Source organism: Chanodichthys erythropterus, chromosome 21, assembly GCF_024489055.1.
Source record: "Chanodichthys erythropterus isolate Z2021 chromosome 21, ASM2448905v1, whole genome shotgun sequence".
NCBI classification, from domain to species: Eukaryota; Metazoa; Chordata; class Actinopteri; order Cypriniformes; family Xenocyprididae; genus Chanodichthys; species Chanodichthys erythropterus.
Genome location: NC_090241.1, coordinates 38,358,238 through 38,502,416, shown reverse-complemented (window position 1 = coordinate 38,502,416; position 144,179 = coordinate 38,358,238). Strand labels below are relative to the sequence as shown.

Sequence of the window (144,179 nt, the reverse complement as noted above, 5' to 3'; positions counted from 1 at the left end):
CTATGACCTGGAAAACAATCCAGCTCAGCCATCTTGAAGGACATCTCAATTTTCTAATTGCACCGTGAGGAGGCGAGGAACGAGGAGTGAGGAGGCTTCCTGAGGAGTCATGAGTGAGGATACATAGGTGTATCCTTTGCTGAAGTCTTTCTCGTCGAGAAACCTGACGCATGTATACATTTCTCCTCCCCCTTCATATTTGTCACAATAATTTAAATGTATTCTTTACTTTTGCAGTTTAAATAAACTTTATATCTCATATATTTCAACGGGGCATCTTGCTTTATTAATATTTATTATTTTTTTTAAATAACCAAACTTTAACAACATGTGGGTAGATCCCTCGAGCGCAGCTGATGTGACGCTAAAGGGAGCGAGGATATCATTTCACTTGATTCAATTCCTCCGTCCTCACGTCTTTTCCTTGCGTCCTTCCCTCACATCCTGAAGGGGTGGATCTAAGACACGAGGAAAGGAAATGAGGATGCACAAACAAGAATTGAGAAGCACCCTCTGAGCTATATGCAGAGGACTTTACCCAGCAGTCAAAGCGGCATTACGTCGTGAAAGTGCGGACTCGGAGGAAGACCATGAGGTTTTAGGGTGCCATTTGATCACAGGAATAATGCTGCATTCACGCCACCTCATATTTACCGGAATCTTGAGAACATGTGACATTGTATTCGGAGCTGTTCACGTCCTTTGACTGGGAATTATGCATTTCTATGGTACCACTATCAACGCCTAAATGATTCTACTGCGGTCAGGTGGTATAGCAGCCACGTGGTACATCTGGGAGCTTTCAGAAAACTCCCAGCTTACAAGCTGTAATTACGAGCTCTACGAGGACGTGAACGCTTTTTACAAGCAGGAATCTCGTAACTACAGGAATTACGAGGCCGCGTGAATGCACCTTCTATTTCAGTTTACTATATATTCACATAGAAAACAGATATTTTAAATTGTAATATAATTTCACTGTTCTCAGAGCAAGGTGTAACTCTATTCTCGCTGCAGGTTCAGAATTAACACGCTGCCTATGGTCAGCGGTTTTTACTTTGCTTGGCAGTGGCATCTGGTAAAATAGATTGAAATAGTTATGAATAAATGACACACTGTAAATGCATAATTATCAAACTGAAAATACATGCTCTAAACATTTTTTTTTCTCATATTGTACAATACAAAAACTGTCTGAAATATTTTTATAAAATATTTCAATAATAAATGCAATATTTTTATAAAATGATTTTTATAAAATCTATTCCTTAATGATACTAAAATAAAGTACTTTTATGTATATAAATCATCAATTGAATATAGAAGCACAAAAACTGCCAATCTAGGACCTATATCTATCATGGAAAGCATTCTGCAGTGGTCACACCACATGATATTTTCAAATTCAGTCAAAATTTACAGGCAGAGAGTTGATTACCTAAACAAAACAAGCTAGCGTCCCACAAAAGGTCACTATGAAATTTGTAATAAAAGTATATATTCACAGAAATAACTCAATATTCATTGTTTTTTGAGGTCATACTACATGATTTCCAAATGTGGCAACTACATATCAGCCATTTAAAAAAGTTATATTTTTTCCAAATTTAAGACAGTTATAAACCTGATTGCTGCTTCCATGGGTCCTTCGCAATTTGGTATATGATGCAACTTCCTGTCGTTGAATGGATTTCAACATTAAAGTACCAAAGTGGTAGTTTTTTTGATGGTCGCACCACAAAGTTTGTTTGTATATTATGATGGAAATATATTTCCATCATAATGCTTTGCAATTTTGTACAGGCTCACAAAACACGTTGGAAATCATGCCAAATAATGCAGAAAATTAATTCGAATAAATTTAGAGCAATTTCAAAGACATTTCCAAAAAAAGAAGTTATGGACGGATGGTCGCACCACATGATATTTTGACACTTTAAATAACAGAAAATTACAAACAACTAATGTTTTTTGAAAAGTTAAACTGAGTACATGCATGGGAGAGGTACTACATTTATATGGTATTTTTAAGCATTTAAACCAAATTTTAACTGAAAAAAAATGCATTCGGGCAGAAAATTTAGGCATCATGTCATTGACCCGTATATGGCGCAAGATTCCTGTTTCCCTTGTTATTTCTGATATTTATCTCGTTACCCATTTAACCCTTTTGTTTCCACTGTTCGGTGTCAAGCCTTATCTGTTTGTTTGTAATGTGAGCTTAGTTGTTTCTTGGTTTCTTGTACTTTTGATATTAAGGCTATATTAAAGTACTGTGTTTGGATCCAGCTCTTCCTTGTTTCTTACCTCTTTCTTGTTGGAATTTACTAGTAAATATTGATCACTTTCAATTGTTTTGACTTTTTAATCATCATTTATAGAAAAATATCTAAAAATAAAATTTAGCTTTTGTCCATCTTTCCATCTAGACTTATAAGTTACGTGCCAGAAGACTCCAAAGCTGTTCTAAGTGGTCAGCAGTCTTCTACACAGTGCCGCTTGTCTGTACAAACAACACTTGTTGAACCTTTCCAGCCCATACTTGGAGCTCAGTATTTTGTTCTTGGCGAAATTGAAAAGACTGATGGTGAGTTTGAGTAAGACATATGATTTAAACCAAGTTGCTGCCTACTCATAGTCTAAATCTAGATGCAGTATTGTTGTTTATATTCAGATTGTGTTTTTCCAGGCTGTTTAACCAGTATTTTCTGTTGCTTCTGCTTCCAGGATTAAGTGGAGTTATGCTGCGTGCCCGTGCTTTGACTTGTGTTGATGGAGTAGACCTTACTCTAATGCAACAGGCCATTGTGGAACAGAGACGCTTCTTTAAGGAGAGAGAAACTAAAGATGAATATGCAAGCTCACTGCTGTGAGAGCCCTCATACGTAATTCTGATCAATTCAGAACTATTTATTGTGTTTTTGTACAATTTGAGAATCTGTGACTTTGTGTCAACTTCTCAATAGCATAGGATTGTGAGTTGGATTATTACATAAAGTGGATGTAAATTGATTACCTAACTGTAAAAATATATACTTTTAAATTTTAAAAATAAGCAAGTAAGAGGTAAATGGCTCTCAATCTATGTATTGTATTGCTATATAATATATGGTATTTGTTTTGTCACACCCTATGTATATTGGATGTCTAGTGCAGGATGTAGGTCAAACCCTATACCCCTATATATTTAGAAAGAAAACTCTTTTAAAATGTATTTTAAAGGGGGCGCTAGCGAGCAGGCGATGGAATAGAACGTGTTTAGCTGAGCTCCTGCCTAATTTTTATCTAAGTTTGCATTTAAAACAACATATCTTCTTCAATTATCCCCAGCGCGATTTATAGTATATTTCTGAACACGCAGTGGGCAATGATCGAACCTCGTAAAGAGTGATGGCCTCTAAGCTCCGGAAATGTGATGGCCCTGTCCCAAATGGCGCACTTCATGTGGACTTTTGGTCTCGTGGACTTAAATTGCGCGTGCTCGCCGAGTCTACGAGTCCGTAGGCTGTCCCATTCAGCATTTTAACGCTCTGAAGTGTGCTCAGCAGCGCCCTCTTTGTACCCTTGAAGCAGTCTTCCGCGAAGCCCGCATAGATGCAGGCTCTGCACACTTTAACTACCCAGAAATCCTTGAGAAATGCCAATCAGACAACGGATGGGAGGAGATTTCGCTCAAGAGCAATTGATGACATTGCTGAGAAGAAAATATTTAAGTAAAGGGGGCGCTAGCTAGCAGGCGATGGAATAGAACGTGTTTAGCTGAGCTCCTGCCTAATTTTTATCTAAGTTTGCATTTAAAACAACATATCTTCTTCAATTATCCCCAGCGCGATTTATAGTATATTTCTGAACACGCAGTGGGCAATGATCGAACCTCGTAAAGAGTGATGGCCTCTAAGCTCCGGAAATATAAATACAAAGGATCCTGCGATTCTAGGCCCGACACTCCCCCGACGCAGAGTTCAGCTTCTGACCGTGACCACACACCGAATCCACAAGACATGACCGATATGGAAGAATTGAAGCTACAGATCCTGACATCTTTGAAAGCAGACATTTCCGTAGTGATAAGAACTGAACTTAAGAACTCCCTCGCTGACGATTTCAACTTTCTAAAGAGCGAGCTGCAAGCTGTCAGAACGGAAATTGCAAACAATGCGACGCTAGCGCACTGACATTGAACAAATGAAAACTACCATTAAAGATATGGAAGGCAGGATGTCAACTTGGACGGATGAAGTGAACGAATTACAAGCCGTGGTAGGTACTTTAAAATCGGAATTGAAAGAGCTGCGAGACAAATCGGAAGACATGGAGGGGAGGATGCAGAGGTGCAATATTCGAATCGTGGGGGTCGCTGAGGGACCGGAATCGGCTTCCACGCAGTCGGTCTCTAAATTACTATCTGAGGTGCTGAAACTGGATAAAGAAGTTCTGGTGGACCGGTCGCATCGCGGCCTGAGACCGTTGATCCCCGGAGGGAAACCACGGGTGATAGTAGCAAAGTTACATTACTATCAGGATTGCGTCGAGGTCCTGTGTTGAGCACGCAATCAGGCTCCGCTCCAGTTGAACGGAAATTCCATCTCAATATTCCCAGATTACACTGCTAGTGTCGCCAAAGCACGGGCCGCATTCACGGACGTCAGAAATCTATTACGAGAGCAACGAGGTGTTCGATATGGCCTGCTGTTTCCTGCTTGGTTACGGATCACTCACAACGGCGCGGATAGAGAATTCCTGGATCCGGATAAAGCCATGGCCCACGTCAAGAAGTATATCGTCGCTGGGGATGACACCGGAATATAACAGAGATTTTTTTTTTTATTTTCTCTATTTTTGTTTTTCTCCCTCTGCTATATAAAACTGGTGGGAAGTTTATGATTTACCTGTTGTGATGCAGTTAAATTCGTGATTTTGTTTTGCGATGACTGTTGTCATTATTGTTGTTGTCTCGGTTAGGACAATTTGGGTAGGAGCTCTAGCTCTGCTTAGCTTAGTTTGCTTTAAGAGCTAACGTTACCCAGACAAGCACATAATGTGTAGACTCAGTTTTGGGGGGTCCCTGGTTCATCATGTTCATGTTGATGACAAAGGTAGGGGTAATGTCAGACCATTTTCTTTTTTTTTTATATTTCTTAAAAGTATACGGTCCAATATTGAAGTCAATGTACATCAGGAAATATTATTGTAACATTTTGTTCTTAGCTCCATATGACCAATATTAATATTTCTTCTCAAGTAAATGGTTGTTCAGTTAAACTGGTGAGCTGGAATGTTAAATCTCTTAACCACCCTGTAAAACGTAAAAAAGTGTATGCTCATTTAAAAGATCTTAAGACTGATATCGCATTTCTTCAAGAGATGCATTTACGCGTCTCTGATCATTGCCGGCTTAGAAATAAGTGGGTGGGTCAGACATTTCACTCCAGCTTTAAATCTAAGGCTAGAGGTGTGGCGATAGTTCTCAGGAAAAATATACACTTTGTAGCGTCAAGTGTTGAATCTGATCCGGATGGGCGCTTTCTAATCGTGGTGGGACATTTGTACGGGCTCCCTGTTATTTTAGCCAACATTTACGCCCCGAATTGGGATGATCACCTTTTTTTTAGTAATTTTTTCTCAAAGTTGCCAAATATGGTAACGCATCATCTTATCCTCGGTGGCGACTTTAACTGCGTCCTTTCCTCCACTCTGGATCGTAGTGCATCCAGAACGATTTCAATAACTAAATCAGCACATACGATACAGAATTTTCTTAAAACATATGGAATGGCTGATGTCTGGAGATTTCGTAACCCTATCACCCGGGCATATTCCTTTTTCTCTCCAGTACACAACTCCTATTCACGTATAGATTATTTTATCATAGACACTAACCTTGTATCGTCAGTTATAAAATGTGATTACGAAGCCATAATTATTTCAGACCACGGTCCATTGACTATGACGGTGCGTATTGACACCAAAGAACCAAATTACCGTCCCTGGAGATTCAATTCCACTCTCCTCTCAGATGAGACGTTTGTGAGTTATATTTCCTCTGAAATAGACTTCTTTCTTAGTGTAAATATGACTCCAGGAATGGCTGTGTCAACTATATGGGAAGCGTTGAAGGCATATTTGAGAGGCCAAATTATCTCGTATTGTGCAGGTCAGAGCAAAACCAGAAAGGACCAGTTAAAGAAATTGACTGATCAGATCTTAGAACTCGACTCTTTGAATAGCTTTTCACCATCCCCAGCGAGGCTAAAACAAAGAATGTTATTACAAACTGAATTCAATTTGCTGGCAACTAAACAGGCAGAATACCTTCTCTCTAAATTGAGGTGTATTTTTATGAGTACAGGGAAAAGACTGGGAATCTTCTGGCTCACCAGTTGCGACAGCAATCAGCTCATCATATTATTTCGGAGATATGTGATGATCAAGGCCTGAAGCACAGGGATAGTACCGAGGTTAATTCTTGTTTTTATCAATTTTATCAGTCGTTGTATACCTCAGACCCACCCTCTGACCTGTTGACTTTAGAAGACTTTTTTAGGAAACTTGACACACCATTGATAGACCCGGAAAAAGCTGCGCATCTTGATTCACCAATTACAATCTCGGAAATAGAAGCAGCAATCCGAAGTATGCAGACCGGCAAAACCCCAGGTCCCGACTGAATTCCTAAAAAAAATCTCTACTCAACTTTCCCCATTATTGCTATCTGTCTTTGAAGACTCCTTGTTATCTCACTCTTTACCATGTACTATGCGTCAAGCAGTTATTTCTCTGATTCTTAAAAAGGAGAAAGATCCCTAAGAATGTGGCTCTTACCGCCCGATTTCGCTTTTGAACGCTGATACTAAGATCTTTGCCAAGGTCCTAGCCCGACGACTGGAGGATGCTCTTCCAGCTATCATTTCACCTGACCAAACGGGCTTTATTAAAAGTCGACACTCCTTCTTTAATACCAGACGTCTTGCTAATATAATTTATGGCCCCTCTCCGACTAATACTTCAGAAGTTATTCTGTCGCTTGATGCTGAAAAGGCGTTTGACCGTGTGAAATGGGATTTTCTCTTCTTTACTCCTAAAAAGTTTGGTTTCGGATCTAGCTTTATATCTTGGATTAAACTTTTATATTCAGCCCCATTGGCTGCGGTACGTACTAATAATAACATATCACCTTTTTTTGAGCTAAAACGCGGTACAAGGCAGGGCTGTCCTCTATCGCCACTCCTCTTTGCAATTGCAATTGAACCCCTAGCCATAGCCTTGAGGATTTCTACTAATGTCAAGGGGATGTGGAGGGGGGATTCTGAACACAAAGTATCTCTATATGCGGACGATATGTTGTTGTACATTTCTGACCCATCATCAAGTCTTCCGAATTTGTTAAATTTACTTAATGAATTTGGTCAGCTGTCTGGCTATAAAGTCAATTATCAAAAGAGTGAACTTATGCCAATCGGCCCCATGACTCCAGACGTGTTCTCCTTTTCAATACCTTTTTAAAATCACTACAACAAAATTTAAATATTTGGGGATCTGGTTTACGAAAAACTTCAAAGAACTTTATAAAGCCAATTATCAACCTCTTTTAGCTAGTATGAAGCAGGATTTTGATAGGTGGGACTCTTTGCACCTTTCCCTAGGTGGAAGGATTAACATAATTAAGATGACTGTTTTGCCCAAGTTCTTATACATTTTCCAATATTTACCAATTTTTCTCACAAAATCTTTTTTTTGGGGAATTTAAATACCCAAATTACAAGTTTTATTTGGAATAAAAAACGCCCTAGGACAATAGATAAAGTATTACAAAGGCCCCGCAGTTTAGGTGGTCTTGCCCTTCCGAACTTTTTATATTATTACTGGTCTGTAAATATCAGAGCAATTCTATACTTACTGGGGGAAGATGAGAAAGCCAGCTGGGCACAGATGGAGAAATCATCCATCCGATACAACCCTCTATCAGTATTGTGCTCTAGGCTGCCACTGGCACATTCAGTATCTAACCTTGCACTCTCCCCAGTTGTACTACAAGCTATAAAAATTTGGTTTCAGTTTAGACGTCACTTTGCACTTAACAACCTTCCGCTTGCCTCACCTGTTGTACAGAACCACATATTTACTCCTTCTATGACAGATGCAGCGTTTGATATATGGTCAAAAAATGGCATTAGGTCATTACATGATTTGTATTTCAATGACACATTTGCCTCTTTTGAACAGTTAGTCCAAAAATTTACTATTCCTCATACACACTTCTTTAGGTATCTACAACTTAGAAGCTTTGTGTCATCAAATTCAAACTGTTTCCCTCATTGTCCCGCTCCATCTATCATTGATTCTATTCTCGAATACAGGTGTGTAGAAAAACAGTCCATAAGTAAAGCGTATGGACTACTTAATCTACACAATCTGACTGCCTTAGAATCAAACAAAAATGGGAAAAAGAAATTGAGGATCAGCTACCAGACGATGTGTGGCAGGAAGCAATCCGGAGAATACACTCATCCTCTATAAGCCTCAGGCACACGATTGTCCAGTTTAAAATTGTACATCGTCTCCATTGGTCCAAGGACAGATTGGCTAAATTTAAAAGCGATGTAGACCCTAACTGACCGATGTAAACAAGCTCCTGCTACTTTATTTCATATGTTCTGGTCATGTCCGAAATTGCTAGAATACTGGGGCCAAATTTGAGACCTTTTCTAAAATGTTTGGTAAATTTATTGCTCCAGACATATCGACAGCAATATTTGGAGTTGCTAGTCTAGATAATAATCTAAGTAGATCCCAGTCTGATGTTATTGCTTTTTGTACACTTCTTGCTAGAAGGCTAATTTTGTACAAATAGAAAGACTCTTCACCTCCAACATATGGACATTGGATTAAAGATGTGATTGTATAACATACAATTGGAAAAGCTGCGATGTTCTATGAATGGGTCAAATAAGAGATTTCTAACCACCTGGCAACCTTTGCTGACCTTTGTGGAGAACACTTCTGCTAAAAAAATAAACCTGTTCTGTATAATGTATTTGTTTTTTCAGTATCATTTGTAAAAATAAAAATAAACATTGAGGGGAAAAAAAGAAAAAAAAAGTATTTTAAAAATAAATAAATTGTACATGTTGACATCATTTAATAGAAACAAATTAGATGTAACAAAAAAGACAAGTCATTCATTGCATTTTTAATTCTCAATTATTCTCATCAGCAGTATTAGAAAGGACAGAGAATGGTAAAGACATAAATAATTAAAAGTAGAATGATTTTAAATCAGAAATTGCACTTCTGCCCCATCATACCATGCAAATAAAACATGCATAACATTTTTGTTTTTTTTTGATAAATATTTCTTATTTTCTGTGTTACAATAGTCTGTCCCATTACATAGTGTAAAAATTAAGTAAACATAAGCATCTCATCAGTTGAGATTTTTAAATGATTCTTAGTGAAAAGTAACTAATGTAATGTGGTCAAATTGACAGATTTTATAGCACCTGAGATTTACAATAAGTTGTATTACAAGAACAGTATTGATCAGATTAAGCATAACTTTCAAACTTCAAGTTCAATTTTTTTTGTGAATCTCTAACCACATTTATTATTACACATTATCTTAAAATCAGTAACATGTTTTTCTTTTTTCTGGTGTGCAGATTCCTTTTGTTTTGTTTTTTTTAACTTAAGAACACATTGAATCAATGCACCCACTAAACACTTGAATTTATAAAGTGGTTTAGGACCTGACTGTTTTATTTTTCTATAAAAGATCAAATTTTCATCTTAACTAAGGAGAAATGGTCAACAGTGCAGAAACTTGAATGCATGATCAATTTTGTAAACTGATGTAGACTATTGAGTGTCTATGTATTATAGGAAGTATAGGCAGAATCTTTGGAGGAAGCAGGAAGCATTGGAAGACCTGAGAGTGGGTCTGTCTTACAACGAGCCAAAGCCTGCTTGTAGTTGATCTTCTCCTTTGTGATGGGATCAATGAGCTCTTTTGCATAGTTGATCTCTTCCTGAAGCTCTCTCATCATTGTACTGTCAATCATCTTAGAGCTGACAGCATCAACAATGTTAACTCTTCCTGCTTTGTTGGGGTTGACCAACCCACCTGTCAGAAATTGTGCCTCCATGTATCTCATGGCATTCTCTTTGGGCATCCACCCTTTCTGTACAGCTTCTCCGACTGACAGACGTTCTTTGGTCATAGGGTCTTCTACTCCAGTAAAGGCCTTTTGAGCATTCAGTAACCGCTGTAGTTGACTAGGCTCAATCAGACCTCGATCAGCTGCTTTGTGGACAGAATATTTTATGCTGTTGCTGATTTCCACAATGCCGCCAGTAGCTGCCTGTGCTTCAAGCAGCTTTTGGGCAGTGTTGGTGTCAATCATCTTTCGACTCATGGCACTGCGTACATTTAGACATGAATCAGTGTGTACATCATACACACCGCAGATGGGGAACTCTTCATTGAGCTGAGTTGGTTGGCTGGTAACTGGGGTGTATGACCGAGGTTTTGTTTCACCAGCCACAAGAAGAGCAAACTCTGAGATAGGCATTTTGCCATCCTTGTACTGTTGTAGTTGGTATTTAGTCACCCTGCCTTCTGTTAGTGCATTTTTGATTGAGTACTGATTGCCACTCTTGCGATCTTGCAAAAGAGAAATTTCACCATCAGGTCCCATTGTGGTGGTTTCCTCCCAGTCGCACTCCAGTTCCTGTAATTGCAAGTACTGGCTGCGATCGAGGAAGCCTTGCATGTAGGCATCGTATGGTGACATGTCTTTACCAGTGTTAGGGTCCAAGATGCTAATCTTTGTGGAGACATTGACTTCCTTAGTACAAGTTTCTGAGGAATCCTCTTTCCTCAAACTGTTCTTGAGCTCCCTGATTATGTTATCTCGCTTGTGAATTTTGTCCTTCTCATCCAGGATCTCTCTTTCCAGCCTTTGAACATCTGATTCCATTTTAATGCTTCTTTGCCTATTCATTTGATTTCTTTCACTCATCAGCCTAGACTGCTGGTGGAATGAGATGCTGATATTTTGTCTTTCAGATTCTAATGTTCTTAGCTCTCTCTGGAGGTTTTCTTTTTCTCGTTGCAGCTTGTCCCGATCATGAATCAGGTTGGTCTCCTCCAGGGATGTGGTAGTTCTTTTGCTTGCTTGTCGCTGCAGTTTCTCATCTAAACGATGGAGTTCATCCTCAAGGTCTCGTCTGGCATTTTTCTCCTGTTGTAACTGTTCTCTAAGGTGGGACCTTTCTGCTTCTACTGCTTGATCTTTCTCTACACGAACAATCTCTTTATAGATGGTCTTCTCAACCGATTTCTCTCTCTGCAAAATTTCTATCTCGAGTGTCATTTTCCTGATGTCTCGCTCCAAGCGCATAATGTCACTGCTTTCCTTATCCATGTCTGTCCGAAGACCATTGGTCAGTTTATCTAGTTTTGGATCCCTCTCAACTTTTAGAACTTCCTCTATTACTATGTTCTCTTCAATAGGTGGTGGGGCAGTTTCTAGCTCATGGATTCTGGATTTAATTTGTCTCAGCTCAGTTTCCACCTGTATCTTTTTTTGCCTTTCATCACTGCTCCTAATGGATATCTCCTTGTCTTCTATGAGTGCTCTCATCTGCTGCACCTCTAGCTCCAATTTTCTACGATTCTTCACTTCTTCATCTAGACTCCTGCCTAGCCTATCATGATCAAGAATCTGCCTTGGGTCCTTTTGTAGACGCACCACCTCTTGCACTACTACTTTTTCCTCTGGTTTTTGTCTCTCTAGCTGAATGTATTTATTCTGAAGATCAAAGACCATTTCCTCTATAGTTCTTCGCCTCTGAGTTTCTTCGCGTACATCTCTCCTGAGACGATCTGCCTCCTTCTCCAGAAGTGGGTCATCAATATATTTTGTTACATCTTTAGTGACAATCTTGGTCTCAACCTTTGACTTTTCAGTCTTCCACTCATCCCTGTCTTTTCTAAGATGGATAAGCTCATCCTGTAAAGTACTGTAGGCTTTTTGCAGTGAATATACTTGATCAGAGAGCCTCTGTATTTCTTTTACATTCTCTGGACTTCTTTCCTCTTTTACAACCTCCTGAACTACTTCTTTATACTCAACCTTTGGTTTCTGTGCATGCAGAGCACCAAGCTCTGTTTTCACAATAATAATTTGTCTCTCAAAGTCAGAGCACTGCCTGCTACTGTCTTGAAGCTCCTTTCTCAAGCGTTGAATCTCTGCCTTTGTCTCAGGGGCCACCCTGAAGTTCTCATTTATAATTTCTTTGACTTCCACTTTGGGCTTCATTTGTTGTATTTGAACATGGTGTGACTGAAGGTTACTAAGCTCAAACAAGAGACTTTTGTTCTCATTTCTCATTTCTTCTAGTCTAGTCAGAAGCCCTTTAGACTCACTTATGAGTCCAGGGTCCTGCTCAACCCTTTTCACCTCCTTGGTAACAACTTTTGGCTCTAAAGTTGGGATGAGCCTCTCTAAATAGTTTATCTTGCTTCTGGTTTGGGAGATTTCACTCCTCAATGACTTGCACCTCTCACCTTCATCTGAGATATCCATCTCAAATGTCCTAACTGCCTTCAACATTTCTGGATTCTTCTCCAGTCTTACCACTTCCTTTTGCACCACCTTCTCTTTTATGTTTTGCTTCTTTTGCGCCAAAATTGTCATCTCGGTTTGCAGGTGAGCCTTCTCTTGTTCTTTAACTCTGAGTTCACTTCTCAGTTTGCTTATTTTTTCTTGAATGTTTGATGATTCTACATCCAGCTGAGGGTCTTTCTCTACCTCCGTCACCTCTCTTGTGACTAGCTTGGGTTTGGTGTTCTTAAGTTCACTTTCTAAGGTAGTGATCTTTCTGGTCAGTACCTCAATCTCACTCTGTGTTTTGGTGCGTTTCAGTGCTTCTTCGTGAATCTTCTTTAGAAAATCCTCCACATTGGCCTCAAGTTTTGGGTCACGGTAATACTGCAGAACCTCTTTCTCTTCCACTCGCTCTACTCCTCTTCGACTCTTCAGAGATAAATATCTGTTCTTGATGGTGCTCAGGCTATTTTCTGCATTGGTACATTTGGCAATTTCCTCCTTTAATTCTTTCTGCAAAGCTTCTGTGTCCTCGTAGGCCTTTTGTTGCACCTGTTGTTTTTGTACAGCATTTACTTTTTCCACATTCTGTGTAAATGGAAGTAAGACAAGAAAGACCATTTCAAAGATTATTAGTTTGAACAGTCACAGGATTATTTGCTTTTCATAACAAAGATAAAATTAATTGCAGTATAACACAGAACAAACGAAGCCTTCTGATTAGTGGTAAACTACAAAAATATTGATCTCTCATTTGCACCTCAGCCATGATGCACTTTGCCAAGTTCATCTGGTTGAGCAACTGGTTACTCTCAGCAGCTGTTTTAGCATAATGGTTTGAAAGATCCTTTTCCTGTAGCACAACAGAATAAAGAATTAAGTATTTAATTAATATTAAAATTAGTCATGTTTTACATTTCAAATATCTCACCTGCTTTGCAACAGCGCTAGCTAGGGAGGTGGTGTGAAGCCTTTTAGCATTTGTCGCTGGTGTGTCATCAAGAGTAGCTGTGTACCTATCACAATTCATCTCATATTCCTACCCAAAATAAATGCAATGTACAATTTCATAACAGTTTATGCCACAAAATTGTAACATTTAAAGGTTTTTCAAAGAGTTATATTCTAAATACTTTAAATATAAAGTTATATTTGGTGTATGATTTTGGATACATACATTCAGTAGCCCAAACATTTGACTTACTTTGAGAACATTTTGGAGATCCTTGGAGAGATCAACCACTCTGTCCATGTCATCACCTTTCCTCTGTATATCCTCTATCACCCTCTTTTGAGTAAAAGAAAACAGCCACATAGTTAGAATTGTATTTTTTTTTTTTTTTTTTTTTGTGCGTTGTTGTGTCTCAGATAATTTATTTTATTTTATATAATATATATTGTCATATATAGTCTACAAATCTAACCTTTTGAGAGTTCTGTTTGGCATTGACTTGAGCCATATCATCTTTGGGGTTGATCTTGTTGTTAGGGAGATTATCTAAGAAGGAGCTCAGTGATTGGCTCACATTCTGGAAGTCCTGGTGTTTTGTGTTAGCCTCTTGCAAAAGCCTCTCTCTAAGGAAATAATATTTTTCAAGACATGTTTTAGGTAACAATTGTTCAGCTCATCACTGAAGAAAAGACAATAGAAAGATAAGGTATATCTAAGCAGCACAACATTAAACTCAAACTAAAAATTTGTTTTAGATGAATGCCTTTTAGAGTCAACTTTTGAGTTAGCATATATAACTCACCTTTCATTTAGCTGGTTGCTCACATTAGCATATCGGCTTTGAAGATTCTTCACTTCTGCTTCATGTTTGCGTATATCAGGACAATACTCCTGGTAACCCTGCTGAAGTGAACTGCTTAGCTTCTTAAGTGCCTCTAGGTCCTCGCTAAGCTTTTGCATCTCACTTTGAGCACTAGCAACGTCTTTTCTCATACCCTGTATGAATGACAATATACTTTATGCATAAGATTTGGTTTGTTGGCAAAATACATCCTTTTAGGTACATTTTTACCATAAGTAAAAAATTTTGATAATGATCTGAAATAATTTAATGTCATAACTCTGGGTATGTAGTCCAGTTTGTGATTCAGATATAAAAGTCGTGTGGTGTCGTGATTACATTTTACTAAATTAAGAATAAATAATGACCTGAATCTCCTGGGTACGGGCCTGAATGGCACTAGGTTTGTCTGGGATGGCACCATCATCACTGAGCTGTTTCTCAAAGTCTGAGACAGTGCTGTCCATCTTCCTAAGTTGTCCCTCCAAAACCATAGATGCATTTAACCTAGAAAAAGAGGCACCAGAGTTGCAACATCTAGAATTCTTTCTTTCATTTCCTATATACATAGATTTGTAATTGTATATACTTCTTTCTGTAGAGATCAATGAGAGCAGCTAGACTGTCTTGTTTGTTTTTGGCATCACTGAGTTTTTGGGGTAGAGTAGAAGAGGTTGGCCCATTAGAATCTTTTGAAAGTAGAGGTTCCAGTTCCTTTTGGGCTGCAGACCTCTGTTTGTCCAGCTGCTGGAGAGCTGTAGCTGTTTTCTGTTTAGAGAAAAAAAATCTCAAATAAGCAGAGCATTATAAAAGGTGGTGCTCTTCATCCACTGACAATTTTTCCAAAACCATTGCTTTAGACAAAGGTTTTAGGTTTTTGACAGCCATGAATCCACTTTATATCAGTTATCTTGCATCCAGTTATAAACAGTCAGTAACCTTGTTGTGTAGTTCATTATAGTCAACAGTATTAACCTAGGAGGCTTATCTCTAAGCAAGAATGGTTATATATCTAACTAGATGTCTAAAGCACTTCTCACCTCTTGCTCCTTCAGACGTTTAGTGAGGTCTGTGGCAGGGTCAGTGCGGTTCAGTGGGGCTCTTAGACTGCTCAGAGTGTTCATCTCAACTTGAGCTAGATCTTTATCTATTTGGTTTAGGCGGCTAGCCAGCTCTACAGCTTTGGAGTTCTCCTCAGCTCTTGGAGCAGGAACTACAACAACAAATATAACAATGATGTATTACCTCAGAGGTAAGTTCAGTAAATATGTAACAAGTGTTTCCTAGTTGTTTCATGAGCACCACATACATTATCACATGATAATTAGAAATAATGGTCTACAGTATGTTTTCAAAATAACCTGAATTTATAGCTAGGTAACTTGACCCCAACAAGAATAACACACAATGTTCAATAGTTCATTGAACATTATTTTCCACTATGATTGAATAGGCCATCATCAGAACTGGGGTGTTTTTTTTTCAAAAGCATCATTTAGTTCCATTGTTATCAACATAATTTAATGATTCAGTGTTTCCCACAAACATAATTTCAACAAACGTTTGCAAACAGCATTGCAAAGTTGTGGTTGGAACTACAGCTCATGACATGTGGATAGAAGCGTAGTTCTTAGTCTAATTTAAATATATCAAACATATAATTTGAGCAAAGTAAGCTAACATGCAGTACAATCTAGACAGTACAATATGTCATTCCATATCTATATACAAATTTCATTCTACATCTTTTAGTTTGTCATGAGAACGAAAACACTATTTTTAAAGAGTGTGCATGTAAGTGATCTAGAGTATAACCTAAGACGGAACACACGATTGAATAAAGTAGAACAACAGAGAACAAAATAGTGAAGTAGTCATCAAATACCATGCTCGTTATTTACAGCAATAATCTAACATTAATTTGATTAATTTATATTGATTATTATAAGTTGTTGCTCCACCACCTGCCTGACATCATTAACAACTTTATGGTTTCAGGAAAGTCATGACTAGCTAGTACATCATTGTATGGGAAACCCACCCCAGGATGGACCTAACCCAACTCTGGCCCACCTCTACATGTCACAAAAAAGGTAAACATATCGTTGACAAATGGTCCTTTCACATCAAAAGTGAAATGAATAAACATCAGGCTAAAGGAAATGCATCCGTGCCCGTACAGTAGAGGGTGCAAAACAAATTACCTGGAGCCTGTGAAACAGGAGCCTTTGATGAATGACTGTTCAGCGAAGTTCTCAAAGCAGCTCGCCTTTTCTTTAGATCTTCCAAATCTTTCCCCAGCCTTCTCATACAAACACAAATTATTAGATATTCTTGGTCTCTGAAGGCTTTACTCATTATTTTTGACATAAGCATACATTAAAGGTTAACAACAAACATTTTACAATGTCTTTGGAGTATGAAAAGTAGTTTTTATTCTTACAGGTCAACTCTGTTGACGGCCTCAAGATTCGGTGGAGGAACCATGAAGCAAACTCCAGGAAATTTTTTGCTTGTCCCATCATTGGACTGAACCTCCCAGTCATTGTCTGTGTTGGACTTCAGATTAAACAGCTCTCCTCTGTTCAATGAAGCCTGAGAAGAATCCCATGATAAACAAATGAATAGAACAATAAATGAATAGAAAATTAGTAACCATAGCTTTTCATACTACATGTACTGAATGAAGGTGTTGAAAATATCTTTATAAAGAGATTTTCAATACCTTTTATATTTTTTTTCTAGAGATTCTAACCTTGGGAGTTTTCCAGTCACAGAGAGACTCAACCATGGTAGTTTTGCTTGGAGGAGTGTGGCGAAGTTTTAGTGGTGTGATGGCAGTGCTTCGCTTTCTCAGGTCAGCTAAAAGCTGCTCATTGCGCTGTAGAGGCCTTTCTTCAGCCTGCCGACACAGAATACAAGATACTGATACATTCAGAGCTGTATTTTTTATATCCTAAGCTAGTGGCTGGAACTGGACAGAATCTTGTATTGCACTGTATAAATAATCATTTTATTGTTACTTCATTTATAATTATATAAAATATAATTTAAAATGTGATTTGACCTCAAGCTGCATCTGAATTTCAGTGTTGGTTTTGCCATTGAGTGCTTTGGTATCAACAGTGGAGCCGAGCTTAGACAAAGACTCAGACAAGGTATCTGCATCCAGTTGGTACTGTTGAGAAGAACGTAAACTTGTTTAGGCTTTACTGATGCACAAAATGTTTATTACAAAAATGTGCGTAACACAAATGATGGATCCATCCATCTGCCCTATACCTACCCTTTTGTACTCCTCTATATTGTCCAGATGTGTTTCCTGACAGATGCAAAGATTCAGAAATTTCTGCCATTCATTCCTCACAGTGTCTCTTTGTGCCTGCACACACAAACAGCACATCAGAACTCAGCTTTGCTTATGTTAAGGTTTTGTCATACTGAATGCAATATTTAACTATTGAACACATCATTTACTTATTTAATTACTTTTACTTATTTAAGTGAAATTTTTGCCATACCACTTGTCAGCAGTGTAAAACACAAATCTCAAACTCAGCTCCTGGAAGACAACTGTCCTGCAGAGTAGTGATGCAATGTCCGATTCATTTTCGTGAACCGGTTCTTTTCGGAAAGTTGGCTCAATAAACCGGTTTAAAAAGCCGATTCATGATTAGGTTCTTGACGTCATCATGCTATGATGCCACTATGTATTTCTTTTCTAAAAAACGCATATTGAAACATTCAAATAAAAAGTTATTTGTGTCAACGCATATTGAAACATTCAAATAAAAAGTTATTTGTATCAACACATATTGCTGATTATTGCCTTTCATTCACTTTCATTAACATTCACACAAGTTTGTGGTCACAGTTTCATTGGGTCCTTTAAGTCGGATACGATTGACCAATATTGATTAGCCTACATCTTGGATAAGATTCGCAACTACAACACACATATTTATGCACAAACGCAGATATGTTCTACATGTCAAAAGTATAGAAAGAATAAACTAATTTCACTTAACAACTTAAAATATAATCTGCATGTAGCCTATAATAAACCATAGCAAAACTTATTTACATCTCTCGACAAAAAGATTTTGCAGGTTTTAATAGAATGTTATTTAATAACAGCAGGCCTCATGATAGCATATTTCCAGTACGTGCCTCAGGCTTGCATGGTATCGTCATCTCACTCATCAGACTCCTCGGTAATCGTCGGCAAACTTCGACAGCTGGTTGAACCAGCTCATTTGGTTCTTTTTGAGTCGGACATGCTACTTCAGCTTGTGCGTCTTGCGTCATCAATCCGGAACTAAAGTTCGATTCAGTTCGATAAGTGAACCGGCTCGATGACCAATTACTTTGTGCGGTCAATCAATCAATGTGTGTGGATACCATAGAAATGAATAAGAAATGCTGTAAAATTAATCTTACCTATCACGTAATTGTCTGTGACAGCATTTTTTGCGGTGTAAACTAAAAATAGATCAATCCAAAATGAATGTTTAAGAGCTAACAGCCGATGGACTGTCGATTCATTAAATGATAAGCTGTTTTTCCACAAAAGCAGTTTATGCAGCGTATTGAAGCCTCTCCTCCACTGACATCCTTTAAAACAAAAAGACCTCTGATCTCCTTCCCTGCATACCGCAACGTTAGCAGGCATTATGCATCTTTTTTTTTAACCTTGCAGGCTTGCCTTCAAGTGGTTTTGATTAGCTGGATCAGGTGTGTTGAATTAGAGATGGAGCTAAACTCTGCAGGACAGTGGCCTTCTGGGAGCTGAGTTTGACACTCCTGACATAAAACAACAAATCTGATAATATCAAATAGACAATAAAGCTGGGCATCTTGTTTTTGTTTTCTGACCTGAATAGTGCTGGCAGCGGGATGTTTCAGCTCAATCAGTCGGTCTCCATCATCCTGCAATTTGTTGACCTCACTTTCATGTGACAGCAGACTGTTATTCTTGAAGTTCTGCAAAAGACAACAGTTCACAGGTCTAAAATGCTAATTTTATTTAAGATGTGCTGCCACTTTTGCAATGAACCAACAAGAGAGTAAAACTAAAATTTATTTCTTGCCTAGATGATCACTCTTGTTTATTCTCATTGCTGTCTTAATTTTAGATGCTAATAAAAGTAAAAAAAAAAAAAAATTTAGTTTGGAGAAATAAAGGTAATTTACAACCCCACAGATTGTCTATAAGAAGGGTTTCTCAGACTTTTTTTTGAAGCCCTTTCATAAGCCCAAACTGTTTGTGGATTGCCCATTGCAAGGCAAGAGCATTTATACAGCGGCTCTAAAAAGTCTACCCCTGTTAACAAATTTATAAAAAAAAAAAAAAAAAAAAAAAAAAGGAAACAAAAGTATCAATTTTTGTAAGTTAAATTGCAAAATATAATACATTTTTGATTCACTGACCATATCTAAATATAAATGAGGGAAAAATCACTAAAACATGTTAAGGAGTACATAAAGGATTTGCGATTAATGTAAATTTATTTTCTCTTGCAAAATAAATTAGGTTATCAATATACAAATACCTTTTTTATGTTCTTATAGGGCTGAATAATAATACATTTTTTTAAAAGGTTTTGTTGCTAGTATACAGTGGGTACGGAAAGTATTCAGACCCCCTTAAATTTCACTCTTTGTTATATTGCAGCCATTTGCTAAAATCATTTAAGTTCATTTTTTCCTCATTAATGTACACACAGCACCCCATATTGACAGAAAAACACAGAATTGTTGACATTTTTGCAGATTTATTAAAAAAGAAAAACTGAAATATCACATGGTCCTAAGTATTCAGACCCTTTGCTCAGTATTTAGTAGAAGCACCATTTTGATCTAATACAGCCATGAGTCTTTTTGGGAAAGATGCAGGGGCGCCGTTGGCACGGGGGACAGGGGGGTCAGGACCCCCGCACTTTTGATAAGGGCTGCTTCAGTTATTCACACTATATCATCTTTTAGCTTAGGATATTTTCTTTCAAATGAGACCATTTTCACATTTCTGTGAGCTTTCGTTCGTAAATCAACTGTTTTGTCGCGGATGTGAACAGGAGATGCGCTCTCGAACGGAGAAATGCGTGATCTCCAAACCTTCGATCAAAGCATGCTAACGTTTTAGGACAGGTCGATGGTATATAAATCGTTTGTCAATCAAGCCAAACCGTCCATTCAGAAACCGAGAAATTTTACACTTTAAGGTAAGGAGGCTGATCTCTCAGGTTGACTCGTGAGCTGGCTTGACTGAAGTTTTCATGAGGATTTATAGTTTAAGGACTCCTTTGCCCATAAGCCCGGAAAGACCATGGGATAGACGCGCATGCATATGTGCACCGCTCGTTGTCATAACAACACCCCCCCTCACCCCCCGGAACGCAGTTTGGACCCCCTCACTTTGAAAATGTCTCCTGCGCCCCTGGAAAGATGCAACAAGTTTTTCACACCTGGATTTGGGGATCCTCTGCCATTCCTCCGTGCAGATCCTCTCCAGTTCTGTCAGGTTGGATGGTAAACGTTGGTGGACAGCCATTTTTAGGTCTCTCCAGAGATGCTCAATTTGGTTTAAGTCAGGGCTCTGGCTGGGCCATTCAAGAACAGTCACAGAGTTGTTGTGAAGCCACTCTTTCATTTATTTAGCTGTGTGCTTAGGGTCATTGTCTTGTTGGAAGGTAAACCTTCGGCCCAGTCTGAAGTCCTGAGCACTCTGGAGAAGGTTTTCGTCCAGGATATCCCTGTACTTGGCCGCATTTATCTTTCCCTTGATTGCAACCAGTCGTCCTGTCCCTGCAGCTGAAAATCACCCCCACAGCATTATGCTGCCACCACCATGCTTCACTGTTGGGAAGGGTGGTGAGCAGTGCCTGGTTTTCTCCACACATACCGCTTAGAATTCAGACCAAAAAGTTCTATCTTGGTCTCATCAGACCAGATAATCTTATTTCTCACCATCTTGGCAAACTCCATGCAGGCTTTCATGTGTCTTGCACTGAGGAGAGGCTTCCGTTGGGCCACTCTGCCATAAAGCCCCGACTGGTGGACTCTACAACTTTCTCCCATCTCCCAACTGCATCTCTGGAGCTCAGCCACAGTGATCTTTGGGTTCTTCTTTACCTCTCTCACCAAGGCTCTTCTCCCCCGATAGCTCAGTTTGGCCGGACGGCCAGCTCTAGGAAAGGTTCTGGTCATCCTAAAGGTCTTCCATTTAAGGATTATGGAGGCCACTGTGCTCTTAGGAACCTTAAGTGCAGCAGATTTTTTGTTTTTTGTTTTTTTTGTAACCTTGGCCAGATCTGTGCCTTGCCACAATTCTGTCTCTGAGCTCTTCAGGTAGTTCCTTTGACCTCATGATTCTCATTTGCTCTGACATGCACTGTGAGCTGTAAGGTCTTATATAGACAGGTGTGTGGCTTTCTGGCTTTCCTAATCAAGTCCAATCAGTATAATCAAACACAGCTGGACTCAAATGAAGGTGTAGAACCATCTCAAGGATGATCAGAAGAAATGGACAGCACTTGAGTTAAATATATGAGTGTCACAGCAAAGGGTCTGAATACTTAGGACCATGTGATATTTCAGTTTTTCTTTTTTAATAAATCTGCAAAAATGTCAACAATTCTGTGTTTTTCTGTCAATATGGGGTGCTGTGTGTACATTAATGAGGAAAAAATGAACTTAAATGATTTTAGCAAATGGCTGCAATTTAACAAAGAGTGAAAAATTTAAGGGGGTCTAAATACCCACTTTGCATACCCACTGTATGTTTTGTTACCCTAACCTTAATGTGGCTATAATCTTCACCACTGATCTGAGACTGCTGTCTGGCGCTGTTGTCTTGCTGCTGTGATGTCTGGCACTGCAGCTCTGCACTTTTGGCCAATGTTGCCTTAAAGTCATCCATTGTTGAATGTGGCAGCACATGCACTGTTCACGAAATGAGATGTCCAGCAGCTGACCGGCAGTGCCAAATGTGACAGTAGTTTCAGGACAGCAGTGTCCGGCCAGCAGTCTCAAACTAGAAGCCTACCCCACCACTAACCTCAGTGAGGCTCCACCCTAACATTTGGTCTTAGTCCTGTCCCAAAACAGCTGTCATGTTTGGCACTGTGGGTCTGCAGCTGGATACTATTGCACAAAATGGGGTCTAGCGAAGTCAATGCACACTACTGCCAGTGCTGTGATGACAATACCCTGTAGCTTATTCTTCAGATGTCTAGGCTATGGGGTAGGTATGGGCAGACCAACAAAAAGCCATTACTCAAAATATAAATAATGAATAAATTAATTAATTAATTAATTTTGCCAAAACCATGTGGCAAATTGTTTTATGGTCTGATGAAATAAAATTGAACAATTTTAACAGGTACATTTGGCATGCTCGTCATCCAAACAATACCATACCCATGATGCAAGCATTGATTGACCCTTATTCAAAAATTCTGCCTTCTGTATTAAAAGCAAAAAGTGTTTGAAACCAAGTTAAGGTGTGTGTACACTTGTAATTTTATTTTTTATTTTCCACATTAAAGGTGGAAAAGATCTGACATGATCTGTCTTTGATTATTTTTTTACATCTCAAAAACCACTGTAAAAATGTTTGTAATTTTTACAGAAAAAAATACTGTAAAAACAGTAAAAACCTGTTAATTTTTTAATTGTAAGTTACCTGACCATATACTGTGAAAAACTGTAAATTGTTTAACATCATATATGTGTAATTTTACTGTAAAATACTGTCAAAAGTAAAGTTTTTGCAAGTAAAAACAGAATTACCATATTATTTATGGTAAAAAATAAACTGTTAAAGGACATTCCCAAAAGTTCCTCTGGTACACATCATATGATTACATTTTTTATAATTTTGTTTCTTCTTATTTCTTTTATTAGTAATGTACATTGTGTTATAAGTTGTAAATTATAATATACAGGCATCCTGTAAAACTGGAGACACTGTCAATATTTTTTACAGTGAACTTCTGGCAACCACAGCTGCCAGTTTTTAACGGGATTTTAAAAAAAAATATTTATTTTTTTACAGTGTGCGATTTTTGATTGTGTATTGTGTAGACTTTTTAGTTATCTAAGACTAACATTTTAGTTAGTCTTCTGTATATATTTGTTTATATTTTCTATAGTGTTTTACTGAAATATTTTGTAATTAACTTCTAATATATAATATTTTATACACATGGTCAGTATTTTTAAAATGTTATGTAATGTGATTCATGTCAGAGCTGGTTGGTTTGCTTCATGTCTTAAAACTGTTTATTGAAGTCTGTCATAATAAAACTTTTGTTTCTGAATATTTTTTTTGCCAACTATTCAGATATACCCCAAGCCCCCTTGTTTGAGAAACGTTGGTCTACAGGAATATCACTCCTTCAACTCATTCCATTGTACAAGTCATACAATCAGTTCCTGGATTGCTTACCTCATACTGTCTGCGAACATCAGCATGGTCAACCATCTGATCACTCCAGTCCTGTTTAAGGATCTTGTTCTGCTCCTCCCTCATGTATGCCACCTCCTTCTCACAGTCCTGCATGTAGTCATACAGGCTGTTGAGATAGTGACGTCTCCATTTTGAGTTATCCTGAAACATTAAAAAAGCTAAATGAGAATTTTTCCATGGCACCAACAGTATCTCTTACAATTTAAAGAAAAAAAACATCCATTTATTCAATATCAGTCATAAAGTGAATGATTTCTTACCAGTAGGTTAGCATATTGCTTCTTAATGGCAGCATATTCCTCCTGGAACAACACAAGGGATTTTAAGTTGTGTGATTAAAGAGTTAGTTCACCCAAAAATGAAAATTCTGTCATAAATTACTTGCCCTGTTGTTCCACACTTATAAGAGATGTTCATTTTTAAAACACAAATGAGATTTCTATCCATCCATTGAAAGTCCACAAAACCAAAACTTTGACGCTTCAGAATGTGTGAATGTTAATGTGTAAATAAAAGACTAAAATAAATCTGTTCATCATATGAAGAGATAGTGGCTTTGATTAAACCATTCCATTCATAGGAATTACTTTTATAATGTCTTTATGAATATTTTGAAGCATCAACTTTTTGGTTTTGTGAACCTTCAATGGAAGGACAGAAATCTCTCAGGTTTCATTAAAATGATGGCACTGAACAACAAGAGGGTGAGTACTTGATGACATAATTTTACTTTTTCAGGAATTTTCCTTTATTTTTCCCATTCCCAAATCAAAGGCTGAGTCTTGGAAACAAAAAATTGGACAGGTGATGAAAAAGGTTTCTTTCTTAGCTCACCTGAGAACTGGTTGAACCAGGGCATAGCTGGTTGTTGTAAGACTCAATCTCCTTATGAAGGATGTTATGAGCTGCAATCTGTTTCTTCAGGTCAGCCATAGTGGGGCCATACTCCTCTTTGCTTGCATCTTTCTGTAATATTCCATATTCAAAAATACTAATCATATTTTGGTTTTACTGTGCGGCTGGCAATGTTGTTATAAATCAAAATAAAATGTATCTTTGCTTTAATGTCTGTAATATCTGTAATTTTTTTCAAACTTCTACCACATATATGTATCTGCTAAAAATTAAAAGTCATTTTGAAATCGACAGCTTACCTTGAAACTTTGGACATGGACATGACTTTAACTTTTGTATAAATTTAATATGAAGATCACAATTTTTACAATTTCACTTTCAGATTGCTATCCAATTGTGAAAAGACAAGGTTTAAATGCTCTCTGTAGCACATTTGAGACTGACTGTAGCCCAATCACTCAAGCCACTTAAGGAAGTGGTTTGAAGACAGGAGGCAGGAGAGGAAGGCTGGGTGGGACCATCGGAGAGGCAGGAGACTTGGAGCTGAGCGGGATCAGCAGAGACGCAGAAGTCTTGGAATTGGACAGGACCAGCAAAGACCATGGAGACTTGGGGCTGGACAGAAACAGCAGTGATGAAGTAGAACTGGCTTGGAAATAGGAGGAAGCCAAGGCATCAATTATATTGACTGTGCTTGTAGGCATGGATGGAATCCATCTCCACACCGTCAAATTCCACTAAAATCCCCACTGGAATGGCCATGGGTGACGACGCTCACACCTGGTCAGACACGATGACTGGCTCCAGGACAAGTAGGGCTGCAGGCTCTGGCTCCAGGGTGACCTTCTCCATCTGTGGCAGGTCCTTGGTGGGCGCTGGCTCTGGCTGTTGACTGGCAATGAGCACTGGCTCAGGTTCTGGGTCTGTGGTTGGCTCTGGCTCTGTGACTGTGGCGGGTTGGGTAAGGGGCTGTCTTGGCTCGGGGTCTGTGGCAGTTATTGACATGGTGGTGGGTGTGAGGAAGGGTGGAGAAACACTAGGGAGGAGTTCCGAGGCAGTGATGTTTCTTGAGATGAAGACTGAGTAGAGTCTACACACCTCTTCACAGGAGTATGGTGAGTAAACAGGTACATGTAATATTCCAAAGAGTTACAGGAGATCATTGAAGATTTACAAAAAGATTGCTAGAGTATTACAGGGAGATCCAGAGTGGGTAAGTAGTCTGTTGTCTGTAGAGTAATTGTGAGGTGTGTGATCTTATCCTGGTTGGAGTGCTGATGGGAAACCGGTGTGGGTGATGGCCAAGTAAGTGCAGGTGATGAACAAGAGAGATGCTGGGAAATGTAGTCTTTGACTAAATGGCTGGACTGTTGAAGATGGGCAGATGGACAGCATATGTGACACACGGATTGAAGATTGGATGTGTATCCATTTTGTGGAGACATATTTAAATGGCCAATTGTAAATGGAATGTACAAACTCAATCATATAAGCAATCTGATTGCTCAAGATGCATAAAGTGACCAAGTGTACCCCCCAGGTTATAGTTGTGTCAACTGTCAGTAGACTGTCCTTTTTTGATGCAATCTTTTTGGGTCCAGTAGAAGTGCCTTGGAAAGTAGCGTTACAAACCTCCCTGTCTGATCAGCCATGAAATTTTTAGGAAAAGTTTGAAGTATATGTCAGAAAATAAACAAGAGTATCTGCTGATGATAGCAATTCTGTCATTTAACTTGTTCAAATCAAATGATCAAAGATTAAATTATAATGTCTTACCGTATTGTGTGTAATATGAAAATTATGATTGATTATGATGAATGATTATAAGTACAAAAGTAAATGATTAGTTTGTACTTAGATTAGTTTCTCTCTATCTCTCACTCTCTTTTTGTGCATATTCAGGTGTTTTCTGACCTGTTTTTGGTTAAGCACCAGAGCCCAGTTAATTCTTGGCTGTAGTTCCACCTCGTTCAATGGCTCATACAGCTCTCGGTAAAGGGAACAGTCTTTCAGCCAACGCTCATGAAGGCGACTAACACTAATTAGTGGGAAAAGTAGAAATGAGTATTTATGTAGCTTGTGGAAATCAACACAAATTAGTTTTAGATATAACCATATAAATGAGATACACTGTGCAAACTTAGTTTCGATCTGACAGAGCAACACACTGAACAGGGTCATAAACAGATGATTTTAGCATCACTCACTCATTCTCTATTTCTCCTGCCTGAGGATGTTTCATTTTCTTGGCTTTGTCCATATCCAGGAATAGATCTTTCAGGAGCCCTTCTGCTTGACCTAAGAGATCTGCAGTTTCCTTCTGATGTTGTAATTTCTTATTATTTTTCTCATTGTCAGCATCCTGAGCAAATAAAAGGGGGTGGAACAATTTTTTGTTTGCCATTTATACATACAAACATACAGTATACAGTACATGTGCATAATGAAATAGAAAGTGTTTTCTTACAATGAGCAGCAGCTCTTCTGCACGCAGTACATCTTTCTCAACAGTGTCTGCATTGTTCTGCATACGTGCAATCAGCAAGGCCAAGTTACTCACCTGCGATCTGTCAGTTCAATATTAAAAGTTACGATTCTATGTGCTATAGATGATCAATGTGTAAAAGACAAAGACACTCAAATGCAAAATAAAGAAGATTAAATGTGTTGCATTAGACACAAGGATATATATATATATATATATATATATATATATATATATATATATATATATATATATATATATATATATATATAAAAAGCATCAAATCATATAGGATAACCACACATATCAGTAAGATTTATTATAAATGAAGCCTGAAAGTCAGCAGAATTTTTTCAGGCATGTGACATGAATGCATGTGACTGTTTCAGGCACAAGTGAAGTATGAGAAACTTCACTTGATCAGAATTAGAACCAGGGTTTTCAACCAGGGATCCATAGACCTCTAGGGATCCAAAAAGTACCTGAGGGAGTTCCATGGAGATTCCATACAGTGCTGCTTGAAAGTTTGTAAACCCCTTGCAGAATCTTCAAAATGTAAATTTTTTAAACAAAATAAGAGGGATCATACAAAATGCATGTTATTTTTTATTTAGTACTGTCCTTAATAAGATATTTTGCATAAAAGATTAGTCCACAAGAAAATAGCTGAATTTTTTTAAAAATACCCCCTCAAAAGTTTACATACACTTGATTCTTAATACTGTGTGTCATCACCTGGATGATCCACAGCTGTTTTTTTTTTTTTTTTTTTTTTTTTTTTTTTTTGTGTGATGGTTGTTCATTCACACTTAGGATAACTAAGGAACTCATACGCAAGTATTACAAAAGGCTCAAACATTCACTGATGGTCAGAAGGAAACACAATGCATTAAGAATCATAGGGCGTAGACTTTTTGAATTTGAAGATGAAAGTAAATTGTATACTTAATTTGTCTTCTGGGAAACATATAAGTATCTTCTGTTGCTTCCAAAAGAGAGTATGAAAAAAATCTGATATTTAAACAAAATAAGAAAAATTTGGATATCTTCATCCTGTTCAAACATTTTCACCTCACGGCTCATAATGCATTGTGTTTCGTTTTGGAGCATCAGTGATTGTTCAAACCTTTTTTAATACTTGTGTTTGAGTTCCTTAGTTGTCCTCATTGTGAAAATATGGATCTCTTAATCATTGTGAAAGATGGATACAGTCACTGCTGTAAAGCTGTCAAATATGCATAAGATGCATAAGTACGTCGGAAGTACGTTGGACAGTTTAACTGCTTAGAACAAATAAGGGACTCATGAACAACCATCACAAAACAAAAAAAAAAAACAGCATTTATTTCATCATTCTGTCCAGGTAACAACACACAGTATTAAGAATCAAGGGTATGTAAACTTTTTGAGCAGGGTCATTTTTATAAATTCAGCAATTTTTTTTTTTTTTTTTTTTTTTTTTTTGTCTTGTGGACTATATGTGAACATCTTTTGTGTAAAATATCTTATTCAGGATAGTACTAAATAAAAAACAACACTCACTTTGCATGATCCTTCTTATTTTGTTAAAATAATTAACATTTTGCAGATTCTGTAAGGGGTTCACAAACTTTCAAGCAGCACTGTATAGGGGCTATTACATTACATTTTAAATACATTTATAACTAATTAACTGATTTCTAATTTCTAAATTATCTGTTAAGCGGTTTATAATGCAAGGATATAAATCAGGGGTGCAAAACTCAGTTCCTGGAGGGCCACAGTCCTGCATAGTTTAACTTCAACCCTAAATAATCAACTCTAATCTAGCTAATCAAGTCCTTCAGGTTTATTTGAAAACTACAAGTATGTGTGTTGGAGCAGGGTTGGAGCTAGTGATAATTTCGTCACCTATTTTTAATTTAGTCTTAGTCTTAGTCTTGTGCCAAATGTCCTTGTTAGTTTTAGTAATATTTAGTCATTCACATACATTTTTTTTGTTAGTCAAGTTTTAGCCGACTAAACGTCTCGTCATTTTAGTCTAGTTTTAGTCAAAAGAAAACTCAAGGTATCTAAGTCAAGTTTTTGTCGACTAAAAGTCTTTTAGTTTTAGTCTAGTTTTAGTCAAAAAATTGTCTTTTTTTTAAAAAAATAACACATTATTACTGAGATTATTAAACATTTCAGTAAAAAAGTGTTTCACATATCTCAAACATTGGTTAAATGTCATAATTACCTGACAAAATACACTTGTTGAAAGATTTTTGTTGAATGCAAATGTTAAACGTGTCTGGTTTAGCTGATTTAGGAGACACATTCACAAATGATTAACCTGTTCTGAAGAGTATTTTATTTTAACCAACACAATTCAAAAGCTAGCATGTCGTCGTCGCTCGCCATTCGTGTTCGCTTGGGTGTTGTGTGTTCAGCAGTTTCGTGTTGCAGCCACAGGCGTATAAAACCTGTAAAGCCTCGTTTACACTGCACGCGTGTGCGGCTCGTTACGGCTGCGACGCGGCTACTGGAGCTGATACACGGCCACTCCAGTCAATGCTTGTGTTTACACCTGCATTTGAGAAGCGGCTCGACGCGCCGCTTTTGCTAAAGATAGGCGCCTCCAAGACGCGCAGCTCAAATACAAAACAAAGTCAAAATAATCACCCTGTGTAAACTCCCGCTCATATTTTACATCACTAGAAACTGACGACAAGAGATTCGCAGTTGAAAAACTTGAAATTTCTTTGAGTTGACATCGCGCAGATGACGGAACAACACCTTGCCGGAGCCGTAACGAGCCGCACACGCATGCAGTGTAAACAAGGCTTCAACGAGGCTTAACTTGAGCAACAGCGTGAAGCCGCGAACTCGTTCTGAATATTTTAAAGGCGTAACAGCTGATGAAATAGCAGAGACGATTGTAGACGAAAATGGAGATTTTATCTTAGTTTTTATTTTATACAAAACATTTTCGTCTCGTCTTTTTTGTCAACAATAATGCATGTTAATTTAGTCTTAGTCAGCGTTTTTGCACAGTGGTGCAGTCTTGTCATCGTCTCGTCTTAGTCATGAAAAAAAAAGGTCGTTGACGAACATATTTCGTCTCGTCTCGTCTGACGAAATTAACACTAGTTGGAGCTATGCTCTGCAGGGCTGTGGCACTCAAGGAGCTGGGTTTTGTACCCATAATGTAAATGTTCCTAATGATTTTAATTATGTAAAGTTTTACTGATAAAACTTTTTATATTGAGAATCCCTGAATGTGCTGAGAATCTGGGTGCGGTATCTCTGTTTTTAAATTCCCTGTATTAGAACTCTAGAACTAATTTGAGAGTTCAAAGGCACATTTTAAAAACATGTTCCTATTAATAGGACCTCAGTGGGATTCCAATCGAAATTCTCATTGGTCATCCCAGTTTATTTAATAATAAAGCTGGCCTTATTAGTTGGTGGTTATTGGTTATATCCATTCATTTAAGCTGCTTTGTTATACTATGAAACAAATATTATTGATCTTACTCAGATTAGTGAAAACACATTTTATGTTTTTGCTGTCTGTGACAATCCTCTGAATGAAAAATAACTGTCAAACAGATAAAACACATGTGACATTAATGCCTCTCCCTGTGCTGTTCAATATTGTTTTGAGACCCTGAAGAGATTCAGAGATCATATAATTATATCTTTTCTCCTTCATGCCATGCTAGTCCATCATTGTTCTTATCTGGTGATCTTTTATATGTAAATTACATTAATTAGGTGGTGTCGTTTACAATGCGGAGAACTGATACCATTCAGCTTTCTGTGGATGATCTTAAACCAACACAGAGGATGACAATGCCCTCATACTGTAGCATATTTTAAAGAGTTTGATTTCTTAAAGTCAGTGACTTTGGGAAAGGAAACTCATAACGCTTAAGGAAAATCATTAAAGAATAGCATCAGAGGATTACTGCTGACAATGTTGGATGATAATTTAATTCCATAAATTGGTGAAACTGAAACATATGCTACTTTAGTTACATATTTTACTTTACAAATTCCTTCTTTGGCATTTTGTCATTTACATTAGTCTCCCCCAGCCCTGTTCCTGAAAAACAAAAAACACACTAAACATATTTGAACTCTTCCTAGCTCATTAGTGGAGACTCCAAGACCCGAAATGGATGAGGCAGATAAGGGAGACATCCAAAATTTATACTGTTGGGGTGCCTCCAGGACCAGGGTTGGGAAACACTGATTTACATAATACATTGCATAAAAATAAATAGCAATATTTGATTTTCTTGAAGGTTCTAATGTCTAGTTAGTTTTTGTTCTAAACTCATCTTTCTTATTCCACCTAAAATACCCCACAATCCTTACCACTTCATCATCGTTACCTTACCACAACATCTAAAACCAAAGAATACAAAGAAAAGAAAAGAAAAAAAATATATATTTTTTTGCCTTTTAAAACGTATTTTTGTGTAATAATTTCATCTTTTTTTTTTTATATATTGTACTAACTATATTGTGTTTGTTTTTGAAATGTCCCATTTGCATTTCCATGATGAAACAATGGACCAACACCCAGTCTAGTGGAGGAACAAGCACGTCAGCCCTTACAGGAACTGAGCTTTATGACCAAGGGCACTCCTTTCACTGTTTCGATCATTTTTTTAGATTTGGTTTTATTCATTGATCCTGATTATTACACTGTACTGCACTGACTCAAATGATGAAGATAATTATTGAGAAAAAGAATGGCTTCTGAAATACAGTATATAGGTGTAATTCTTAATTACATTGCTGGTGCATCTATAATGTCCCTTTTAAATGACAGTTTTATAGAAAACAATAATATTGCATTATATTATATTTTCTTGAAAACTCATGATTGAATTTGTAGCATGTTAAAAATATATATTTTACATTATACAAGGAAATGTTTCTATTTAATAGAGCAAATACAGAGTTCAAATTGGAATAGACTGAAACTCAAATTGTAATTCTAATATTGTCATTAAATTAATTCAAATAAATAAACCATTGATGTGACTGAAACAAAACATTTGCATTAGAATACAGTGGTCTTGCATCCTGATTGTATTTGTTGTATTTCACAGAAATCTGTAACCACATTTTTTTTTTCTTTTTCACTTTTTCTGACTAACAAATATATGATGAAATATTTTGACAACTTTTTTATTTCATATCTCTATTCTTCTTTACCTTTAAAAAAACTAAGATTTTTAACCACTGTAGTGTATTTTCAACAAACCATAATCATTCCAGCTTGTGTTTCCAAAGCAGAGGTTATATTATTACCAAAACAGTCGGCATAAGGGCCCATGGAACTTAGGTATCCTTTGTGTAATTTTTCCATTTCCTCCTATTAGTAAGCCTATACAAACTCATGATCTGCACATGATCTAGCTGATTTTCACTTCTAATTGGAATGGAGTGAATTGGTATTTTAAATTCAATTTAAAATGAGAATAAAATATGACTGATCAAGAAACCAAATATATTCATATATAGGTTATTGTAGACTACAGCAAATAACATTGGTGAAAAAAACAATCACAAGAGCATTTTTTGATTTTTAAGGTGAAACATGACAGATTTCAGATTGAATGTTTCACAGGAATAAGTTAACCACCTTTACACCTTCACTTTCTGGGCTTTGGTTACCGGAGTCTATCTAAAACTGATCTCAGACCTGACTGAACACAACAGAACAGAACCAAGGGTATGAATTACCAACAACACTCACTTGCTCGTCTTGGAATCATCTTTCACCGTGTTTTCTTTCTTCTTGAACATCCTATAAGTTTTAGTAAGGTGAGGTTCACCTTCTCTGCTGCTGTGTGTGTGTTTGTGAATCTGTATCACTTGTTTTTTCCTTTACCCCCACAAACTCCTCTCTACTCTTTCTACCCCTTTAGAACTGTCACAGAGTGGTGAAGTAAAGCCGTTCTTCTGTCTCCACTCCTCCCTGAGAAACAGGTGTTTGGGCGACACCCAGACCTCCTCCTTTTGCAGGACCGGGCAGACCAGTTTCACCTTCCCATTTTTCACCCACCCACACACACACACACACACATTTACACACATCTCTTCTTTTTTTTTTTTTTTTTTTTTTTAAAGCCCAGTTGATGGTAATTAAATGTGTGTGTATATACTTATACATACAGTAAAATAGAAAGAAGTCATGACATTAACAATATGCCAAAAATTTGGTTGTGGCTATAGTCACTCTAATCAGCTCTGATTTCTGGTGATTTAATATTTGGTGTATTAAAATGGACCAGATTTTGTTAGACGTTGCACTTCTGAAGAATTCTATTTAGTTTATTCAGTTCATTTAAATTATTTTCAGCACAATGACACTGCTTTGTTAAATGTGTAAAATCTGTGAATGTAAGATGGTGTGGAATGTTGTTGGGTCACTTTCTCTCAGTAGGGCTGTGGTAGTTAGCCCACATTTCTAACATGTACCGTCACATGGTAAGGTGTGACAGAGATTCAGGCCTAGTGTCTTGCCCTGCAGTCACTCCCTCTTTCTCTCTACCATCCTTGCCCAGTTAATTTCATTATATATATATATATATATATATATATATATATATATATATATATATATATATATATATATATATATATATATATATATATATATATATATATATATATATATATTTTTTTTTTGGATTTCCCCATTTATCAGGTAAATTTTTTTAATGTACAACTTATCCCTAAATAATCAATATCAATAGCACTTAGGGTGGGTTGCAACACTAATGAAAACATGGACATCAAATTTTGTAGATACTTTCTTTGTTAATTAAATGTACACCCCTCCACGCCTTTCCCAATCTCCTTCATTTTTAGCATTTCAATAAAAATATTAATTGTAAACAGGAAATATATAAACAGCAAACAAGTTGGATAAATATACTCTAGTTTTATGTATCGTTTCTAACAATTAGAATAAACACTTTGTGAAATCATTGAGGCCATGGGGAAAATTGATCAGTCATGCTATGGAACACATTAGGTGGAAACATTAAATTTGATTCAATTAATTATCAAATAACTAAGCATTCATCTCACCCCAACCCGCTCTCCTTTTTTTTTTTTTTTATTTTGCAGTCCAGCAATGACATTCAACAAAATCATAAGAAAATTTTTGAATTGTTTAAAGTAGTTTCAGATTAAATAAAGTAGCCAGTTTTCCCTTTCTATGGAAAGCCAGAAAAAGAAAATGCATATTATATTATATATATATATTATATATATATATATATTAATTATATTCATTAAATATCCATCCATTAAATGTAAAAACAAAAAAACTATCAGAAGATTCTCCTTCTCTCTCTCTCTCTCTATATAAGAAACTATGTACTGACAGTCCTCGCAAACCCATCAAAATCACGAGCGACGTTCCATGCAGCTTGATACTTAAAAAATTTTTTTTAAAAAAGTTAACAGAACTGGTAAGGAGTGGCTGGGATTGAAGCAGGATAATTCACATTGGGGTGTGGTGCTTCCGCAAACATACTAACAGATATATTATTTTGGGCCATTAAATATGCCTGTCTTTATACAAAAGAAACCAAACAATTGTTGATCGAGACTTACCGATAAAAAAAAAAAAAAGTCTTGCATGCGATTCTATGCATACTGGCATTATCAAATTGAACTGAATTAAGGACTTTCAGATTTCAATTAAATTTTTATCTGATATATGCACTTAAATGCCCAATAAGTTAACCTTAACAGATGAACCCATTACCAAATATAATAAAATCCACACTGCAACCAAATATGAGAGCCAGCCTTTTAACCTTATAAGCTTGGTTTAAACTACCTTGCGTGAGATTCCTTAGAATTTGAGATTCCTCAAATGCACCCTGCTTGGAATGATGTGCATGTGCTCAGGAATGTGAAGATGAATGAATGACAACAGAAATCTGTCAAGAGCTGTGATAGAGATCTACACAAGACTTCTTAATCCTATAGGTAGAAAATGACTAAAGTCAAGTGCAGACAAATATGGACTAGTAGTGCTTGATGTTTTTGGTATGTTTTTAGACCTGATCTGCATGTATAGGGAAACACAGGAAGACAGACTCTCCAATACTTGTTCAAAAACATGGCATGCAGTGATGACCAGAAAGGTTTTTTATTTTTAAATCGGGAGATTTCAAACTAAAAATCTGTTTTAATATTTATCATATCCAATCCATTTTAACAGTCATTATAATGGTCTGATCTCTGTCTGGTGAAGATTAAATGAGCTCTCACAGACATTTGCACAAAACTGATGAAACAAGGGGGAAAAAGCAACTCATCTGCAAGTTAAAAGCAATTAGTTAAACAACAAAAGATAACAAATAACAAGTAAAGCACTAACAAAGCATTTCCTTTCAATGGCTTGTGTTTTGAATTATCTTAAAACAAAGTTATGACTTTTTAAACAAAATTGCACCAGTGTATATTTCTAAGGTACATGCAGACATTATTTGCAGAGACAAAAATCCTCCAACATAGATGAGAAAACAAAACTAAACAAAAAAATTCTCATAGCTGGAATTCTAGATCTTGAGCATTGTTAAAGTGTAGACTTCTTGAGGGAAATAAGTCCACTTTTATATAATGAGCTGGGAAGATTGAGATCAGGTCTAGGCAAACAAAGGCATCTTAGTTCAAAAGTTTATGATAAAAAAAAAAATAAAAAAAATTAAGATAGACCCAGCAAACTTTTTACTCTAGATTAAAGAGGGAGTAGTGATACCAAGCATTACCACTGACACTTGGCAGGATTTATATAACACCTTTTGCAAGATGAAAACATTGCATAAACTGTCTCTTTATATCACCTCTAATTCAGTCAATATGAATTTACTACCAAACAGGCTACTCTTACACCTTCTTAAATATATAATGGCATGTTTTGGGGAAAATGGTTTAAAAGAATAAGGATCCATAACTCTCTCTTGAAGAGAGATCTGTATTCAGATGACTACAAATACAACCAAAACAAAACCGGAGACTAGATCTAGCTTCCAAAGCCAAAGAAGCCTCTGAAGTAGCCAGTGATGCCACCCTTGCCCTTCTGCTCAACCTTGTCATCAAGAGGTGGAAAAGCCACATGGTTGAGAGCCAGGTCAAAGAAGAGAGGCTTGCAAGGAATTGGCTGGAAGTCTGGAGGGAACTGCACCAGATTGGGCTGCTTGCTCAGGAGGGTGGGATCTAGCCGGAAATTTTCCAATCGATCAGACAGAGGCTGTAGATAAACCAGAAACACAGCTCTTGAATTCAAAGACAACAAAGAATGTGCTCACAGAACTCAAATGAAAATGCAAACACCCTGCAGGCATGGTCACTATGAACTAGAAAGAGATGTGTAAAGATTCTTTAGATATGCAGGTTTGGAATGATTTGAAGGAGATATCTCTATTATCTCATCTATGAACTATTCCTTTAAAACAAGCCCAGCCCTACTGCAGGACACCATGAACCACACACACACACACAAATCTGCCAAGCAACATTCCGCTGTTCTACCCCTCCTCCACTTGTGTATATGAGTATCAGTTAAAAGTCAGCATGCCTTATCTAAAACAGTAAAGTAGACATGATCTTGAGCTTGTAAATAACAATTAGGGCAAACTAATAATGCCCAAAAAAGGTAAACTGAAAAATTGTCTGGAAATATTCAATGAAGTCTTTCCATTTGCCCTCTCTTACCGTGTTGTCTTTAATCTGCTGCTGTGTGGGCACCTCAGCAACATCATCTGTGTCTAAAACATAAATACAACAGTCACAGTTAGTTGCAGCTAATGAAGCTTTCAAAACATATGGCAACTGTGTCTGACTTTTTGGATGAAGGCGGAAGGTCAATAAAGTGACTGTTTCTGGCTCATTAAGAATGACTGGTCCCTTGTGGAATGGAAGTGGCTGCAGTCATGTATACCCACCTAAGATGGCTGCAGCTTGAAGGGAGTACTTCTCAGCATTGACCTCAGCAATCAGCTCCTGGACATCAGGAAGATCCTGAGAGAAAGGAATGCAACAGCATGAGGGCTAAACTGAGTAGAGCCCATTAAATTTCACAATCTTTTTGACTTAGAATTGTGAAGCTGAAAGTAAAACTTTGGCTTAAGGTAATGACAGACTAAACTAAACTGTACACAACTAAAAAGTACCAGGGTATTTTGGAAATGGAAATAATTTATGGATAAAGATATCAAATGTTTAATCAATCTCAGGATTTAAACTTTAGGAGCAAAAACAATGTTACATAATAAATTGGCAAGTTTGAGTTATTTCTGTAAATTAAACTATCCATTTCAATTAACCAATTAAAAACTAAAGATTTTATTAAAATGTTTTAGTAACAATATTTTAGGTACAAATTGATTATTCTTGTATTGGTACATAAATCTTATTCTGTTACTTAAAACAGTGAAAAACTGTGGAACACATGCCTTAATTTTTTTTTTTTTTTTTTGTATTTTAATTCTAGTATTAAACATTCTGATTTAAATTGTCTACAATTAAGGCTCTGGAAATTGTCCGTACCTATAACACAATAGCTGAGTCCACACCAACTATAACGATAACAACAATGAAAACGCCGGACAACACTTTTGACCACTACTCTGTATATAATCTGATACCATCACTATGCCATGGTGCCATCTCAATTTCTTAAGGGAAGTGATATGTGGTGTTTGGTACCTTAAGGCTATTATTGAGGCTCTTGGCTTTAGACTGGACCTCTCTGGTATATTTCAGAACTCTTTCATACAGAACCAGAGCTTCACTCCATTTCTTCACCAGAACATAGGACTGAGCTATATAGAAACACCTGTTCAGAGTGCAACGACACAAGCATTAAAAAAACTATTCAAACAGAGAAAAAAAAAAAAATATCTAAATGAAAGATCATGTATGCAAGTACACAAAGGCCCTGTTTCTGGTATTAAGATATTTTGAAACATTGTAAACCTCATTTGCACCTGAATTAAGAACTGAACTCTTCTGATCGGCCCACCAAAAATCCACTTTAATACCAGGTGGAAACGGGGCCATAAATGAAAGCAGTTTTGTAGACTTAAATCAATGGAGGTGGCATTAAACTCACCTGTAAGCCTTGTAGACCAGAGTCTTGAGTGCCACTTCTTTCTGGAAGGTGTGATCTTCCTCTAGACCCTGCAGTGATGACAGCTCAGCAAGACTCTGGAAATGAAAGACATAGTATAAAAAGAAAAGAAATGAGAAGGAAGAGAGGCATAACAGGCATACTGTTCAACTGTGTGATGCGTCATGCTTTAACTACTTCCCTGGATCCTTTGCTATTGTCTATTATGCACAATTCCAGTTCAAGACCATTAACTCTAAAATGTAAAAGTCAGTTTTATGAAAAGGAACATCACTTTCATGTGAATATTTGTAAGGGTGTAACAATTTTGTTCCACAATATATCATGATAGAAGATGTGACATTATGCATTATGGATGCGAAAAATGAATTACGATAGTGTTAATCATAAAACCATTTAATAAAAAAAAAAAAAAAAAAAAAAAAAAGTCTTCACAGCCTACAACAGCTAAAGAACCAAAACCTACAAAGACACTGACAATAGAATAAAAATGTCATATTTAAATGATATATATATTTTTTTTCATCAAATTACAAACGCACACACGCAGTATAGACACGCACTCCGAACATGTACACGTGCATAGAAACTTGTAAATAGTTTTGCAACTGAAAAGCTACACAACATTTCAGTAGCAAGGTAATAACATCACTGTTTTTGAAGAAGTTAAACTTATAGCTTCACAATTTGTAGAGACGCTGCTGCCAAACACTGTTGCACAAACTCAGGTAATTCACACTTAAATGTAGTCATTAGAGAAAGAGAGAGATTCTCTACATACCAATGGCTCAAGCCTATGTTACTAGCTCTAAACTGTCTTGGAATTAGCAATGGAGGCATGGGATGAAACACATAAGAAATTGGTTATCCAAAAGATGTTTTTTTCCTGCATTGAAAATATTTTTTATATTTATTTTTGGCCATCAAAATTAATCTGTCCCGCCAAAGATTTATTTCATCATTTAATGTGACAATACTTGTCTTGGAGTGTAAATGCAAAATATAGAGTGGTGCAGGTATGACGTCAGAACCCGGAATCTAATTAGCCGCTGGTTCCTTTGAGATTTTTGTTTTGGATTTTATAATGGTGTTTTTCATAACTTGATAGCCTAATAGTTAGATGCTTTGTTCTACAACATACACTGCACACACTCACAACTGGTCTTATCTAGTTATTAAAAAAAAAAAAAAAAAAAAAAAAAACACGTACATTTTCAAACATTCAAACATTATGTCTCTAAATTAGCGTTCTCTCTATGCGTGTGTGTGTAATTTACATTGTAGAACAAAACTTCCAAGTATAGTCAAGTTATGTTTACCACAGTGTTTATTTTACTCAAATCAAATAATGAAACCCATTATAAAACCCCATAGGAAAATCTTGAAGTAACCAGCAGGGGAATTAGCCTTCCGGGTTCTGATGTCTTAACAGCACCATTATAGACCTGCCACTTTTTCTATGTAATGCAAAGACTTTGACTGTTGTTCATTTTATTATTAACTTTTCAAATTAGTCATTTAGTGATTTTTACCACCTATAAATTCACAGATTTTTAAATATAAAATAGTTCAAAGCACTGCTTTATGATCTGTCCTGACAGTGATTATTTTTTATTTCATAAATCAGGGATGCAAACAGGTAAGGAGGAAAAAGGTAAGAACATCGTGTGGGGCAGGGGAATGCTCTGCACTGATTTTTAAAAAAAAGATTTATATGCTTATTTGTTACTTAAAGGGATTTTAAAAAAAAAAATGTATTACCTTATATGTTTAATAAATAGGATAAGCTAATATTACAAACTGTTTCTTTGCATTTATTTTGGATTTATTGTCAGTACTGGGCTTGCAGTTCACATGGATAGGGTACTGTGTAGAGTTGTCAAAAAGTACTGACTTCGGTACTGAAATTTTAAAAATGTGAGTGATGTTGAGTGGATTCGTAAACACCTCTGATTGACCATTGTGTTCATGCTCTCCTCACATGTGTCTGTGATTGGCTATAATGATCAATGCAAGGGAGCATTTGAAAGCACACGGAAGTGTTTGAATTTGAAAGCAGGAGCTGGAGCTTTTGAAAGCAGCCTTCTATCTGCGGACTGGTCCATGATAAGACGTCTGCTTTCAAACTCTGTGTGTATCTGTGTAAGCGCTCGTTGAAGAGCTTCATTGACTATTTACAACATTTTTCAAGCATTGATCTTTGAAGCCAATTACAGACATATCCGATGAGCACATCAACACAATGGCCAATCACAGGTGTTAACGAATCCGCTCGAAGCGTCATTTTTAAAATTTCAGTAGCAACTTTGTACCGCAGTCAGTACTTTTGACAACTCTAGTACTCTGTAACTGTGAGTGTGGATGACTGTGTTCATCTGCCATGAACGAAGATCATTTTTGACCAAAGAAAAATCTTGCAAGAGTTTTTAAGACAAATCTGACTACTGTCTTGAAATAAAACATTTGAATATTGTCTTGAGGTGTGGTAACTCTAGTACAAGCAGAATTATTGACTCCAGCCATTATTAGACAAAATAAGGCACAGCCGAGGTGTAACAGCCACCAGGGGCGCAGGAGACATTTTCAAAGTGAGGGGGACCAAACTGCGAATGAGCACCGTGATGCGACCGCAAAAGGCACTTTCACTTTCACGATCAAAGTGCACGCCACTGATAAGCATTGAAATGCAGTATTACAGTATACACATACCAATGAAACGCACAGATCTCCTCTCGTGCGTCCTCCACTGGATGAGGCAATATCAATTTCGTTTCCATTTCAGATATCTCTTTTATGGATGCCATCAATGCTTTTGCCTTTCAAGATGTAATTACCGAAATCAAAACAGTCCATAAACTATAAATCCTCATGAAAACGTCAGTCAAGCCAGCTCGCGCGTCAACCTGAGAGACCAGCCTCTTACCTTAAAGTGTCAAATTTCTCGGTTTCTGAACGGACAGTTTGGCCTGATTGACAAACGCTAACGTTCGGGCATGATTTGTATACCATCGACCTGTCCTAAAACGTTAGCACGCTTTGATCGATGGTTTGGAGATCATGTGTTTCTCCGTTTGAGAGCGCATTTCCTGTTCACATCCGCGACAAAACAGCTGATTATTTACGAACGAAAGCTCACAGAAACGTGAAAATGGTCTCATTTGAAAGAAAATATCCCTGGACTATGACCTGTTAGATGAGTGGGTGGCCCTTCACTGCATTTCAGGACACATTCATGACAGATGAGCTTGTACACTACACAAAGCGATGTAATCCCGTGTTTTTGAATGCATTTCTTTTATTAGCAATAGTTTAGTGGTTCTGCATTTTTTCCTTTGATACCATATTTTAAAACAACGATAATATCGGTTTCTTTCAAAGATTAGAATGTCCACATGATTTTTACATTGTGTTCAGAGATGTATTGTCCTAGAATGTTAGATTCAGTAAAAATGTTTGATTACACCTTATTTTAGGGTGCCCTCATTACAGTGTAATTATGCAACTAACTACAGAGTAATATTAACAACATGTACATAGGGTTAGGATAAGGGTTCGGTTTTGAGGTAGTTGCATGCAATTATGCACAACATTGTAATTACTATAGTTAATAAATGTACTAAATTCATGTAACAAGTACACTTTAATATAAAGTGTTACCAGATGTTTATATATATGAAGAATGTTTCATCTCTGAACCTGCAGGATGATGTCATAGAGTCGTATCAGGTCCTGTGGTCGTGGTCCTCTCTTGTTTTCATCAGTCTGTGGCTCCTTCAGTTTAGTTTGCAGCGCATGAGCCATGCTCTCATTCCTCTTCACCACCGTCCACAGCTTGATATATGTCAGGTAGCTGCATGCAGGTATGTATAAAGACACACATACATAACTGTCAAGCATCACCGCATAGTAGTTTTTTTTTTTTTTTTTTTTTTTTTTTTTTTAAATGCCTCGTTTCCACTGAGCGGTACGGTTCGGTTCGGTACGCATTTTTTTCCGTTTCCATTGTCAAAAGTTGTGAATGGTACCCTAATTCCGAACCGTACTGTACCACTTTTTTGGGATCCTTTCGTTGGGGTACCAAGCACAACAGTACCGTACCAAAAGGGTGGAACTACACTCTGCAGAACGTTGATTGGTTGACAGAGAATCGTCACTTGCGTGGCTACAAGGGGAATGACAACAACACAAGAGGCGCCACACACAAACGTGGTTCAGACAATGCGTGCATTAATTATCTTCACTTCATGTACGCTATATAACAAAACAAAATATAAAACACAACCCTGCCTCTTTTCGTTTTTATTTAAAAAATATGAAACCTATTAATGTGCGGTTCAGGCAAATGTGCATATTATGTACTCTGATTATCTTCACTGTATGTAGCCTATAATAAAATGAAATAACACAAAACAACCTTCTCTTTTTGTTAAACGTCAGTTTTAATTATCAATAATAACCATTATAAATAAAATATGAGAAGCTATAGGCTACAATAAGAAATAAAGACAAGCAAACAATTCAGTCAAACGTACAGCGCACGACAACGGTAAAGTTAAATAAATATATAAAGTTATAAAACTTCATTTTCCCCTCGGCCAAAACGATTTGCCCGGGAACAAATTATAAATTCATGAGACCAAAAATTGCCCGTTATACACAACATGAATGATATCTTGTTTTTAACCATTACAGAGACATCATAGCTAGCAGCGAATGTCAGAAGGATTAGCCGAGGTACAGCTGCTCTCGGCTGGGTACATGAGCACCGAGCGCCCGGTGATCGCCTGGATCTCACAACTCCGACAACGCCAGATCAAATTTTCAAATAGGCGCTCTCTTTATAAATTAACCACAGATTTGAGATTTAAACAACTACATTCTCGCCTGAAAAACTTTTAAAACTACTTTTAATTACACAGTAAAATAGTTTTTAAATTACGCGGGTTTTCTCCTCCGCTTGCTGGTAGGTGCTGCGGCATGGACGTCTGAACTTTGCAATCTTTGTATTCTGAAACGCCGAATGCAAAACTCGTCTTCTTTTTGTGACAGACAGCCTCAAGCCGAGAAGCAAAAACAAGATCTGCTGTAGTATGTCCTCCATTGTTGTTTACTATATCGTTTTCTTCTTCGCGCGAGAATGACGTCGATCACTATTTTCCGGCTACACCACGCCTATCAAGTAAGGGTACTGTTTTCAGTGGAAACGCAAGCCTGATCAAGGTGTACCGCTCCGAACCGTACCGAACCGAACCGCTCAGTGGAAACGAGGCATAAATCAGCTGTCATATTAACCTATGCAGTTGTCACACTAACCTGTGCAGGTATTGCAGATTAGACACCTTGCCACTCTCAGCACCTTCTGTTGCTCTTTCTCTCTGCTTCTGTTGAGACAAAAAAAATAGCTTCACATTTCTAATAATATAAAAGATGTCTGTTTTACATTGATGTGGGATTCTATCAAACAAACAAAAACTGAAAAATTTCATTAGTTTATAGTCAGTTGTGCTGTTTAAGAGAAAAGATGGTAAGATGTGGCTGCACATGTAAAAATCAAATCCACTTCCTTATGAAAAAGCCTATCCTAATGAGCTATTCATGTGAACAGTTTATATCTTAAGTTTATGTAATCACGTGAGAAAAAAAAAAAGTGTGATGTGTCAAAATATTGGAACTGTGCATTCATCTCTGCAGTGTAATAGGCCTTTTACTGTCTATTGTGTTGTTCATATTGATAAAAAAAAAGTTATTAATTACTAAAAAGAAAAAAACATAAGCTGCCTAAAATTTATATAAAGTATTTTCTATTCCCGTTCCTAACCCCACCCCAAAATATAACCATCGCAGAAACCTTCCAGAATGTTTTGAATTTTAGCAAAACATTGTTTACACATTGTCTGCATAAACCATATTTACATTTTAATGCCATTGTAATTCTATACATAGGGTGACATGGGGTAAGAAATTAGATCCTTGGGGTAAGATGACCTTTGTATTTCAACTCAATTGTCAAAATAAAATTTTAAATACACTAGTTTTTTAGCTTGGAGTACCCCCTGAAGGGATTACCATCCTTCTGCGTACCCCCCTCTCTTCCACTTAAGCCGGGGACACACCTAACGATTGTAAGGCCGATTATGAATGTAATTTGATACTTACGACTGATCATGTCCAATCGCGCCGAGTCAGAGCCAGTTGCGTTCAGTCGGTGTTTACAGTTGGTGCTTAAAATCGTGCAGTGTGCTGCGTCTAAAGATTCTAGTCTTAGAATATTAGAAACAGTCATTGCCAGTCCTCCTCACAAAGATTCTTCTCAAATTTGATAATTCCCACTTCTGAAGTAGTGGTTGCGAGCAAATTCGCGTTAAATTTTTTTCAAGGAAAGTCATCTTCACAATTGAGAATGAGAATTACGTCACACTCCGCGTTGCATTTTGGGAAGGCGCCGCCATATTAGCAGGAAAATATTTTTACCTACCGAGTCTTAGACTGGTTAGTGATGTCAAGCAGTTTCTCTAAATAATGCTGCTTGCTAATAACTTAAATTTAAAAATTTGCTTTTAATTGCTTAAAGGGTCTGAACTCTTGCACTGTGCCGCACTGACACCATAAACAGCATACCACGGACAGAAAACCATGAGCCCAGAATATGAATGCAACACTTAATTACACGTGTTTTCCTCCCATAAAGAAAAAGACAGTGCCAATAAAATAACAAACTTAGTAAACTCTATACTAATAAAGCCCAACAAATTTGGGTTGTGCCGATATTATTAAATTAAGCAACGTTTCTCAAAAGTCTTCTATGTGACGAAAACGCTCGTGAATTTAAACACTCAACTTTACTTTATTAGTATGATGTTTACTGAGTTTGGTCTGTTAATATCACTGTCTTAGTAAGTTACATTAAGCCCCATTAAGCATTTTAGAAGGTCCCTTGGCAACGCTCGGCGGTGTTATTTAGTCTCTCCTGATAGAGCCACTTTCTTTTCACTTCGTCATTATCATTTCATTACAAGAAACTGTGGCGTATCGCAAAATTGCAAACAAATATCACGCTATTTCTCTCGGTCTGACCGTCTCACTGTCAAAGTAACCATGGCAACGGATAGCGTATCCTGCTAATATGGCGACGCCTTCCCGAAATGCAACACTGTGACGCAACATTCTCATTCTCTATAGCGATGAGAGCACGTGAAGGCAGCATAATATTTGCGACCGCTAACGTCTCTGTTTCCTTGGAGACTGTGTCAGGATTGTAAACAAGAGGCGAAATGGCGTCAAAAAAGTTTGCAACATAAAAACACATTGGACAACCAGTATGGAAGAAAAACTGGTTGAACTCTGGCAAGAGTACGAATGTCCATACAACATATCTTCGAAGGAATACCATAATAGAAGTGATAAGGAAAGAAGCTGGGCTGCTATTGCGGAAGCTTTGAACGTGTCAGGTAATGTACAGGGCCGGATTATCCATAGACGGCATTGGGCGAGTGTCCTGGGGCACCAGCCAATCGGGGGGCAACAAGTGATAAAGATAATGACTAGACTTTTTTTTATTTATTTTTTTTATCATGTTTTGTATATATATTATTTATCTGGAAAGATACGGATACAAAATTAACATTTAATGATACAATATATACAGAGAGAATATAAAGAGCTATGCCCCTTTGATCGCGAAAGTGAAAGTGCCCTTTGAGCATAGGCGTAATTTGCTGGTGGGACATGTCCGCACCACTTTTTGAAAGATCTCGCGGATATCTAATACAAAAGAAACACCTCTAGCTGATTATCAATTTGTGTTAATTATAGGCGATCTGGCGCTGGGATGTGTTGTTTTTGAAATCATGTTGAGTGCTCGTTGTCGCTGTTATCAGAGGCGCAACAGTTGCTTAACAACGGCCGACACCACCGGAGTGCAAGCTCTAAAAATAGATTAATTTAACAGTTACTAACCTCAAATTCTCTCTGTAGAGAACAAAGTCCATGTTGCCTCTCCAGCCAGGACCTTACCCATACCCTGCACGTTTTTCCTCTTTTTTTGTTATTTTCCGCACAAATATAGCTGCAGATGAAGAGCGCCAGCTGTTTGTTTACATCCATTTTCAAGATCCCGCGCACAGTGTGTTGCTTAGCAGCGGTCTCAATCGTAAACGTTTGTGTTCTTCTCCGACTGTCAACGATTAAAATCGGCTCCAGTCGAAGGAAACAATCGGTATGTGTGTTCAGTTCAGTCTTAGAATGTTACAGCTAATCGTTAGGTGTGTCCCCGGTTTAGAGTGCAGTCACACCTTTACTATTAAGGGACAATAAACTGGCCACTAATTTGTCCCCTAAATTGATTTTCCAGGGCATATTTTTATCTTTATGAATACAACTTTATAAATGTAACCCCTTAAAGTTTTACAGTGTTATATGAGTTCAATGCAGTACCGTAGTTTTCCTGTAGGGGTCACTGCATGATCTGGTTAATAGAGGTGTAAAGATTTAGAGAAGAAGACTGATTGTAGCTGGTACGCACAAGGTGATCAAGCGCTGCATTTGAAATATTATATCTTCATTAAAAGTACTTTCTGATGTTTTAAAATTGTAAACTTTTCATATAAATTGTTACAGTATGTTCACGAGTTTCAAAACGGATTCGAATTCACATTGATGTCGATTGAGAAGTTATTTCTGCAAACTCTGGTGAGTTTCTATGTTAACAGAAATGTTAAGTCGATGTTTTAAACTGATTTAATGATCAGAAAGGATTGTATATATATTAGTGTACGGAAAAAAAAACAGTCAGAGTTAAAAGAAGTTTATTGAAAATGTTTTTTTTGTGTTTCAATACACTTTTTGTAAATGGATATTAGGGAAACGGATAAATTTTATTCTTGTTAAATGTATTTTATGATGTTCCCTGTGTATATGGAGGAAAAAGATGATTTAGATGTGAAAAGTGAGTATTTTGAGATGCAGATGATCAACCTGTGTGTTAAACAGATTTATCCGTGCGTTTATTATGCTCACGTGTATTGATGTTAAATTGCTAAGCTAACACGTGTGAGTGAAGCCTGTGAGTAATGCTTCTGATGATTTATTTACTCATATGGAGTTTGTGACAAGCTAATGTGAATCTTTAGAGATGTTAACTCTGAATTGTGTTGTTTGTGTAGACTGTTTTTTTATTGCCTGATTCCATCCTGTGACCTGATCAACTGTGAGCTTACGTGATCTACGGCGAGCCAGACCCTGTGATTCTGTGAAGGCCTTATTGCTGACGTTCAGCTCGAACCTGTTTGCATCGCTGGATTCTTTCAGTTACAGCTAAGCTGTTACTTTGCACACACACTACCCGGGTAGTAAGAAAAAAAAAGGCCTTATACATACATTCATATTTTTACACTACACACCAACTTGTGAAAGAACCAGGAGGACTTTTGGACAATTTTTTCTTCTTTTTTTTTCTTTTTTTTTCTTTCTCGGACCTGTTTTGCACAACCTGGACTAAATATTGTATTTTTCCCATTCCAGCAGTGTGGTGAGATACAGCAAAATATTAACCTGTTTCTTCCTTCTATTATTTTTTTTGTTACATGTACAATAAATTTGCTGGCTGTTAGCTGCTTTATACAATTTGGCCCAAAATTCATTCTTATCCTCCCAAGAGTCGAACCTAGCCCTATAACTATTCAGAGTAATATAACATAGTGTCATACTGACAACTGTTGCCGTGTTACACCACTTTTTGTGGCGAGTACAGCCAGGAGGATAATTACAGCCTGAGCACAAGTTATTTGATTTTGATATTTTTTTATTATTTTCTGTAAAAGCTTTGCAAATCAAAATGAGTGTTTCAGATATTGAGAGACGCTACAATGTCAAAGCGAAATGTGCTGTGTGTGTGTTAGGCATTACCGATACAGATGCCGATAATGAAATTGCTGACACCCTTACAAAATATGGAGTTGTGGTAAAAGTAGTGAGAGTAGCCCCCAGTACTGTACAGTCAGGGCAATCTACTGTAGTAGTAGAGTTTGATACACACACTCCTGTTGCACTCATGGAGCCTGATTTCCCCCTAGAGATAAAAAATGTGCGAAACCCCACAGTTACTTGGCATGTAGATAGTGTCAAAGTGTTGGCCCCACTCACTAAACAGTCACATGCCCAAGCTGAACATTCTTCTCTGGATTCAAGTGAGAACAGTTGCGATGATGTGACATCAGATATGACATCTTCTGACCACAGCACGTCCATCCTGAAAAAATATAAAAAGAAATCGCAGTCTAAAAGATCAAAAATGAAATCTGATCCAGTAGTGAGGAAAAAGACTCCAAAGTCTGCAATGGATGCACTTACTCCTGATGAATTAAACCCACCTGAGGTGCAACGCATAGTTGTTGAACATGTCATTAAAAATGACGCTTCTGCAGTGCAGGCACATTCAAAATGGCTGCGTTCCTTCTCTGGCCGAGTTCCAAAACCCCCAGGTGAAGCCGATTTTGATACATGGTGCCTCCATGTTGACCTTTTGCTTCAAGATTCTCTCCCTCCAGATGTTCAGCGGAGGAGGATCCTTGAAAGTCTCTTACCACCAGCCTCAGATGTGGTCAAGCAACTTGGTTCCGCTGCCCCTCCACAAGATTATGTGAAACTTCTTGATTCTGCTTATGGGCTGGTGGAGGATGGCGATGAGATCTTTGCCAGGTTCTTAAATACTCACCAGGACACGGGCGAGAAGGCTTCTGACTACCTACAGAGACTGCAGACCACCCTTAGCACTGCTGTCAGGCGGAATGGAGTAAAGCAGTCCTCTGCAAATCGCCACTTACTGAAACAGTTCCAGCGTGGGTGCTGGGATCATTCCCTGATACTTACCCTTCAGCTTGAGTCTAAAACAAAGACACCACCTGACTTTGCTGAGCTGTTGTTACTTCTCAGAACTGAAGAGGACAGAAGAGCTGCAAAACTTGATAGGATGCAGCGACACATAGGTGGCTCAAAGCATAAGGTTACAAGTCACACACAGTTTGCTACTGATGTCTCTGCTTATGGCGACCCTGGTGTGTTGCAAGCTTGCCTGTCTGAAACTGAGGCATTGAGAAAGCAAGTGGCTGATCTGCAAATACAGTTAAAGTCCTCCAAGTCTAAAAAGAAAGAAGGACGTGAGCCCAAGTTAGTGGAAAGCTCAAAAGTCATGCCAGCTAAAGCAGAAATAAATGTGCAGCAAGTAACAAGTAAACCTCCAAAGCCATGGTTCTGCTTTAGATGTGGAGAAGATGGCCATGTAGCCAGACTATGCGAAGGCTCCATTAACAAAGCCCTAGTAGACCAGAAGTACAAAGAGCTTAAAGCCAAACAGGATGACTGGACAAGGAGGAACGGAATGCCGTTAAACCGGTTCGGGTTTCAGTAATGGGACATACTGGGGCCCTTTGCAGAAAGAAACGTCCCAATAGATTGAATGGAGATAGAATAGAGAGTCAAGCCCATTCCAGTGTTTCAGCCAATGACATTGAGTTAAGTCCTAACATTATAGGTCCCAGATGCACTGCTGAAATTGTCATTGAAGGGAAACCCTGTATGTCTCTTCTCGATTCAGGGTCACAGGTGACAACTGTCTCCAAGTCATTCTATGACACTCACTTGTCGTCCCATCCAATCCTCTCTCTAGATAATCTCATTGAGGTTGAAGGAGCTGGAGGGCAAACTGTGCCCTATTTGGGCTACATCGAAGTGAGCATGCATTTCCCTGAAGATATCACTGGAAAAGCTGAAACTGTCACCACGCTAGCACTCGTCACTCCTGACTACAAATTCAATCTTGAAATCCCAGTACTTATTGGCACTAACACTCTAGATGCTTTGTTCAAGTCCTGTGTCACAAGCAGTAAAGGCCATGCTATTTTCAACAAGCGACATCCATACTCCCCTTTTGTCCAGAACCTGTTGCGCAGATACACAATTGATCGACAAAATGGCAAAGTTGGCCAAGTCAGATTTAAAGGGAAACAGAACGCCAGAATACCTGCTGGTCAAAAGGTAGTCCTGGATGGATATGTTAGAGGCGTGTCTACAGCCGGAAATTCTCCCCTAGTGGTAGAGCCGTGTGCTCACTCCAGTCTCCCAGGTGGTTTGCTTCTTTGCAGTTATGTCCTCACAAGTCCCAGAAGATCATCATTCAAAGTTCCTATCCTTCTTCAGAATGAAACCGCTCATGAAATCACCCTTCCGAGAAAATGTCGCTTAGCCGAGCTTTATGTTCCATCTGCTTTGTCTTCGCTGAAGGACACCTCTGTTGGTCAGAAAGAGCCAGATGTTCCACCTGCCTCCATGGTAGTTAGCTGCAATGCCATGTGTTCTACCAGCCCTGATAACAAGATCACTTTCGATTTCACCAACTCGCCTCTCTCTGAAGAATGGAGGAACAGAATTGCAGAAAAGCTCAATTCCATTCCTGAGGTTTTTGCTATGAATGATCTTGATTATGGACACACCATGGCAGTTAAGCACAGAATCCGCCTCTCTGACCCAACCCCTTTCAAGCAGAGAGTAAGGCCCATCCATCCTTCTGATTATGAGGCTGTTAGACTTCACCTTCAGGAACTCCAGGACGCAAACATCATCCGTGAGTCTGAAAGTCCATTCGCTTCACCCATAGTCGTCGTGAAGAAGAAAAATGGTTCCATTCGGCTCTGCGTGGACTATAGAAAGTTAAATAATCAAACAATAAAGGATGCGTATGCACTGCCAAATATTGAAGAGACATTCTCCGCCTTAACAGGATCCAGATGGTTTTCTGTTATGGACTTGAAATCAGGGTACTATCAAGTTGAGGTTGAAGAAGAGGACAAATATAAGACAGCGTTTGTGACACCCATGGGATTCTGGGAGTTTAACCGGATGCCACAGGGGGTGACGAATGCTCCCAGCACCTTTCAGCGTGTTATGGAGAAATGTGTGGGCAGCCTCCATCTGAAAGAAGTTCTTGTGTTTCTTGATGATCTAATTGTTTTTTCAAGCAGCCTAGAGGAACACGAGGAACGACTCATGAAGGTCTTGAACAAATTAAAAGAGTTTGGTCTAAAGCTGTCCCCAGACAAATGTCGGTTCTTCATGAAGTCTGTAAAGTATCTTGGACACATTGTTTCTGAAAACGGTGTGGAGACTGACCCCGATAAAATCTCAGCACTTACTACCTGGCCGAAACCCACTAACATCAGTGAGCTAAAGTCCTTCCTTGGGTTTACTGGATACTATCGGAGGTTTGTCAGGGACTACTCGAAGATCGCAAAGCCCTTAAATGCACTGACAGCTGGTTACTGTCCACCCCGAAAGAAAAAGGGGTCCAAACCTCTCTCCAATGCTGACTTTAGGAAGCCTTTTGGCAGTAGATGGACAACCGAGTGTGATGTTTCCTTCCAGACATTAATTTCAAAGCTCACTACTGCCCCAGTGTTGGGGTTCGCAAACCCAAAGTTGCCGTATATCCTCCATACAGATGCCAGCCTGCATGGCTTGGGTGCTGCCTTATACCAGGAGCAAGATGGCCACCTCAGGGTTATTGCATTCGCCAGCAGAGGGCTATCAAATTGTGAGAAACGTTACCCCACCCACAAGCTAGAATTTTTAGCCTTGAAGTGAGCAATAACAGACAAATTCTATGATTATCTTTATGGGGCAGAGTTTGTCGTAATGACAGACAATAATCCGTTAACATATATATTGACATCGGCCAAGCTCGACGCTGCTGGGCACCGCTGGCTTGCTTCCTTGTCCAACTTCAATTTCAGCCTTCAGTACCTAGCAGGAAAAAAAATGGTCTGTCCCGGCGACCACACACTCAGCCCGACATCGATTTCAGTTCTAAAACTGAGGATGACCGTATCCACCAATTCATTTCTCAGTTCATGAAAGAGGGAAATGGAACTTCATTCACTAATGAGGCAGTGAAAGCCATTTGCCAGAAACACCATTTGTCTGAGGTGGAAGAAGAGGAAAATTCTTTACCTGCTGCTTTGGAATGTTTGGCCATGAATGCTGATGCCATTCCAGCAGAGTTCTTGCAGGCAGATTTGCTTCCTGGGTTAAGCACTCTCCCCAGAATGTCACCACAAGAGTGGATTGCAGAACAGTCAAGGGACCCCACAATAAGTAGAGTGATTGAGCTCTTGCATAGTGGTAAACGGCTCTCTTATCGTGTCAGACGTCATGAAACCCGAGAAGTTCAGCTGATGCTCAGAGTGATGGATCAATTTATATTCATTGACGGAGTTCTACACAGAAAACGTATGAACAGAGGGAATTTGTCCTATCAACTTGTTCTTCCTCAGAAGTTCAGGGAGATTGCACTTGAAGCCCTGCATGACTCAATTGGTCATATGGGAGGAGAACGGACTTTAGACCTAGTCCGCACACGCTTTTACTGGCCGAGGATGTTCTTCGATGTTGAACGCAAAGTCAATACTTGCGAGAGGTGCATCAGGAGGAAGGCCAAGGCCGAAAGAGCATTCCCCTTAGTTAATATACAAACCAGCAGGCCACTAGAACTTGTCTGTATGGACTATCTCTCTCTAGAACCTGATGGCCGTGGTACGAAGAACATTCTAGTTATCACGGACCATTTTACTAAATACGCGGTGGCAGTCCCTACGGTTGATCAGAAAGCAAAAACTGTTGCCAAAACTCTGTGGAATCACTTCTTTGTGCATTACGGGATTCCAGAACGTTTGCACAGCGACCAAGGTCGTGACTTTGAGTCTGCTGTAATTAAGGATCTTTGTCTCTTGCTAGGGATAAAAAAGACTCGAACGACACCCTACCACCCACGTGGGAATCCCGTAGAGAGGTTTAACCGCACGCTTCTTCAAATGCTAGGTACTCTTGAAGAAGAAGACAAAGTGAGATGGCGTGACCATGTTCAACCATTGGTACATGCCTATAACTGTACCAAGAATGATACAACTGGTTTCTCTCCTTATCAGTTAATGTTTGGGAGACAGCCAAGCCTTCCCATTGATGTGGCTTTTGGTATTACACCAGAAGGAGGGAAGAAAGTCACTCACACAGAGTATGTCAAAAAGCTGCAAGAGAGTTTACAAGAGAGTTACCGGATTGCTGTTGAGCACAGCGAGAAGATGGCTCTTCGTAACAAACAAAGGTACGATTTGAGGGTGAGAGAGTCCACCTTGCATGTTGGGGACCGTGTCCTTGTCAAAAATGTAGGAATAAGAGGCAAACATAAGATTGCTGATCAATGGAGCAAAACAATTTATCAAGTGGTCAAACAGATAAATGAATCTCCTGTTTATGTAGTGAAGCCTCTTACAACGATTGGTCCAGAAAAAACACTCCATCGAGATTTGCTTTTGCCTTGTGGGTTCTTGACTCCCACCAATCCCATGGATGAAAGTGACAGAGGAGAGGAAGCAGAAGTTTTGTCCTACAGACACATTGTTAGAGAATTAATTCAGTTATCCAGATGAAGTCGTCCAAGAACCAGTACAAGACCATGATGCAGAGTTGGATTATTATTTCCCTCAAACCACACAAGACACATCACATCCTACCATAACCATCATTAGAGAATTGCCGTACAATAAAGCAATTACTGAGGATACGATTGGAACTACATTGAATCCTAATGCAAGGCCGTTTGAACCTTCAGGGACTAAAGAAGATCTGCACTTACCTGGAGAAACCCTGACGGAGGATAACTTACCTGGGAAGTCCTTGGAAAAGATGAAACCTGTCAAAGGTCTGAATTCTAAATCCACTGATGAAAATGAGGATGAGTCCAATCAGGAGTTGATTGTTAATGATGCTGAACCTGTTGAGCAAGGAGAGAATAATGAAGAAGAAGAAAACAAAAACAGTGAAACTGTGACTGTGGAGCATGATCTAGAAAATAAAGACGTACCTGCTCAAGAGATTCCAGAGCTCAGACGTTCTACACGACATAGGGAACAACCTGATAGACTGAACTATAAGTCATTAGGAAACCCTTTGGCATTAGTCATGCATTCCTTATTAGAAGGTCTAAACCTAGCTTTCACACGAGCCCTTGAACCTGATACTTTCCCTCAAGTTAGAGTACTAGCACCTGATACTTCTGAACTCTTATAAATTCACTACATGCAGAGACGCATGCAGGTTCAGGAGGGGAGGATGTAACCCCTTAAAGTTTTACAGTGTTATATGAGTTCAATGCAGTACCGTAGTTTTCCTGTAGGGGTCACTGCATGATCTGGTTAATAGAGGTGTAAAGATTTAGAGAAGACTGATTGTAGCTGGTACGCACAAGGTGATCAAGCGCTGCATTTGAAATATTATATCTTCATTAAAAGTACTTTCTGATGTTTTAAAATTGTAAACTTTTCATATAAATTGTTACAGTATGTTCACGAGTTTCAAAACGGATTCGAATTCACATTGATGTCGATTGAGAAGTTATTTCTGCAAACTCTGGTGAGTTTCTATGTTAACAGAAATGTTAAGTCGATGTTTTAAACTGATTTAATGATCAGAAAGGATTGTATATATATTAGTGTACGGAAAAAAAAACAGTCAGAGTTAAAAGAAGTTTATTGAAAATGTTTTTTTTGTGTTTCAATACACTTTTTGTAAATGGATATTAGGGAAACGGATAAATTTTATTCTTGTTAAATGTATTTTATGATGTTCCCTGTGTATATGGAGGAAAAAGATGATTTAGATGTGAAAAGTGAGTATTTTGAGATGCAGATGATCAACCTGTGTGTTAAACAGATTTATCCGTGCGTTTATTATGCTCACGTGTATTGATGTTAAATTGCTAAGCTAACACGTGTGAGTGAAGCCTGTGAGTAATGCTTCTGATGATTTATTTACTCATATGGAGTTTGTGACAAGCTAATGTGAATCTTTAGAGATGTTAACTCTGAATTGTGTTGTTTGTGTAGACTGTTTTTTTATTGCCTGATTCCATCCTGTGACCTGATCAACTGTGAGCTTACGTGATCAACGGCGAGCCAGACCCTGTGATTCTGTGAAGGCCTTATTGCTGACGTTCAGCTCGAACCTGTTTGCATCGCTGGATTCTTTCAGTTACAGCTAAGCTGTTACTTTGCACACACACTACCCGGGTAGTAAGAAAAAAAAAGGCCTCATACATACATTCATATTTTTACACTACACACCAACTTGTGAAAGAACCAGGAGGACTTTTGGACATTTTTTTTTTCTTTTTTTTTTTCTTTCTCGGACCTGTTTTGCACAACCTGGACTAAATATTGTATTTTTCCCATTCCAGCAGTGTGGTGAGATACAGCAAAATATTAACCTGTTTCTTCCTTCTATTATTTTTTTTGTTACATGTACAATAAATGTGCTGGCTGTTAGCTGCTTTATACAATTTGGCCCAAAATTCATTCTTATCCTCCCAAGAGTCGAACCTAGCCCTATAACTATTCAGAGTAATATAACATAGTGTCATACTGACAACTGTTGCCGTGTTACATAAAATAAATGTTTATATAAAAATGTTTAATAGAGAAATATGCAATGATGGTAAAAAAGAAGTAAAACTTTTAAATATTTAACTAAAACAACCAGTAGGTGGCAGCAAGTCACTTTCTTTATGAGAGAGTCATCGAGTCATTCATTCAGCAATGAAGCAAGTGGCTGTGAATGAATGATTGACTCACGATTTGTTCAAAGCCCCAGAATTGTTTGCGAAACACCGAATTGTGTTGTAGCTGTGATTTTCGTTAGAACTATTATTTCATTGCAAAATGGAGTAAATACGGACAGTACTGTGTTTAAAATGTAGGTTTTGTTTTTTGAACTGTTGTATAATAATGTCACGTTTGCAGTCATGTGGATATTTGGGAACAATTGCATTCTTGCTCGTTATCATTAAATACAAGAACTCACACAAGGTATGTTTTTGTATCGGAGAAAGTTTGAGTCTTCAATCGAAATTAATGCACTGTGTCTATATTTGTTCTTCATGCGAGTAAGTGCTAAATCCCCACTTTCACAAAGGTGCATTGTCGAGAACGGCAGTAATTTAGTGCGATTTAAGGCAGCAGACTGCACGCAATCTATCATATGCATGCTGCTTTGTATGGATACAGTCATTTTTGACTGCAAATGATGAGGTAATTTGATTAAATGTACTGGATTTACAACATTTTGGCAGTTAGAAATACATGTTCGATTTTAATATTATTTTAAGGCAGAATTAAATGAACTACTCAGCATTTTGTTCGCGTACCCCCTTTTGTCACCTCACGTACCCCAGTTTGGGAACCACTGCACTAGTTGATTTAGTATTTTTACATTAATGACACTTAAATATATAAATATATACTCAAAAGTATTTTATACATTCTGTAAAAGTGTATCCAGTGACAGTGGCGGAGCCAGGATTTTTTCATAGGGGTGGCCAGGCAGGGGCCAGCAACCAGTCTGGGGTGGCACAGAAATCTTCATTATTTCAACATAAAAACGAGTCTGACAATAAAGTACTGAACTGTGCCTACAACACAACTAATACAGTTCATTTGTACTTAATTAATTGAGATGAGTGAATGTGACCTTTTTATTTTATTTATTTATTTTTTTTTTTTGCGTTCCTCACTTGCAGGCATATTAGTAAAGTGGCTCACACTATAGCTAAATTTCAACTTGTCCAGTCAGCTTGTTCTAGTTCTCAAAACCCCCAATAACTTGTTCTCCATTGTTGCATATCGAGACATGCAGATAACTACATACTGTAGTTCAAAGATTATTCTGTTTCAAAAATTAACCAAAAAAGTAATAACTAAATTTTAAACTTTCTATATAGTCAAAATAAATACTTGCAACAGTTCTATCATACCTAAATTAATCTCATACAAAGAAAAAAAAGTGTTCTCTTTCGAATTCCCATTTGCTGATGCAGAAGTCAACAGCACATAAATGCCAGAATGTAAAATTAATTATTTTAAGCATTTAAATGTTATAACTTTTGTTTGTACTTTATAAATTATTGCAAAATTAGCATTCTTCTAATACAAATGCACAGTTCTTACATTTATTTATGCATTAAAAAAAAGTACATATCTGTTTGTGCCTTAGGCCTATATTGTGATCTGACATAGCAGAATTTTTTAGTCCAGAGACATGTGACGCATAAATCTCAAATAGGCCTACATACATACATGCATGCACAGTTTTGATGCAGCTTTAATCGTCATTTCATAACTTAACAGACGACAGAACTACGACTTTGCATGCTCGTAGTTTCTTTTACGCTTTATTTATTGTGAGTAGGCTAATATACAGTGCGCCGTATTTGCGCGTGATTGAAAACTGCACGTCTTGCAACCCACCAGTTGAGAAACATTTACGTAAGCTATATATAATGTTCGCCGTTCACTGCTGTTCTGCTGAAGCTCATTCGGCACCTGTATCATTTCCGCGCGCGTTTGACTTGAGCCTGGCGCTGAGGAGAAGTTGGAGTGCACGTCTGAAAAGTCTCCCGTTTTTTTTTTTGTGGTCTTAATGAGACGGTTCTGCGTTTAAATAAACGCAATTCTTGTCAACAAAAAAATTGATTCTGAAGCAGCAGTTGTGAGTGGGGTGGCCAAAGGGGTGGCCAAGCTTCCTTGCTCCGCCCCTGTTCAGTGAGGGCTTCTTACACCAGTAGGGTAAGAACTTTGACTCTTTGTGCTATAACAACTAAATTAGCAAATGTTTCTATTTATTTCTTATAACAACAAATTGGCTGATGCATCATCCTGCATTCTAAATATGTTACAGTTTAAAAGTATGGGGGGCAACTTCCCCCATGTTACCATACAGAGATACACACACACACAGGTTTGTTTTTCTATCTTAGTGGGGACTCTCCACAGGTGTAATGTTTTTTATGCTGTACAAACTGTATATTTTATCCCCCTACACTACCCCTATCCCTAAACCTAACCATCACAGGAAACATTCTGCATTTTTACATTTTCAAAAAAAAATTTAGTATGTTCTTTAATCCATTTCCCTCGTGGGGACCAGCCAGCGGTAGGTGATCTCAGGTTTTTATTACATCGTGGGGACAATATATCCCCGCGATGTTATATAAACAAGAACACACACACACACACACACACACACACACACACACACACACACACACACACACACACACACACACACACACACACACACACACACACACACACACACACACACACACACACACACACACACACACACTAACTGCATGAGATAGCCCATTAGAACAAAGTTAGCATATAAGAAAAACTTGTATAGTTTTAGATTGGGGTCTAATTCTTACCATTAACTAACCATCAACTTCCTATTTTCCCCTTAAACTCCTATTTACCACTTATTAATGGTTAGTAAGGTAGTTAAGTTTAGGTATTGGGTAGGATTAAGGCATGTAGAACATGGTCATGCAGAGTATGGCATTAATATGTGCATTATAAGTATAAACAGCCAATATCCTAGTACTATGCATGCTAATAAAGCAACTTAATAAAGTGAGAATTAAACACTAAACTTAAGTGAATGAAAATGCATCTCACCGCATCAGTCCTTAGCTCCTCTCTGACAGCCTGGATGGTGTCTCTACACTCTGCCAGCAGGCTTTCATACAGGCGCTCCTTAGTCTCTTCATTATCTGCCTGTGAACAGTAAGAGACTGAACAGTCAGGATACCTGCAGTCACAGAGTATTGTGCGTATAACTGTAAAGCTTTTGGTTCAAACACAAGCGTGTGATTTTAGGGTCATTTCGTTTAGTGGGAAAGGCACTTCCTCAACTTGAGTGCACACAATCAAAGATAGCAAAGATGTGTAGTCCAGTAGTAATCAGCACTGTGGATTGGTGTACCCATAAACTCTGATCTTAGAAAGAGCTGTCATTTTACTTTTTACTCTTTTTTTTTTTTTTTTTTTTTTTTAAGTCTAAAATCAGACATCTAGAAAGCTGTAGGAGGAGAGGGTTGTTTTTGTTTATGCTTTATTTCTTTATTACTCCTTAACATAAAATGGTATAAAGGAAAAAAAAATTCACCCTGATGACATATTTATGTGACATTAACAATGCATTTAATTAAGGACTTAGAAAGTGCAATTTTCTCAGTCACTTGGTGGGGACAAAAAGTGCAAGTTTATCATTCAAAATTCATATATGCATTTTCTCTGAATTGTCAAAACGTGCCACGGATGCGAAAAATGCAGAAAAATCTAACCTGATCCAGTTTTTTTTTTTTTTATGACAGACGAAAGTTTGAGGCAGTGTGTAAATGTGATAAATAAGACCTCACGTTGTGTCTAACATGTGAACATTTCGGACGTGAATTTTGGACTCAGTGTGCAAAGGCCTTAAGTCTTGATTTAAATATTTGTGCTTTTAAACCAGTGGTTCCCAACCTTTTTTACGGCATGATGTTATAGCGATCAGTGAGTCGAGAGCGCACATGCGATTTGTTTGCACATAATAGACTTGCGCATGCCTTTCTGAACAAATGCTGTCACTGTAATTTTCTTTACCTTCATCACAATCATCATCCATCAAAACCTTTTTAGCGACACTGGTTTTCTTTTTCCAACTGAGAGGGTTAGTTTGCATTTTGAGCCACTATTCAGTCTGTATTTCACAGCAGTACAATGAGAAACGGCCTGGGCTGATCCGAAACAATCACAGAAATTGTACGAGAGAGGTGGTGCCTTGTTTTAAATGTATTTAATTCATTTATATTTTTTAAATGTAACAATTAAATTAATGAATTACAGTATCTCACAGAAGTGAGTACACCCCTCACATTTTTGTAAATTTTTATTATATCTTTTCATGTGACAACAATGAAGAAATTACATTTGCTACAATGTAACTCACACAGCCATTAATGTCTAAACCGCTGGCCACAAAAGTCAGCACACCCCTAAGTGAAAATGTCCAAATAGGGCCCAATTAGCCATATTCTCTCCCCGGTGTTATGTGACTCGTTAGTGTCTGTGTATGTACCAGTTATCAATGTAAAGCTGCTTTGAAACAATCTGCATTGTAAAAAGCGCTATATAAATAAAGGTGACTTGACTTGTTACAAGGTCTCAGGTGTGAATGGGAAGCAGGCATGTTAAATTTGGTGTTATAGCTCTCACTCTCATACTGGTCACTGGAAGTTCAACATTGTACCTCATGGCAAAGAACTCTGAGGATTTGAAAAAAAGAATTGTTGCTCTACATAGAGATGGCGTAAGCCAGGGGTACTCAAGTTCAGAGGCCAAGAGGGCCGCTTTTCAACCAAATGAAACGCGAAGGGCCACAAATTATAACTTGGATCGTAAGACTTTTTAGGCCTACTTAAGACAATATTTGTAGTTTTACTGTTTATTTACTAAAAATGCAGTTTATTATCTAGCTAAGTCTTAATAGTATGGTGTACTTTTTAAAGTGTCACTTAACATGATAAATGGCATTTAAAAAAATGATTAATAGCTTGTCTTGCTGTATTCTTAATGTACAAATGCATAAAGAAAAACAAGAACTGATGAAAAGAAATCCTTATTCATCCTTATTTCATTTCTTTTCACAAGAAATTTAAGGCCTGGCTGTTGTTCACTGGCTGATAAGAGTTTGTCCGTAAGACGAAAACATTGCACTTTTTTATAGTCTTTTTATACTCCATTGCACCTTTTTAACACTTTTTATAGCACCTATTTATATTCAGAGAATAAACGTTTTATTATTTATATTATTATTACCTTTTAATTTGGTAAGAATCCAAAAAAATTTCTCTTTTTTTTTAATGTTCAATCACAATCTCATGAATTACCTAACTATAACCAACGTTGTAAACATGATAAATAAGATATTCTCCGTGAGCTCAATGATGTGATGACAGATCTTTAATGGGAGTGCTGCTTGCTTTCTGTTTATAACACATTGACATTAAGAATAAAAGGTTTGTTTTTCATGATGCTCGGCAACTTACACACTGCAAAGTTTGATGAAATGCAGTTGACATTCCTCATGGAAAAATAAGGTTACATTGTTTTTTACTTGCGCGCACAGTCTCGAGCCTTTGATGGCTCAAACACAAAGTGCTTGACACATGCGCACTAGAGAGATTCATGCTTGTCTAGTCTTTTTCGCTCAAATAGTTACAATAAAATGTCTTTGTACTTGTTTAAAATTAGAGTTGCTGGTATCTGTTAATCCCCTCAAACGAGCGCTCTTCAACACGGTCGGCTATTGTTTGTTGTTACTCTTGTTCCGTCTTATCCGTTTCTTTTCAGACTGAAACAACAGCCCGTTTCAGTGCTGACACCTTGTGGACAAACTAAATTAGTGCAAAAACTATTCAATGCGCGCGTGCAAAGTGCCTTCAGTTTATACTGTTCTTTGCGGTTAGAAAAACTGCTGCGCGTGTACACTATACACGTTCTCTGCTGATGATTACAGCGTCACGCGCACTGTACGCCTACCCTTGTGTAAAAAAATAAATATACATTTATATGTAGCATGATGCGGGCCACAAATTTTATGCTGACGGGCCGCCTGTTGAGTACCCCTGGCGTAAGCTATAAGAAGATTGCCAAGACCCTGAAACACAGTGGCCAAGACCATACAGCGGTTTAACAGGACAGGTTACACTCATAACAGGCCTCACGCCATGGTCGACCAAAGAAGTTGAGTGCATGTGCTCAGTGTCATATCCAGAGGTTGTGTTTGAGAAATAGACATATGAGTGCTGCCAGCATTTCTGCAGAGGTTGAAGGGGTGGGGGGGTCAGCCTGTCAGTGCTCAGACCATATGACGCACACTGCATCAAATTGGTCTGCATGGCAGCCGTCCCTTTGGAGACTGGTCCGCCTGGCAGTATTCCAACATGATAACGACCCCAAACACACCTCCATGACGACCACTGCCTTGCTAAAGAATATCTCCAAACCTAAAACCTATTGAGCATCTGTGGGGTATCCTAAAAAGGAAGGTGGAGGAGCGTAAGGTCTGTGTGTGGAGTTATTTTGAGGAGACAGCAAATTTATATTGTTATACAAGCTGTACACTCACTACTTTACATTGTAGCAAAGTGTCATTTTGACGAGCAGGGCGGGCGAGAGCCGTGAGGGAACGGCGCGAGTTTCGAGTTTCACACGGAGGAGCTACGGAGGCATAAAAGGAGGAGCGACCAGAAGGACAGGAGAGGACCAGGCCTGGACTTTATTTTATGTTTTATTATGTTTGTGTGGCCGGCAGACGTCCGCGAGGGTCTGCCGGCATTACTTTCCTTTTGTTCTTTGTTTATTTTGAATAGAGCGCAGTCTCGGGAGTACTCCCCGGCCTGCGTTGGGTGTATAACGAGCAGGGCGGGTGAGAGCCATTAGGGAATGGGGCGAGGCCGGTGGCGCGAGTGATAATGAGCATCACCAGCGAGGCGCGCCGGCCTCGAGTCTTTCATGGAGGAGCTCCGGAGGCATAAAAGGACGAGCGACGACCGTGAAGGACGAGAGAGGACCAGGCCTGGACTTCATGTATTATGCATTTTATTTATTATGTTTGTGTGGCCGGCAGACGTCCGCGAGGACGTTCGTTTATTTTGAATTAAAGTTTTGTTTAAATGTTCGCCGGTTCCCGCCTCCTCCTTCCTGTATATATGAACTACGTTAGTCATTTCTTCAGTGTTGTCACATAAAAAGATTTAATAAAATATTTACAAAAATGTGAGCGTTGTACTCACTTCTGTGAGATACTGTATATTAAAATATTTAAATTAATTTTAAAAAGTTACCTCACGGCCCCCCTGGAGGATCACTGAGGACCCCTAGTGGGCCGCTGCCCACAGGTCGAAAACAATAGTTTAAACCAATCAAGAGCATGAACACGCGAAAGAGAGCAGATAGAGAGCTGCTAGAGAACCATGTTTCAGACAGCAGGCAGACAGTGAAGCGAGCATAAACAAAGAAATCAGAGGTGTAACATTATATTGGATCAGTGCATTAGGTCTTAAAGCGACAGCAGACTATCTATACCTGCTGCTGTCTGTCATTATTGTTAATCAAAAAATAAGAGACTGCTTTGTATAAATTAAATATAGATTAATCTTTATTAGTGAAGGCTATGCAGTGCTTTTAGATCTGATTATTCCATTTCTGTACCTGAATATTACTTTTGTTAGACCTGTTTTGTTAGACCTGTTAGACCTTACATTATTTGTAACTTTGGTCTATAGTATTTATCTATGCTTGTAATTTGTTTATTTGTTCTTATTTTATTACTGACTGTTCACTTGTCTTTAATACATTTTGAAATCTATTAGGTAGGTTAGTAGTTTTTGCAGTGTTATCAAAGTACTTGGTGTTCTTTAAGAGAAAATGGAAAGAAATGTATATTTGTCCAGTACTGTAACATCACCCAGAGATAATAAAATTTCTCATGAAAAGATGCATTTTAACTTTCTGTAAAAATTCTGTAAAAGTATTGATTTTTTATACCGGAGGCAAAAGGACGGCACATTACCACATGAGTTTGTTGCATTCAGAATGTCAGTAGGGTAATTTGTGTCCCTTAAGCCCCATTTACACCGGGTACCAGGATACCATTCATTTTAATGGCGCGCTGGCGACTTCCGGCAACAAGAGCGACAGTGACCATTGCCGACAGAATGTAGGCGTGTCAAGCGACAGGAAACAAGTGACAAAAGTTCAGATTTTTCAACTTTATGCAAATCAGGAGCCAATTTCACGAGCGACAACCGATAGGAGTGAAGGCTCTGGAGCTTACGTCACCATCTTGAGTGCAGGCAAGACAGACAGGAATAGTTCGAGCGATTTCACTGTTTTATATGATTTGACTACATAAAATGATGCGTGGAAAAGAAACTGTCGGCAGTCTTGTGAGTTTGATTCATACATTTTGTTTTGTTAATTATATGATGTCGTGAGCAGTTTAGCACTGCTGATTATTACGGGCAAGGAAATTGATTGTCAAAAAATACTAAAACGCATTTCGATTTTGACAGTTTAATTTGTCGATAGACTGATCGTTAATCTAGTTAATGATTTAATGCACTGAGCTCTGCAATCACAACTCTACAACAGCAGAATGTTTCTTTTAATTATTTTAAACCTAATTCCTAGTCAAATTAGAATGATTTCTTAGTTTTATATATCATTTGTGATTGCATTTTCTATAGATATGGCCAGACATGCAGTCTACCAATGACAGTGTGACAGCACTAGGAACGCCCACAAGCGACTTCACTGTACACAGACAAGCGACATGCAGCGAAAAAGTCGCTGGTGGTGTGAACGGGACTTCAGTAATGTAGTGTATGAGGTAAAAGTTGTGTAGTGCATTTCAGCCTTTAGTTTCAAGACAAGTAAAAGGAAAGGATTTACTGTGGTCAACAAAAGTATTTGCTCATTGGTCCTGGGTTGTGAATGTGCTGCTGAAGTAATTTTTTTGAATTTTTTGCCAAAGTAACTGATGATGGAGACACACACACACACACACACACACACACACACACACACACACACACACACACACACACACACACACACACACACACACACACACACACACACACACACACACACACACACACACACACACACAGAGAGTACCATTTATAATACAGGTTTGATGGAGACTGATATCCAAGTATCTGGATTGCTTAAACAAGGTTATGAGATCAATTATGTTTTTTAGTTGTGATTTAAATAATTGGAAAGTTACTATGACCATATTTTTGTTGCACTACTACCATGACCACTAGGAACTTCAGGTTTATTCATGGGTTGCATTTATAAACTAATTGAAAATAGACACTAACATAATGGTGTCAAGCACAAAAGTAATAGCAACAGAAGGATCATATACTTAATTGTACATCACAACTAAAACACCAGCATAACAACTGTATGAGTAAACTAGATAAAACTGTAAACCTCCACAGTTAAAATGTGTTGAGGATGAAAAACAAGCATCAACACAAAAATGTAACAAAACAAGTTTCTGGAGCATTCCTGTTGTAGCAGGCATAGCAGACTAGGCAAATTATAGACAAAATCAAAATGGCATAACAAGGGCATTAACTTTTGTCATTTCTTAAAAAAATAATAATGGTAAGGCTTTATTTTACATTGTCCTTGTTACGTTACATGTAGTTACTACAGTAATAACTATAAATTATGCATAATTACATGCAAGTAACCCTAAACCAAACTCTAATCCTAACCCTAAGTAACTCTAATATTAAGTAACTAAATGTATACTTACACTAACAAGGACACTTTAAAATAAAGTAACCAAATAAATAAATAGAAATAACAATAAAAGTATAATTAAGAAACCATGAGATTTCTAAAACTAAATGAAAATAGTTAATTTAATGGTACTGCTAAAACTTGAACTTTAAAACACCATGAGAAACAAACATAAGCACACACCCACTGTGGAACTGTGGTCACACCTAACCAACACCTTGCATGACTAACTGCAACTGGGTGAACCAGATTTTCTAACCAAAGACTGTGTAAAGCAAAAAAGAAAAAACTAAGAGAGCTGTCCCTGAGAATGGTTATTCTTTGCAGAAAGCGGTCTGGTTAAGATGGAACAACATACCATAGACGTGAGCATACTCATGGGTGAGGTGTGCCTGGGTGGGGAAGATACTAATAACGATAACCATTTACTGATAAAGACAAGAATTTTTAAAAGACACATGTGTCAGCTGCAAGCAAGATGGAGAAAGAGCATCTCCATGAGGAGAGCACATAACACTGCACATTCAGTAATAAATTCACAATCACAAGAATGTGATTCTAAGGTAATCTAAAATGACAATATTTTAAACTTGAATATGCAAGGTTCCTGTTGTCAGTCGCTTCTAGTTATTTTTCTGTTAGGATATGTGCATTCCTACCAGGACTTATTTAACATACAATACTGACTAGGGCTGGGCAAAAAAAATATATTTTTCGATTAATCATTTTTTAAAATGTGGTCGATACGTTATCGATTTTCAAAACCACGTTTGGATTTTTTCCAAAATCGAGACCCTCAAACATTGGACATAATATCTGATTGACGTTAATTTTATTACTAGACTTCTCCACTAGATGTCATCCTCTTATTTATTACAGTGGGGCTGGTGTCGTTCATTTAGTGCTGAACATGGCGGATGCAGCTGCGCCTTTCAGTCTGAAAGACGTTCTGGACAGCTGAAGGAATGGTCAGTTTCCCGATCGGGTCAACGCTGCATGATCAATAAAGTTTATCATTTGCACGCGTTTTCAAGCTTTGCCAATATAAGCATTCAAGTGAAAGAAGTTGCGAGCACTGTGTGAGAAGTTGTGTGCGCATCACACACACCCGAAAAGCTCAGAGCTGCGCGCCTCAGACAGCGTGCAAATAATAAAATTAATACCCTTTCACCTCTCCTTGCGTCTAAATGGACAAATTCACAAATTTATCTCAAAATCTCTGCCTTTGCGAGTATCTCAGTAAATGGAATTGAGAATTGTTTAATTTCACTGGTATCACAACCTTATTTATTACAATATACAGGTGCTGGTCATATAATTAGAATATCATCCAAAAGTTTGATTTATTTCACTAATTCCATTCAAAAATTGAAACTGGTATATTATATTCTTTCATTACACACAGACTGATATATTTCAAATGTTTAATTTTTTTTTTAATTTTGACGATTTTAACTGATAACTAAGGAAAATCCCAAATGCAGTATCTCAGAAAATTAGAATATTGTGAAAAGATTCAATATTGAAGACACCTGGTGCCACACTCTAATCAGCTAATTAACTCAAAACACCTGCAAAGGCCTTTAAATGGTCTCTCAGTCTAGTTCTGTAGGCTACACAATCATGGGGAAGACTGCTGACTTGACAGTTGTCCAAAAGACAACCATTGACACCTTGTACAAGGAGGGAAAGACACAAAAGGTCATTGCAAAAAAAGCTGACTGTTCACAGAGCTCTGTGTCCAAGCACATTAATAGAGAGGCAAAGGGAAGGAAAAGATGTGGTAGAAAAAAAAAAAAAAAAAGTGTACAAGCAATAGGGATAACCGCCCCCTGGAGAGGATTGTGAAACAAAACCCATTCAAAAATGTGGGGGAGATTCACAAAGAGTGGACTGCAGCTGGAGTCAGTGCTTCAAGAACCACTACGCACAGACTTATGCAAGACATGAGTTTCAGCTGTCGCATTCCTTGTGTCAAGCCACTCTTGAACAACAGACAGCGTCAGAAGCGTCTAAAGACAAAAAGGACTGGACTGCTGCTGAGTGGTCCAAAGTTATGTTCTCTGATGAAAGTAAATTTTGCATTTCCTTTGGAAATCAGGGTCCCAGAGTCTGGAGGAAGAGAGGAGAGACACATAATCCATGTTGCTTGAGGTCCAGTGTAAAGTCTCCACAGTCAGTGATGGTTTGGAGTGCCATGTCATCTGCTGGTGTTGGTCCACTGTGTTTTCTGAGGTCCAAGGTCAACGCAGCCATATACCAGGAAGTTTTAGAGCACTTCATGCTTCCGGCTGCTGACCAACTTTATGGAGATGCAGATTTCATTTTGGCCAAGATTTCTAAAAATCCTTTCTTTGTATTGGTCTTAAGTAATATTGTAATTTTCTGAGATACTGAATTTGGGATTTTCCTTAGTTGTCAGTTATAATCATCAAAATTAAAAGAAATAAACATTTGAGATATATCGGTCTGTGTGTAATGAATGTAATGAATATAATATACAAGTTTCACTTTTTGAATGGAATTGGTGAAAAACTTTTTGATGATATTCTAATTATATGACCAGCACCTGTATGTAGGCTATACATGGGTAAAAAAACAACAAAAACAATAACTATTTTATTTATTTTTTGTGTGTGTCGGGGCCAGTGAAAATGTATTGAATTCATTGAAAATAAATAAAATAGAATCGAAATCAAATTGAAATATAGCTGCGAGCAGCGATGGCGGGCCCAAGCCCGGTGGCACCGCCACCCCGGTGGCTTCAGGGCAACTGTGCACAGCGGGCAATAGGCACTTAAAACGGTTAAACATCAAAGGACTATGTCAAATTCACTCCACATTTACTGCACTACAAGGTGCCGCTATAGAGCCCCTCCTCCCTGCCCATTTTCAAAGGATTACATGTGCCAAGTTTTAACATTATTCTGATGAATTTTGAAGCAAATCAGGTAAAAATAAGAGGGTGATCTCAATGTATGCTGAAAGTGACACATTTTCTGCTTCCAGTTGGTGGCGCTATGACTTTGAATCACAATAGTCAAATCCATGTGATCAGCCTTGTACAACGAAGACTAAGCCAAAGTTTCATCAAAATCAATTAATGTATGCAGAAGTTATAACACTTTGTTTCCTTTTCTTGCCATAAATTCGTTGCCTCGCCACGGCCAGACCGTTTGAGATATCCAAAATCCGTTTGCAATTAAACAACTTCAATGTGTTAGCAACAAGTTAAAAAAAGCTTGGTGTAAATTGGATAAACCCTGTAGGAGTAGTAGTATAAAATTCATAGCCTGTTTTTTCAAAAAATTAACATTCAAACCAAAATAGCTGACTTCCTGTTGGTCGGAGCTAATGAATGTAAATTAGAAAATTGTCCGGCTTGATGAGAATAATATGTGTACCGAGTTTGGTGACTGTAGGAAAAACTAACCCCCCCACTTTTGTCAAAAGGTGGCGCTACTGAGCCCCTCCACCACGCCCAGTTCTATGGCTTTGTCCATGTCTACTGGTTGACAATATTGATGTGTGTGTCTAGTTTCATGCAATTTGAAGCATGTTAAGAGCCTCAAAAACACTCAAGAATATTACAGTTTGACCTGTTGCCATGGCAACAATATTTCAAATATCAAAAATCCTGTCATAGGTCTACATCTGCTGTGTATTGACATTACACTGATGAAGTTTGAAGCAAATCAGGTAAAAATAAGAGGGTGATCTCAAAGCATTTTAAAAGTGATACACTTCTTGCTGCCATTTGGTGGCGCTATAACTTTGACTCACAATAGTTACATCCATGTGATCAGACTACTACAACCAACACACTCCTGAAGTTTCATAAACATCAATCAATGTATGCAGAAGTTATAACACATTTCCTGTTTCCCTTTTCTCGCCATAAATTCGTTGCCTCGCCACGGCCAAACCGTTTGAGATATCCAAAATCCGTTTGCAATTAAACAACTTCAATGTGTTCGCAACAAGTTAAAAAAAGCTTGGTGTAAATTGGATAAACCCTGTAGGAGTAGTAGTATAAAATTCATAGCCTGTTTTTTCAAAAAATTAACATTCAAACCAAAATAGCTGACTTCCTGTTGGTCGGAGCTAATGAATGTAAATTAGAAAATTGTCCGGCTTGATGAGAATAATATGTGTACCGAGTTTGGTGACTGTAGGAAAAACTAACCCCCACTTTTGTCAAAAGGTGGCGCTACTGAGCCCCTCCACCACGCCCATTTCTATGGCTTTGTCCATGTCTACTGGTTGACAATATTGATGTGTGTGTCGAGTTTCATGCAATTTGAAGCATGTTAAGAGCCTCAAAAACACTCAAGAATATTATTACAGTTTGACCTGTTGCCATGGCAACAATATTTCAAATATCAAAAATCTTGTCATAGGTCTACATCTGCTGTGTATTGACATTACACTGATGAAGTTTGAAGCAAATCAGGTAAAAATAAGAGGGTGATCTCAAAACATTTCAAAAAGTGATACACTTCCTGCTGCCAGTTGGTGGCGCTATAACTTTGACTCACAATAGTCACATCCATGTGATCAGACTCCTATAACGAACACACTCGTGAAGTTTCATAAAGATCAATATATGTATTAAGACGTTATAACACATTTCCTGTTTCCTTTTTCTCGCCATAAATTCGTTGCCTCGCCACGGCCAAACCGTTCGAGATATCAAAAATCCCCTGGCAATTTTTAATCATCAGTGTCTTGACTTCATGCTGACCGAGTTTGGTGGCGATCGGATTAATCGTCTAGGAGGAGTATATCAAATTCCAGAGCATGCGTTTTTCAAACAACCCTTAATAGCTGACTTCCTGTTGGCGTGGCGATTAACTTAGAGCGCGAAAGTTGTTCGGCCCGATGAGGTCTATATGTGTACCGAGTTTCATACTAATACGTGCAAGCATGTTTAATATATGGACCAAATTTTCAGACTTTTTTCAAGGGGGCGCTGTCGAGCCCCCCTGCCACGCCCGGGTACCAGCCTCTCCGGCGTCCTAATGGCCGCGGATTCCAATGTGTGTGCTAATTTTCAAGAGTTTTTGAGCATGTTAAGGCCCCCAAAAAGCCCCGGAAGACGGAAAAAAAAAAAAAAAAATAATAATAATAATAATCCTTAGAAGAACAAGAGGGCCCTGCGCGAATTTTCGCTTGGGCCCTAATAATAATCCTTTGAAGAACAAGAGGGCCCTTCGCGAATTTTCGCTTGGGCCCTAATAATCCTTAGAAGAACAAGAGGGCCCTGCGCGAATTTTCGCTTGGGCCCTAATTAGGACATCTGAATCAATACCCAGCCCTAATACTGACAAACCATGGTTTAGAGCAGAACTCATCTCAGGCCTACAGATGTGTACAATCGGGCAAAAATACAATGACAAAAGCTAAGAAAAGCTACTCTAAAAAGCTCAAAAAGAAGTTTAAGTTTCTGCATGTAGGACAAGAGAAGATGAATAGACAGTGACCAGGGAGCCTTAAAGCAGCTCTAAGGATAAAGCAATAAATCTCTTTTAGCGTGGTGTAGCAGGGGTCTGGAATACATTCGTCTCTGGTAGGGCATAATGTGCTGTCTGTATTTTTTTCAGCCAACAACCCTGCATCAGTGTGGAAAAGCCTGAAAGACACTTCTGCATTCTAACATGCAACTACATGTTTGGTCTTATCTGACAGCTTATAAAACAAATAGGAATGTGGTGAACTCAATAGAGATATTAAAGACCTAACATTGAGGAACTGTTGCTTAACACTAGCACTACCGGAATTCCATAACTACTAGAACTGCCAATAGCGGTCATTTTGACTGTTCATACCAGACAGCAGTGAATGTCATTTTTTTCATGTTATATTTACTTCAAAGCTTCTATGGTCATGTTTAATGAAAAATGTGGGGTAATTTAAGCATACATAATATAATATGTTCGTGATATTATTGTGTAAGAGCTACTAGACCTCCCACAAAAGTGCATGCCGCAATTTGCTTTCTGCAATTTGCATCCGGCAAGCTGGAGATCAAAGTTTTTCACCGCAGTTAAAATGTTGTTTTTGAAAGTCAAAATGTCAACAAATATAAAATGAAGCAGAATATTTCGTTAGATAAAAACATATTGTGAATTTTGGAAATGATTACATCTGTCTTTATTCAATACATTTTGACTTTTGGAGTTTACAATGCTTTAGCATTATCGGAAATGTTTGGACCACACGAATCGGAAACAATTTTATGCAGCCTCTAATGAAATCTAGAATGAATAAATAGTTCTGTTATATTAGGACTCAGAACCTCAGAATCAGTGTCAGACGAACTGTCAAGAGACCAAGAGACATCGCTCTCTGCTCCTCCATCAGACTCTGCATCATCAATGTTCTCAAGCAAGGATAAAACCTCAGTGACAGTCATTTTCTTTCTTGTTGCCATTTTGACGGTAAAGCTAAGTTTTAGCTTATCAAAAGCATACAAAACTGCCAGAGAAAGGTTGCTAGGCAACAGCTACGCACATCTTTAACCGCGGGAAAAAGCGCTGAGGAGATACGCCTGCAATATGTGCGGTCAAATTGACCGCTATGGCCATTCAAGGTAGAAATACTCAGAACTCTTTTGTGTTTTGAAATTTTAATAAAATAACAATGTTAAAATAAAATTTACATTAATTTAAGAAAAGTCATGGAACTGTAGTTATATGGGTTTTATTTCAACAAAGTTATTACATTGCAAATCTTTAAAACGGTCAAAATGACTGCCTTGGTAGTTCTAGTGTTAAACATGATTTGACTAATGCTTGATTTGATTCTTTGAAAAAGGCGCCCACATTGGCATGCAATCTAACTTTTTATATAACGGACTTAAATTTATGAACAGTGTTAAAGGGAAAAAAAATTTGATGACTAACTCATAAGACTAATCTAAACAGTTTATGCAAATGGACAATGATAAAACAAATTCTGTGAGACATTCTATATTGGTTCTATCACTAATGGATCTGTAATAATCTTAAGAAACAAACATTTTGTCCTTACTCCACATCATCTATCAGTAAATGTATCGCTCTTATCAGTTCTAATAGCTGACATTCAAATTAACCATGGTTGCCTTTCAAAAGGAACTCTACACTGCGTTTGAAATGCATATGGGGAATGCCTCCGTGTGAACCGGTGTCTGAAAACAATATCAACTAACGACAATCCTATTGGCCGGCGACAGCCTATGACGTCATCATAGCGAGACCCGGAAGTATATAAGGAGCATCTAGAGAACCAGTCAGTATGTTTTGGTCTTTAGGAACTGTTTTGTTTGAAACAATATCAAACCAATATTAAGGTAAGACAATGTATGTTTGACAAACATTTCAGGAAGTGTGTGCATCCGTGTCCCATGGTGTTGACATCTGATCACACACATAACTTATAATGTTGTCTTTTATGAGAACAAAAGAGCATGTTCAGGCAGTTCTTGTGGGATCTGTCTGTTTGTTATTGTGAGTGTGTTTTACTTGTAAAATGCTCTACTCTTCTGGTCTTTTCCTCGAGAGAAGGACCGGCAGCTGCACCTAATGGTTCGGGTCTTATTCTTGCTGAGGCAGAGTAGAGACTAGATAATGGGGTTCTCAGCTGAAGCTTGTTGAAGAGTCGAAGGGGTGAAATTCCCTGCGACCTTCGACGGCTGACAAGAGAGAGTTGTGTGATTATGATGATGTGTTGTCTATGACATCATTAAATTCAGCAGCAGTTGCTCTTCTTGTTCTAAGCCAAACAAGAGAGCAGGAGATGGCTGATGAGGATGAAGATGGTGAGCCTCCTGAATCCTCAAAGCCACCCTGCCCCTGCATATGTATATCTGTGTGAGATTATGGAACACACCTCTGGCAGACTGCAGCTGCCATTGCAGCAGGTCAAGAAAAAAACGGTTCCTTTTTTGCCCTAATCCTCCAGCCACCGTAAGCTTTCCATTCCTTCTTGATCTTCATACTGAGAGCGAGAGGGCATGGAAGGACCTGTATTCAGCTTGCATTCATCAACATCAGAAGGTTAATTCGCTGGTGTTGATGGAGTGAGTATGGGTACACGTTGATGCCTCCTACTGACGAGATGGGTGCAACCATCTCGTGATGTAGGTAGGCTCCAACACTCTATACACGGCAGCAGGTCAGGTGGATGTTGCTTTACACACAATGTCTGTTTGTAAGCATCAGTTAGACCTGCTAAAAATTGGCATGGTAGGTCTCTTTATATTTCTTTCCTGTGTAGGATGCGGACTAAGGGCCCTGAAGTTCTATTAGGTTGGCTAGAACGATATATTATTAAGGTAGTACTTTGTTTGTCCCTTTTTTTTGGATGTTGGCTTCAGATAATGAAGCCACTGTTCGTATGTATTCAGATGTTGGCTTTAACTAAGCCGCACTGTTAGCCACCTTTTGGTTAATTTATCTTTCTCCTCTGGTAAATGCTAGAATTTTGAGATTAGCTTTCACTAACTTCAGATAGATTTATGTTTAGTGCCTGACATTGTGGGCTTGGGTTGAGATTTGCTCCTAAGCTTTCTGTAGAAATGTAGTATTCTCAGAGTTTGCCTCCACTCAGTTGAGAGTTGTTGGTAGAAGCTGTTGATTCTTAGCCCCAAGCAGATCTATGCTTAGGTGTTGGCCCTATAGGCCCACAGCTATAGCTGGCCTAGGCTAGGGTTTAGGCGGTCTGCTGGTAGCATTTTACGCCCTTTGTATACTACCCCTGTTATGTGAGTGTAGTTTTTCCTAGTTCTAGACTCCTCTTATCAAATTTGTCAGGTCAAGGCCCATTGTGCCTTCGGTGTAGGTGCAAAATAGATAGCAGCTAAGGTAGCAGACTATTGGTAAGTCTCCCTGGTGCCGTTGTCTCAGATGGTGTAGGCCCCTTTTCACTATGTGAATAGAAACTTTGTTGCTGTGGCCCCGCTCCCCCAGAACTATCTAGTGGTACTTTGACTTCAGTTTTTCCCCTGAACCCCTTGAACTATGTTCAAACTGGAGTGATATGGTTGTAGCTTTTTATGAAAGCTCCTGTTCCCTAGGGTTCAGTACAGATTCAGTACAGCGTTCACATATGTTCAAGTGAACCGCACTAACCGAGCAATCACACCAGGGTTCATTTTAAACGAACCAAACATGACAAGTGTGAACGCACCCTAAATCTACAAAACACAACTTCGAAAATAAATCTGTTATTTCAATTTAACATGTGCCTCTATGCCTCTATTCTGAACACCATTTCTTAACCGAAGCTTAGAAATGATAAGCTGATGACATAACGACAAAACAAGTGCAAATGGAAAAAGGACAAACTGCTGGTTTCATATGAAATTATGAGTTTCTTACCATGTTCCTAAAGCTGCAAAGTGTAAATACTAGGGTTGCACCAATATTATTTTTTTGGGGCCGATACAGATACTGATATTTGTCACTTCCTCACTTATTTGAAATTTTGTCATCAAAATTGATAGTATTTTGATCAAGCAAAGTGTTTTGAATAAGCAAAGTTCAAAAACACCTGCATTAAAATATACTAGCAGATTTATTGCTGCATCAAATAATTTTTAATGAACATGGATTGGATCCATTTAACATTCAGCATGCCTACATAAAGACAACAGAACAAAGATATATATGAAATAAACTTTTTTTTTTTGGTAGGTTTAATAGTTTTCAGGTACAGAAATAAAGTAAACAAATGTAAAATAGCACTGCATATTCACTAAAAATTAAATACATATTAAAGGTGCCATCGAATGGAAAATAGAATTTACCTTGAATAACGAGTTCAGTACATGGAAATGACATACAGTGAGTCTCAAACACCATTGTTTCCTCCTTATATAAATCTCATTTGTTTAAAAGACCTCCGAAGAAGAGGCGAATCTCAACATAACATTAATATGTATGCCCCCAATATTTGCATATGGCAGCCCATGTTCAAGGCGTTACACAAGGGCAGCCAGTATTAACGTCTGGATCTGTGCACAGCTAAATCATCAGACTAGGCAAGCAAGCAAGGACAAAATGGCAGATGGAGCAATAACTGACATGATCCATGATGATATGATATTTTTAGTGATATTTGTAAATTGTCTTTCTAAATGTTTCGTTAGCATGTTGCTAATGTACTGTTAAATGTAGTTAAAGTTACAATCGTTTATTACTGTATTCACAGAGACAATTCACCTTGCTATTTTCATTTTTAAACACTTGCAGTCTAATTCATAAACGACTTTGTGGCGACCAGGGCGGGCGAGAGCCGTGAGGGACTCAAGGCCGGTGCGCCTCCCAGGTGAAGCTCATTAACACTCGCGCCACCGGCCTCGCGCCGTTCCCTCACGGCTCTCGCCCGCCCTGGTCGCCACAGACTTCATTCTTTATAAATCGTTCCAACAGTGTGTAATGTTAGCTTTAGCCCGTTAGCCACCAAGCAAAGCCTCAAACTTATTCAGAATCAAACAAAATAAACATCCAAATAAATACTATACTCACATGATCTGATGTATGCATGCAGCATGCATGACGAACATTTTGTAAAGATCCATTTTGAGGGTTATATTAGCTGTGTGAACTTTGTTTATGCTGTTTAAGGCAAGCGCGAGCTCCAGAGGCGCATTTCTAATTATGCCCCAAAATAGGCAGTTAAAAAAAAAAATGTATTAAAAAAAAAAAAATCTATGGGGTATTTTGAGCTGAAACTTCACAGACACATTCAGGGGACACCTTAGACTTACATTACATCTTGTAAAAAAAAAAAATGTTCGATGGCACATTTAATTCTTTATTGTAACAGACTGTGTGATTAATCTTCTAATTTGTTTTTGTATACATTAATATTTTTTATAAGTTTAAATATGTATGAGATCTGCATTCTCATCTTTACTAAGGTGGGACTCTTATTTTGATGGGTGTTCTAGTGTACAGACTGACAAGGAGAGCACAGTTCTTCAGAGTTATTTTACAGATTTAAAGTTTGTCCGTTCATTGAACATCCCCAAAAAGGCATAAGATCTGTATGTATTTGTTAACTGTTAGTTGTAATAAGTGTTCTGAGAAATTCGCTGTATGTTGATGATAATGCATTGGAGAGAGAGAGAGTGTTTAATGTGCACTTGTGCTCTGTAAAGTTTAGTTTTTGTGGTGATTTGTTTTGAGTGTAAATGGACGCAATAAACTTTATAAAACATCAATAAAGGTTTGGTCATCTGTCAGATGGATCCACTACACGTATGAAAGTTACACAAGTTATGTAGTGAAGAACAGTGTGCAATCTTTTGTTATTTCAGGGTTTCTGCACGTTTCATCAAATCTAATTTAATGCTTATTGATGTATATATGATTTGTGAAAAAAAAACGGGGGGGGGGGGGGGTAGTAGGTAGGCTAGGTAACTAGGTAAGCAAGCAAGGACAATAGTGAAAAATGGCAAATGGAGCACTAATAAATGACATGATCCATGATAACATGATATTTTCAGTGATATTTGTAAACTGTCTTTCTAAATGTTAACATGTTGCTAATGTACTGTTAAATGTGGTTAAAGTTACCATTGTTTCTTACTGTATTCACAGAGACAAGAGCCGTCATTATTTTCATTATTAAACACTTGAAGTCTGTATAATTCATAAACAACTTCATTCTTTAAAATCTCTCCAACAGTGTAGCATTAGCCATTAGCCACGGATCACAGCCTCAAATTCATTCAGAATCAAATGTAAAAATCCAAATAAATACAATACTCACATAATCAGACGCATGCATGCAGCACGAACACTTTGTAAAGATCCATTTTGAGGGTTATATTAGCTGTGTGAACTGTGTTTATGCTGTTTAAGGTAGTCGAGAGCTCGGGGGTGGGGGAGCAGGAGATTTAAAGGGGCCGCAGCCTGAATCGGCGCATTTCTAATTATGCCCCAAAATAGGCAGTTAATTTTTTTTTTTTTTTTAAATCTATGGGGTATTTTGAGCTGAAACTTCACAGACACATTCAGGGGACACCTTATACTTATATTACATCTTGTAAAAAAACGTTCTGTATTTTTACATCTTGTAAAAATACTTAATACTTAAGTATTAGATAGCTTAGATATTTGCACCACTATCTACAATGACACTAATAATTCTTAATTTCAGATAGAAATGCAAAATTAATCGGTAGTTATTAATAGAATAACGAGACAAACCTCTACATTCAATCGAGTGTGGTCCCATTTATTTCTGATCACAGGGCATAAACATACAAACCTTTAGTCCAAAAGTTCACACATTTGTAGAAATGCACGTTTACCTCAGATTTCATTAGAGAGAATATAATCCAGGCCATACGCAGGGTTTCATAGTTACTGAGGTCAGAAAATGTTTGCTAGGGGGGTACGGGGCATGCTACCCCGTGAAAAGTTTTACCGACAAAGCCTGATAACATGTCATCTGACCGCAGTTAACTGTTGTTCAACTGAATCTCCCTCGTAGTCACCTGTAGCCTACCTTTTCCGCGCTCATTTGACTAGCGCCTGGTGCTGAGGTGAAGTTGGAATGCGCGTCTGAAAAGTGTCCAGTTTGTTGTGGTCGTAAAGAGACAGTTCTATATAAACAGCGTTTTACTTGGCGATGTTTTAAAAAAAGATTTCCATTTTTGGTATTTTATATGTTGGTGGTTTGTGGAGTAGCATTAGGGGGGATAAAAAATAATTCAGCAGAAGCAGGGATACATGGACCAGAATGGGGGAAATTCCCCCCTACAAATCGCACCCTGTGTGTGTGTGTGTGTGTGTGTGTGTGTGTGTGTGTGTGTGTGTGTGTGTGTGTGTGTGTGTGTGTGTGTGTGTATATTATATATATATATATATATATATATATATATATATATATATATATATATATATATATATACACACACACACACACACACACACACACACACACACACACACACACACACACACACACGACTAAAAAAGCTGCTTGTCCAAAAAAAAAAAAAAAAAGGTTTGTTTTTCGTGGCATAAATTCAAATTTAAAATTTCTGAAAAATTAAAAAAAAAAAAAAAAATTCAGCTTTGACATTTAAATCTGCATATTTGTGATAGATTTGTGATATCACAATGAAGTAGACTACGAAAATGAATGATTCATCTTTCATTTTAAATTCTTAAATTTGATCAATAAATTTACTTATAATACACTATGGGCTGTTACCAATCAAATTAAATCATTTACAAATTTACAATAAAAAAAAAAAAAATACAACTGCATTAACGTTATGGGATTGTAAGAAATTATACTTTTAAAAAATTAAACTAAATCACTAGTAGGTGACATCAAGAAACCGCCTTAAGTGAGTCATTCATTTAAACGATTAATTCCAATGGCTGATTCATTCAAGAATGAGGCAGTTGTTTATGAATGGGTCATTGAATCTTTGAGTCAAAATGCTTCAAATTGCTGAATCATTCAGTAACGAAAACAAGGCTGAGCCTGCATCTCAATGAACATTCTATCCATGCTAAATAGTAACATTAATATTCAATACTATTTAGGGCCAATAGTATGCACATTGGGATGCAGGGTGAGTGTTGCTACTAAAATAGAACAAAAACAGTCTATGTTCCTTCTAAAATGTAAGTGACTTTATTAATTAATATTATTTGTTAAGTGAACTGTTGTATGAAATAAGTGTCATGTTTTTAATGTCATGTTTGGTGGTAGCCCGTTTAGGAAAACAGCATTCTTGGTAATGTGATTTTGCTTAACTGTATAAAGTTATAAAACCTCCACATTTTGAATTTTTACCGCAGTATGTTTAACATTATTTTTTTGTGTGTGTGCTTCACTCATGTTTCCATTTCTCTTTGAGATGGTGCGCAAGCCTCAATAGCGCAACCTTGTTATTGTCAGTACATTATACAGCCTATTATCATCCACTATCGACCGTCACTTACACTAAATGTAATAAAATCATTCTTGCGTTTGTTGTTTTTTTTTTTTTTTGTATTGATGTTTTAATCAGGTCCTTGTCCGACCGGGCAAGTAAAATTCTTTCACTTGCCCCTTCAATAAAATCCACTTATCCCGGACTAATTGAAAAGTGTTAGTATCGAGCCCTGACATGTTAAACCAGCACTAAATCCTGATTTATAATCGAGACGTTGTCTGACAAAATCTCACACACAGACAGTTAAAGACAGTTGCTTTGATTTTGGCTAATGATACATGTACACGTAAAATGATCACTGTAAGAGAACAAATAAAATGGATACTATTGCTTCTAACCTGACTGAGCGCACAGCCTCAACTGAATGAGCTGCTCCTCTCAGCCACTCACTGAACAGCAGACGCAGAGAGAGGTGCACGTGCGGCAGTGGCAGGAAAGTAAGATCTTGCGCTCGTGTGGCAGTACTGGGGAGTCTCGGAAGCTAGTTCAGGTTAAAAAGTATATTGTAAAGTCGCAAAAGGGGTCTGAAAATTTGCTAAGTTGGCAACACTGATGCAGCCTTCCGTCTCCAGGTCACAGCCCGCTGCTGTCCAAAACGGTGTTACGACAATTTTGCACCGGCCGGAGGCAATTACCAAACTGGTTCCGTGTGTATCAATGTACATATTTTACGACAGCAAATCAAAGTTATTAATTATGAAGGATATTCAATATGAACTGGTTGTATTATTTTTCTTCAAAACTATCTAAAAAATTATGCCTGTAGGAATAACATGTAATGCTTTTTAATGCCATTTAAGGCCTTAATTTTCAAAAAATCCATTTAATGACTTTTAATGCTTTTTAACGCCCTGCGGATTATCATGTATTTGGTTAACTTTAAAAGCACAGACAGCAGCACTAGAATTACGCAACAGTCATTATACAGCTCAGTGCCTTCACGCAGTTAATTTATAAACCATCGGTTTGTTACATCTGCCTTTTTCCTGCTAGGGGCGATATGCCGATGGTTGTAAATTGAGCAAAAAACGGTTGATAAATATCGGCGGCCGACATACCGGTGCATCCCTAGTAAATACCTTTCTGAATGGATCACTAAAAATCGTCAAACCTCATGTTCTTTTCTCCACCATTGACTCTGGAAAAAACTTCCAGAATGTTGAATGTTCCCGACATGCCCTGACATTTGTGCTTTTTTCAGTTGCTAATAAACATATTAATGACTAAAGTGTCATTACACTGTATTCAGCAAAAAGTAGGCTACAATAATATGTGAGTAACAAGTACGTAAATGTTTGTATTTTTAAGAGAATTAAATATATGCATTTTTTTGAAAAACTAAAAAAAATAAGGTCACTGAAATAAGGCCACAAAACACATACTCAACATTTTTTCACAAGACATTTGGGAACTGTATTTTAGTTTTTGCTTCAAATTATGTGAAAATCATCCGGCCATAAAACACTAATTGCACTGATGTACTGATTTTAAATTTCTAAGACACTTTTTGTTTAGAAAGGCCATATGCTAGGAGGCATGAATCTTCATGAATAATGCTGTGATTCACACCTTGTGAATGAGCCACATAATGAGCCATTCAGTAAGGTATGTGACAGTGAACTAAGAAAGAATGCAATGACAAAAGAAATATGATTTTGTTTGTAGTTTATTTAGAATATAGTTAATTTAAATGAGTCAAAAGACACATTGAGTACACAGTTATACCTGGAAATAAATCCTGTTCAAAGATGTGGGTACGGAAAGTATTCAGACCACCTTCAATTTCACTCTTTGTTATATTGCAGCCATTTGCTAAAATCATTTTTCATCAGTTCATTTTTTTCCCTCAATGTACACACAGCACCCCATATTAGCAGAAAAACACAGAATTGATGATATTGAATTTTTTTAAAAAAGAAAAACTGAAATACCGCATGGTCCTAAGTATTCAGACCCTTTGCTGTGACACTCATACATTTAACTCAGGTGCTGTCCATTTCTTCTGATCCTTGAGATGGGTCTACACCTTCATTTGAGTCCAGCTGTGTTTGATTATACTGATTGGACTTGATTAGCAAAGCAACACCTGTCTATATAAGACCTTACAGCTCACAGTGCATGTCAGAGCAAATGAGAATCATGAGGTCAAAGGAACTGCCTGAAGAGCTCAGAGTCAGAATTGTGGAAAGGCACAGATCTGGCCAAGTTTACAAAAAAATTTCTGCTGCACTTAAGGTTCCTAAGAGCACAGTGGCCTCCATAATCCTTAAAGGGAAGACATTTGGGACGACCAGAACCCTTCCTAGAGATGGCCATCAGGCCAAACTGAGCTATTGGGGGAGAAAAGCCTTGATGAGAGAGGTAAAGATGATCACTGTGGCTGAGCTCCAGAGATGCAGTTGGGAGATGGGAGAAAGTTGTAGAAAGTTAACCATCACTGCAGCCCTCCACCAGTTGGGGCTTTTTGGCAGAGTGGCCCAACGGAAGCTTCTCATTGCAAGACACATAAAAAAGCCTGCATGGAGTTTGCTAAAAAAAAACCTGTAGGACTCCAAGATGGTGAGAAATAAGATTCTCTGGTCTGATGAGACCAAGATAGAACTTTTTGGCCTTAATTCTAAATGGTATGTGTGGAGAAAACCAGGCACATCACCTGTCCAATACAGTACCAACAGTGAAGCATGGTGGTGGCAGCATCATGCTGTGGGGGTGTTTTTCAGCTGCAGGGACAGGACGACTGGTTGCAATCGAGGGAAAGATGAATGCGGCCAAGTACAGGGATATCCTGGATGAAAACTTTCTCCAGAGTGCTCAGGACCTCAGACTGGGCTGAATGTTTACCTTCCAACAAGACAATGACCCTAAGCACACAGCTAAAATAACGACGGAGTGGCTTCACAACAACTCCGTGACTGTTCTTGAATGGCCCAGCCAGAGCCCTGACTTAAACCCAATTGAGCATCTCTGGAGAGACCTAAAAATAGCTGTCCACCAACATTTACCATCCAACCTGAAAGAACTGGAGAGGATCAGCAAGGAGGAATGGCAGAGGATCCCCAAATCCAGGTGTGAAAAACTTGCTGCATCTTTCCCAAAAAGGCTCTATTAGATTAAAAGGGTGCTTCTACTAAATACTGAGCAAAATACTATCCAAAATCAACAATAGAACTATCAATCTTCACCTTCCTACCGCGTTAGCAGATTACTTTCCAAAATATACAAAATTATAACTAATTCAAATAAAACCATAACTTTACCAACAATCAAATGGGAAGAAGACCTTTCGATTGCTCCTGATACCAACTTCTGGACTCAAATTTGTAAAAATATTTACTCCATGACTAAAAACGCCAACCTTCAGCTCATACAGTATAACTATAATCATACAGTCTACTGGGCGATCTATCAACTCTCAATCAGGAAATATACAGTTGTAATGAGGTGTAATGTTTATCGGAAACAACACTCCAGATCAGACCTCCTTCAACTATTACAAACACACACTCATCCTGATTAATTGTATCCATTTATTATTATACATACTTATACAAGGTTTTAGTAATAATGTGAGTATTTTCATTATTATAATTATTATTGACATTATTGTTATTAATATTATCAATATCATAGAAACATTTAGCAGTAATGGAATGATGGTGGTGTGATGATGTTTTGCTTGATACAAGGACAGTAAAGGTATAATGTAGATCTTTAATAATTAAAAAATAAATAAATAAATGAAATAATGGTAATAATAATATAAATATCTAAAATATAAAAATATAACCAAATCAAACCAACACCTAACATATACCACACATGATTTTAACGCGCCAAATGCGGTTTTTAATGCACCACACCATTCTTTTAATGCACCACCTCAGCATAGGCATACCTACAAATAGTAATTGTACTGTGAATGAGAAAAGAAAAAAAAACTAGGAGAGGTGTGGTATGTTTAGGTATGTGTTGTGGTTTCATTATTACTGTCATTTTATTATTATTATTATTATTGTTATCACTGTCCCGTCATCGCAAAACATCATCATCGCCATAATAGCGTTACTATTGTTTTATTACTATTATTGTTGTTATTAATGTTATTATATTATTACTATTGCAGTTGTATTGTCAATACAAAATTAATCATCACCATATTTAGTATTACTATTTTTACTGTTGCAATTATTATTGATACAAATGTTATTATATATTATTGATTTTACATTTTCTGTCAACACAAATATCACCATCTTCAGTATTAGTACCACTACTGTTATTATTATCAATGTTTTCTATTATTGTTACAGATATTACTATTGCCGTCAACAACTTATCACCATCTTTAGTATCATTATTGTAATTATTACTGTTATCATTACTGATACTACTGTTGCCATCATCACAAAATATTATCATTATTATACATGCTATTACTGTTTAAATACTTCTATTATTATTTGTCATTTTTGCTTATTTTTCATTGCTGTTACTATCACTGTTTTATTTATGCTGTTTTATTGTTGTTTGTGTTTACCCTATGTTGTAAGTTTTGCACTCCTAATAAAAAAAAAAATTCTGAGCAAAGGGTCTGAATACTTAGGACCATGTGATATTTCAGATTCTTTTTTTAAATCTGCAAAAATGTCAACAATTCTGTGTTTTTCTGTCAATATGGGGTGCTGTGTGTACATTAATAAGAAAAAAAAAAAAAAAATGATTTTAGCAAATGGCTGCAATAAAGAAAATTTAAGGGGGTCTGAATGCTTTCCGTACCCACTGTATATGTGAACATCACATACCTGACATTTGGTGCTGGAGAAAAAAAAAAAAAAAAGAAAAAAGAAAAACAACTTGCTTCCAGTCAGTGATCTCAGTATCATATGCTGCAGTCCAATGTGGGGCAATACCTGGTAACCAGGATTCTCAAATCTGTGAGATAAAAGAAAATCTTAATCAGCTATTGTATTAACATTAATATAATGTCCACTCTTAACAGAAAACATGATCTCATGCATGCACATATTATGGCACATCATGTGAAGAAAATTTTGTATAGGCCTATTATATTTTAAATTACAGTACCGGTCAAAAGATTGGACAGTATTATTTTAAATGTTTTTGAAAGAAGTCTGTTCATCAAGCCTACATTTATTTGATCAAAAACAAAAACAAAACAAAAAAAATCAGATATTCAGAGACACTATCATGACAAAACAACAACTTACCATGCACAATAATCGGCTTGATCTAGTTGATCCTCGAAATGAAATTGAAAGCCATGCTCTTCCTCTGAGGTAAATTCTTCCGGAATAATTCCCCACTGCGTTTCAAAATGATGTACGTGAATCTGACAAGCTGATGCGGGCATTCACTCTGTTGATTGGATAACCTCAGAATTTGCCTTTGAATGCTGTGTGCTGTCTGAGGGCATGGCTGCATTAGCGGATAACGAGATGACTCACCAACGACTGACATTTTCAAACAGATCATATGAACAGAATATTTGACTTACATTATTTAAAACCTGACATTTCAATATCTCTTTAGATATACATCTCATGTTTGTGTGATTAGTACTCACCAAGTTACAGCATTTACAGCGTTTCCAGCATTGAAGGACATCCAGGGCTTAGCCTAGACCATTTTATGTAAATACAGGGATCACTCGAAGAGTTTTTTTTATTTTTTTTTATTACAGTAACAATTTACTTTCAGTCAAAATACATCTTTAACATTATGCACACACACACACACACACACATTCTCTCTCTCTCTCAACACATACACACACACACGTTTAAAAAAATTTAGTACCAACTTGGTTCTGAAGTACCGGGTCTTTGACAACACTAATTGAAATAGTACACTAACAAGTTTACTACAAGTACACATTGATATTAGTATACTTACTACATAAAGTATACTTAAGTAATGTTCAAGTATATTTTAAGTATAGGCCTACTTCATAAAATGAACTTGAAGTATAATTCTTTTTCGTAAGGGAAGACTAGAATGATTAAATGCGTTCTTACCGGATTCAGTGAATCTTGAATTTATATTTTTGGTCTGATCTGGCAGCTTCGAGTAGGGCCTTCTCATTAATTATGAGACATTACATTATTATGCCAGTAGAACTCCTGGCAGGTATAGCTGTAGTAGTTCACCAGGAGATCACTTTTTTATGAGGTCCACAGTTGCGCGGTTCCTTGTCTCTGTCATGCACTATTTTTTTTACAGTCTATGGTCATGCAGCAGTCATCATCAGAGAAAACACCCTCTCCACAAAGAGGAGTTTTTTTGTTTGTTTTCCTGTTCTAGCTAGCCTAGAACCAATTATAACGGTCGGCTGCGCATGTTCAGTGTTTTCTTATTAAATTTTTTTAGAATTGTAATTTAAAGGACGATTAAATAAAATGATGCAGACAAAATTAAAATGCGGCACACTGCTTATGACACGGGACAACGAAGCTTCACATTTTAAATCAAAAGCTTCAAATTTTAAAGCTTCCCGCAAAATGCGGGACAGGTCACAGGTGGTCCCCCATTGGTAATATTAAGCGGGTTTTTGATTTACACACTGTTTAATGTTTGATGATGATCACATTATTTTATATTTGAGTGAGTGAGCAATCTTCTATCACTTGTTTCAGCTTCTCCTGTGTTTTTATCCGGAGGAGATTCAGTACTAGAAGATGCAATCTTCTACAAGTGCTAACGTATAACTTTAGCCTATGGTAGTAATAACTAGCTAGTTAAACAAATAGGCCTACAGTGAAAGCCAGCCAGATGATGATCTTCAGACTTTAAGTATAAAATATAGCTGCGAGCAGCGATGGCGGGCCCAAGCCCGGTGGCACCACCACCCCGGTGGCTTCAGGGCAACTGTGCACAGCGGGCAATAGGCACTTAAAATGGTTAAACATCAAAGGACTATGTCAAATTCACTCCACATTTACTGCACTACAAGGTGCCGCTATAGAGCCCCTCCTCCCTGCCCATTTTCAAAGGATTACATGTGCCAAGTTTTAACATTATTCTGATGAATTTTGAAGCAAATCAGGTAAAAATAAGAGGGTGATCTCAATGTATGCTGAAAGTGACACATTTTCTGCTTCCAGTTGGTGGCGCTATGACTTTGAATCACAATAGTCAAATCCATGTGATCAGCCTTGTACAACGAAGACTAAGCCAAAGTTTCATCAAAATCAATTAATGTATGCAGAAGTTATAACACTTTGTTTCCCTTTTCTTGCCATAAATTTGTTGCCTCGCCACGGCCAAACCGTTTGAGATATCCAAAATCCGTTTGCAATTAAACAACTTCAATGTGTTAGCAACAAGTTAAAAAAAGCTTGGTGTAAATTGGATAAACCCTGTAGGAGTAGTAGTATAAAATTCATAGCCTGTTTTTTCAAAAAAATTAACATTCAAACAAAAATAGCCGGCTTCCTGTTGGTCGGAGCTAATGAATGTAAATTAGAAAATTGTCCAGCTTGATGAGAACAATATGTGTACCGAGTTTGGTGACTGTAGGAAAAACTAACCCCCCCACTTTTGACAAAAGGTGGCGCTACTGAGCCCCTTCACCACGCCCATTTCTATGGCTTTGTCCATGTCTACTGGTTGACAATATTGATGTGTGTGTCGAGTTTCATGCAATTTGAAGCATGTTAAGAGCCTCAAGAACACTCAAGAATATTATTACAGTTTGACCTGTTGCCATGGCAACTATATTTCAAATATCAAAAATCCTGTCATAGGTCTACATCTGCTGTGTATTGACATTACACTGATGAAGTTTGAAGCAAATCAGGTAAAAATAAGAGGGTGATCTCAAAGCATTTCAAAAAGTGATACACTTCCTGCTGCCAGTTGGTGGTGCTATAACTTTGACTCACAATAGTCACATCCATGTGATCAGACTACTACAACCAACACACTCGTGAAGTTTCATAAAGATCAATATATGTATGCAGACGTTATAACATTTCCTGTTTCCTTTTTCTCGCCATAAATTCGTTGCCTCGCCACGGCCAAACCGTTCGAGATATCAAAAATCCCCTGGCAATTTTTAATCATCAGTGTCTTGACTTCATGCTGACCGAGTTTGGTGGCGATCGGATTAATCGTCTAGGAGGAGTATATCAAATTCCAGAGCATGCGTTTTTCAAACAACCCTTAATAGCTGACTTCCTGTTGGCGTGGTGTTTAACTTAGAGCACGAACGTTGTTCGGCCCGATGAGGTCTATATGTGTACCGAGTTTCATACTAATACGTGCAAGCGTGTTTAATATATGGACCAAATTTTCAGACTTTTCTCAAGGGGGCGCTGTCGAGCCCCCCTGCCACGCCCGGATACCAGCCTCTGGGGCGTCCTAATGGCCGCGGATTCCAATGTGTGTGCCAATTTTCAAGAGTTTTTGAGCATGTTAAGGCCCCCAAAAAGCCCCGGAAGACGGAAATAAATAAATAAATAAATAAATAAATAATAATCCTTAGAAGAACAAGAGGGCCCTGCGCGAATTTTCGCTTGGGCCCTAATAATAATCCTTAGAAGAACAAGAGGGCCCTGCGCGAATTTTCGCTTGGGCCCTAATAATAAACGGAGCAATTCCAATAGGGTCCTCACACCATCGGTGCTCGGGCCCTAATTAAAGCTGCAAGCAGCGTTGAGAGGGCCCTCGCACCCGGGCTAACCGCCACCCGTTGGCCTCAGGAAAACAGCGAACAGTGGGCGTCATGCATTTAAGTGAGTGAATACAGGAGAATTATGCCAAAGTCATTTCGAAATGCCACACTTCCTGCTGCCAACAGGTGGCGCTTTGACCATAACCAAATATTGCGATATAGATGTGTTCAGACCCGGACTGTTATCAAACACGTGAAGTTTGGAGCAGATCGGACATCATATGCCTGAGCTACTACAACTTCCTGTTTCATGGCGTTTATCGCATACATTAACACTTAGCCAAGTGCTGCATGATTTAACGTGTTTCTAGTATGTTTGGTACTTTGTGGCATATTAAATTTGTGGTTCTGGGAGGGAATTACAGTGTAAAGCATGCCATTTCCTGTTGCCAGCAGGTGGCGCTATGACTAACGGAATATTGGCATATAGATATGTTCAGGCCAGGACTCTTATCACACATTTGGAGCAGATCGGACATAGTATGCCTGAGTTACAACGGCTTCCTTTTTCATGGCGGAACAACAGACTTTGTCATGCCGCCACAGACACGCCCTTCAACGAAAACTGTAAATCTTCGCAATTTAACGTCACAAAGGCCTTTAGATTAGACAGACAAAAAATGAAATTGATCTGATTAAATCTCTAGGAGGAGTTAATCACAGTGTAAAACATGTCATTTTCTGTTGCCCCCAGGTGGCGCTATGACTGTAACTGAATATTGGCATATAGATGTCTTCAGGCCAGGACTCTAATAAAACATGTGAAGTTTGGGGCAGATCAGACATTGTTTGCCCGAGTTACAACAACTTCCTGTTTCATGGCAAAACATCGAAATTCGCCAGGCCGCCACGAACACGCCCTTCAGCGAAAACTCTAGATCTTCGCAATTTAATGTCTCAACGGCCTTTAGATTAGACTGACCAAATATGATGTTGATCTGATTAAAGCTCTAGGAAGAGTTTGTTAAAGTACAACGCCTGGAAAAGGCAAAAACTGCCCAAATTTTGCAAAGAAAATTTAAAATATCTCACTTTCTGTTGGTTTTCAGATTTCACTCCAAGATACTTTTTTGTAAGTATTGGGCTGTTAGATGTGTGTACCAAATTTCATACCTGTACGTGAAACGTAGTGTCAGGGGCACTTCGTTGAAATTTTGTAGGTGGCGCTATCGAGCCATTTTGCCACACTTAATTCTGAAACCCATATCAGACGTAAATTTTCACCACTTCTGACACATCTGCAAAGTTTCATGAGTTTTCGAGTATGTTTCGGCCCTCAAAAAAGTGATTCACCTTACATGGCGAAACAGACTTTGTCAGTCACCACGGACACGCCCTTCAACTAAAACTCAAGATCTTTGCGATTTAACATCTCAAAGGCCTTAAGATTAGACTGGCCATATATGATGTTCATCTGGTTTAATCTCTATGAGGAGTTAATCACAGTGTAAAACATGTCATTTCCTGTTGCCCCCAGGTGGCGCTATGACTGTAACTGAATATTGTCATATAGATGTCTTCAGGTCAGGACTCTAATAAAACATGTGAAGTTTGGGGCAGATCAGACATTGTATGCCCGAGTTACAACAACTTCCTGTTTCATTGCGAAACATCGAAATTTGCCAGGCCGACACGGACACGCCCTTCAGCGAAAACTCTAGATCTTCGCAATTTAACGTCTCAAAGGCCTTTAGATTAGACTGACCAAATATGATGTTGATCTGATTAAAGCTCTAGGAGGAGTTCGTTAAAGTACAACATGTGGAAATGGCAAAAACTGCCAAAATTTTGTAGAGAAAATTCAAAATATCTCACTTCCTGTTGGGTTTACAAACTTTGCACCTAGGGGCTTTTTTGTAGGTATTGGGCTGTTACATCTGTCTACCGAATTTCATAACTGTACGTGAAATGTAGCACGAAGGGCGCTTAATTGAAATTTTGTAGGTGGCGCTATCGAGCCATTTTGCCACACCTAATTCTGAAACCCATATCAGATGTAAATTTTCACCACTTCTGACGCGTGTGCAAAGTTTCATGAGTTTTTGAGAACGTTTAGGCCCTCAAAAATGTGATTAATTTTGGAGAAGAAAAAATTTTTGGCTGAGCAATTCCAATAGGGTCCTCACACCATCGGTGCTCGGGCCCTAATAATAATAATAATAATAAACGGAGCAATTCCAATAGGGTCCTCACACCATCGGTGCTCGGGCCCTAATAATAATAATAATAATAATAATAATAATAATAAACGGAGCAATTCCAATAGGGTCCTCACACCATCGGTGCTCGGGCCCTAATAATCCTTAGAAGAACAAGAGGGCCCTGCGCGCTTAATTCACTTGGGCCCTAAAAAAAAAAAAACTGAATTCTTACCCACGGACTTCTTTCCGAAAAATCCCCAAAGTCTCGTTCGCTTCATTTCTCTTTAATTTTTACTTTCCTGCTCGCTGACTGTCTCGCACTCTTGCGGTTGACTGTGCTAGCTCCTCCCCTACCTGCTGCATATTTAACAGAGAGGAAGAAATGGAGTAGCCCATAGGCTACAAACAGCAAAGAAATGTATTCTATAGGCTAGATTATTTTTAAGGTCTATTTTTACAGGCTGTATGCAGTACATGCAAAGCCAAAGCGCAATGAAATAAAGCAACTTATGATTTCGGAGGTTTACATAGGCTATTGTCCAGTTTCATATTTGCTCAGTGACAGTCATTACATTCGGGGCTTTATTCAAAACATTCGGGGCTGAAGCCCCGGCAAAATCTGCTGGCGCCGCCCCTGGGTTTGTGTTCGTTTTAAACCATAGACTGCATAATACTCAACTGTTAGATGTCAGCGTTAACTCAGAACATAAGCTGACGCGTAGCCGGAGAAGCGCAAGGTGCATATAAGTTGTCAAAAGTACCGACTTCGGTACCTGAAATTTTAAAAACGTGACGCTTTGAGCGCTGTTGAGCAGATTCATAAACATCTCTGATTGGCCATTGTGTTGACGCACTCATCGGATATGCCTGTGAATGGCAACAATGATCAACGCGTGGGAGCATTTGAAAGCACACAGAAGTGTTTGAATTTGAAAGCGTTTTGAAAGTGGGAGCGCGAGCGATTGAAAGCAGGCGTCTAACAGTGGACCGATCCGCGATAGACGCCTGCTTTCAAACGCGTGTGTATCTGTGTAAGCGCTTAGTGAAGAGATTAATTGATGACTATTTACAACGTTTTTACAGCGTTGATCATTGAAGCCTATCACAGACATATCCGATGAGCCGTGAGAAAAAACGGCCAATCAGAGATGTTTACGAATCCACTCAACAGCGCTTAAAGCGTCTCGTTTTTAAAATTCATGAACCGACTAGTTACCATAGTAGGTACTTTTGACAACACTAATACAATACTCACATAATCCGATGCATGCATGACAAACACTTTGTAAAGATCCATTTGAGGGTTATATTAGCTGTGTAAACTTTGTTTACACTGTTTAAGGCAAGCGCGAGCTCCGTGGGCAGGGGAGCACCAGATTTAAAGGGGCCGCAGAGCATAAATTTCGATAGAATATGTACTGCACTTTTCCCTCTCAGTAACAAAATAAACACACAACAAAAATGACAGCGGTGACAGCATAAAGAAAACATCTGATCATAATGTGGATATGTTTGCACCAGCTCTGTTCAGCACTTCAGTGAAGGCACGTTTATTTAAGTAGCACTTTATACATTATACTGTTTTAAAGCAAGCAGCCACAGTATTAAATATAAAATAGACATTCATGAAATGGACTATGCACCAATTGTTAAATAGTTTAGAAATTAAAAACTGCTGTGAACCTTTAAAACATATACAGCTAAAAAAAATCCTGCAGTCACTTTACTTTTTTCCCTTAGATTGCACAAAATAGTGATTAGTGATATAAATGCAAATGATACTGTATTGATTAAATAAAATAAAGTTGTTTTCAGGTTTTATGCATAAGGTAGTGTGTTCTTTATGACGGTTATTCTAAAATTAGATCCTGTTTCTAAAAAAAAAAAAAATCAGCGCAATATGTCACCTTTCTTACAGTATCGCAATATCACAATATATCGTAACCCTTGTATCGTGATACGTATCGTATCGCGAGATTCTTGGCAATACACAGCCCTAATTAAAGAGCAGCAAAACAGTGTTGTTTGAATTTCAGAATAAAATTGACAATTTGAAAGCTGAGATTGTGTTACATATCAAAGTAATCAGCTAACATTGTTGTTCTATAAAACCATATTATTACTTGCTTTCGATTATTTGAACCAAATATTATTGCCTCATTTTGTTATATGTGTATTTTATGTCATTTTAAAGGCATGGATCTTTACTTAGGTCTATTTTTATTACCACAAAATATGTCTGATTACTTCAATAATCGTCAAAATCGATCAATTACTCAATTTCCAAAATAATCGTTAGTGACAGCCCTAGAAAACCAGATCATTCATTCTCAACTAGACAATAGCAGTACCCACAGCATCTATTTCTGCCAAAAAATGGACAATTGTGGTCATTACCGTCCCTTTCCCATTTGCTTGCATCCTGCCTGCCACTTATAGCTGTTAGTTTTAAGTTTTATAGTGTATAAACTAATAAAAGACTAAACTGACACCAACCAATATGTCTCAGCTGATTACCACTCATTTTTAATGAGGAAGGGCTTATGTCACTTCTGTCAGTCACAGTACTGGATGTGAATACATTGTGAAAGAATGAGTTTATAGACCTGTGTAATAGCAGCTTCATTGTCTGCCAGACCCAACAGGAAGATTCTGGCCTTGTCAATTTTCACAGGAACTGTACGACCTCTCCATTCAACCTCACTCATCACAGCTGCCTGCTTAGCTCTTGTCTGAGTAATCAGCGCCTGAAAGAAAGGAAGAGAACAATTTCAAAGATGGTCAATCCTCTACAGAATCTTCCAACCAATTTTCTAAAACGCAGGCTAAAAATTTAACCAATTGTGATTTTTTCTGAAAAAGAAAAGAAAAAGATTTTAATAAAACATGACGTTTTGCATGCCATTTTCTCCCAGAAAACACAAAAGGTTTTTATATAGCATGTTGATAGATCAAAATATTGTTAGAGCTGGACTATCATAGCCTAAAAAGCAAGAACATGGCTGTGAAGACTAGAACCCTGACCTCCAATTTTTCAGCCATCATGCCACCCCCTCCTCCTGCACTCAGTCTCATCTGCATGAGGTCATTTATTGCATTCTGGTCACCTAGAGAACAAACAAGAGTATCTGGTTAAGTCGGCTGTGGTTTGGACAAAGTACTCAAAGTGTGTGTATGTTTGGATGAATGTGTGAGTGTTTCCAAAGTCCATCTTATTCAAGTCAATTCACTCAGTGGCCATATCGCCATATCAGTTCATACGCAAAGTTCCTGAGAAGCTATTTCCGGTCATGCAAGTACAGAAATGAGCTACTTACATTTAAATTTGGCAGACACTTAAGTAAAAGAAAAGAGAAATACACGTTTTATCAGTTCTTTCCTGGAAATAGATCCCTTGATCCACTGTACAGATCTCATTGGCTGCGCTAGCGGGTTACTACTTTTTGAGCTACATGAACGCTATCTGAAAATGCATCAATAACATTTCACATCAGTTAAATAATCTGAGAACAACTGTACCGTAAATTGTGCTTTTTAAGCGTAATTCACACAACATTTTTCAGGCTTGTCAAGCATGTACATATACATGCTCTGGAGTAAACAATTGTTTATTTTGAACTGTAAGGCGTATTTTTAATCCACACAGCTAACATAAGTAGCATTGCATTGCCTCTAGTAATAAGGCAATTGTCACTAACTATAATGTGACAACTGGTGACAACAGCTGCAACATAATTCTCCCATTTATGCATGTATGAGTACCCACCTTAGCCTAAAATGGCCCTATTATGCCATTTCAAAGGTTCCTCATTTTGTTTTGGAGGTTTCCTACAATAGGTTTCCATGCATCTGTGCCATGTGTCTGAAACTGTTTGATAAAGGAACAGGAACAAACTGTCTCTCTAACCCGTTCCTTTGTAACAATGGGGTTGGTTTAACCGTATCAATTAAGAGTCCTCATCCTTTGGAAGTGCACAAAGTCAATTTGCTTTTTTGCAAAAAAAAAAAAAACAAAAAAAACAAAACAAAACTGCAAAGCATGTTTATGCAATGCAGAAAACAGTGTTATGTTATCTCGACACTTCTACAACACAAACCAAACACTTCTAAGCCTCAGTTACAACTACAGTGTTTGAGAGAGGGTCAAAGTAGACATTGTTTGCGGGCAGCTAATGAAGACCATAGGCCGGGATTATGCAAATTTGTTACAAACCTAAGTGGGCTCGTGGAGGAAGTAAGACTGGAATTACTGATGTCTTGTTTCAGCAAGTTCAAAATCGTTCTTTCTTTTGAAAGACAGTAACTCCATTTACTGTGAACTTTGACCTTTGAAACTTTGCAGACAATTAACATTCACAAACAGCTATATAACATTACATTAAAAAGGTTTTATTAAGCAGTCTCAGTTTCTCACCAATGTTATATGCACAGTATCGGATGTTAGGTGAAATCTCTTCTACTCTCTGATAAAAAAGCACTGCTTGCTCCTCAGTAAAAGCACTGGCCAGTTTCTCATAGATGGTCCTGTAAACAGTCCAAAGAAAGAAATTTTTCACAAAATATACAGAATACGCCAAATATTTTTTACAAGAATAAGCAAATATGCACTGCAGTGTTTCCCATTAAAGGTACAATTTGTAAGATATTCACAGTAAAATATCCAAAAACCACTAGGCTAGTGTTATATATTTTCTCCAGCTGATTACTAACAAGATCTCTAATGTTTTCAACTACTTGTAAATCATGAGAAAATTCCCATTCTAAACAGTGACACGGGGCAGTGCAGTCGCCTGTCAATGACGTCAGTTACCCTTTGTTACCGCCTTTACTGACGTAGAAACCACATGACAAGTGTCGTGGACAAATGCGGAAGTAGTGTCTAGCGTCCAGCAAACCACTAGCTTGCTTTAAGCAGTTCCTTATTTACTTCTCTAGACCCGAACGAGGACGCGTCTGATCCATAGTCTGATCGCATCTTTGCATCGACTTTGTATGTAATCTACTCGCGCAAATCGTTGAACTCGCGTTTGCCATGTATGCCCAATTATTATGTTTGAATGTACACGAGTATATATATTTGTTGAACAAGTGCTAATCGTTTTCATATCATCTGACTAAACAGTAATCAATTAATTTGATAATTTACTGTCAAACTATATTTGCTGTATTGTATTGCAATATAGCATGACGCAATATGTAATGGTGGCATGTCTTTTTCAGACACTTACGAAATCCAGTATTGGATAGATTTTGTTAGTTACTGTAGCAGCTACAGTGTAGTTATCATAATTTTACATCATAACCTCACAATAAAAATTGTGCTGTCAATACATATGGTAAAGCGGAATCAGCGTTCAGCTCCCACAACAGTAACGTTAATAATCACATCCATTAACATGTTTTCTTCCCAAGTCTGTTGAGGTGGAGACCACATGTCCCAAGATTCCACACTCAAACTTGCCATCATCAAGATACGCCTTTGTTTTGAATAGGACAAAATTATTACATACTGCACCTTTAAAAACATTTTTTTTTTTTTTTTTTTTTACAAGATGTAATATAAGTCTAAGGTGTCCCCTGAATGTGTCTGAAGTTTCAGCTCAAAATACCCCATAGATTGTTTTTAAATATTTTTTTTAACTGCATATTTTGGGGCATCAAACCCGTCTAAACGCGCAAGTATGGTATTTATTTGGATGTTTACATTTGATTCTGAATGAGTTTGATAGTGCTCCGTGACTAACAGCTAATGCTACACTGTTGGAGAGATTTATAAAGAATGAAGTTGTGTTTAATGCATTATACAGACTGTAAGTGTTTAAAAATGAAAATAGCGACGGCTCGTCTCCGTGAATACAGTAATAAACGATGGTAACTTTAACCACATTTAACAGTACATTAGCAACATGCTAATGAAACATTTAGAAAGACAATTTACAAATATCACTAAAAATATAATGTTATCATGGATCATGATTATTAATATCGCTCCATCTGCCATTTTTCGCTATTGTTCTTGCTTGCTTACCTAGTCTGATGATTTAGCTGTGCACAGATCCAGACGTTAATACTGGCTGCCCTTGTGTAATGCCTTTCATAATGTTGGGAACATGGGCTGGCATATGCAAATATAAGGGGCGTACACCCCGACTGTTACGTAACAGTCGGTGTTATGTTGAGATTCGCCTGTTCTTCTGAGGTCTTTTAAACAAATGAGATTTATATAAGGAGGAGGAAACAATGATGTTTGAGACTCACTGTATGTAATTTCCATGTACTGAACTCTTGTTATTCAACTATGCCAAGGTAAATTCAATTTTCAATTCAATGGCACCTTTAAGTGCCTAGACTACGGCAGCCCAGCCTAATCACTTCAGCTAAAAATATTTCTCAAAATATTTCTATATTTTCTCAAAATAAGCAAATCAGAATTAAAATTTAAATCACAATATGGCTCAAACACAAATTGCAAAAGGCAGCAGGAAAACTGGTCTTCAATGAGCCCAAGAGACCCTACATCGCCTCAAGAAGCCTGCAGTCGGCAAGTGAGCACCACTTTGTGGCACCTTCACAGAGAGGCACAAAATCACTTTCCAGAACGTGCTCTTTCACTTTCCAGAACGTTCTTTTTCACTTTCAAAAAAAAAAAAAAAAAAAAAAAAAAAAATAAAACCAGTTAATGTTTTTTTCAAATAAGCTTTTCTGTTCAGAATGATTAAATTTCTTTTTCGTTTTTGTAAATGTTCATGGTAACATTTCATTCATTTCTGTTTTTTTCTTTTCGTTCCTTGAACAGTTTCAGAAACCTGCTGCAGAGTGCAACAAATGCATAGCAATCAATAAATAATGAGAATGTAAGGAATCACTAACTTGCACTTGTTAAAGGCCTCCATTGCAGATTTCCATTCCTGCAGTTCAAACTGAACCATTCCAGTAAGATAAGCAGTGTATGCCTGTGCAAAAAAACAAACACTTAAAACGGAACAGACCTCAATTAAAGGCTGGAATACACTACACGATTTTTAAAATCTGAACAGATTTTTAAAACACTAGGCATCATACACTTGCCGACTTTGTAAATGGTTACAGAGAAAATCCGGGCATCATACACTACCAGACTTTAAAATCGTTCGGAACACAAACAGAAACACATGCTTGGTTGCTAGGAGACGCATGACAGACAGGCGAAACAAATGCAAGAGATGATTGTGGAAGATGCGAGGCAAATGCTTTTGAAGATAGACAGGGGTGGGTAGACACAGTCAGTATGGACAGATTACAGTAGGAGTTAGAGGTAAATTGTGTAGTTTTATGAATATCCAAGTTGTTACCTATAATGTAATCAATTATCATAATCAGTCGCTATGTACATTTAACGTAATATAATTAATAATTCTTCTGGCATAAATGTATAATAGTGATGAATATTAACATATTTAATAATGAATGAATCCGGATTTTCCGCAGAATGTGGTTTGCTAACTCTCTCAAGACAAAGCTAACAGTACAGTACTTACTGAAGCATTTTTTCTATCATGGTGGAGCTTCCACCTATTCTTCAGTGATTTTTTTTATTGCGTTATGAAAAAGAATTTCCGTATCTTTCAACTTGGGAGCGACGTGAGCTGTATTGACCCGACTGTGTGACGAAACTGCCGCAAACAAATATAAAACGGCAGATTCTGCATTTTCTCATTCATGAATGTCATGTGCGATCTCGCGGGCGCGGCTCCATCTAGCGGCTGTAAGCGGTATATTTTAGTGTCTCAACATGATTACTCGTCAGGCGCCAAGCTTGTGATTCGTGCACTGAATGAGGTAAGTTTTTCCTTATTACGCGATTTTGTACAGTAGTCTCATTTTTTTCTCGATCTTTTTGACTTTGCACCCTTGATTTGCATTGTTTGGGCAGCGTATGACTGTATCGTGTACTTATATAACAACAACACATATAGTGCACTGATATGTGTTCTAAAATCGGCTCAAAATATCAAACATGTTTGATATCCTCCGACTGGATGGAATCAAAATCTGAAGCTAAAAAAATCGGAGTCTATGACCATGATATACTACGCGATTTTCCATGGAATCTGTCGGCTCAAATCTGCAGACTGGCTCTGACTTTTGTCAACTAGCGTCAACTTGTTCAGACTATAAATCTGGGGGAAAATCGGGGCAAAAATCGTGTAGTGTATTCCAGCCTTAAGTCAACATTGAGATGACATCAGCGACTGTAAGTGAACATGAAAACGAAGTGTAAAACATTTGTGATGGGCTCAATGAAAATGAAATCACAGAGATAATCAACTAATCAAATGCTTCTTTGACCATACCTGAGCCTCAAGTTTGGTCTTTGCATCCACACGGGGACTTTCACACAGCTTCTCTAGCTGCTCCCCATGTTTGGCGGCCTTTCGCAGGCGAGCCAACAGGTGAAAACGCTTTCGGGGTTCAGTGTTAGCTTCCTGTTTCAGCTGCATGGCATAACTCCATGCTCTTTCTGCTTCCATTAACACTAACAACAGATGTCTGGAGTAGAAAAATAGAGATAGGGAGAGATAAAAACAAAAAACAAAGATAAAACAACTTGTTTACTGGACATTTTTAAGTGCTAAAAGTTACCTGTTGTCTGAAAGCATCTCCACAGTCACTTTCTTCCCAGTAAACTTGTGTCTGTTGCCCATTTTAAAGCCTAGAGTCTTTCTCAATCGACGCAGTCGTCTGGAGCAATAACCCCTTTGTTGTAAGAGGAGAGGATCAACATAATTTCAAGACAATTTCATTATCGTTTAACTGGAAAGAAATGTCCTTGCTACTTCCCCTCTGCCTTACCTGTAGCGCTGGTAATCACCATGCCTGAGTCCATGCTGCTGCTGAGAATCCTTAATGATCTGCAGAACTGAAATCAGTGCTAAGGAAAATAAACCCAGGACATTTCAATTTAACTACAGCATGCTGGGATCTAAAAGTACTACCAAAATGTACACTTCAAGAACTACATTAAAATGAGACGAGAAAATTTGGTTGGCTTTCTATCAATGACAGAACCAAGTCAATATTCCCTTCCTTAATCAACACTCATAAATATTTATGAAAACCCAAATTAATCTCTTGATTGTACAGAAAAGACTTTTCTACTCGGTACTTGTTAGATCAAGTGACACGTATCCCATAAGACCCCAGTAGCAGCCGTCCTCCACTAAACTGCTAATTTAATGCCGCTCGCCAGTACTAACTAATAACTAACACATTGGAGTTGACAGTAAGGATACTCTCCACGCCAAGACTCTCGTCGATGCTGTTCTCTTTATTTTCCTCCACTGGCGATATTTTCACCTCATTCTGCCTCTCCGCGGCCATTTTTCAGCAAGCACACGTCTGATGATGAACCTTCAACAAGCGGATGAGGATAATCCGTTTTCTTCTTTCTTCTATTGTATGGCTGTCTCACAAACGAAATAGCATTACCGCCACCTACTGTGCTGTAGTACGAATCTAATAAACTACATTCATGATAACATAAATATTTAGATAACTGTTGCCTATGGGTTGTGTGCTTTTTTGTATCTACACAGCCTGAATTTCTTTTCAAGCGATTTTGTGATAGTAGACAAAGAATAGAAAAAGAAAAGTTAATACTGAATATTTGATTACATTACTGGTAATAGTCTGAGTAAAGAATGTAAATAATGTGTAAAGTCCCGCCCCAACTCAGAACAACTCATTATTTCGATGTGAAATAAACAGTTATGGAAATGTAGAAATTAAAATCAAAGCTCCAGTCACCTCGCGAAGATCCAGAAAAAAAAGTAGCAAAGAGAACCCAAGAGGAGACACTGGCTGCGTCCGAAAACCTAGGTAGCCGTCTTGCTGTCTCGCTATCTTATAAGAGAATGACTTGTACGACAGCATTTGTGCATGAAGGCACCTCACGAAATTGATTTCGGACTTCTGAGGCAGCGTAACAGTTTAATGATCTACAGCAATATAGCGCGTACGGTGTTCATATTAGGACTTCCTCACGCCTCAGTCATACAACGAAAAGGCGTCATGCCTCAGACTAAAAGGCTTCAGTCATCGGACAAAACGGCATCGCGCCTCAGACTGAAAGGCTTCAGGTCTCAGGAAAAACAACGTCAGGTGTCAGGTCTCATACAATTAGGCATCGAACTAAACAGCCTCAGACCAAAAGGCTTCAGACGAAACGGCCTCAGAATAAAAGGCATCAAACTCAAAGGCATCAGACGAAACGGACTTAGAAAGAAGCGAATTGCCCCGCCTCAATGTGATGTCACGTGCACGCAGTTTTCAGTTAAATATTACACTGAGTTGTATAAAACATATCCCACTGAGATTATTTTGTAAATTTGTATTATTCACTAGTTTTATTTGCATGTAGGCTATAAAAAGTTAGCAAAATAACACATTGCAACTAGCTTGCATTGCGAACACATATGACAATTAACCATGGTTAAAAGTGTGTTAACTATGATTTTTTTTCTTTTGGATTGATAGGCTATTTGTATAACAATAATTTTACTACAAATACCTTAAACTATAGTATAACAAAACCATGGTTAATTTGTGGTTACCATGGTTAACTACAATAACCATTTTGTTTTATTTCATTTTTATAAGACAGGTAAAAAAAAAAATATTTTGAGCTATTTGAATGCGTAGTTATAAGTTAAGCTGCTTTGTGTACGTAGATTACCAAGGAAACGGCTTTATTTCTGCTGTTCCAGCGGCACCTACTGTCAGAGAATCGATTAGGCAAGGCGATTTTATTTATTTAGCACATTTCATACACAATGGTAATTCAAAGTGCTTTACATAAAAAGGAAACAAATACATAAAAATAAAAATGGAATGCATAAAAGATTACAATAAAAACAGAATACCACTATCTTTGGAAGAGTCACATTTTCATTCAGCCCGTTGCTGTTTTTCTGCAGACCAATGTGAAAATCGGCATGTTCTTTTCTGTTCTTTTCTTTTCTTATTCACATGAATACCATCAACAGATAGATTCTACATAATTAACATGCACACATACACACCTTAAATTAATTTGGGAATAGTAACAGTAAAGAAAAAGACAACTGAAGGACGACATATGATGGGATAAAAGCCAACAGAAAGTTAGGCTATACAAAAAAAAAAAAAAAAAAAAAAAAAAAAAAAAAAAATGATGCCTTTTGGTCTGAGGCTGTTTAGTTCGATGCCTAATTGTACGAGACCTGACACCTGACGTCGTTTTTCCTGAGACCTGAAGCCTTTAAGTCTGAGGCGCGATGCCGTTTTGTCCGATGATTGAAGCCTTTTAGTCTGAGGCATGACGCCTTTTCGTTGTATGACTGAGGTGTGAGGAAGTCCTAATATGAACACCGTAAGCGCGAGCTTTGGTGAGAACTAAACAAATATTTAATTACTACAGTAGTAATTTCTCGATAGAAATTATATCAAAATTGAAATATGTTGATCAAAATCGTACATTTATACACAAACTGAGCTGCAAACGCAACCTTCGGATGCCATCTTTATTTTTCTAGGTCAACTGTCACAGAATGGAAAGCACAGCATTGTGGGATATCAAAGGCAGCTAAGGATACATCTATGCTTCCTTCAAAAATTTGAGGAAGGTATCTCATGAGAGAGCTAACATTGGATTCGGACGTGCCTTGATGCCTTGAAATGTGTCCTCGGAAGGCAGCATTACTTCCCCAGCAAACATTCGGACGTCTATTGGCCGTTGAAAAGACGTCCGTCCGACACGTCCCGTCATGGTTGAAAAATAATTCCAAAATGAAAGTTGAACCGACATCTTTGACGTCTTCTGGACGTGAACTGCACGTCTTTTCTGCACTTTTCTAATCACACACCCATTGTGTAACATCGTGAAAGGCAATTAATTATGTCTTGAGGTTTAACTTGACAAAAGGTTCAAAATCGGTCCAGTCAGACCTGAACATACATTAAAAAAAATCACGTGTACATCACAAACAAGAACACATTATTTGTGGACATAAGCAAAAAAGAAGCATGTTCTGATTTAGCACTTTTTATTTTTTTTGGAACAGTTTAGCATCTGTTAACCAAATTAAAACAACAAGTACAAAATACTAATTATATAAAGGGATAGTTCACCCAAAAATGAAAATTCTGTTATTTACTCACCCTCATGTTTCAAATCTCTATACCTTTCTATGTTCTGCTGAACACAAATATTTCACGAGTTCACACTTACAAATAAGTCAGGTAAATTAATTGGTAAACGTATTTGGCGTGCTGTCCGGGGAGAGGGCTCCGAGCTCCATAATCGGCCCGAACACAGAGTACCCCCCCCCCCTCCCCCTCCCCCTCCTTTTAGATTATATGAAGTAATCCAGAGAGTGTGAGGAGACGGGGTGGTGGAGGGATTCTGGAAACTGTCGAGGATCCTTGGGTGAGTTTGACTGTGATTATATACAGGCCTGAACTCATGCCGATTGGGTAGATACGTTGATTACATATTGTTGACAGCTGGTTGAGATGACGTAATGATCAAGATGATGTAATGATTGGGTATCTTATTTGACTTGTTCCTCCTGAACTACGTTTATAAACATTTAATTATTTTAGATTGGCAAGCGCTCTAGTGACGTCCGACGGGAGTTCAATACTCGCTGCGAATGGACGGGTAAGCCCCTGATGGCATAAACTCAAAACGTTTAGCTATTTTCGACTGGGAGGGCTTTCGCGCAGTCCGACGGGAGTTCAATACTCGCAGCGATCGGACGGATAAGCCCAGCCATAGTTGAACGAAAATAGAAAATGTATACCGTTTCTGAGGTTCTTATGGGAGCTCAATACTCATGGTGTCAGATTGAAGTTTGACTGATTTGACTGAGTGGTTTGAATCATCTGTTTAGAGGGTTAGTTTGAAGACCGGGAGATTTCTTGCAACATTGGATGAGGGCGAGTTTGGAACGGGGGTGACATCACTGCTGCGGCAGTGGAGAAATTAGCCAGAAGAACTGATCTGCGGGAGCCGAGGCAACATCACTGCTGCGGCAGTGGAGAGAAGGGCCAGAAGAATTGAGCTCCTGCGGGAGCCGAGCACATCGCTGCACTGGCAATGAGATCATTCCCATTTTATTGGAATGATGGTATTAGTTGAGTTTGATATGGCTTGTGGGTATGTGTGAGAATATGAGCTGGAGCTGAAAACCTTGCTGATTAGCGTTTGTTAGGCTTCTTTAATGTGGAAACAGTTTGATGTAGTTCTTAAAAGCTTCTTATGACCAGTGACCAAGTGTTTGAATCTGATGCTGGGAAAGGCCTTATTGAGCAGCTGTGGTTGTTGCTCCTATGGGGAACAAATTACTGGAAAAGTGGTCTGCTGGGAGCTTGGAGGTTCTTAATGCTGTTTACATGATATAAATAAAGTAATGTTGAGAAGAGAAAATCAGGAAAGGCAGGCTGGAGGAATGGCTGGGCCCGAGGCCGCTTGCAGAGGCAGCGTCATGCTCGGGCTGGCCCCTGGAACCTAGGGAGGAACAAGAAGTGTAGAAAAGAGGGAAGCTGGGAGTCCAATAAGGCCTCTGGGCCTGCGCCGCTAGCGGAAGCAACCTCACGCTTGGGTCAGTCCCTGGAGCCTGGGGAGGAACAAGAAGTGTAGAAAAGAGGGAAGCTGGGAGTCAAATAAGGCCTCTGGGCCTGCGCCGCTAGCGGAGGCAACCTCACGCTTGGGTCAGTCCCTGGAACCTAGGGAGGAACAAGAAGTGTAGAAAAGAGGGAAGCTGGGAGTCCAATAAGGCCTCTGGGCCTGCGCCGCTAGCGGAAGCAACCTCACGCTTGGGTCAGTCCCTGGAGCCTGGGGAGGAACAAGAAGTGTAGAAAAGAGGGAAGCTGGGAGTCAAATAAGGCCTCTGGGCCTGCGCCGCTAGCGGAGGCAACCTCACGCTTGGGTCAGTCCCTGGAGCCTGGGGAGGAACAAGAAGTGTAGAAAAGAGGGAAGCTGGGAGTCAAATAAGGCCTCTGGGCCTGCGCCGCTAGCGGAGGCAACCTCACGCTTGGGTCAGTCCCTGGAGCCTGGGGAGGAACAAGAAGTGTAGAAAAGAGGGAAGCTGGGAGTCAAATAAGGCCTCTGGGCCTGCGCCGCTAGCGGAGGCAACCTCACGCTTGGGTCAGTCCCTGGAGCCTGGGGAGGAACAAAAACTGTAGAAAAGAGGGAAACTGGGGAGTAAAATATGGCATCTGGGCCTGCGCCGCTAGCGGAGGCAGCCTCACGCTAAGGTCCGTGGTTGAGCTGTAGACCAAAGACAAAAAGAGAGTTTGAGACTGATGACTGGGCCTGCGCTATTAGCGGAGGCATCCTCACGCTAACATCTACAGGCCACAGAAAATGGATAGGGTAAGAGACGGTGTGATGAAATGGCTGAAACAGCGGAGCTTGCTCTGCTAGCGGAGGCATCCTCACGCTAGGAGGGAAGGCATTCGCCAAGAGGGCAAAGAGAGCTGTATGTGGTGTGGCACCTGGGAAACTGTGGTGTGTGGCTAGGCGGAGGGAGGAGGAGAGTGGGGAATCTGGGGCCCAGTGCATGAATCGAAGAAGCAAGAGAGAGGAGATGAAAAAGCGACCTGCGGGATTATGCGCATCATGAAGATAGCTGAGCAAAGATAGCAGTTCCTGTTTGGAACAGTTTGGACCATCTATGAAGATGGAAACAAATAAAAAGAATATCCTATTTTTCCTTATGTGGTGAGGCCTAGAAATTAACTATTTAAGTTAAAGCCCATAAATTCAGTTTGAGTTCAGCAAAACTGTGCAAGGCTGAGAAATCGATTATTAATTTTTATTAATAAGCCTAAAATGCTTTATAACCTGCATATATTCACCTCTGGCACGATTGTTTGATACCATACTGCCGTTTACAGTTTGTACTGTAATTGATTGATGTTGAACAATCATCAAACAGCAAAGTAGGCTACAGACTGATTTAGATGATCGTTTGATCAAATGTTGCTGGTTTGAGTCACGTGCACCTTCATTTAGTAAAGATCAAAAGAGACTAGCTTGTAAAAAAGAGAGCTTTGCATAATAAAAATGTGCAACTTGGATTTATTCAATGGTGTTCAACAAGCACTAAATTTACAATGAACACGCTGCTTGAATGATTTTTTTTTTTTATTATTATTTTTTTTATTATTATAATTAAATTTATTTGTTTATTTTTTAGTTCTATTTCCCAATACTTATCCAGACCTGGTACTCATTACTATACTCATACTATTACTTTAAGTTTCCAAGCGATTTGTTGATAAATCGCAGAACAGCGATGACAATAAGTTCAGAGTTTCATAGTGATTCAGCGTGCGAACTGAACGTGATATATGAGCCACTGTTTGCGTGTTTAACCGCAAGGAAGCGGCACAGTAATTTATAACGGCAAGTCACAGAAACAATCCCCCGATCAACATTAATCCAGATGGAATGACTGAAAATTCAGGAAAGAAGACGAGAAGGATTTAAACTGTGCTTCTTGCGGGGTTGAGCCGATGGAGTGGAGAGTGTGAGCCGGCTGGGAACTGGATCTGCGCTGTGGCGCGGCTCCCATGCTCCGGGTTTACTGAAGGCCTGCTGCGACGGCCTGACGTTGGAAGAAGGCCCGTTCCGTCGCGGGAAGAGGCGGCATTGCCCGAGACTCGAGCTTGGTGCTCGGCTGCCTTATTGTCATTTTTCTATGACAGTAATGATTGAATGGGCCAGAGTAGGGAAATACACAGAAGGATATCGCGGATGATTCGGACGTGGTGACAGGCCTCAGCATTTTGGCATGCAGGGACCCGTTTGTTTGGGCTGACGCCCCTCCGAAATAATGCCGTTGGATTGGAGAAAAATTGTTCTTAAGGCCAGAGGATTGTGGCAAAGATTCCTCGAGGATGAAAGATTCTTCATCGGATGCGACTTCGGACATGTTAGGAACTTAGGGCGGGACCAAATTCTGGAAACTGTCGAGGATCCTTGGGTGAGTTTGACTGTGATTATATACAGGCCTGAACTCATGCCGATTGGGTAGATACGTTGATTACATATTGTTGACAGCTGGTTGAGATGACGTAATTATCAAGATGATGTAATGATTGGGTATCTTATTTGACTTGTTCCTCCTGAACTACGTTTATAAAACATCATATTTGGAAGAATGTTTGTAACCAAGCAGATCTCACAACTACCATTATTGAAAAAAATTATTATGATAGTTAAGGCAGCGAGATCTGCTTGGTTACATTCTTCCAAATATCTTTGTGTTCAGCCGAAATTAGAAAGTTATACAGGTCTGAAACATGAGGTTTTTTTGGTCATTTTTGGGTGAACTTTACCTTAAACTCATTACAGCGGTTTGGCTTATTTTTTTCTATCCTCCACCCCCAGGTCTTCCTGGAGCGTGCTTCAGATGTTCCGCCATTGCTGCATCTATTTCGGTGTCGGTAGTATTTGGGCTCCACCTCTTCACAGCATCTAAGGGGAGAGAATAAATATATATTTTTATTTCTGTTCATAACTTTGTTGACAGTCTCGAACAGAATATCCACCAACCCTGGACCTTTGCTGGACCTAAATGTGAAAACAATTGAAATAAGATCAACTTGAAAGATCAACTTGACATCAACATCTTAGATGGATTCTTCAGAGAGTTTTAGGTCACTCTCTGAATCCATCTTCTTTAGAGATGTTGTAGACCTGCCAGGGTCCAGAATGCCAACTATTTGCTTAAGTTGATCTTTCAAATCGAACAACATTGAAAAGAACTTCCTTTGAAATTCTGAAAGAAAAATTAGAGTAATATGTATACACAACTGGACACCTGAATAATTAAAAATTCTTCATTATGACACTTGCAGTCACTATTTGAGTTTATGCAGAGCATAACATTTTACAGTTTATTTACAGGGTTTCTGCAGGAATCTTCAAATCTAATTTAATGCTTTTTAATGCCTTTTTTAATGCCATTTTTACCGTATTTAATGCCATACACGACCCATGACTAATCATTTTATATTTATATATAAAAATATAATATAAAAATATAAAATATAAAAAATTTTAATGCCTGGAGGAATCAAATTTAATGCTTTTCAATGCCATTTAAGGCCTTAATTTTGACAAAATCCATTTAATGACTTTTAATGCTTTTCAATGCCCCGCGGATACCCTGTATTTGGACACTTTTTCCCAGTCTTTTTTGCCTGCTGATTTCAGGTAAAAATAAGGTTGTGAAAACAGAAGTGCAAGACTGAATTAACAGTGAGCAAAAACACTTATTGTCATTCAATACTTGGTTTAAAACCATAAACTAGTACTTTAACAAAAATTGCATTTGCATTTTATTTTACTGGCCAGTGTTTTAAAACCACCACATATAATATTTCTTACTTGTGGTTGACATGGGGTAGGCGCTCCTTGAGGGTCTGGTACCACCTATTGTAAAAAAAAAAAAAAAAAAAAAAGAAAATAAATAAAACATTGTAAAATGTTAATTCAATTGTGGATAGGACAACCCCATGGCTGGAACAAACATACCGTCAGGTCTGTGCTCACTCCTTGATGCAGCTGTCAAGAGGCAAAACAACATTACGAATTGCTGTTATTAATTTTTCCGAACCATCGTGTAGAAGATGTGATTCAAAGCTGAATTTGTCATCATTACTACAGTCTTAAGAGTCACAAGATCCTTCACAAGTCATTCTGATATTCCGAATTAATGTTCAAGAAACATGTATTATCACTATAAATGTTGAAAAATTGTACACAACTGTTTATCAGGATTATTTGATGAGTATAGAGTTCAAGAGAACAACATTTATCTGAAATATAAAGCTTTTGCAACTTTGATCACAGGAATAAATGACATTTTATACTATTTTTAAAATAAAAAATAGTTATTGAAATTAAAAATATTCACAATATTATTTTATTATTATTATTTATTTACTTTTTTTTAAATGCAGCCTTAATGAGCAAAACAGACTTCTTTCAAAAACAATCAATTAGTACAGTTTCCAAACTTTTGACTGGTAGTGTATATTGAGCTGTCTTGTCACTTAAGGTGGACTGCGTTTAAAATAAGATGTGACTAAAGTTCTCACATACACTGGGGTGCCCTCTGGAATGGGGGCGTCCTCTGGGACTGCGGTGCCAGCGAAGAATTTGGGACAGGAGACAATACTGAATACACATTACAAACAAAAGGTGTGAAAAATAATACAAAGTTATTTAAGGTAGAAAATGTCACATTAATTGTTGAACACTGTAAGTGTACGATTAATTAAAAATCCTCTTTATGTGGATGAAATTAAACAAGAAAACAATACTATGCCTCTTTCGGTTGCCCCAGATGGCCTGGAGAACGTTTCATAAGTTCTCCGTCTGGCAGATGGCTGTTCGTTATGTGAACCTGAGAGACAAATTGCACGTTATTGCAAATTGCAAGTTATTTAAGGTCAGAAAGGTCACATTAATGAATGAACAACAGCATAACTGTACAATTACCAAAAAATAAATAAAAGTCATCTTTAGGTGTATGACATTAAACAAGAACACAATACTATGCCTCTTTCGGCTGTCCACGATGGCCTGCAGAACGATTCCTGATTTCTCTGTCTGGAAGATGGCTGTTCATTATGCGACCCTGCGAGACAAATTACACCTTGCATGTAATTTCATTGAGTACAATAAACATACACATGCAAAATGTATACATGGCCAAAAGTACATAGTTGTCTAAAATATTAAAATAAATCACTTTTTAAAATATTTTTTTTTGGATATTATGTTGATATTCAGGCAAAACCCGGACTAATGGAATACATTTTTACCTCTAAATGAGAATGACATATTAAAGGCAAAAGTGACATTTTTTTGTGTGCTATCACCTGTGTAAACAAAATACACTGAAATAATTTATGTAAATTTTTGAGATTCATATCTTTTGGTACTCAAAGGACATGATTAGCAATTCTAAAATTACAAAATATTTTAAAGCAGTTACTGAAAACAAACATGTTCGAATCCAGCTAAACATTTCAATCTCTTTCAGATAATTTACTTTCTGAAAGAAACTCTCAAAAGGCTACATTAATAATTTACAGTAATAACTATGACTGTATCATTAAATATACTTTATACTATGGTGTACCATGTATAAATTCAAAGTAATTTTTAACCTAACGTTAGCTAATTTTAGCCATACCTGGTGAATTTCAGTTGACAATGTACGCATCATTCTCTCGGTTCCTTCGTGTCAAACGCGTAAAACTCAAGCACTTTAATAATACAAAATGTACTTACCCAAAAGTAGATTTTATACAGACACAACTCCCTCCTCAATTGCTCCTCTCCTCGTGGTTGTATGTTCTAGGACAGGTGAACGCTTAACCACTGTCGCGCGAAATAATCATAAATAATCATCTTTCTCTCGAGTTTTTTTGGCGGATTGGCCAACCATCGTAAAAGGTGCATGTCCGCCACCTACTGGTCTGGAGTGTGAAACGTACACGGTTTAACTATAGAAGAATAAATAAATAAATAAAATAATCCTGATATTGTATACATAATTCAAATCTTCAAACTCTTTCCATTAATATTGTCTTTTTTAAATACTTAAACTTAAACGTCTGTGGACTTTTCACGACCGTGACTAGACGTGTAAACGACGTCAGTGGACGTCTATTCACAACCTCTTAAAACCCTACTTGGTGCACTTTATTTAATTATTGCAGTATTAACCAAGGTGTAATCACAGCTTTTGCATATTGAACAAGGATTTCACAGAGGGTCATGACGGACGTGTAATACACGTGTAAAAGACCCCAGCTAACACACGACGTAACAGTTACGTAATGTATTCGTACTTTTTGGTAATGTCATGACTTACTAACTGACAACGTAACTACGACGTCGCATGCCAGTATTTCATTACCTTCAGATTACCATCTCACAACGTCGTCAGTACGTTCTCCTAACGTTATAAGATTACCCAGAACGTTCCAGATACGTCCTCTATTCGTAATATATTGGTAATTCCATGACTTACTAGTAACGTAACTACAACGTTGTATGCCCGAAATAATATTACCATCAAATTACCATATCACAACGTCGTCAGTACGTTCTCCAAACGTTACAAGATTACCAAGGACGTTCCAGATACGTCCTCTATTCGTAATATAATGGTCATTCCATGACTTACTGGCAACGTAGCAGCAACGTCATGTGCTCGTAATTTCATTACCATCATTTACACCAGTGTTGCCAGATTGGAAATGTCTAAGTATCGTACCAGAAGCTCAAAATTATCGTATTTGGAAGAAAATTATCGTACACGAGTCAAACGTGCAGAATACAGGCTATTTATCTAGACCAACAACGTTTTGACTCGACCTGCAAATTACCACAATAGGTAAATAAAGCGTACCTTAGTGGGAAGCTCCAAACTCCACCTCTGAGTCGCTGTCATCAGAAGCCTGCGTGTTGCCAGATGTTGAGGGGGTCCTTTTGCTGTACAGATTTGATGCCGTCATGGACCGCAACATAGTGCTCGTTGTCTTAAAATTAGGGCACCCTCCCGCATTCTTAACACACTCTGAGGTGTGCACGAGCCCATTTAGAGTGTCTGTAATAAGTCGATTTCGTGGCTTTGTTTTGATGAGGTTGACTTTAGAAAAAACACGTTCGCATGATGCATTTGAATGGGGAAACACAAGAACATCGAGGGCAAACTTCCCCAGTTCGCTGAACACGGTTACCCTCTCAAAATCCTCCAAAGTAGAAATATGGTGCCAGAATTCATCAACATCCATTGCCTTTGTATCTTCACTTAAGGCCACGAGTGGCAATCGCCTCCACTGGTCATCTATGGCTTGGAGACGGTCTGCGTCTGCCATGTCAATCAACCGTGGCACTTGTTGCATGAGGGGAAGCAAAGACGGATGCTCTGCTCGTGCCTTGGCATCAGTCGCAGTGGCAGGGGAGAGGCACTTGATTTGGGTCAAGAGGGCATCATCAAAGTCAAACCGTTTCCTTATTTCTCCGCAGGCAACCCGGAGAAAATTCTGACAGCGCACATGAAAATCTGTCAGGGTGGCTGCTGGAATCTTAGCCTGCTGGACATGCTGCATTACTTTTACACCCAAGTACAGCGTGTTTAGTGGTCGGAGCTTTGCGCCGTCATTTATGTCGATTTGATTCAAAGGAGAACGCAGAACATAGTCTCTGTCCATGAAGGTGAGAAGGAGATCTGTGTAGGTTTCACAGACCTTGCTTTTCAATGAAGTAATCACCACCTTTTCACTTTGAAAATATTGATTAAGGTCTGTGAATTTAGGTAGCACCCACTCTAGAAAATAGTAGTACAGGCGAAGAGACTCATCATTAAGGGAGCGAAAAATATTCTCTGCAGCGGTCAATCTGGCCTCGAGCCACTGGTCAGTGAAAAAAAGCCGAAGGGCATTCCACTGGGCGGACACGCGTTTCACAACTTCGCTCAATGACAGCCATCTGGTCTGGGAGGGCTTCAGTAGTTTGTAGGGTTCAACATGGCAAAAATCTTGAAATTCTCGGAGCTGTGCGAGACGTTTTGCACTGTTTTTGAAATATCCATAAATGTCTCTGGCTAAATCCTCGCACTTGCGAGGGAGCTGCTTGCATGCTTCACTCGCACAGAGGTGCAACGAGTGGCACACACACCTCTGCACTGTGATGCCCGGCAGATCATTTCTAAGGCGGCTGGAGACAGAATTGTGTTTTCCCATCATTGTATTGCAGCCATCCGACCCGAACCCCACTATGTTTTCAATCGGTACATCTGCATCAGTGAATGACTTCATCATCTCGGTGTAAAGCCTTTCTGCAGTGGCCCCCTCAGCGGCAAACTGTCTGTGTTGGTCTGAATAGATCTGCACCAGTTTCCAGAAACGGGTCTGAATCCTATTTGTTCCCTCATCAAAAAAACGAACAACGATACAAAGCGTTTTCACGTTCCCGATGTCTGTTGACTCGTCAATCAAAACGCTGAATTTTTTCATTTTCAGGATTTCGGTTAGACTCTCTAAGTAACAGCCACCAATGACATGCTTGGTTATAGCAGTTGTCTTTGTGCGACCAAGGCTCATGTGCTGAGCTGTTTTCGAATCTTTGAATATATCTTTTAAGACGTCGACCAAATGATCCGAGGTCCTCAATGCTATGTTGTGCTCTGCCGTGAACCCTGTTAGCTTTATCTCTGCATTTTTAACTGCTGTATCTAGCTGTTCACTTTCTGACGGTTTCTGTAGCAAACAGGCTATGGACCTTTGAGCTGGGGCTAGATTTTTCTTTTTGTCCTGATGTTTCTTTGACTTTTCGTGATTTTTTAAAACGGTCATCTCAGCCACCATGTGCACGTTACAACACCGGCAGAAGGCTTTGGTGTCATGGCCTGAAACAGGTCTTAACCATCCTGCAAAACTGGGGTCCTTTTCCCACTCCGTTCTGTATGTTTGCTGTCGGTGCTTACTTTTAGGCTGCTCCATAGCCTCTGCCTTCCTCTTTGCCTTTCCTCTGTCATCCCCTTCCTTTTCAGCGCTCATTTTCTATACTTCTAAACTATCGAGCTCAGCTTGGAAACAACTGGCACCGCAGCATGAACGTTAACTTGTGCTCGTGAGCGTGAGAGTCATTCTCCATGATGATTGGCTGAGAAGACGTAACGTGATATTGAGATAGAAGACATGCGTAGCACCAAGTTAACTTTCTCCTCACAATCATGAATCATCCACATAACGAGTATAGAAGCCCTATGATTACAATGACCATCATTTGAATTGTCACAAAATTCTGGAATTATCGTACATTATGGGATTTGTTTCATTATTGATCGTACATCGTACAGAGGTCAAAATTATCGTACAAATACGATAATTATCGTACGTCTGGCAACACTGATTTACACATTCTTTATATGTTATTATTACCAGAATTTGCAATATAAAACGTGTAATTAAATGTCAGACACAAGACCGAAATGTCCCCTTAAGAAAAAAAAGGTTTCTTTTCACCAAATCAGAGTAGGGATGACTGTTTTTTATATATAGTGACGTGACAGCGCGCGCCTCCACAAATGTAGTGCGCGCGTGCCCACAGTATGTTGATAAGAGTGTAAAGTTAATTTTTCTGAGAGAAGAATTTATTTTTCCGAGGTGACAACGAATAAATGGCTTTTATAAAAATGTATAAAGTTAACTTTGGAAAGACGCAAAACCTTTTTTTATTGTTATGTTTACGTTAGTGCAGGTGGCCGTTAGAGTTGCCATGGCGACCGGGAAAACATTCAAGCTGCTGGAGAGGACAGCGTCGACGTTTCTCCGTGTTTCTCGTCAGTTTTATAGCAATAAAGTTCAACAACTGCGTCAGATTGGTTAAGTAACATTACCCACAGTCTACTTTAAGTACTTTTGTTAATATTTTTACCTTTGTGATTTCCTTGATCGTCTGAAATATATGTTATGCAAAATGTTACGTTAGCATAGCATATGTTTTTAATGATACTGAGAGCAAAACGTCTTGAATGCTTTTATTTTATGTTTCGCTGTAGGCTATATGTTTTTATTTATAGTTTGAGTGTATTTCATTATTTTTATTTGGAGTTTTATTCATGTTCTGTGTGTTTTTCAAAATAAATGAATTGAATTCATTTCGAGTCTGCATTCATCGTTCACAGCTGTTGGAATAGCCTTTACATTAGTTTGGGCAAATGAGGACATAAATTAGGTTAAACTACTGCATGTCCGCCCATAGAAAAATAAATAAAAATAAGAATTACCAGCTGATGACCAACACACAACTATTGATACACAACGTTGCCACGACGTCGCAGTTACTAACTGGCAACGTCAAGTTACGTTGTGGTTTGGTCACCAAATTACGTTGCAGTTACGTAACAGTCACGTATTTTGGTTAGCTGGGACGTCACCTGACGTCTTCTCACAACCGATTTACAACAGGTATATATTAAACTACACGCAGCTAAAAGTCAAAGTAACAATTATACATGCAACCCCATAGAACTATAGACATGTACAAACATATCTGAATGCATTTTTAGGAAATGTTCTGTGTTACATACCGATTTATGCCGTCCTACCGCGACTATTTTTGGCCGGGGACACGACGTCGCCGTCGGACCAATGTTTGCTGGGTCTCTACTATTTAGTAGGGGAAAAGCAGTAGGCGAGCGAGTAAGTATGTCAGAAGCAAAAAGATTAGGCGAAAATTACCTAGGTGACGTAATAATTCTCGCGAGATTCGGCCGTGCGCCTACTTAAAGTGCGTCCGAAACCGCCTACTTACCTACTATCAGAGCCGTTACTGCCTACTATATAATAGGGGAAAAGCAGTGGGCGAGCAATTAAGTATGTCAGAAACCTCAGGCCGTTTCTCAAAACCAAGTTCGCAAACTTCGGACTCGCGTCCTTGGTGGTTCGGACTTGGCAAGTTCGACTCAGGAGAACGAACTCCCGTGGACGGGAAGTCCGGTGATTCTTCAAATGGAACAGCCGCGTACTTGATAACGTCACTCAGCTCACGCTGGCTTCTCCGGTTATCTCTGTATGTATATTTTAGCCAACAATAAAACGAAATGTGTTATAAAACACCACTCTGCCCCTTTTCGTTTTATTTAAAAAACAAACAAAAACATTAGCCTCAGGCAACGAGTGATTGATTATCTGCAATGTATGCGAATTAACCCTTTGACGCGTACGATCACACCGGTGTGATCAGTCTTGGCTGGCCCCAGAAGCGTACGATCACACCGGTGTGATTAGAACGTTCAGTGCATTACGTGATCAACTGCCAAATTCAAATGTGCGTGCGCGCTTTAACTGGCGCTAGACACACGCAGCGCTTTTCATATATCACATATATGCAGTGTTTTCAACCAAATAATGTTCATTTCAGGTTTCAGACATTTAAATACACATGAGTACTAACAAAACAATATATTTAGAGTTTGTAAAATACACAATGATGTCCATAGAAGCGGAAATAACAACCCTTTCCATTATAACTTGACAACACGTTTAATTCATATCAGATACACATTGTGAAAGTAACTTAAAAACTTACTCTATTCTTCCCCAGTTCACCGGTACACTTACTTTCATGTATTTCGGGAGAAGTGGACAAATTCACGGGTTGTAAATCCAACAGATCCGATTCACTGCGCGGTGCAAACTAACATGGCGGCGCCCATCGCTCATATGGCTCAACTAACGCGATCGTTATAAAGGTGTTTAAACAGCAAAACACATCCACTTGCACATATTTGGCAATCGGAATATTAGATATGTCATGCTATAATTAACAAATTTGTGAATATTTTGAATAAAAAAGGAAAAATTAAATGAAAGCAGATCATCATTCATACAGTGCTGCGGTGTGCCACGTAACAAGCAATGACGCGTCACCATGGAAACCATAAAGTGATACGTTCCAAATAACGGTCGCTTTAAAAAACTCACGCTGGGGGGTCAGACAGAATATTTGAAACTTACGTGCGAAAGGGTTAAACAACCCTGCCTCTTTTCGTATATATTTCAAAAATATTAAACAATACTATTTGTGCATACTCTGATTATCTTCACTATAATGAAATGAAATAGGCTATAACATAAAACTCTGTCTCTTTTTGTTAAATGTCAGTTTTAATGTTCAATAATAGCCATTATAAAAGAAATAAGAAATAAAGCAAACAATTCAGTCAAGCGTATAAAATAATCAGCGCTTTACTAGGATACAAAAGTTAAATAGCCATATATAAAGATATGAAACGTCAAGTTGCCCTCAGCCAAAACGAGCCAGCGGCAAACGTCAGAAGGACTAGCCGTCTAGGGACTAGGGACCCAGCTAACACACGACGTAAGAGTTACGTAATGTATTCGTACTTTTTGGTAATGTCATGACTTACTAACTGACAACGTAACTACGACGTCGCATGCCAGTAATTTCATTACCTTCAGATTACCATCTCACAACGTCGTCAGTACGTTCTCCTAACGTTATAAGATTACCCAGAACGTTCCAGATACGTCCTCTATTCGTGATATATTGGTAATTCCATGACTTACTAGTAACGTAACTACAACGTTGTATGCCCGTAATAATATTACCATCAAATTACCATATCACAACGTCGTCAGTACGTTCTCCTAACGTTATAAGATTACCAAGGACGTTCCAGATACGTCCTCTATTCGTAATATAATGGTCATTCCATGACTTACTGGCAACGTAACAGCAACGTCATGTGCTCGTAATTTCATTACCATCATTTACACATTCTTTATATGTTATTATTACCAGAATTTGCAATATAAAACGTGTAATTAAATGTCAGACACAAGACTGAAATGTCCCCTTAAGAAAAAAAATGTTTCTTTTCACCAAATCAGAGTATGGATGACTGTTTTTTATATATAGTGACGTGACATACAGCGCGCGCCTCCACAAATGTAGTGCGCGCGTGCCCACAGTATGTTGATAAGAGTGTAAAGTTAATTTTTCTGAGAGAAGAATTTATTTTTCCGAGGTGACAACGAATAAATGGCTTTTATAAAAATGTATAAAGTTAACTTTGGAAAGACGCAAAACCTTTTTTTATTGTTATGTTTACGTTAGTGCAGGTGGCCGTTAGAGTTGCCATGGCAACCGGGAAAACATTCAAGCTGCTGGAGAGGACAGCGTCGAAGTTTCTCCGTGTTTCTCGTCAGTTTTATAGCAATAAAGTTCAACAACTGCGTCAGATTGGTTAAGTAACATTACCCACAGTCTACTTTAAGTACTTTTGTTAATATTTTTACCTTTGTGATTTCCTTGATCGTCTGAAATATATGTTATGCAAAATGTTACGTTAGCATAGCATATGTTTTTAATGATACTGAGAGCAAAACGTCTTGAATGCTTTTATTTTATGTTTCGCTGTAGGCTATATGTTTTTATTTATAGTTTGAGTGTATTTCATTATTTTTATTTGGAGTTTTGTTCATGTTCTGTGTTTTTCAAAATAAATGAATTGAATTAATTTCGAGTCTGCATTCATCGTTCACAGCTGTTGGAATAGCCTTTACATTAGTTTGGGCAAATGAGGACATAAATTAGGTTAAACTACTGCATGTCCGCCCATAGAAAAATAAATAAATATAAGAATTACCAACTGATGACCAACACACAACTATTGATACACAACGTTGCCACGACGTCGCAGTTACTAACTGGCAACGTCACAAAGTTACGTTGTGGCGACGTATAGGCACCTTTCACTTTTCCGGTTGCCACGACGTAACTAGTTACGTCGCCACGACGAAAGTTTGGTCACCAAATTACGTTGCAGTTACGTTGCAGTCACGTATTTTGGTTAGCTGGGTATATCCCTCGAATGCATACTGCAGTCCCTTTTGTCTTGCTCTCTCAGATATTTCACCTGTTTGCCAAAAATGACTAATTATCTCCTTGAAAATGTCTGACACCGGTGCATACACACTGTAAACGACTTGCCAGACGCGAAAGCTTGACAGGCGTAGCAACAGTAACTAAGGAGGGCGGGGCTTAGCGAAGGGTCCATTCAAGCATTCAATAGCCTCGTAGTATAATACAAATTATTACACACATATAGCAAAATAGACAGTGTAACGGACTTACAGGTTTCTTAGACAGTCCATCTTCATTCCTCTTTTTCTCTTCTGTCTCACATGCAAGTTGAAGCCATCTTTTGATGCAGGATTCTTCTTAATCTGTTGCTGTGAACCTGATGTTTCTGACAAGTAATAAAACTAGTTAGTGCAGTATAATGTACAATGAATACATAGATGAATGTCCAATTGAATTATATTCATAATTTTTATTTTACTGTTATGACATAATGAAACATAAGTAAAAACACTTGTCTACAGTACCGCGCTGAACCGACTGCAGGTTGGTAGACAGTGACTGAAAGGGAATTCATGCTGGTCAGTGCTTTTTTTTACAGCAGGAGGATCTACATTGAGGAGACAGACAGTGTATCACTTCAGTGTTATTGACCACTGGATTTACAGTTTAACCGGGCTACATGCTGCCTTCATGGGACTTAATTGTAGATCAGATCATGTTACTTGAGTAAAACCAAACTAACGTTAACTGAATGTATGCCGTCACGTGACGTGAATGAACGAAAAAGACTCGGTTCAAAAGACTCGGAGGTGAACTAATCAACGTTATTCACGAGATATTACATAAAATAGTTTAAAAAAATTAATTAATCAGTCTTGATCTATCATAAGAAAAATGTAAACAGCGCGAACATAGCAAATTACTATGTCACGGTCACTAAAGCTGCGTTCACGTCACCTCGTATTTACCAGAATCTTGAAATGACAACACGTGATGTTGTATTCGGAGCTGTTCACGTCCTTTTGGTCCTTGGACTGGGAATTATGCGTTTCCATGGCACCACTATCAACGCCTAAATTAATCTACAGCGGTCAGGTGGTACAGCGGCCACGTGGTACATCTGGGAGCTTTCAGAAAACTCCCAGCTTACAAGCTGTAATTACGAGCTCTACGAGGACGTGAACGCTTTTTACAAACTAGAATCTTGTAACTTGGTATTACGGTAAGACTGTCTGTGAACCGATCTGAACGTGATTTCACATTCATTCATTTATTTAGTCAGTCAGTCAGTCAATAAAAATAACTAAAAAAAATAGTAAACCTCAAAGCCTGACATTGTATGCTGCTGAATTCCAAAATTAAAGCCCTCCAACACTCATACGCTGTTTTGTCCATACATTGTGAAACTGAATACATTTCACAGAACTATTTTACCTCGTGTGGAGAGGACACCTTATCACAGTGTTAACGGCACCGTTTCAGCAGGATATTCTGATGTTGGATTCCAAAATAAGAGCCCCCCCAAAACTCATGTTTCTGCTGTTTTGCTCATATTTTCAGAAATTCATAAAAAATAAAATCCTAGTTTCCACAGACTAATTTCACCTCAGCTGGAGAGGACACATTCTCACAGTGTCAACTGCACCGTTTCAAGGCATTCCGATGTTGCATTCCAAAATAAGAGCCTCCCCCCAAAACTCATGTTTCTGCTGTTTTGCTCAAATTTTCAGAAATTCATAAAAAATAAAATCCTAGTTTCCACAGACTAATTTCACGTCAGCTGGAGAGGACACATTCTCACAGTGTCAACTGCACCGTTTCAGGACATTCTGATGTGGCATTCCAAAATAAGAGCCCCCCAAATCTCATGTTTCTGCAGTTTTGCTCATATTTTCAGAAATTCATAAAAAATAAAATCCTAGTTTCCACAGACCAATATCAACTCAACTGGAGAGGACACCTTCTCACAGTGTCAACTGCACCGTTTCAAGACATTCTGATGTTGCATTCCAAAATAAGAGCCCCCCAAATCTCATGTTTCTGCTGTTTTGCTCAAATTTTCATATTTTCAGAAATTCATAAAAAATAAAATCCTAGTTTCCACAGACTAATTTCACCTCAGGTGGAGAGGACACATTCTCACAGTGTCAACTGCACCGTTTCAAGACATTCTGATGTTGCATTCCAAAATAAGAGCCCTCCAAAACTCATGTTTCTGCTGTTTTGCTCAAATTTTCATATTTTCAGAAATTCATAAAAAATAAAATCCTAGTTTCCACAGACTAATTTCACCTCAGCTGGAGAGGACACATTCTCACAGTGTCAACTGCACCGTTTCAGGACATTCTGATGTGGCATTCCAAAATAAGAGCCCCCCCCAAAACTCATGTTTCTGCTGTTTTGCTCATATTTTCAGAAATTCATAAAAAATAAAATTTTAGTTTCCACAGACCAATTTCAACTCAGCTGGAGAGGACACCTTCTCTGAGTGTCAACTGCACCGTTTCAAGACATTCTGATGTTGCATTCCAAAATAAGAGCCCCCCAAATCTCATGTTTCTACTGTTTTGCTCAAATTTTCAGAAATTCATAAAAAATAAAATCCTAGTTTCCACAGACTAATTTCACCTCAGGTGGAGAGGACACCTTCTCACAGTGTCAACTGCACCGTTTCAAGACATTCTGATGTTGCATTCCAAAATAAGAGCCCCCCAAAACTCATGTTTCTGCTGTTTTGCTCATATTTTCAGAAATTCATAAAAAATAAAATCCTAGTTTCCACAGACTAATTTCACCTCAGCTGGAGAGGACACATTCTCATAGTGTAAACTGCACCGTTTCAAGACATTCTGATGTTTTGTCCCAAAATAAAAGCCCCCCAAACTTCATATCTATGCGCTGTTTTGTCTATACATTCAGAAAATCATAAAAATAAAAGTCCTAGTTTCCACAAACCAATTTCACCTCAGATGGACAGTACACCTTGTCACGGTGTCAACTACACAGTTTCAAGACATTCTGATGTTGTATTCTAAAACAAGAGCCCCCCAAACTTCATATCCATGCGCTGTTTTGTCTATACATTCAGAAAATCATAAAAATAAAAGTCTTAGTTTCCACAGACTAATTTCACCTCAGATAGACAGTACACCTTCTCATAGTGTCAACTACACTGTTTCAGGACATTCTGATGTTGTATTCCAAAATAAGAGCCCCCTAAAACTCATGTCAGCTGTTTTGACTATACATTTAGAAAATCATAAAAATAAAAGTTCTAGTTTCCACAAACCAAATTCACCTCAGATGCACAGTACACCTGCTCATAGTGACAACTACACTGTTTTAGGACATTCTGATGTTGTATTCTAAAATAAAAGCCCCCCAAACTTCATTTCTATGTGCTATTTTGTCTATACATTCAGAAAATCATAAAAAGAAAAGTCCTAGTTCCCACAAAACAAATTCACCTAAGATGTAGAATACACCTTCTCATAGTGTCACCTACATCGTTTCAGGACATTCTGATGTTGTATTCCAAAATTAGAGCCCCCCAAACTTCATACACAGTTTGGAATACAACGTCAGAATGTACTTGTAACAAGGTTAGTAGATATGGGAAGAAGGAGGCGGGAACCGGCGAACATTCAACGTAACTTTAATTCAAAAATAAACAAACAACAAAACGAAAGTAATGCCACACAAACATAATAAAACATAAAATAAAGTCCAGGCCTGGTCCTCTCTCGTCCTCCACGGTAGTCGCTCCTCCTTTTATGTTCCCGGAGCTCCTCCGTGAGGGACTCAAGGCCGGTGCGCCTCCCAGGTGAAGCTCATTAACACTCGCGCCACCGGCCTCGCGCCGTTCCCTCACGGCTCTCGCCCGCCCTGCTCGTCACAGTACTGTAACGGTGTATTTGACACTGTGATAAGGTGTACACCCCATCTGACATTAAATTGTTCTGTGGAAACTAGGACTTTTCTTTTAAATTATTTTCTGAATGTATAGACAAAGTGTATATATGAGATTTTGGGGGGCTCCTATTTTGGAATACAACATCAGAATGTCCTGAAACAGTGTAGCTGAAACTGTGAGAAGGTGTACTCTCCAGCTGAGGTGCAATTGATTTGTGGAAACTAAGACTTTTATTTTTATGATTTTCTGAATGTATAGACAAAACAGCCGAAACATGAGTTTTGGGGGGCTCTTATTTTGGAATACAACATCAGAATGTCCTGAAACGGTGTAGTTGACACTATGAGAAGGTGTACTGTCCATCTGAGGTGAAATTGGTCTGTTAAAACTAAGACTTTTATTTTTATGATTTTCTGAATGTATAGACAAAACAGTGCATAGATATGAAGTTTGGGGGGGCTCTTATTTTGGAATACAACATCAGAATGTCCTGAAACGGTGCAGTTGGCACTGTGAGAATGTGTCCTCTCCACCTGAGGTGAAATTATTCTGTGGAAACCAGGATTTTATTTTGTATGAATTTCTGAAAATATGAGCAAAACAGCAGAAACATGAGTTTTGAGGGGCTCTCATTTTGGAATGCAACATCAGAATGTCTTGAAACGGTGCAGTTGACACTGTGAGAATGTGTCCTCTCCAGCTGAGGTGAAATTGGTCTGCGGAAACTAGGATTTTATTTTGTATGAATTTCTGAAAATATGAGCAAAACAGCAGAAACATGAGTTTTGAGGGGCTCTTATTTTAGAATGCAACATAAGAATGTCTTGAAACGGTGCATTTGACACTGTGAGAATGTGTCCTCTCCACCTAAGGTGAAATTAGTCTGTGGAAACTAGGATTTTATTTTTTATGAATTTCTGAAAATATGAGCAAAACAGCAGAAACATGAGTTTTGAGGGGCTCTTATTTTGGAATGCAACATCAGAATGTCTTGAAACGGTGCAGTTGACACTGTGAGAATGTGTCCTCTCCAGCTGAGGTGAAATTGGTCTGTGGAAACTAGGATTTTGTTTTTTATGAATTTCTGAAAATATGAGCAAAACAGCAGAAACATGAGTTTTGGGGGGGGGCTCTTATTTTGGAATATAACATCAGAATGTCCTGAAACGGTGCAATTAACACTGTGAGAATGTGTCCTCTCCAGTTGAGGTGAAATTGGTCTGTGGAAACTAGGATTTTATTTTTTATGAATTTCTGAAAATATGAGCAAAACAGCAGAAACATGAGTTTTGGGGGGCTCTTATTTTGGAATGCAACATCAGAATGTCTTGAAACGGTGCAGTTGACACTGTGAGAATGTGTCCTCTCCACCTGAGGTGAAATTAGTCTGTGGAAACTAGGATTTTATTTTTTATGAATTTCTGAAAATATGAGCAAAACTGCAGAAACATGAGTTTTGGGGGGCTCTTATTTTGGAATGCCACATCAGAATGTCCTGAAACGGTGCAGTTGACACTGTGAGAATGTGTCCTCTCCAGCTGAGGTGAAAGTAGTCTGTGGAAACTAGGATTTTATTTTTTATGAATTTCTGAAAATATGAGCAAAACTGCAGAAACATGAGTTTTGGGGGGCTCTTATTTTGGAATGCCACATCAGAATGTCCTGAAACGGTGCAGTTGACACTGTGAGAATGTGTCCTCTCCAGCTGACGTGAAATTGGTCTGTGGAAACTAGGATTTTATTTTTTATGAATTTCTGAAAATATGAGCAAAACTGCAGAAACATGAGTTTTGGGGGGCTCTTATTTTGGAATGCAACATCAGAATGTCTTGAAACGGTGCAGTTGACACTGTGAGAATGTGTCCTCTCCACCTGAGGTGAAATTAGTCTGTGGAAACTAGGATTTTATTTTTTATGAATTTCTGAAAATATGAGCAAAACTGCAGAAACATGAGTTTTGGGGGGCTCTTATTTTGGAATGCAACATCAGAATGTCCTGAAACGGTGCAGTTGATACTGTGATAAGGTGTCCTCTCCACACGAGGTAAAATAGTTTTGTGAAATGTATTCAGTTTCACAATGTATGGACACAACAGCGTATGAGTGTTGGAGGGCTTTAATTTTGGAATTCAGCAGCATACAATGTCAGGCTTTGAGGTTTACTATCATTTTCAGGTGAAATTGAGCTGTGAAATATTTTTTTTTTAGTTATTTTTATTGACTGACTGACTGACTGATTAAATGAATGAATGTGAAATCACGTTCAGATCGGTTCACAGTCAGTCTTACCGTAATACCAAGTGTATGCGCGGACCGCGAAATATATGGGCGGCTAGATTGACCGCTCATTTCTGGGTGGCGGCTGGCTTGACCGCAGTGGAATAACGAGGCAGCGTGAACGCACCTTTAATCATTGTAGCCTACACAAACTTCAAATCATTCAGCCCATTTCTCTCCAAAAACATTCATATTTTTAAAAAAGATGGCAAAAGTTGAAATGACTAACTTATCTTCAAATAGCCTTATGTTTGCCTGCTAACGATTTAAGTTATCATTAGCTAACTTTAATATCACATTAATACTCCAATCAAATATAACGAAGCAATCGCCAACAACATAAAGACATTGTTTAAATCCATTACTTTTAATAAAATCTTACCTTGACTTTAATTTTGTGCAGTTTTCAACCATCAATTCTCCAGCCGATCCTCTGCTGTTCCGCCTTTTGCGCGCCTACTTTTAAATTTAAAGGGCCGGAAATAGGAAAATTCGAACCAGTTTGAACTCTGATTAAAAAAAAGATTATTATCTCTAACAAAGTTAGCTGAAGCCTATAACATGATAATAATAATAATAAAATGTTTGAAAAGTTAATAGCCTAATATCAAATCAAATAATATAAAAAAAACAATGTTCTCATTGCAGTTTTATGCTGATTTGTGCTGATTTACCCACTCATTTAATAATATGAAAGTCTATTTTTATTCATAAAAAAGTAATTTATGAATGTAAAAGTCAATATTCAATTAAAATGTAAGACAAATTAATTATTTTTTATTAATGTTTGTTTTGTAATGTTTTATTTATTTATTAGTTTATTCATTCATTCATTTATGTACTTATTACAATATCAGGGTCACTTAAGCAGTTTATAAAATGACACTGCCTGCTTACATTGTTAATCCTGCATTTCATTCAACCAATCATATTTGAGTGACAAGTTTACAGTTTATGTCAAGTTTATGCATACAACCAGGGTTTTGTGCTGGTTATCATTTCTTACTTTAAGGATAATGGGTTGGGTTAGGTTTAGGGGTAGCGTTAGGACTAACTTGTAGGGATCTTGTTACCAGATCAACAAAACATGGACAGTGGAATATGTCCTGCATGAAACCAAGATTTTTAACATACAGCAGCTCAAAATGTCTCTCTACCAAACATATGTTCCAATACCATAAAAAGAGTACACTAATTTTAACTATGTTGTACACGTTTCTCAATCAGACACTTTACTTACAGTACATGTACAGCATAACTGACTGTAAGAGCTTTAATAGTGCATGTCTGTGTTTCTGCTCTACAGTACAGACACACACACACACGCTGTGTTTTCATGTTTTATGGGGACTTTCCATAGACATAATGGTTTTTATACTGTACAAACTGCATAACCTATCACTCTACGTTAAACCTACCCATCACAGCAAACTTTCTACAATTTACATTTTCCAAAAACATAATTTATTATTACCCCCTCTCCCCCATATATTGTATACCCCCTCCCCTAACCCTAAACCTACCCACCACACAAAACTTTCTGCATGTTTTGAATTAAAAAAAAAAAAATAAGTTTAGTATGTTTTTAAGCCATTTGGTTTACAATGACAAGGGAAGTGTCCTCATAAACCATGTTTACATTGTAATGCATATGTCATTACAGACATTTGTGTACTCATAAACCACATATACCTGTACACACAAACACACACACACAAACACACCAATAAAGTTATGTTAAAAAAACCTGAAATATCTCCCTTCTCCAGATTAGCCTGTACAATTAAGTGTTGCATTCTATATCAAATATCCCTGAAAAGTATTAATGCTATATTTTCAGTTTCATTTTTTAGCTATACATCTAAATTAACCAGTTTTTAAAGGTGCTCCTTCCAAAGCCAGAAGTGGCCTTGTTTTTTTATGATATTTAGAGCATATTTGCTGTGTCAACTGTACCGTATATTTACCAACACTGGCCCTAGTTGTTATTAACTATTAACATAATTACTGTTCCATTTTGAGCTTACACCCTGGTTGGCCAGTGCTGACTGTGCCATACATATGCCAAATGTATTCCAAAGTTGAAGTAATGGAGTACAGTTGGAGTTCACATTCAGAATCGCCAATGATTACACTCCGTCATCTTTGCCAAAACTGGTCCAGATATGTTTTAAGATATCTGGGCCACATTTGCTGCATTATATGTGGGCCAGTTTAGGCTTACAACCTAGTTAGCCAGTGCTGACTTTGCCGTACATTTGCCAAATGTGGTCCAAAGTTGAAGTAATGTATCTGGGCCATATTTGTTATGCCATGTGTGGGCCACTTTAGTTTCACATTCAGAATTGCCAGTGACTACTGTCACACAATTTTGCCAAAACTGGCCCAGATACGTTTTAAGATAACTGGGCCACATTTGCTGCATTATAATATTTGGGCCAGTTTAGGCTTACATCCTGGTTAGCCAGTGCCGACTGTGCCGTACATTTGCCAAATGTGGTCCAAATTTGAAGTAATGTATCTGGGCCATATTTGTTATGCCATGTGTGGGCCACTTTAGGTTCACATTAAGAATCGCCAGTGATTACTGTTCCAAAAGTTTGCTAAAACTGGCCCAGATAAGTTTTAAGATAACTGGGCCACATTTGCTGCATTATATGTGGGCCAGTTTAGGTTCAAACCCTGATTAGCCAGTGCTGACTGTGACGTACATTTGCCAAATGTGGTCCAAAGTTGGAATAATGGAGTACAGTTGGAGTTCACATTCAGAATCGCCAATGATTACACTCCGTCATCTTTGCCAAAACTGGTCCAGATATGTTTTAAGATATCTGGGCCACATTTGCTGCATTATATGTGGGCCAGTTTAGGCTTACAACCTAGTTAGCCAGTGCTGACTTTGCCGTACATTTGCCAAATGTGGTCCAAAGTTGAAGTAATGTATCTGGGCCATATTTGTTATGCCATGTGTGGGCCACTTTAGGTTCACATTCAGAATTGCCAGTGACTACTGTCACACAATTTTGCCAAAACTGGCCCAGATACGTTTTAAGATAACTGGGCCACATTTGCTGCATTATAATATTTGGGCCAGTTTAGGCTTACATCCTGGTTAGCCAGTGCCGACTGTGCCGTACATTTGCCAAATGTGGTCCAAATTTGAAGTAATGTATCTGGGCCATATTTGTTATGCCATGTGTGGGCCACTTTAGGTTCACATTAAGAATCGCCAGTGATTACTGTTCCAAAAGTTTGCTAAAACTGGCCCAGATAAGTTTTAAGATAACTGGGCCACATTTGCTGCATTATATGTGGGCCAGTTTAGGTTCAAACCCTGATTAGCCAGTGCTGACTGTGACGTACATTTGCCAAATGTGGTCCAAAGTTGGAATAATGTATCTGGGCCATTTTTGTTATGCCATGTGTGGGCCACTTTAGGTTCACATTCAGAATTGCCAGTGACTACTGTCACATGATTTTGCCAAAACTGGCCCAGATAAGTTTTAAGATAACTGGGCCACATTTGCTGCATTATTTGTGGGCCAGTTTAGGTTCAAACCCTGATTAGCCAGTGCTGACTGTGACGTACATTTGCCAAATGTGGTCCAAATTTGGAATAATGCATCTGGGCCATTTTTGTTTTACCATGTGTGGGCCACTTTAGGTTCACAATCAGAATCGCCAGTGATTACACTCCGTCATGTTTGCCGAAACTGGCCCAGTTGTGTTTTAAGATAACTGGGCCACATTTGCTGCATTATATGTGACCTGATCCAGCAAAATGAGTCACAGTGACCCAAATTTTAAAATTGAGATTTTGGTATCAATGGAAAGATGAGACAATAAGCTTTAAAATGATATCATAGTCAAAGTCATACCTTGAATGGTTTTAAAGATATACCCATTTTAATTATGGTCGTCTGCCCTCTTTTTCCAATTGAAAACCTGAGAAAATCGCTTTTAAAGTTTTTTGCCCGTTTTTTTGTTGATATCTTTCAAAATCCATTGCATTTAAAGAGATAAACTATTTATTTTACAGCTTAATTTGACCAAAGACATTTATATATATATATATATATATATATATATATATATATATATATATATATATATATATATATATATATATATATATATATGCTATTAAACCATGCTGAAGTTCAAATTATTTTAAAGTATTTATTTGAATTAACCCTTTAAGACCTGAAGGCTTTTTTAGAGTTCTTTTTTTTTTTTTTTTTCTGAGCGACACACACAAAAGTAAAGACTCATAACTCCAAAACTTTAGCAAGGAGAGTCAAAAGGTAGGTATCATTTGATAGAAAACATTTTAAAGTTTAAGAAAATATAAATTACATTACATTTGGACATTATCTTGCTGAGAAACAGCTGATAAAAGACAAAACATATATATAATTTTTTAAAAATTATTTTTCTTTTTTTATTTGACATGGAATAACTCAGGAACACAATAAGATCGCTAAAAAAATCTTTTTTGGTGATGCTCCCCTATATGTGAGCTGCATCTGGTTCAAATTTCGTGGTGATATTATAAAGAATAGTTTTAAAAATTGTTATTCATTTTTTCCGCAGCCAGGTGGCGCCAAAGGGCGGTAAACTCCGGTTTAGAGGCACTTCTCAGCACTCGTTAGGAGTTTTTCAAAATGGTTTAAATGCATTAAAAAGATGAGATTCTAAGCTTTAAAATGATATCTATTATGTGTTATTCCACGTTGGAAAACGAACATGGATGGGTCCGGGAACATTGGATACACACTGCATCTTGGAGAGATGAGAGACATGTTTTTAGCCAAGTATGTTAAATCATTTCGTGAGTAATATCTTGTGATCAACGCAATATTTGGACTCATTTTAATCTTGAGAATCTGCTTTAAATATTGAGGTGCGATTTTTATGATCTGTGCATTTTTCATGAAGTTATGAGCACGTGAAATATACATACTTGTATTCAGTTAGCTGCTGTGCTATTTTTGTTTTAAACGCATATTACTCAAAACAACGCAACAGAAGCATGTTGGAGGCTTGATATGAAAGCTTAAAGTCTCTGGTTTTGTATGCAAAAAGAATTTTTGTGCTACCTATATGGATTCAATTTGTATTGGCTTTTAAAGAGAGACACGCAAATGGGAGTTTTATTTTATAAGGCGCGCTGGTCTGACAGGAGGATGGCTGGACCGATCGCGTGCCTGTCAATCGAAACGGGGTTTCCCATTGTTAAAAATCAGCGTTTAGGTCAGTGTGTTTATATTTCTAAGCTTTTTGATTGGTTATATACAACGTGTAACACCATATTTGTAGAGCAGAGATAATGACGTTTCAGGGGATACCGGGAAATGCTCATAAGTGACGAGAGGAGTTGAGAAGTTCATTTCCAGCTAATTTAGTAAAACCATGTCAAATTTAATAGCCATTTAAATACCTTTACCCAATTATCTGGACTACGAAACTTTGGGAGATTATTTTTGAAAGTCTGTTCTTTGAAATTACCTTGTTTTTCCACATCTTAAAATAGAACGTTGCGACTTCCGACTCATTTTGCCAGATCGGGTCACATATGTGGGCCAATTTAGGCTTACACCCTGGTTAGTCAGTGCTGACTGTGCCGTACATTTGCCAAATGTGGTCCAAATTTGGAATAATGTATCTGGGCCATTTTTGTTTTGCCATGTGTGGGCCACTTTAGGTTCACATTCAGAATTGCCAGGGATTACTTTCCACATCTTTGCCAAAACTGGCCCAGTTGTGTTTTAAGATAACTGGGCCACCTTTGCTGCATTATATGTGGGCCAGTCCAGGCTTACACCCTGGTTAGTAGTGTTAATTTCGTCACCTATTTTTAATTTAGTCTTAGTCTTGTGCCAAATTTCCTTGTTAGTTTTAGTCATATTTAGTCATTCATATCTTTTTTTGTTAGTCAAGTTTTAGTCGACTAAACGTCTTGTCATTTTAGTCTAGTTTTAGTCAAAAGAAAACTCAAGGTATCTTAGTCAAGTTTTAGTCGACTAAAAGTCTTTTAATTTTAGTCTAGTTTTAGTCAAAAATTGTAGTCTTTTTTAAAAAAATAACACATTATTACTGAGATTATTACTGATAAACATTTCAGTAAAAAAAAGTGTTTCACATATCTCAAACATTGGTTAAATGTCATAATTACCTGACAAAATACACTTGTTGAAAGATTTTTGTTGAATGCAAATGTTAAACGTGTCTGGTTTTCAATTTCTGATTTAGGAGACACATTCACAAATGATTAACCTGTTCTGAAGAGTATTTTATTTTAACCAACACAATTCAAAAGCTAGCATGTCATCGTCGCTCGTCACTCGTGTTCGCTTTGGATGTGTTCAGTGTTCTTTTTTTACAGTCTATGGTTCAGCAGTTTGGTGTTGCAGCCACAGGCGTATGAGACCTGTAAAGCCTCGTTTACACTGCACGCGTGTGCGGCTCGTCACGGCTGCGACGCGGCTACCGGAGCTGATAGACGGCCACTCTAGTCAACCCTTACAAAAAATCCTGCAGGACCTACACACCACATACCTGCACAATCCTACAGGATTTTGTGACCATTTTCCTGTAGGACTCCTACAGGAACCATGCAGGACTCCTTCAGGAATCCTACAGGAACCATGCAGGACTCCTTCAGGAATCCTACAGGAATCATGCAGGACTCCTTCAGGAATCCTACAGGAATCTAAGCCTACAGCATTATAGTGCAATAGTATCAGTTCCTATAGGACTTGTGCAGGAATTCTAATGAACTATTATTTATACTTATCCTGTTGGACTGCTGAAGGGATGCAGGCCCCGATGTATAAAAAATCACTTTCAAAAAAGCAATGTTATGTGTCTCAAATTTAAATACCAACAAAAAATTAAAAACAACTTCAGAAGATGTTAATTATTATTTATTAGTCAAAGACAAGTGTGAAGAAAATGAACTCTGAACAGAATGTGGCCCTTCACTCTGGAGAAAACGATAACTCTGGCCTCTAGAAAAAAAAGAGAGACATTTTTGCCTTAACTTAGCTAATAAAACATTTATAAATATAATTACATGCATATGTTCTAATGAATTTGCCCTCACCTCTTATATGTACTTCACCACTCAATGTTGCAGTGTAAAAGTGTCCTTCTTATGCTGCCTGAGAAATATAAGTAAACAAAACATATATAAATACTAAAATAAAAGGTCTACTGCAATTATAAGAACTTTAAATAATCATCTTACAGATTAGCTCATATGTGAAACAAAATGTGTAATAAATAATACTTAAAATCTAAAAATTGAATGTAAAAACCTGGTGAGGAGTTTATGTTCGTCATTCTTTTTTTCTCGTAAAGCAGCCCGAATAAACTTTCGTGGAGTTGACGGAAATTTCTTCAGAACAGTGTCTGAAAAAGAAATGTAAATAAAGTTTAGTGCCAGATACTTGTTATGAGAGCATATATGCTTAAAAACGTCTAGGTTACTAATGTAACCCCCGTTCCCAGAAGGAGGGAACGGAGACGTTACGTCGATACTGACGTAATGGGGTCTCGCTAGGGAGCCCAATCACCTCCAAGGATACAAAACAAGCCAATGGGAATTGGCCTGTGAGATTTACATGCCGGGCCCCTCCCCCGGCATCCGGGTATAAATAGGGCCGGCATACTCACCTTCATTCATATTTTTGCTGAGGAGCCGAGATAGGTATCTGGCCGCTCAGCGGTGGCACAAAGCTATGGCAAGGGAACGTAACGTCTCCGTTCCCTCCTTCTGGGAACGGGGGTTACATTAGTAACCTAGACGTTCCCATTCAGTCAGTCACGTTCGACGTTACGTCGATACTGACGTAATGGGGTCCCGTGGAAAACGCCATAGCAACTGAACCACGTTACGAGTGTTAGGGAGGCAGGTGCTGGCAGGCTGAGGCGTGCCAAGTGCAAATGCGGCCCATACTCGCAAGCGCCCAGAGTAAGCCCAGGAATGTCTTCCATACCGGTGGGATGGAGAGGACAGGGCATTACCGTGGAGAAGTCGAAGCTGCTGTTCCTACCCCACGGGGGAGAGTGCTTCGGAACTCAATCCCTCGTTTTCCAGCAACGACAAAAACGCCAGGAAAGCATTCCCCGAGGAGGGGAAAGCTACGGAGACCACACCCTGCCCGAAGGGAGGTAACGTGTGGAGACACATATGGACTGGTCTGAGAACAGTAACGCATATGGAAGATCTCTGATGTAGGTCCTACCTTTCGGGAGGAACGACTAGCAATCAGAGACAGGGCAAAAGCGAAGCCGCCCAGGGAAAGACACGGGTTTACCGTCAGGGAAACCTTACCGTGGACAATCTCATATGGGATTACCCGAGGGGAATCACAGCATATGGACATCTAGCCCAGTACAAGGGCAGACCAACTGGGCATACACACGAGTACTGGACCTAGCGCCGGACACCTCCGCCACGTCTGGCCGCCGCAAGATGCAGGAGGAACTCCACAGGGTTCGCCGTTACGGGGAACTGAACTGAGGAGCAGAAAAAGTGCTCGCATTCCCTCTCCCGAGGGAAATGGCACAGCAAGCGAACACCCATGGCTAACTACGAGTAGAAAGCACACGGGTGGACACCTGTTCCACTCGGAGGTTATAATACCTCGCGAATGTGTTTGGTGTCGCCCAGCCTGCAGCTCTGCAGATGTCCGCAACAGAGGCGCCGTGCACCAACGCCCAGGAGGAAGCAACACCCCGAGTGGAGTGAGCTCGCAACCCGAGAGGGCACGGCTCGCCTTGGGACTGGTACGCCAAGGCGACGGCATCCACTATCCAGTGGGCCAACCTCTGTTTGGAGACAGCCTTTCCCTTCTGCTGACCTCCAAAACAGACAAAGAGCTGCTCAGAGCTTCTAAAGCTCTGCGTGCGGTCCACGTAAACGCGCCGAGCACGAACGGGACACAGCAACGCAAGGGCTGGGTCTGCCTCCTCCGGGGGCAGTGCTTGCAGGTTCACCACCTGGTCCCTGAAGGGAGTGGTGGGAACCTTGGGCACATATCCAGGCCGGGGTCTCAAGATGACTTGAGAGTAGTCCGGCCCGAATTCCAGGCACGAATCGCTGACCGAAAATGCTTGCAGGTCCCCAACCCACTTGAAGGAGGCGAGCGCGGTCAGGAGCACTGTCTTAAGAGACAGATGTTTCAGCTCGACTGACTCAAGGGGCTCGAAGGGAGCTCCCCGAAGGCCCAAGAGGGCGATGGAGAGATCCCAGGAGGGAATGAGGCGAGGCTTAGGAGGATTCAACCTCCTGGCGCCTCTGAGGAACCTGATGATCAGGTCGTGCTTCCCTAGTGACTTGCCGTCGAGCACATCGTGATGTGCTGCGATGGCGGCCACATAGACCTTCAGGGTGGAAGGGGACAGCCTCCGTTCCAAACCCTCTTGAAGGAAGGAAAGCACAACACCGACCGGGCATTTCCGGGGGTCCTCCCTGCGGGAGGAACACCACTCAGCGAACAGACTCCACTTCAAAGCGTAAGCGCGCCTCATCGAGGGGGCTCGGGCCGAAGTGATGGTGTCGACTACCGCGGGCGGTAGGCCACTCAAGTCTGCCGCGTCCCGTCCAGGAACCACACGTGGAGGTTCCAGAGGTCGGGACGTGGGTGCCATATGGTGCCCTGCCCCTGAGAGAGGAGATCCTGTCTCAGGGGAATGCGCCAGGGATGGGCTGTCGCGAGGAGCATGAGTTCCGGGAACCAGGTCCGGTTGGGCCAGTACGGCGCAACTAGCAAGACCTGCTCCTCGTCCTCCCTGACCTTGCACAGTGTCTGTGCAAGGAGGCTCACTGGGGGAAACGCATACTTGCGTAGGCCCCGGGGCCAGCTGTGTGCCAGTGCATCCGTGCCGAGGGTCCCCTCGGTCAGCGAATAAAACAACTGGCAATGGGCGGATTCCAGAGAAGCGAACAGGTCCACCTGTGCTTCCCCGAACCGGCTCCATAACAGCTGGACAACCTGGGGGTGGAGTCTCCATTCCCCCGGGAGTGTGAGCTGTCGTGAGAGCGCGTCGGCCGCACGATTGAGCTCGCCCGGGATGTAGGAGGCGCGCAGCGACCTGAGTCGGCGCTGACTCCACAGAAGGAGATGGCGGGCGAGTTGCGACATGCGACGGGAGCGTAGACCACCCTGGTGGTTGATATACGCTACCGCCGATGTGTTGTCCGACCGGACCAGTACATGCTTGCCCTGCAGCAGCGGTCGAAACCGGCGCAGCGCAAGGAGTACTGCCAGCAACTCGAGGCAGTTGATATGCCAATGGCGATGGGATCCCGTCCAGGACCCCGACGCCGACTGGCCACTGCATATGGCACCCCAGCCGGTGGCAGAGGCATCTGTTGTGACAACAACATGCCTGGACACTTGCACTAGGGGCACCCCGGCCCGTAGAAAAGCAATGTCCGACCACGGGCTGAATGTGTGGCGGCAACTCGGTGTGATGACCACACGGAGTGAGCCGCGGTGCCATGCCCACCTCGGGACCCGGTCGTGCAGCCAGTGCTGAAGCGGTCTCATATGAAGCAATCCGAGCGGCGTGACCGCGGCTGCGGATGCCATATGCCCCAGGAGCCTCTGAAATTGTTTCAGTGGGACCGCTGTTTTCCGCGAGAACGAGTTCAGGCAGTTCAGCACCGACTGTGCACGCTCGTTGGTGAGACGTGCTGTCATATTGACCGAGTCCAGCTCCACACCGAGAAAAGAGATGCTCTGCACGGGGCAGAGCTTGCTCTTCTCCCGGTTGACCCGAAGCCCCAACTGGCTGAGGTGCCTGAGCACCAGGTCCCTGTGTTCGCACAACTGCTCTCGTGACTGGGCCAAAATGAGCCAGTCGTCGAGATAGTTGAGGATGCGAACGCCCACTTCCCTGAGTGGGGCAAGGGTCCCCTCTGCGACTTTGGTAAAGACGCGAGGAGACAGGGACAGCCCGAAGGGTAGGACCCTGTACTGATATGCCCGCCCCTCGAACGCAAACCGTAGGAACAGTCTGTGTCGAGGAAGGATCGAGACATGAAAGTACGCGTCCTTCAGGTCGATAGCTGCAGACCAATCCTGGGTGTGAACACACGTGAGAATGCGTTCCACCGTGAGCATCTTGAACGGGAGCCTGTGAAGGGCCCGGTTCAAGACGCGCAAGTCCAGGATTGGCCGTAACCCCCTGCCTTTCTTGGGTACTATGAAGTAAGGGCTGTAAAACCCAGACTTCATCTCGGCTGGAGGGACAGGCTCTATTGCGTCCTTCGCCAAAAGAACCGCAATTTCCGCCCGCAGGACAGAAGCGTTGGGACCTGTCACTGAGGTGAACAGAACGCCGCTGAACCTGGGTGGACGCCTGGCGAACTGAATCGCGTAGCCGAGTCTGACTGTCCGAATGAGCCAACGGGACGGGTTGGAAAGGCGTAGCCACGCCTCCAAGCACCGTACGAGTGGAACCATCCGGACAACAGAAGTACCCACGGGGGGGCAGCATGGAGCACTGTGGCCTGACTCGGGAGGCAGTGCGCCCCGAGGTCGAGGCTGTGAGTGGAGTCCACTCACATGGCTCCGAGTGGGCAGGGTGGCGTGGGAAGGCGGTGCGTTCCCGGGGCGCCAAGACCCTGCCCGTGGCGAAGGAAGGAACGGCTGAGAGAGAGGGAGCGAAAGCTCGCTCACCCCCAGCGCAGACCTTCTTATATGACCCAGAGGTTTTTGGAAATTGCTCTTGTGAAAATGTGGGTACCGCTGGCACTGGGGTCAGCGGCGGAACAGAACACAGGATTCTCCCCCGGGCCCTCTCCCGGGGGAGGGAGCGGTGCGGTCACCGTCTCCCACAGAGCAGTCTCCAAAAACCACCGGGTCTCCCGTCTCAGGGCCGCTTCTCGCCTTTCTTCTTCTTAGAAGAAGGCTTGGCGGTCTGGGCGGGGGGCGTGGTCTTCCTGCAGGAAGCTCGGGGAGGAAGGGACGAGTCCGATCTCCCGGAAGCCTTAGCCGCAGGAGGACGCCCTCGGCGAGGAGCAGACGGAGGCGCAGCCCGTGGCGGATTGGTGGCATCATCACGCCGGGGCAGGATGTGTTTTATGGCCTCTGTCTGCCTTTGCACTGCCGAGAACTGCTGAGCGAAGTCCTCGACAGTGTCGCCGAAGAGGCCGGCCTGGAGGATGGGGGCGTCAAGAAAGCGAGCTTTGTCGACCTCCCTCATCTCAGCCAGGTCCAACCAAAGATGTCGTTCCTGGACCACCAGGGTGGACATCGTTTGACCCAGGGCGCGCGCCGTGACCTTCGTCGCCCGGAGGGCGAGGTCGGTCGCCGTGCGTAGCTCTTGCAGCAACCCTGGATCAGCACTACCCTCGTGCAGCTCCTTAAGAGCTTTCGCCTGATGGACCTGCAAGATGGCCATGGCGTGCAGGGCGGAGGCTGCCTGTCCAGCAGCTGAGTAAGCCTCTTACCCGCCTTGGACGGGAGACGCGGACGGTTCCGCCAGGTGGCCGCGGACTGCGGGCACAAGTGCACCGCAATCGCACGTTCCAACTGCGGGACCTCCGCGTACCCCTTGGCAGCCCCACCATCGAGGGTAGTGAGAGTGGAGGAGGCAGAAGAACGGTTTCTGGCCGTGTGAGGGGCCATCCACGTCTTCTGGAGCTCCTCATGCCCTTCCGGGAAGAAAGGCACTGGGGCGGGACGCGGCTGAGAACCGCGCCCCTAGCCCAGAAACCAATCATCCAACCGCGAGCGCTCAGGACACGGTGGAGGGTTCCACACGAGACCGACGCCTGCGGCGGCCCGGGCAAGCATGGCCGCCAATTCAGAGTCCGCCTCAGACTGAGCGACCGCCCCTGAGGGCGGAAGCTCGAAGTCTTCGTCTTCCTCTGAACCAGCAAACCCACTCCCCGATGCAGCGAGCGACATCTGATCCTCCTCCGGAGCGCCGAAAGTGACACGAGGCACCCCCGAGGAGGGCCCCGCGGCAGCAGCCGGCAGCTCGACGGCACATGGCATTGCAGAGGAGTGGGAGGTTTGTGGGGACGGACCCGACAAAGTAGCTCCCACTGTAACCCTCAGATCTCCCAGAGTACTAACCTGGCCAGCGGCCGCTACAGCCGCTGGCGCTGGGGTAGTAACAGAGGGGACTCTCATTTCTGTTAAAGAAAGAGAGTCGCGATCTCAATGCCAACATGGACATGCTCTCGCAATGAGGGCATGTACCATCCACGAGCGCTGCCTCAGCGTGGGGTTTCCCCAAACACGTGAGACAGTGATCGTGGCCGTCAGAGGAAGTCAGGAAACGTCCGCATCCAGAAACACACGGACGAAAAGACATCTTGAAAAAGACGCTGATCGCCCGTGCTTGCTCTTTTAGAATACCTCACCAACCGAAGCACACAGGGATGAGTGCAGCACCGTCCTGTGGGCAGCGCACCGTCACACCCACCGCTGAGCGTGCCTTCCCAACCAGCTGGAGAGATACAAGCAGCCACCAGAGAACAGACAGTAAAAGCAATTAAAATTGCTGTTTTCAGGACCGAGTCCTTAGCAATTAAAATTGCTGTTTGCTCTCTTAGTTCAGAAATTCACTCTTTGAGGAGGTGAAAGGATGATCAGCCGATCGGCTCCGAAGCAAAAGTATGAATGAAGGTGAGTATGCCGGCCCTATTTATACCCGGATGCCGGGGGAGGGGCCCGGCATGTAAATCTCACAGGCCAATTCCCATTGGCTTGTTTTGTATCCTTGGAGGTGATTGGGCTCCCTAGCGAGACCCCATTACGTCAGTATCGACGTAACGTCGAACGTGACTGACTGAATGGGAACCTTTAACTCTTTTATACCTATAATGAGTTCCACTTTTGTGGGGTCCAAAGGAGGCTTGGGTTGGGATTCTTTGTTGGCATTCCCAATTTTTCCTGAAAGGCTGTGGGTAGCCAACATCCTCCTTCCAAAAACAGCCACAGCCAAATCCTTAACCATGGCTGACCATGATGTGCCTACTCTACCACATGCTTGGAAGGTATCCTTTGCAATTTGTAGTTTTTTGTGGATTTCAACCTGTGCAACACACATTAAATAATAAATTGAATTGGTCATATTTTTTTTTTAATCCGTGTTTTAACAAGTACTTATGTTTTACTAAATCACACACACACACACACACACACACACACACACGTTTACTTAGCTATCTAAATGGGAACTCTCCATAGGCGCAATGGTGTTTATACTGTTCAAACTATTTTCTATCCCCTACACTACCCCTACCCCTAAACCTACCCATCACAGGAAACATTTGAAAAAAAAAAACTTTAATTACTTTATTTTAAACCAGTTTTACAAATGGACATCCCTAAAGGGAGGTTTTTGAAGATTTTGTCTGGTTTTGATCACTTCTGGGTAAAAAATTGTCCCCAAAATATGGTTAAGTAGACACACATACACACACACAAACTGAATTGACTTATTTAAGTGGTGTGAAAAGAAAATCTAAAAATAGTATTCTCACATGGTCAAGTTCAGAAGAACTGAGATGTGAAGAGTAGGCTGGTTGAAGGGCAGCACTGCAAGCTGCACTTGTTACAGAGGTTGGCACAGCATGCTTGTTTACACTGATAGGCAGCAACTCTCCAAATTTGTTGATAATCTCTACATAAAGAAGAACAATGTTTAAATAAACTCATTCATTCATAGCAAAAACTATATAACCATGGATAAATAGCTTACCATTTTGCAATTTAAAGTTCAGAGCCTTTAGTTGCTGATTCTCTATTTTCAAAGCTTTGATTTCTTTTCTCAAATCATTTAATTTTTCATTTTCTTTGTTTTTTTCTTCTATTTTCTTAAGCAATAGTGTGTCATTTTGTGTTTTTTCCACCTAAGTTGAGAGACAAAATTAAAGTCACAGAACAGCAAAAACACATGATACACAAAAAATAACAGTAAAAGATCTTACAGTAATATAATTTATCAAGAAGTTAGATTTTACTTTTTTAAATCTCTTCTGGACTTGATCTGGACTTGATGATGGGGTGTTTTCTGGACTAAATATTCTTTTTCTTTTTATTGTTCTTTTTTCAGGCAGCTTGCCCACTTCTTTCTGCCTTTTCTCTGACTCCATCTGATTCAGTCGTTTCAGTAGCTTGTCCTTGTTTTCTGTACAGGAAAGGTTCATTATTTCACATTAATAGTTCAACCAGGAAAAAATAAAATATGCATTTACTCATTCACCAATCTCACCATTCATTTTGAGAATAACTGCAGGAGAGCTCTCATCTTCATACTTGACATCAACAATATCCCCTTCATGAACTACAGATTGAAGAATTTCTTCTCTTTTAACAATGTCCAGAGAGGCTTCCATTTCGGTCCATTCAATTAATGCCCACATTTTGTCTATAATGGCAAAAATATTACAATTTTAAACTGATAGATAGATAGATAGATAGATAGATAGATAGATAGATAGATAGATAGATAGATAGATAGATAGATAGATAGATAGAAACAGATAGATGGATAGAAACAGATAGATAGATAGAAACAGATAGATGGAAACAGATAGATGGAAATAGATAGATGGAAATAGATAGATAGATAGATAGATAGATAGATAGATAGATAGATAGATAGATAGATAGATAGATAGATAGATAGACAGACAGACAGACAGACAGATAGATAGATAGATAGATAGATAGAAACAGATAGATAGATAGATAGATAGATACACAGATATTTAGATAGATAGATAGATAGATAGATAGATAGATAGATAGATAGATAGATAGATAGATAGATAGACAGACAGATAGATGGAAACAGATAGATAGATAGATAGATAGATAGATAGATAGATAGATAGATAGACAGACAGACAGACAGACAGACAGACAGATAGATAGATAGATAGATAGATGGATAGATAGATGGAAACAGATAGATAGATAGATAGAAACAGATAGATAGATAGATAGATAGATAGATAGATACACAGATATTTAGATAGATAGATAGACAGACAGATAGATGGAAACAGACAGATAGATAGATAGATAGATAGATAGATAGATAGATAGATAGATAGATAGATAGATAGATAGATGGAAACAGATAGATAGATAGAAACAGATAGATAGATAGATAGATAGATAGATAGATAGATACACAGATATTTAGATAGATAGATAGATAGATAGAGAGACAGATAGATAGATAGATAGATAGATAGAATGATAGATAGATAGATGGAAACAGATAGATAGATAGATAGATAGATAGATAGATAGATATAGAAACACAGATGGAAACAGATAGATAGATAGATAGATACACAGATAGATAGATAGATAGATAGATAGATAGATAGATAGATAGATAGATAGATAGATAGATAGATAGATACACAGATAGATAGATAGATAGATAGATAGATAGATACACAGATATTTAGATGATAGATAGATAGATAGATAGATAGATAGATAGATAGATAGATAGATAGATAGATAGATACACAGATAGATAGATAGATAGATAGATAGATAGATAGATAGATTTAATCATTTGTCTGAATAGCGAGCAACACAAAACCGTTAACTTCATTGTTGCTTAATGTTTCCATGGTAACATATTTGCCTACAGTTAACTCTGTTGAGAAATTTAACAGTCGGCATTTTATCCTTATTTTTCAATACACCACTGTTCTAAGGTGTCTTTTTTTACGTTCAAGTATTTTAATTGATGGAAAATTAAACTTTACTTACCCGATTCACCAATAGACGGCGCAGTTGCACTGTTCTCCGGAATTCACAGCGTGTTTGACGTGTGTCCTCGAGCACGCGCAAGCAACAAAGTAACGGATTCTTTTTGTGACAACAAAGTAACCGATTTAAGACAAACAACACAATTGACTTTTCATGGTAAGTACTGCGTTTATTTATTTATCTATTTATTTTAATTAATTTTAAAAAATGTAAGGTGTTACAATCTGTAGCCTGGCCTATATTTTACTGTTAAACAAATAAAACAAAAAACATGGTTGCTATGGCAACCAGGCATCAACCGAGGTTTTGCTACAATAGTTATGTTTTTTTGTTATATTATTATGCAATATTGAAATTTAGATGGACTCTTATTGCATTAATCCATTAATTAATAATAATTAATAAACAATTATTTATTTAAAAGTGACACATTTCATGTCTGGTTTATAATGTAAGAATATGGTGTATGACAAGATAATGTCAAAGGGTTAAGCATAAACTTTAAATCAATAGAATGTAAGATCATAAGAAACATTTTAGTAACCCTAAAGTCTTAACTATTTCTTATATTTGTACTTTTCATTCTGATGGAATGTCTTAATATGTTGATTTTGTACTGTATTGTTATCTTGCAGTCAGTAACTCTATACAGACAATGGAGTATAAATTGTACCTGCAAAGCAAGAGAAAAATTCCAAGGACTACTAAAATAAGATGGAGTGATTGCCATAAAGGTACTGGCTAGCGAACATTGTATTGTATTTCATTATTACTGATTTGAGGTGGAACTGATAATTCTTTTTTGTTGCTTTAAGGTTTTAGGAAAAAGCAATGTAAAGCATGGTTGCAAGATCAAGTTCATGAAGTAAGTACAAAGCTTAAATGCAGCTTATGTCTCATATCATAATAAGATGTTACATTACTATCATAATACAGCAGGGCTCTTCAAATCTGGTCCTGAAGAGCCACTGGCCTGCAGAGTTTAGCTCCAGCACTGATCAAACACACCCGAGTAAATGAATCAAGGTCTTCAGTATCACTAGAAAATCACTAGTAGGTAAGTTTGATCAGGGTTAGAGCCTAACTCTGGAGTGCTTGCCCTTCAGGACCAGATTTGGAGAGCCCTGTAACACCTATATCATGTCTAAAATGAACACCACATAAATGATTATTTTTAATGTAAGCAATAAAGTCACATACTGTATTTGTATCTGTTTCTGATTACAAGGATGAGACATCTAACAGTGAAAATGAGAACAGTTCCTCACGCTATAAGACTAAAACAGCACCACATCATACCACTGTAGGTTGCTGTAATTTCAGCTGTTCTGCTATATACTATATTTTAACTTGGGCTATCTGTTGACTACTTTTCCATGTTTCTGGTTACCAGCATGACACATCTAGTGAAGATGAGAACAGTTCCCCATGCTATAAGACTGACACAGCATCAGATCATACCACAGTAGGTTGCTAATATTTCAGCTCAGCTATTCTTACTATATGTTTAAATGAAGGCTATCTGTTGACTGGATATATCTATGGCTTTGATTGCAAGGAGGACACATCTGACAGTGAAGAGGAGGATTGGGACCAACTCCACACAATACAAAACCATACCATGGTCAATATTACATTTTTTTTTAATTGAGAAATTAGAATAAAATTGCATCTATTTAGCACTGCTTGTACTTAGTGTACAAAAAATTTGGTTTGTAGCAGGGAGAATCTGACAGTGAAAATGAACCACAAAACGGGCATATGACAACACCTGAGGACACCAGAGTAAGTAAATTTCCAGTGTCAAAAGACTTTTTTTCTTTTTTTTTTTTGTAAGTTTATAAATTGTTTTTATGTCAATAGTGCACTGCATTGGTTTTCTATGGGACAAATACAGTGTAAAAGTCTATAAACAGCATCTGTGATGTTGATTACTACTGGAAATTTTAACTCATTCATTTAAAATAAAATAAGATCTAAAGAGCTGTATTTTTCCCTAAAATGTATATATTATTCTATAACAAAAATAGTACATACTTTTAGGGTATAGAATATGCAAATTGGGATGCAGCTGTAGTGTATGTGTACAAAATAAGTTGTCATGTTTAAATGGATACATTTTTGACTTTCTTGCAGATGGATGCTGAAGCATATGACAACTCACAGAATTACGATAGAGAGAACCCAAAAACAACGCAAGACAAGATCTATCCCACTGCTAAGATTAGTAATGAAGAATCGCAACTGGCTATTTTATGCTATGCTCTTAGGCACACTACAACAAAATCTGCTCTTGGTGACTTATTAGACCTAATTAACCTGCACTGCCCAGAAGGAACCAATGGAGCACCGAATAGTCTTTACAAGTTCTTAAAGGAATTTGATTATAATTCATTTGAAATTGTGTACATCTGCCCTACATGTCATCAATACTTTGGTAATGAAATCCCAGCAAATTGTGATTCATGTGGTTCTGAACCTGGGGATAAGAGCTCTCTTATTAAATCTGGTGACATTTTCATGAAATTGTCCATAAGAAAACAACTGGAAGAAAAAATGTCAGATTCGACATTTACAGCAGCACTGAATTACAAATGGACCAGAGTCAAAAGCAATCCAGACAGTGTTCAAGACATATATGATGGTGAAATGTATAAGTCAGTAGGTCCCTTGAATGATCCAAATCAATTTAACCTTTCACTTACATGGAATGTTGATGGTGTCCCTATTTTTAAGTCTTCTCCTTTTCACATTTGGCCAATCCAAGTAGTAATTAATGAACTTTCCCCAGATATGAGAAGTAGGCATGTTCTCCTGGCTGGTTTGTGGTTTGGTGCTTCTAAGCCTAAAATTAATTCCTTTTTGCAGTCGTTTGTTGATGAGTGCATTCAGTTAGAGCAGGAAGGTCTAACAGTACAGCACACAGGACAAAGTACACAGATGTATGTGTTTAATCTTGTCTGTGTATGTGACTCGGTGGCTCGCTGCTCTGTCCAAAACACTAAGCAATTTAATGGTGAATATGGATGCAACTGGTGTTACGAGAAGGGAGAAGTAGTAGCTAAAGGAAATGGATTCACTAGGGTGTATGTGTCGCAAACAAGAGATGTGAGACCACGTACCCACAGCCAACATTTTGATGATGTTAAAACAGCAGTCGAAACAGGCACATGTGTTAAAGGAGTCAAAGGGCCATCCCCTTTAATGCTTTTAACATTTTTCAATATAATTCTGGGCTTTGCTTTTGACTATATGCATGGCATTTTACTGGGTGTCAGTCGGCAATTAACAACTTTATGGTTTGACTCAAAATATCATGGAGAGAGATGGTATTTGGGGAGAGAGATAATCACCATTGATAAACTACTACTTCAAATTAAGCCGCCAGTTAATATTACA

The 144,179-nt window shown here is 38.9% G+C and overlaps 4 protein-coding genes across 8 annotated transcripts in view; 1 reads left to right on the top strand and 3 right to left on the bottom strand.

Moving 5' to 3' along the window:
- Nucleotides 1-17,101, top strand: part of ten1 (TEN1 subunit of CST complex) — a 35,027-nt gene extending 17,926 nt beyond the window's left edge. For 2 of the 4 annotated variants that reach the window (XM_067372660.1, XM_067372662.1), the window contains exons 2-4: nucleotides 2,430-2,587; nucleotides 2,728-2,869; nucleotides 15,562-16,366. In XM_067372660.1, the coding sequence (XP_067228761.1) occupies nucleotides 2,430-2,587; nucleotides 2,728-2,869; nucleotides 15,562-15,688 (427 nt within the window). In that variant the 3' untranslated portion in view covers nucleotides 15,689-16,366. Of the gene's footprint in view, nucleotides 1-2,429; nucleotides 2,588-2,727; nucleotides 2,870-15,561; nucleotides 16,367-16,399; nucleotides 16,587-16,846 lie in introns of those variants that run through there. The other 2 variants (XR_010893377.1, XM_067372661.1) reach the window with 2 other exon arrangements.
- evpla (envoplakin a) lies at nucleotides 2,734-15,697 on the bottom strand. Its single transcript, XM_067372657.1, has 9 exons — nucleotides 15,442-15,697; nucleotides 14,991-15,169; nucleotides 14,770-14,908; nucleotides 14,363-14,556; nucleotides 14,033-14,183; nucleotides 13,813-13,896; nucleotides 13,540-13,647; nucleotides 13,369-13,461; nucleotides 2,734-13,196 (listed from the first exon to the last, which is right to left on the bottom strand). The coding sequence occupies exons 1-9, from the start codon at nucleotides 15,523-15,525 to the stop codon at nucleotides 9,867-9,869; spliced, it is 4,362 nt and encodes a 1,453-aa protein (XP_067228758.1). The 5' UTR covers nucleotides 15,526-15,697; the 3' UTR covers nucleotides 2,734-9,866.
- A 19-nt stretch (nucleotides 17,102-17,120) lies between the features above and the next one.
- LOC137010584 (envoplakin) lies at nucleotides 17,121-33,067 on the bottom strand. The gene is made up of 11 exons (XM_067372659.1): nucleotides 32,945-33,067; nucleotides 27,193-27,292; nucleotides 26,933-27,087; nucleotides 26,640-26,763; nucleotides 24,705-24,836; nucleotides 24,131-24,172; nucleotides 23,850-24,011; nucleotides 19,277-19,384; nucleotides 17,688-17,783; nucleotides 17,469-17,579; nucleotides 17,121-17,303 (listed from the first exon to the last, which is right to left on the bottom strand). The coding sequence occupies exons 1-11, from the start codon at nucleotides 32,992-32,994 to the stop codon at nucleotides 17,130-17,132; spliced, it is 1,254 nt and encodes a 417-aa protein (XP_067228760.1). The 5' UTR covers nucleotides 32,995-33,067; the 3' UTR covers nucleotides 17,121-17,129.
- A 1,912-nt stretch (nucleotides 33,068-34,979) lies between these two features.
- On the bottom strand, nucleotides 34,980-100,585 carry srp68 (signal recognition particle 68). 2 transcript variants are annotated; one of them, XM_067374364.1, is made up of 17 exons: nucleotides 100,160-100,580; nucleotides 99,646-99,815; nucleotides 99,206-99,272; nucleotides 98,996-99,109; nucleotides 98,707-98,902; nucleotides 97,244-97,326; nucleotides 94,788-94,897; nucleotides 93,398-93,480; nucleotides 92,980-93,120; nucleotides 58,900-58,998; nucleotides 43,658-43,725; nucleotides 42,041-42,194; nucleotides 38,327-38,421; nucleotides 37,921-38,050; nucleotides 37,158-37,233; nucleotides 36,928-36,980; nucleotides 34,982-36,463 (listed from the first exon to the last, which is right to left on the bottom strand). In XM_067374364.1, the coding sequence occupies exons 2-17, from the start codon at nucleotides 99,731-99,733 to the stop codon at nucleotides 36,236-36,238; spliced, it is 1,785 nt and encodes a 594-aa protein (XP_067230465.1). In that variant the 5' UTR covers nucleotides 99,734-99,815; nucleotides 100,160-100,580; the 3' UTR covers nucleotides 34,982-36,235. The 2 variants fall into 2 exon arrangements, with proteins under 2 accessions (XP_067230466.1, XP_067230465.1); XM_067374365.1 differs by lacking the exon at nucleotides 98,996-99,109 and having other exon boundaries at nucleotides 34,980-36,463; nucleotides 100,160-100,585.
- Between the last annotated feature and the right edge of the window lie 43,594 nt (nucleotides 100,586-144,179).

Excerpts from the sequence above, each read along its gene's own strand:
- evpla (XM_067372657.1), bottom strand. The coding sequence starts at position 15,525 with ATGAACACTCTGAGCAGTCTAAGAGCCCCACTGAACCGCACTGACCCT. Across the intron at positions 14,909-14,990 it reads ATTGATCTCTACAGAAAGAA|GTTAAATGCATCTATGGTTT; the intron begins GTATATACAATT and ends CTCTTTTTCTAG. Across the intron at positions 13,197-13,368 it reads CAAAGTGCATCATGGCTGAG|AATGTGGAAAAAGTAAATGC; the intron begins GTGCAAATGAGA and ends CCATTTACACAG.
- srp68 (XM_067374364.1), bottom strand. The coding sequence starts at position 99,733 with ATGGCCGCGGAGAGGCAGAATGAGGTGAAAATATCGCCAGTGGAGGAA. Across the intron at positions 38,422-42,040 it reads TCTATGACATCATCCTGCAG|AGTCTTGCTGAGCTGTCATC; the intron begins GTTCAGAGATGA and ends TTTCATTTCCAG. Across the intron at positions 36,981-37,157 it reads TCAAGCTGCAGCCATCTTAG|ACACAGATGATGTTGCTGAG; the intron begins GTGGGTATACAT and ends TTTATGTTTTAG.
- LOC137010584 (XM_067372659.1), bottom strand. The coding sequence starts at position 32,994 with ATGTTCAAGAAGAAAGAAAACACGGTGAAAGATGATTCCAAGACGAGC. Across the intron at positions 24,837-26,639 it reads TGGTGCTTAACCAAAAACAG|AAAGATGCAAGCAAAGAGGA; the intron begins GTCAGAAAACAC and ends GGAATATTACAG. Across the intron at positions 17,304-17,468 it reads AAATTCAGATGCAGCTTGAG|GCTGAAGAAAGGCCTCTACA; the intron begins GTCAAATCACAT and ends CTGTGTCGGCAG.